The sequence below is a fragment of the Anopheles darlingi genome, chromosome 3 (genome assembly GCF_943734745.1).
Source record: "Anopheles darlingi chromosome 3, idAnoDarlMG_H_01, whole genome shotgun sequence".
NCBI classification, from domain to species: domain Eukaryota; kingdom Metazoa; phylum Arthropoda; class Insecta; order Diptera; family Culicidae; genus Anopheles; species Anopheles darlingi.
The window spans coordinates 16,616,288-16,751,466 of NC_064875.1; the positions used below are offsets into that span (position 1 = coordinate 16,616,288).

At 46.9% G+C, this 135,179-nt stretch overlaps 5 protein-coding genes across 5 annotated transcripts in view; 2 read left to right on the forward strand and 3 right to left on the reverse strand.

The window, feature by feature from the left end:
* Positions 1–42,806: 42,806 nt before the first annotated feature.
* On the reverse strand, positions 42,807–45,982 carry LOC125953477 (integumentary mucin A.1-like). The gene is made up of 6 exons (XM_049683087.1): positions 45,625–45,982; positions 45,208–45,551; positions 45,063–45,133; positions 43,962–44,225; positions 43,544–43,875; positions 42,807–43,469 (listed from the first exon to the last, which is right to left on the reverse strand). Exons 3-6 carry the CDS (start codon positions 45,108–45,110, stop codon positions 42,959–42,961), a joined length of 1,155 nt encoding a protein of 384 aa, XP_049539044.1. The 5' UTR covers positions 45,111–45,133; positions 45,208–45,551; positions 45,625–45,982; the 3' UTR covers positions 42,807–42,958.
* Positions 45,983–64,933: 18,951 nt separating this feature from the next.
* On the forward strand, positions 64,934–121,399 carry LOC125953382 (zinc finger protein jing homolog). The gene is made up of 5 exons (XM_049682913.1): positions 64,934–66,031; positions 109,177–115,055; positions 115,150–115,294; positions 115,889–116,069; positions 116,152–121,399. Exons 2-5 carry the CDS (start codon positions 109,611–109,613, stop codon positions 117,020–117,022), a joined length of 6,642 nt encoding a protein of 2,213 aa, XP_049538870.1. The 5' UTR covers positions 64,934–66,031; positions 109,177–109,610; the 3' UTR covers positions 117,023–121,399.
* A 4,027-nt stretch (positions 121,400–125,426) lies between these two features.
* On the reverse strand, positions 125,427–132,808 carry LOC125953587 (trypsin delta-like). Its single transcript, XM_049683239.1, has 3 exons — positions 132,527–132,808; positions 132,114–132,454; positions 125,427–125,619 (listed from the first exon to the last, which is right to left on the reverse strand). Exons 1-3 carry the CDS (start codon positions 132,788–132,790, stop codon positions 125,427–125,429), a joined length of 798 nt encoding a protein of 265 aa, XP_049539196.1. The 5' UTR covers positions 132,791–132,808.
* LOC125953508 (trypsin delta-like) lies at positions 127,718–128,721 on the reverse strand. Its single transcript, XM_049683125.1, has 3 exons — positions 128,440–128,721; positions 128,027–128,367; positions 127,718–127,948 (listed from the first exon to the last, which is right to left on the reverse strand). The coding sequence occupies exons 1-3, from the start codon at positions 128,701–128,703 to the stop codon at positions 127,756–127,758; spliced, it is 798 nt and encodes a 265-aa protein (XP_049539082.1). The 5' UTR covers positions 128,704–128,721; the 3' UTR covers positions 127,718–127,755.
* Positions 132,809–134,000: 1,192 nt separating the features above from the next.
* Positions 134,001–135,179, forward strand: part of LOC125953421 (hexamerin-1.1-like) — a 2,384-nt gene continuing 1,205 nt past the window's right edge. Inside the window, exons 1-3 of the mRNA XM_049683007.1 lie at positions 134,001–134,165; positions 134,240–134,367; positions 134,450–135,179. The exon at positions 134,450–135,179 is cut by the window's right edge and continues 1,205 nt beyond it. Of these exons, the coding sequence (XP_049538964.1) occupies positions 134,045–134,165; positions 134,240–134,367; positions 134,450–135,179 (979 nt within the window). The 5' untranslated portion in view covers positions 134,001–134,044. The remainder of the gene's footprint in view (positions 134,166–134,239; positions 134,368–134,449) is intronic.

Genomic DNA, 135,179 nt, shown 5'->3' on the forward strand with positions numbered 1-135,179 from the left:
GCGATCTTGCCGATCCAGCTGTCCGGCGTCTGGCTGCCTTGAAAACGGCGATCATTATCGGTCGACGGTCGAGGTTGCTTGTGAGAAATGTGTATGAGCTCCTATAGCTTACAGAAGAAGAGAGGAGCCTTACTTCAACTGGGGCGTCAAATTTCTCCTTCTCCCCCGGGGGGTTTCCTTTCAGCTTCTGCGTCCTTTTTTGTCTTAAGTCGCCTATCCCGATGGTGCATCGGAAAGTGCATCACTACCGGCTACACTGCTCCTTCTCTCTTTGCTACCGATTATTTGTTTTCATCACACAAAGCCACCAGTTACGACACCCAGCACCTCCGGCAGGGAGAGAAAGAATGAGGGGAAGGCTGGCGCTATGGAATATGCTGCCGGTTTTCTTTTTGTCGCTCTTTTTTATGTTGCCTCACTCAATTATACGATAATTTGCTACTGGGAATTGTGATCATGGATTTCATCTTTTTTTTTTTGCTGTTGTTTCTGCTTCTGCCTTGGTTGTCTGCCAGCCTGCCAGCATGCCAGCATGCCAGCAGCCTGCTTGGCTGCTCTATCCCAGGCCTCCCGCCTGCTCCGCTATCTGCTTATCGATCTGCGATGAAGGTTAAGCATCGATTTTCTTTTATATTTATTTTGTCTTGCGTGAGGGGTCGTGAGCCAGAACAGTTTGCCAGGGGCGGTGGGGGTAGGGGTCCCAGGGTCCCCCTCGGTTCCGCGTGATGCGCCTCATTCTTGCGTGTTTCTTGTGGCTTTTCGCATTTTTTGCTGCTGGTGCTGTTGTTATTGTTGTTGCTCTCCCCCTCTTCGGTCCTGTTCGTCGAGGTGAACAGATTTCAGACGAAGATTGAAGGTAGATGAGTTTCTAGTGAGGAGGGAGAGAAAGACGGAAAGCAAGAAAGATATAGAGAGAGAGTGAAAGAAGGAAGAAAAAAATCCATCCCCTTACAGCAGCAAGTAGTTAGGGTTCGGTATCAGCAGCATCAACCCACTGGGGGACGGGGAGCGGGCGTGAGTGAGGTGCCGAGGAGCGCATAAAAGGCGAGGCACAAAATGCTAAACACACCGTAATGCTATTGCGCCCATCCCCCTCGTCGCCGTCGTCGTCATCGACATCCCCCTTCGCGATTCATCGCAAACGATGAAGCGTCTCCATCGATTTCACAGTCCATAACCATCACCGCATCTCGTCGTAAGGGGGGAGGGGGCGCAGGAAGAGGACCGGATCCCGGGCACCGAACGAAGGCTCTCCATCGTCTCTTTCTCTCTCTTTCTCTCTCTCTGTCTGATTCTCTTTCGTTCACCACGGTGAACCTGCGACGTCGCGGAGGCTCTTATCGTTCCATCTATCATCGCGGGTACATCCACCACCACCTCCCTCCAGAGGTTTGTCCAGTCCGGGTCCGGGTTTGGCAAATCTCCCAGCAAAAGGTTTTTATGCTGCGAGATATTTTCTAGCCTTTTTTCTTTCCTCTCTTCCTTTTTTTTCATTATTCGGCTTCACTCGAGCACAGGAACAGAGGCAGCCAGCCTTTGCAGGACAACCCTTAGCGTGATGGTGAGGGAGGGAAGGGGGTGGAGAGGAGGACTCTACGGTATGTTGGTGCGGGGCATTCTGTGCTGCGGCATCGAGGTTCATGCCACACTACAGGGGCATCATAGTTTCGGGATATGCTGCTGCGGATGATATGCTGAACTTGATGAGCAATTTTGTTTGCCGTTCATGACGACGATGGTGGTGAAGATGATGGTGATGACGATGATGATGATGGCGATGGCGATGGTACTGTCGACCTTCCAATTTGCTCACACGCATGAATATGAAATAAATGGGTGTTAAGAGGTTTAGGTTTATGATTCGAGTTCAGCTAAACGATGATTGTAAACAACGGGTTGCGGGTTTGTTACGCTTTGGCACGGCGCGCTGGTTATTTGCCCGTTGGTTGTATTGCCGTGTTTAGTAAATCGATATTTGTACAGGTTGTGTACATCCACACACTGGTGTAGAATTTTTAAATGTTTAAACCAACTTTAAACAAGACGAAAGCGATTCAGAATACCACTTGGCTTCAGGATTCAGGCTGATGTTGAGAGAGGTGTCGACTTGTTATTAAGGATTTACAGTTTTTAAGGATTTCGTTATTTAAGTATTTTCATAATTTTGCGATTGGATTTCAGAACATAATTTAAAATATAAAAGTTCTTCAACATCAGAGGACTCAAACGGTTTCGTTTCGTAAAATGCGATAGATTGTTTAAATGATCATCCAAGTTTAGGTTTATTCAATTTTTCAATTTTCAAAAATTCAGATTCAATCCATCTTAACTATGCTCTGCCCCAACAGCTTGTTTTTCAACTTCTTTTTGACAGTTCTTAACAGAATGTTACTACTGTATCGTTACAGCTTAAGTGCATTGTATTTCTATTGGGAGTCTAGTTGATGAAAACCAATTTGCACTTCCTTTTCTAAACAATTCCTTCAATCGTTCAGCCATCTAGGAGATCCCTTTAATCGAATGGACAAATATTTAGAAAATCGTTCCCAAACATTATGAAGTAATCAGAGGATTAGAGTAGCAATAGGTAAAAGTTGCACTCCCCTAGCTCAATGTTTAGTACTTCCCATTCATTTCCCCCGCTTAGATTTCCTTTCGTTTGTATCAACGCAGTCCTGAAAGCGGCCCTCCACGCCTCTGAATACTCCGCGTGTCATAATAAGCGCAAACTGAGCGCGACCCATCGTCAACAATTTAACCACCCGTGGTTTTTCGGTTGCGAAAGCAGAGCGAAACCACCGGAGATCAACGGAGACGGTCCTGGTTGGCACAGATGGCCGGGTTTGCACCGTCAGTCGGTGCGTAATGTGCGGGAGTTGAGTGAGACTGAGTCACTGAGCTCGGGCACAGCTGTTACCGACACCATTTATGAACTTCTTCCCGCAACCGTACCAAGGGTAACACCGGGCCTCGAAGGGCCCCTGGCACTGATGATGCTGATGATTGAGGCGATGGATGCATTGTCGGCTGTCGAGCGAGCCGGTCCTTTTTTCTCCGGAAAAGTTTTTGTGCCTCCCTGCTACGCTAGGCGTCGTAAGAGTGTGCGTTTAGATGCTGCGTGATTATGACGAATGGGCTGCTGCTGCTGCTGCTGCTGCTGAAGGACAGCGGGGTCGGATTTGCGGCATAACGAGATGACGACTGAGCTTCCCATTTTTTATGCCGCTACCATTTTGCTTCCGTCAAGCGCAGGCCAGCAGTTCGATTGGCGGGAATGTCTTTTACGATCAGATGATTGATTCAATTGTTGAACTTTTTCCGTTATCCTGCATTCGGCACGGCTCCAGTTCCTTTTTGATGGGGTAGCAGTGGCCGGCGAAGTGTACATCGAAGCGATGTACTTTGTTCGCCGGCGAAGGCGAAGATTGGACGAGCAAATAGAACCGTAGCGCTGAGTTCATGGAGAAAACATGTCTGATGATCGATTTTCCGAATCCTTAAGGGGAATTAAGATAATGGTATAATTTCCTCGCTCGGTTTGTACAATTTCTCAAATCACTGCGGCCAAAGAGTGGCCAAAGGTATATAATCCTGCATCCTGGAATGGCAAACATAAAGAGGGATGCTACATATTCCCCCTTGGAAAAGAATGGTAGATATCCTCGAAACGACTTTCCGATTTCTTATTTACTTAGCATCAAATTTACATCCAAATACACAGCACGCCTGCATTTGGCTACATCTTTTACAGCACACGCCCACATCGTTTCGGTCGTCGTGTAACGTCTGTGAAGGTACCGCTAGGTTCTACACCGCGAGCACAGTTTATGATGCGTAAACATAAATCCAACTGGAACGCGGGCATACTGTTTGTCTTCCATTGTGATACAACGGTTAGGGGAAGGTCGCTGGAAGCCCATACCAAATGTAGAAATTGTTTCCATACCTAACAGCGCGCGACAAAACAACAGGACCGTGTGTGGGCGCGCATAGTCAGCGCCAAAGGGAAGTCCTGGAGGTAGGAACTCGGGAGGGCATCTTCCTCCAAACATGATGGATAAAGTGAAGCTCGGCGGACCGAGCAACCACCATATTACAAAATTCCTAGGCTTTAACTGACGCAAATCCTTTGCCTTTCCTTTGCGCTCCAACCAAACATGCCACGTCAGCAACTGGTTTCGAGCGAAGCCAAGCGGTCCTCTTACCGTGGCATCCTTCCGCGGGTCGCCGTCGTCGTCGTCGTTGCCGTCGTTCTTGTGCTGTCTTTTCGAGCGAAAAAGTTAGGTTATTTTACTTTACATTTTTTTTTACTCCAACATTTCCTGTTCCCGACGCATCCCCATCTTCTGCGGGCACATTGAGGTGCTGCGTCCTGGTGATGGTACTTCCGGTGGATGAAAAAGGACGATAATAAAAAAAAGACCCCAAATCCCCTTTCCGACAGAAAACCGACTGGCGCGCTGGTTGGATGCTTTCCGAGAAGGCGCAGAGAGAGGTGCGTGAGAGAGAAAGTCAAAACGTGGGGAGTCAGCTAACGCCCCCCGAGGCAGTACACCGGCAACCAGAGCCGCTCGTTCGCTCGCTCGCTCGCTTTGAATATGATTGAAAAACCATGCTCCGTTTGCAGTATGGTCCTGTGCCGCTGTTGAGTGGATTTATTTGCCAGCGTGCGCCCGTCCGGCCAGCGTTTGCGAATTTTGAGTTCAACGTTATGGCTTCTTGCTAGGAGGGAGGCAAAAGAAATCCTTTCACGAACCAGAACAGGAAGAAAAGGAAATGCTTTAAAACTCGTTGAACAAAGTTCACCAGTAGGATGCGACGCGATGGCAGTTGCTTGTTTTTTTATTGTACCGCGGATAAGCAAGGCCTTCTGCCAAGAACGGGGTAACCGTTCTTGGTTTTTCGTCCTTTTTTTCAGGCCTCAGCTCGGCCGGCATGCTCTTGTGCTTGGTTTGGGTTTTTAACCCCCTGATCCGGTACTCAACCTGGGTTCGGCCAGGGCCAGAAACACCAGAAGTTCAGGTATCAGTATCCATAGATTGGAAGGATATGAACGCTGGGGCAACACCGGGCCACTTTTGCCCGACCGTTGAGCTGCCCTCTGATCCCGAACTTTGCCTAACCAACCGAACCGAAATATGGTACCTTTCCTTCCAAAAGTTCCGTCGCCACAGCCGCGATGTGCAGAGGATTCGGTCGGTTGGTCGGTCGGTCGCTCGATCCGTTGACCATCCTGTAACGGACTTCTTCCGGCCGACACAATCGCTTTATGACGGTTGGGCAGAAGCAGACGTTAAGAAGATAAAGAACCGGAACCCTTTTTTGCCCCTTTGATTTGGCCCCTATCTGACCGTAGTCCTTGAGACGGATTGGAGAGGTGCAGTATATTTAACTGAGTCACCCTCAGGATCACTCAGCGGGACTAAGGGAGGTCAATGACTACTGGCTGTCCCGGATGGATGGCCTCTCGGATTGGTGGGTGAGAACGGAAGTTCATAGATCAACCCCGGGAGTACGCTAATGCTAACCAAGAGAGAGTGAAGTGCGTAATACCTGAAGATGTTGTTTCCACTTGGAGAAGTGTCATAGAGGGCTCTAAGATCTCTGAGACATCTACAGGAACTGATGGGTGATTAAAATATGGATCGATCAGTTCCACGCGGTTCTCGACTAATGCACTGATAAGCACGTTTTTATTTATCTGTGATTGATGGGTTGTCGATAAGACCTTACTAGCTACTCTATTGCTCCATCGACTGCCCTGGTTAATCAGAAGCACGAGAGACTCTCCTACAGCAGCCTCAAGTGTGTACTTGAGGACCAGCGATCACTGATTGAGGGTGAAATCTCGTAGAGGTCGATGATTTTATTACCTTAATACCTTTAATCCACCTGCTCCAACCGACGGCTGCAAATGGCCGTCCCCCCGTATCAATCCACTTCAATTCCTCCTTCCAAGATTGCCTCCAAACAAATCGTGTTCCTTCGGGCCATCGTGCGACTTTTATCTCAAATCGCTGCACCCCGATCTAATCAGCAGAACAGATCGGATAAAGTTCCCCCGCAAACACTGGTCAGGGACAACCAGCAAGCAGGCTCGCGGCGGCGGCGGCGGCGGAGGGATGAAGCTGTCCCTGGACGCGGCGACCATTGGGCGCTCGGGTGGAATCCACGCTAATTGCACGGTAATGATTCACGGGAATGAGTTCGACATAATTAAATTGTGAGTATATCAAATTACGCTCGCAGAAGGCCACACCTGCCTGGGTTTGCTCCGGTTGCCCCTCGGGGTCGTCGTCGCCGTCGGGTTGATGGATGGCCTAATTGGAATCGTACCCTCGTAGATCCTCGGACGCCGGAGTAGCGGAGTGTGGATAGTTGGGAGAGATTTATGCTAGTCGCGGCGAACCATTCGGGACCATTTGTGGCATGTTGGTGTTCGTGCGCGCGGGACAGAGACGCAGGGGGAATGATGGAGAATCGAAAGATGAAATCACGTAGTTCGCGCAGTTGTGTCTAATTAATGGGCGAATTCTTTGTAGCGCTTACTGCGCTTACGCCTCTGGTGGTGATGCTGAGTGCCGATAGCTTCTTTAGGTCGAAGTCGAAGATCTTCTTCCAATTAGCCAATGGCGAGTTAGTCCACGCTCCGAACTCCCTAAGCTCTGTAAGGATCCCGTTTGCTGGGTCCATTTGTCGTTCGTCGGAATATCCACTTCGCGCAAACTGGAAACGGCCGGATAAAATTACATCGCAACAGCGAAAAGCGGCCAGTGGAAATTCGGGGGTTTTCAATTTCTTCAATGCCCGCACGATTGGATAAGGCACACTTCCGCACTCTTCAGTTTCAAATTCGCAGAGGATTTGGAAGGCATCATTCCAAGAATGCCAATTTGTCTGCGAATAGGGAACGCTCACCTAATATCGTCATTTGTCAAAACATCATTAAACCGGTGGCGGTTTATCAGTAGAAGTAGGCAGTATCACCACCGGTAGGGGTCTGCCCCAGAGCAGAAGCTGTGCAAACAAATAGACACCATAAAAGTTGGTTGTTCCCTTCCACCCTGGCGCCGTAGAAACAGAAAATGAAAAGAAAGCGAAAGAAGTCGCGGAGTCGCTGTGCCATATTTGCGCCCGGGCATCCCAAGTGTGCAAGTGTCGCACGCTGAAAAGTGCGAACCGCTATAGGGGGTTCGCCCCGGCGGGTTCTCGTCTCATGAAAAATGGAACCACGAGTATATAGTACGAGCGGCGCGATTCCAAGATGCCGCGTGAGACACTGACACTCCCGTTTCTTCGCGCAAGGAACGTGGCAACGGCTGTCGTTACAAATTGATCAATAAACATGATTCCCCGTCAGTCGTGCAGTGGCTGACTGAGGGGCAGCTTCTTGGCAGGTCCCTACCGTCCTACCACTCTGCCATGGAAAGCGTTGGAGGGCTTCCATCTGAAGACACCATAGGCACCTCGTAAACCGGGTGCTTTAAGCGACTTTAAAATGGGGGCGGTCCCGAGGACAGAGTAAGAGTGGGGCATTACTTCCGGCAAATAAAAAGCAACACAAATGGCCACTCCAGCTTCTTTCACTGACTTGTTTCTCCGAGGATATCCCGCAGGATATTTGTCGGAGGGAGCTCACGGTTGTTTGAGGAGAGTGGTGGTGGTTTCGTGGTGGCGCGAGTCCTTTCATATGGGAATATGATACTAGACGAGAGGCGGCGTGTTGCTGATGGAAAATGGCTGAATGTTGCTGCACTGTTAGATGGTCTGAGCGTGTAGTGCAAGTGCCACTTAGGCCTTTATGGTGTGATATGGTTTTCCTTTGGTTGCGCCATGGTCGCGTTTTGTCACGCGAATGAATATTTGCTTCTGGACTGGAGTATGTCTTGTACACAACCGGGACGAAGCTGAATGGTGAGTGCTGGAACGAGTGACAGACCACATACGCTCGCATACATACAGATGCACATCAACGGGTGTAGGTGAATGGTGACGATATTGACTGTCAACCATAATCGACTGGCGGAAGTGAGTACATGGTCGGCTGTGACCTCGTACGGAGCGAGTTCCGGTTAAGCCGGAAGAAAAAGGATGGGCAGAGAAAGAAGAGAATGTACTAGTACAATTCGCCTTCGATATATTGAAGCCGAATAACATGCTTCTTCATGCTCGCATGACACTCCTGATGGACACTTCGCATCCCCCGTGATGCCTTAGTATCCTTCTTTCGTGTCTTAGCGCCATTTTCGTGATGTAGGTGGAAAAACTCTGCTTCTCCTCTTAATCCCCGTGCAAAGCAGGCTCACGGGAAGCGGCCTAAGTCTAGTATTTTTCTTTCTGATGCTCATACCTAGCGGTTGAACCGAGCTACCCAGCAAATCGTTGCATCGGCGTCGTTTTCAACGCTCAGCGCCATCGATCGTGTACCCGTACCAGTGGCTTGCGCGCTAAGCGTTGTGTTCGTCGTCGGGAAAACGTTGGGAAAATATCGATCGATAAAGTTTTTCCGGGAGCAGACCCGAGTGTGTGCGGCCAGCAAGCGCTGGCGCTGCCGTGAACGGGACGCCAGGATATCGAGCCGGATTCCCTGCTGGGTGCTGGAGCAAAAGAGAGACAGAGAGAAAGAGCGAACATCCTGTATTCATGTCTGAGGCGTACAGGGGATTGAGGGAAGGAAGCAAACAAAGCAACAACAACAAAAAAAAACCCTCGAAGGTTCCTGAAGGAACACTGTCCTTTCACGCATATGCGCGTAGCGACGGTTCGGTGTCGCTAGGATTGTTGGAGGACTTTTTTTTTTGGTTGGTACAGTTTGCTTTTGGCTTCTTCCTTTTCATCCTCCAGCCTGCTGCTGCTGCTGCTGCTGACCGACTCGAGTGTTAGGGGTGGATAGAGACATTTTTTCCCTTTTGTCAGACGCTCTGGACTGCTCTTGCTGCTATCGTGGACCTTCAGGCGCAGAAAAAGGGAGACAAGTGATAGAGAGCGGGCAACATCGAGAGCGAATTTTTGTGGGGGGGAAGGAAAATTTGGTGGCCGGAAGTGCGAATTCATCGTAAATAGTCATCACCATCGTAACATGGGGTTAATTTTCACGAGTAATTGAATTTTTGGCTCCTTGTAATCAAATACAACCCGGACCGGACGGCGGGAACCGTAATGGGGGACCGCTGGAGGCGCTAACGCAGAAGCTGGGAATGCTAGAGATGAGAAGTGCTTCCTCCCCGCATCCCGGGGGTTCCTGCTATTCAATGGTCTCTTTGAAGAGTCATTGTTGGCGAGTCGCTGAGCCTTGGGTTGGGTGCGTCCGTTTTTTTTTTGTTTGGCTGTAACAGTTTTTAAGTTAATTTTCATTTCGCTAAGTGATTCTGACTTATGTTGTTTATGTTTTTATGAAGTATTCTCGGTGTTGTATGGAGGGGAAATTGAGCTCGATAAAAAGTATACACCAGGAGAATCCATTGTGACTTGTTGAATCTGCTGCGGCGAATTCTATGTTTCGACTCACAAAGGCATGATAATTAAAACGAACCTCTACATAAACCAACCAACATTCCACATCCAAATAGGGAATGTATTCTCTGGTACATGTACATTCCGCACATTCGAGTTTATGGGAAATCAGAATTTGAAAACGATATGGACTAACTTTTGTAGACCTGAAAAAAGTTACTCTTTAGATTTCTCTTTACACAAAAAAAAACATTAATCCCTTATGTCATTCAATCTGTCCAGTGCATACTCCCAGTCCGTCGCAGTGATCACTCGTAAACCACAGTGTTTCACATACTTTTAATTTAGTATCCACATCGGCCATAGCATAGCACACACATTATGCTGCATGCTCGCGAAACATGCAAATGAAAGTGTCCTGCCCGTGTCCGAGCTCGATAGAACTCGATTTCCCAACCATTTCCCGAAGCGTCAGCATAGTTTTCCCTGTTTTCCCGATCCACCAGCTTCGTATTTCCCTGCCTCTCGCTCTCTCCCACCCGGAGCAGAGAGAGAGAGAGAAAAATCGTGCAATTTTTCAATTAGGCAAAACAGATCATAAAACAACCGGAACCTTATGAATGGAATCGTTTTCATGAATTCATAATTTCTTTTCCCATATCTGTGTTTCAGCGGGGGTGGGTTGGGGAGGTCGCGGGCTTCCCACTTCCCCCTTTCCCCTCTTCCACACCGTACCATAAGCACCATAAAATGGCGTCTGACTTTTGCGGATTTCGGGGATGAAACGTTTCATCGATTTTCATTATTCATTCTTTTTTTAATGGTGATTATTATTTTAGCCCCTTCACACACACACACACACACACGAACATTCGCGGCACCGCTCCCGGTGGCCCAATTGCGTCTGGTTAACAGTTTTTGTACGAATGAATTTTCTTTCGTTTTTTTTTTCCACCGGGTGCGACGTGATAAATATGCTGCAAACGACACTGTCATCTGCAGAACGCTACGGAGCGCGTTTCGTCGTTGGTGAGCTTTTCTGCCGATCTGCATTTTCCGCGCCCAGCATAGGAGGAGTAGAGAGAGAAAGAGAGAGAGAGAGAGAGGGTCCCATAATTTAACATTCATCACCAGGATTCCCAGTGCCGGTGCCGGTGCCAGAAACAGTGCACGGTGTGCAAAACTATACGCCGAGTACAGTGCTCCTGTGTCGTCCTGTGAGCTCAGCCAGGATCGAGCGCGTCAGGGCTTCCAGGGCGACTGTTCGCGTTCGTTCGTTCGCTCGCTGCTTGTCCTGCCGAAAATGCCAAGCGGCTCCTGGTAGCACCAGGACGGTTGCTCTGGGCATCATTAATTTGCATAATTTATTCATAAAACACAGAGCGCTCAAACGCGCGGCGCGGCTAGAGTGGCGGCAAAAGGGGCATGGAGTTCGAGGGTGCGCGCGCGTGCGCTCATTCGTTCGCTCGCTCGCTCGCAAGCTCTCCTGCGTTCATCCTGGACAATATCCACCAAGGATGCTTGCAAGGAGATGATGATGAAAAGTTGACTTCCCGAAGCACGCGATTCGCGGACAGCATCAGCATCTTCTTCGCGGTGTGTCACTAGCTTGCAATAACGGAACGAAAGCGGAACACTAGCGTACCAGCGAGAAGCGCGGAAGATTAGGACGTGAAGACAGCTCAAAACATGTCCTCTGACAGCGCCAGCTTAGATCGGCGCTCGGCGTGATGGGTGACACGAGTAACAACAAAGCGACGACGACATGACATCTGATGGCTCAGCGAATGATCTGCAGGCAGGGAGGGAGGGTCGGGGGAGGGAGATTGGAGCCCGGCAGAGGACAATGGTGCCTTGAGGTCGCTCCTTGACATTTGCGCGCACGGGCCATGGGGAGGGTTTTATGAAAAAGAAACTATTTCAATGCTTATTAATGCGCATAAGATAGCCATCAGCACACGCGATGATGGATGTAAATGGGGTGTAGGTACAGCGTTTAGCAAACGGTTTGGAGAGGGGGAACCCCCTCACCGTGACTGGGCGTTAGTCGAGCAAATGGCCGCCTTTCGCGCCTCGGTTGATGTGTATGAGTTGCAAAATGCTTGTTCGCGTGGAAAGGTGTTAGAAAGATATGTTAGGTATCTTTTAACTAAAACCACATCTATCGCAAAAGCCAGGTGCAGTACTAGTTGTGATAAAAAATCTCACATGCAGAATGATACTTATAGTCCGTCTGCATTGTTATAATGTACTTCTTTAGAAGATGTTATTATCTAACATTCGAAAACATATTTTGCTTATAACATTGAACATTAACATTACTTATCAAAATATTTAAGATTTTTTGTATCATTTCACAAAGTCGGTAACTAAAATGAGTTCTTGAATATTTTGATTGGTTCTATATTTTTGCACTATTTTTATGTGCAATTTAATTTTTTAATTTTATGTTTACTTTTTCAAATGTAACATAGCTTTAGCAAATCTTCAATCAATCTTAAAAAAAAAAAGCAAAATGGGGAAATAATTGCAAATGTAACTCTCAAATGGAAACAATTAAAAAAGTACAACAAACTTATCGAAGCAAGGTGCGAAACGCTGCTAAAGAAGTTTGACATCACGTTCCGATGGTGCTTGATATCTAAACGAGACGATGATACGGCAAAGTTGCCCCCACTCGATGGCGAAAGATTAGAGTTGTTGTAGCGATACAAAGCATAAAAAACTGGATAGGATTAGTTAGCCATTTCACTGACAGCTTCTGACCGCCGCCTGCCCAATGCCCATCGTCGACATCCAGATCATAATCATCATGTTTGCTAAAAGTAATCTTGAATCCCCTCCCCCCCCCTCTCCCCTCTTTACCCGGTCCCGATGGGGTATTATTGCATCCCGTCCCGCATCACCTACCCAACCTCCCAGGCAGGAAAGAAAATTCGTTTTGAAACTTGTGAAAACGGCATCGTTTTGTGTTCGGTTCGCGTACCGCCGCACGTAGTAGCTTTCCGTAGCCTTCCGGGGGTTTTCCTGGGGTTTTTTGGAAGCTCACCAGACGGGAAAATAATATATTTATTTACGTTCACCGTACGGCGGGACGTGACTTCGACCTTTTCTCTCTATCTCTCTCTCTCTCTTTCTCACTCTCTGTTTTTCATTTCATTTTCTTTTACTTCCGGATGACCACTTTCGCTGGCCACTGGCGTGCAATCCGTCGTCCTCACGCGTCGTCCTCGTCAGCCACATTCCAGAGCAGTGGTTTGGAGTGGTGGAGAGCAAAAAAACGGAACTTCGAACGTAGGAAAAACCAATCGGTACGGGAGAGTCGGGGTTCGTTGTTTAGTTTTCATTTCGTGATAAATCTTGTACCATTTCCGGTGTTGCATTTCCCTTTTTTCCCCTCCCACATTTTTCTGCCCTGCCCTGTGGTGGTGAAGTTTTCTGATTCGCTTCCTCGCCTCAGCCGAGATTGGGATATTAGGTGGCAGGATGCGGCTGTTTCTTTTCAGTTTGATGTGAACTGCATGCCGTCAACGGAAGGAAGAAATATAAGCTGATTCAAGAGAGGATATTCCTTTATTTGTTTCGTTTATTGTTTCTTCCATTTCGAACAGTTCTAAGTGGATGAAGATGGTTCAGAGATTCAGTGGTGCGGGCATACATTCGTCTTACTTACACTGCGATGCGCTACTGACGTGCGCTCTTCGCCACGTGAAGAAGACTGCTTCAGCTACATTCATTTTAGTTTGTTTAAATATGCAGTGACAGGAAAATGTATTGCTTGCCAACACAACGTATTACCTTTTCATAGTAAATAGTAGCTGCTGGTTTGTTCAAATCTTGATAAAACCGTAAAGTATTTCTGAAGCATAAATTACGCATTTCTTACTATCTTACTAGGGCAAAAATGTGTTCACTTGCTTTTCACTGTAATATTCCTACAAAATACTTCGTATATTCGTATTTACCTGAACCAAACTAAAAACGCAAAAGTTGATCCTGTTCTAACCAAAAACAAAAACATAAGCCAAAGCGACAGCGATACAAATAGATAGCGACAAAGAGATGCACTTTACATTCGTATTTTGAAAACAACATCCTCCAGCAAGCAACTAATTGCTTCCGGACGAGCTTCACCGAGACTTGTAGCCCCCTAAAAGATGGCACCGAACTCTCGTCAAACACTTTCAAGGGCCACCCAGTCGGAAAATCCCGGTTGGAAAAAAAACAAAAAAGTACTGTTTTTCACAATAATCATGCTTTGTCTAGCCGCTAGAGCCGCCCGGCAATCCGCAATTTGGCAATCAAATTCAAGAAAGAAACACAAATCAGTGTAAACAGCAATTGAAGGCAAACTCACCTAATCCTGACCGACCAACGACTCGCCGAAAATTTTCAGGCACCTTGTTTTTCTGGGGGGGAGGTGAAATTGCTTTGAAATAAAAACGGCAAAAAACCCTGGAATGTATTAAAGGAAAAATGTGCTCGTGTCAGCGCGTTTCGTTGTTTTTGCGAATCTCTCGCATCGGGAAAGCATCACCGTGTATCGCTACATTCCCGGAAAGCAGCGACCGGATTAAGGGGTGCAAATAATGGATTTGGTACCGTGTACAGTGTGGCACTTGGGTTTGCCGGCCGTGTCAGGAACATTCAATTTCCAGACTCCGCCGTACACCTTTACCGGGTGGCTGGAGGGTCTGGCCGGCGGGAGATGAGATGAGAGTTCTCGTCTTCTTCGCGGCGAGCCACTTTTGGGGAGCCATAATCGCTCGAGTGTTGCGTGCCCCCCCCCCCCCATCTTTTTCTCTTTCTCTCTCTCGCTCTTGATGTTGTGTGGCGTTTGTGGGGATTATTTATGGATTTCTCCATGGATTCCGAGTGGTTTGGGAGGATGGGAGGAAAAACAAACTTCCTAATACGAATACGAGTACTAAAACCATGTCAACGAGTACGGCTGTGGCGCCGGGGAGAAGAGAGGTGGTTAAGAGTGTACAGAAGGAGGCACAGGACACACCTAGAAAAGGAGGTGGTTCCACGTGGTGCACGGGTGTTGGCGGTGCTTAATTCCCTTAATGGAATTGCTCACGGAACTGCAGGGCAACCGCGGCAACAAAGCAAGATTGATGAGACGTCAGGCACGAGGAATGCATGACTACCGTGTATGCCGTGAACCAACAGCGCTGTGGAAAGCTGCGCCGTTTTGTTTGAAAAGCATTTTCAATGCGATGCTGTTAGCACAGGGAAGTAGATTTGATTATGGTTTTTGAATTCTAATCTAAATTTTAAGTAAGTTCGACGTGGTTCACTCCGTGTGATATATAAATTTGCCTTCATTTGTATCCTGTCGATGGGAGACAGATAGATAAGACAAGCTGTCATTGTCATTGAGTAGCTTGTTTGCATAAAGTGCGCAGATCGTTGAATAGATAAGGTTATTTGGTTTGATGATATTATATATTTTTGGATGCTGTTTGGTATTCATTTTGCAACGCGTTCATCTGAAGGCAGTTCGTTTATTCCTTGGAATCCATTGAATCAACATAAAGAAAAAGCTAACTTAACTTTTCTGTAAATGTTTTTAGTTCAGCCTAAAGGTGTTGACCGCAGTACGTAGCAAAAGTAATTAAGAAAGCATTAGAAGATTCAACAGGAATGTTCTGAACCGTCAGCCCGAATTAAGTGGGAACACATTAAACGGAAAACCATAAAATGAGAATATCAAGGAAATTGTTGAAAAAATTACGAAACCCTTCTTCTGCAGCGCCACTTTAAGTGTGGCAAGTGACGTAATCAAACGCAAATAGTCGCTTAAACCCGATTTATGGCGGCATTTTATGTCGGATTGCTTCAAGTCGCTTTCGGGTCCAACATCCTTCGCCTTCTGTATTAATGTCGATACACGTCGATTCCATCCAAGAAACTGTTTGATTAGGAATAGTGCATCAACGAAATGATCGATTGTAAAATGTTGCAAAGTACAGCACTGCGGTGATGCGATTAGCAAAATTTTATCTGTCTGACAACGTCTTGATCCCATGCTTCGCGCCGTTACTCTACATGGATTTTAATAAATTATTCAAAGGCAACGAGAAACCAATCCCGCAAACATCCTTCCGGATCCCCGTTGCCACTAAGCCACCCTCATCCCGTTAAAGCACTCTTTTCACACCGAACGAGCAGATGAGATTGTCACCGATGGCCACTGGTGGAGCGTCGGGATGGAACAGCAAAAAAATCCTTTCTGTCTGCCTCCATTTGGTAGCTCCAAAAGGAAGCGGGAGAGCAGGATAAAAGGGGTGGGATGGGTAATTAAGGTTTCTGAAAGACCTCGGCGACGACTCAAATGGTCAGACGTTTGTCGGGGGCTACGTTTTTTTTAATGGTCGTCGGCGAATCAAGGAGGAATCATTAAAACGAGCACATTTGAGGTGATTGAGAAATTGAGTGAGAGTGAAATTGGTTTTTGGAGCGGGTGGACTAAGCGGAAAGTGTGAAACCCGGGGGTGAGGAGCAGCAACAGGGTGTCGATAGTAGCCTTAAGATGACGGACGAATCATGCTTGTGAATCCTGGGTATGGCATTCACTATGGAAAGATTTTTTATCGTTAATTTATATTAAAAGCGTTTTTAATTTAGAAACAATGCTTCTAACAAAACTATATTTAAGTTATACAATTGACTTGTGATAAATATTTAAACATCGTTGATCTATACTAAGATAATAAGAGATGATACTTTTAATAAGCATGTCAATTAAAATGGTTTCTATAGTTAATTTAATCCTACTTGAAGTTAAACGGGGAGTAATGCATTCATACACAATGTTTATCTGTTATAGCCGGATGATCTTCTTACCAAGGTTTTCCTAGATCAATATAATTAACATAAATAATCCAAATCATAGCAATAAAAGATGTGGAAAGGCAAATAGCGATAAAACATCCGGATTCGATACGTAGAACATCTAATTTACAAGAGAAGCCACAAAACTCCCATCAGCTCCACTCAACTCCACTACGTTTTGTACCATTACAAACTGCCTTTGAAAAGGTTAATTATGCACCATTTTCTGCGTACACCCCGGAGACCCCCGGAGATAGTTTATCTAATGAATATAAACAGAAAAGTAGATGTATCCGTATGCGTGATAGCGGCACCGAATGGGGCAGGCCGCACTATATGTTCTTGGTCTTGTACCGCCACTATCTTCCCTCATAATAGCAACAAAAACAAAAAAAAACACCAACGTGTCAACTTATTATCAATGAAATTAGCATACCCTCCATTCACCCAGCTCGGTCGTTCGTTCGTTCATTTGTAGCCACTTAAGCGCGACAGACACCAACCAACCAACGGTCGGTGTACCCTCGATGCCGAGCCGACAGCCGATGGTAGTGGTAGTGGTAGTAACGACAGTAGTAGTACTATGTGGCCTTCAAAAGCATCTCGCATTTACATACCAAATTTCTTCCCCCACCCCCGGTCACTCTCGGTTCTGCCGGTATCGAGGGGTTCTATCTCGAGAAAATCGTTCATTCATTATTTGATGAAACACCCGGGTGACGACGATGATGATGATGACGGTCCACAACGGTCGTGTGGTGTGCAAGGGGTTGCCATTTGTTTACGCAGATGGCCGGAACAACGGAACCGAGGAACCTGATAAGTACGCAAATTGTACGACACGGGAAGTGGTGTGGCCTTTGTTTTGCCAAGGCAAGTGAAGCTGGCCACCTTCACCTTGCATTTTACTTTGTCCGACGCACAAGGGACAAGCAACATATCTCGTTGTTTTGCACATTTACCATACCGGTCGGTGTTTAAAAATGGTTGTTTGGAATGAAATTGCTTCAAGTGTGCGACACAGTGACGGACCTAATGCGTCGGATAACTTCGATCTTCGACACTTTGGACACTTGGAACTGACTATCGGACACTCCAATTAACAGTCTGCTCGTGTGCTGGTCACTCAAGTGTCCAGATGAGAAGTATTGAATTTCGAAAATTATTGGCATCCTCTTCTTGGATCATTTACCCCCCGCGCGGATCCTTCCTGAGCTGCTCCTAAAGCCCTCGAGCTAATCTATGGCTTATTGTTAAACGTCATAACAAACAACGAACGCGGACGCCTGTAGTGGCGTAACCTGGCCGCTACTGTACACTCATTATACAGAACCGCTTATACACCCCTGCACCGCGGCGGAAGTGGCGGCGGGGTCACATTTGAATAAGCGAATTACGCACCGAACGGTGACCGACCTGACAGTTAGCCTGACCATTGCCTACCGCAACGTGGTTCTAGCTTGGGATAGGTTTAACAGCACCCGCCAGTCGCCAAGCCAACCCGACGCAAGATGCCGTGCCGTCAAGCTCATTTGCAAACACTTTTAAGACGACGCGGTCGGTGGTTTCGCAGTGTTCCGGCTGGAGCTGGTGAAGCGGAGTGGAGTGGAGTGGAGTGGAGTGGCTACCGAGAGCTTTCGAGAGCCGATCGTGACCGACCGATCGGATGCACTCAACGAAAAGGGGGATGGGTGATGGTGCTGCGATGTCCGTGAATCGCGCACTTAAAGTGATTATTTATGCTAATTCGTTTGGCATATCGGTGGATTGTGAAAAGGGGATCGGGAGGAACAGGGTCTAAGAATGGAGCCATACAAAGAAAGTCAGAATGCTGCGCGGTGTGAGGTGGTGAGAATTGCGCAATGTGCGCATTGGACCAGAGGTACCAGAGGCAAGTCATAGGCGGCGAGGAGAGTAGTAGCGCTAAGTAGCAGTAGAACAGCAGCTTCAGCAGCAGCAGCTTCTTGAACGATGCGCCATTTTGTGCGCGCCACATACTCCCCGGTACACCCATTATAGCCGTCGTTAAAGTGCACCGCACGCATTCGTGGTGCATCGATGCATGCAATCGGTTGGGTAAGGTGCAAGAGGATACAAGAGGCATGTCCAGTCTATCCAGGTTCTAGGGATCTGATGATGAACCCCACCGGTGAAGCTTATGGATTGATTAATGTTCTGGGCCATGGAGCGGTCAATGATCCACAGCTCGTGTATGTGTGTGTGTGTCTGTGCATATGGGGGGGAAGGCAATAGTGTTGCTAGTTGTCTCCTGCCGCGTACAGTAACTCCGTTGATCCAAGTCTATCTTTAGCCGACACCGAGTAGTGGCGAGAGCTGCCGCCATCTGGATGTGCTGCTGCCGCTGGAGACATTGAAATCAATATCATAAACTTCTTGGAACATGCCTACTTCCTGTGAGTGGGATTTGATTTGTTGGATTTGGTCTTAAGGAGCGCTGATAAGATATCGACCTACTGTTGGGATTGATTGCGACAGACGCGCTGACCTCAACAGGCTCGGGTTGTACTTAGGGCCCAAGAATTCGAAATCATTCTCGGAATCGGCGCTCAACTTAGTATAGGGTTCACGAGAACCAACGTCAGCTGTCAAATCGACAGGCACCACCTTACCTTATCGATAAATCAAGACATGACGCGTTCCGAGTCAAATTGATACACCGCACAAACACCGTGCTTCGATCGCTTTCGCCACGGCGGAAGGAAGGGGATATCGTAGTATTGCTTAACTTTCTCGTTGAATATTTAATTTGTTGCACAAGACGAAAGATGGCCGAGAGAGCGAAGGGCGCTGGGAGCTATCTTATCTGTATCGGACGTTTTTGTAAAGCCGGTGCGTGCGCGAGCTTGGCTGTCTTTTGCCTGTCGCAACTCGGGTGACGGTGAGTGGTGAATGATGATGATTGTTGAGTAGTAGTAGTAGTTGTTGTTGTTGGCGAACCGCTAGTTCCTTCTCCTCCTCCTCCCCCTCCTCCTGCTAGCCGGTTCTTGGTAGTGTCTGTGTATTCAATCAATGTCGTACGGGATTCGTTCATAAGACAGACGCTGGTTGTTTCATTTTTAATTGCCCTGGTACGTGCTAGGTTTCGTCGCTAATTTGACAGAGTTTCCTCCTTCTCCAGCTCAACTTTGGGATAAATAGACTTGTCTCGAGCGTTTGCTGTCGTTTGCTGATATCCCAAGGAGTGGTATTGCTATGCATGAGGCAATCAATTGAAACGACAACCATTTCCACTTAAAAACTAGTTCAGAGTTGTTAAACAAATAAGCCAAAAAAAGCTGAAATGTCAATTATGGCTGTCGGTTCCCGAGGTGCACTCGGATAAACAGAGAACCGACTGTATAGCTATACATATCGATCAACTGGTTCAGACTTGGTTTCCTTTGGGGGCCAAAACTATCCAAACAGACACCACCGCCGTTCACGTTCGACATGTGTCCCAAGCAGCCTGCTATCATTTTGCAACAATATTGCAAGATGCTAGATGGGATTTCAATCTACTAGCTTTACTACTCTGACAGCAACAGCATATGTCAACCTCTCGGTAGTCGAGGTATTCGGGGGTAAAGTGGATTCTGTTTGAGTTTGATTTGATTTGAAGACGCTGCAAGCTGTCGTCAACCGTATCATGATGCGATGACAGAACTCTTTCTCTCTCTCTCTCTCTCTTTCTCTGCCACGATGAGCTGCTGTCACTGTCTTGTTGCCTACCTCCTCCTTCTGCATTTGGAACCATGGATCTTGTGTGTGTGTAAATATTTGTACTACTCCATGTTGTCGTAGGACTGGCGCACGGGCTTGCAATTAGTCTTTACACTACATCTACCTCTGAGCTCGGGGGCCTACGGACGGACGGACTGTCACATTCGTCAGCGCCACAGTCGTTACCAGGAAAGTGATGTGTAGAAGCGGCTTCCTTGAGTTTTGATGTCGGTGCCCTCTTCGTCTATCTTCTTTGCCCCATCAAACCGACCGACATCATCGAGTGTCATCACCGAGACCGAGAAGAGGTCAGAAGTTCCATCAACACAAGCGCCTCGCACCTCTCTCCCCCTGGTTAGCTAGTTAGCATTCTCAGTATCTCAGCTTTACTGTCATCTCGCCGAACCGACCATCCGAAGGGTCGTCCTCTTTAGCGGTAGATGAGCAGCACGAGTGCATGTCCGATGCATAATAAACGAAGTGAATGAATATGATAGCTACTGCCGACGGTGGCGGCATGGGGTCCGTGGAACAGGTAGTTCGGTGGACAGTGACAGAGTTCTTGGCACACCGCCAGCCAGCGGTAGCGCAACCGTGCCAATACGTAGACTCCGAAGACAGCCTTTTTCGACTTGTAGCAGTATTCCCAAAAAACCCTTCCCTCCTTTCCACCGAAACGGATGCCAGAGTGCAATCCAGTAAGTCACACGGCTAACGAACCCAATGAATAGCCGACACGAGGTGCAAGCTACAGAGTAGTAGTAGCCGGAGTTGGTTCATGGTTTGCTGAGCGCGCGTCTGCTGCATCCCCAGCAGCTACAGCTGTTGACCGGGCTCCCAGGGTGCCCAGGGTGCCCCGGGTGTGCTCAAGCAAGTGTGTAAAATGGGCCCGAAATGAAGAAAAACGATGGTAATTTACGGCTTAAGAGGGCAGGTCCGGTGGTCCGGCTTTGCAGGTTGCAAACCGATTGCCGCTACGACGCCGATTGGTCGTTCTCGTTGCGTTGCGTTGCGACCTGGGCTGTCGAGAGTTGCTGGGACGACCTTATGAGCGTGGCCAAAGACCATTGCAGGAAGTATCACTGCGTTCGGTGCTGAAGCTGCAGACCGGCACCACCAGATCGAGATGCGAGATACGAGATCGACGACGATGACCGACGATGAAGGGTGGACGTGTGAGGCCAGCGGTCAGCGGCGAATGCGGTCAGCGGGCAAGCAACAACAAAAAAAAAGGCAAACCTTCTCCAACCGAGCGCTTCGATGTCCGACTGCCGCCAGCATCGTCGTCATGCTGCAGTGGTTCTTGATGCTTCTAGCTGCTGCTGCTGCTTCTGATTCTGATGATGATGTTGTTCTCGGCTGGTTGTTGCTACTTCTCGCAAGTCAGAATGTGCATTCTGACCCCCCTTATCCCCTTTCCCTACCCGGTTCCGGAGGTTCTCGGGCGTTGGGCTTTTCGAGACTTGTTTCGCACATTTGAACAGCACCACCTTTGTGGCCACAGCACAGCGTACGGCGAGTGTACGAAGTGCGCTGCGTTCCGTACCGAACCTTCAGGCGACCGTTCCTCGATGTGGTCTCCCTTTGGCCCCCCTTGGACTTGGACTTTTCGCTCTTTCTCTCTCTCTCTCTCTCTCTCTCTCTCTCTCTCTCTCTCTCTTGTTCTTGGAGACAGACCGAGGGACCGGTTCCTGTGCCGACCGCTACCGATTACTATCCACTTTTTATGTTATCTCGCGTGTAGCCTGCGCTTGACTCGTCTTTCGTCTTTGAACCTGTGTGCCGGTCGAGTTGAATGCTCCTTGTCATCTTGGAGGAAGGGGAGGGGTGACTTGGTGTTGGACCTCCCAGAATCGTGTGGAGAAGCGAAAGAGAGAGAGCACGACGGACACACGTCGGTTCCAAGTTCCAAGAGTTGGAGTTCCAGTTCGAGGTTCACAAATTAGATCTGTTGTGCGCGAATTGTCTGCCGGCCGGTCTCTTGGTCTATGCGCTGCATCACAGGGAGTTCATCCGACGGTCTACAAATACCTTAAGGGGAAGGGAATTCTTAAAGGGATCTCCTCGCGGCAACAACACACTGGCAACTATTGGAACTGACGGTTTCGGTTCCCCTTGACAGCACAAATTAACAAATTCAACAAGTCTTTCCAACGGGCCAGTTCCCGCTCGCAAGAATTATGGGACCTACGACTAACCCTACTTTTTCCCTTCTTTTCTGTTGCCTCCTGTAAGGATATGGACCCCCCATGTAGCTGCGTAAAAGGGGAATTCATTTCCATTGCTACCTGCCGCGCCGTGTGACCGCGCTTTTGACACCCCGTTTGGAATCGGAAACGGGGTATGGACTCGGTGTCCTCGATGACCGTGACCGTGTCCGTGCGAGCGAGTGGCACACATTCAAAATTGCATTCCATTTCCCCCAGTTTAAATACATCGAAGGGAAAGGACTTTAATGCAGAGGATTTAAATCCCTTTGTTCGTCCTCGTGCGGGCTTGAAACTGGACTGGGTGATTCGGTATGGACATGTAATAATGCACGATTCGAGGGCGACTCCGGCAGGCTCGCCATTCTTGTTTCCGCAGCTTCATTATGTCACTGAAGCGTCAGGGGAACGAGTTCGCCGTTACAATGCTGGCAACATGGTGCCGACCTAGGCACCAATTCCGTATGCCTCGGCCCTCGCCTCATCTGACGGGCCTGCCGGGAACCATAATCCGTAAGACGGAACGACACGATGGTGATGGTGGCAACAGCCGGTGGATTGAAAACTAATCTGTTTGTGGTTGGGTGCCAATAAGCGCAGGGCAGGGAATGGCGCACACTCTCCCTGCTGCCTCTACTCCTACTCCTACTACTACCACTTCTTCTGCTACATATGGTCACATTTTACGGCCTGCCCGAACGAGAGCTAATAAAATTGTGCTCTAATTGGTTTTGTTGAGCACACTCGATGCGTGCCCAAGCCAAGAGTCTGTTTGCCGATACGTAGCGGAGTCTATATCACGGGTAACTCCATCCATAGCGTCGCCAGGTTGAACCGTGCCGTGATTGGATGTGGGGACGGCTCCGCTCAGCTGTATGCCGTCGTCGCATCTGAACATCGTCATTAGAACTGTCCAACTGGCGCGCTGTAAGGGGCTATGGTAATGAATTCGAAGAACATGAATTGATGTTCCCCAGCAGCGCTCCAGCCGAGAAGTTTGTTTGATCGATAAAATCTCTATTTCAAATGCTTGTCTCAAAGACTCAAGTCGACAGCAGCGAAGGGACTCTCGCATGTGCTCCAGACGTGCTCGTGCCGAAGAGGGCATTAGCCATGGGCACAGTTAGTGTAGGTCTGTTTTGTTTCTTCTTCTTTCTGTCTAGCTTCGGGACAAAGATATTACTTTACGAGATAAATGAAGTCCAATTAATTCAGTTTCGAAATTACGGTTACGCATCAATGTTATCACTTACTTATGCCAACAATCTCAGCACACGTCGTAAGAAATTCAATCAGGTGTTTATGGAGGCTATGTCGTAGAAGCCCGGGTGTGTAGTTGTTATCAACAAAGTTCTTGGTAAAATGCGATGTACAGCAATAGTAGAAAAATGAATTTCTAGTTCATATTTAGTTAGGACAGTTTAAGAAGTCAGAATTCTTTCGAATATGTATTTGTTTTTGTCTTGAAGTCTTTTGTGTTGAGTAATATAGCGAACAACTTATGCTTTCGAACATAAGAAATTAAGGAAATATCAAATCTTCAAAGTGGCTAAGGTCATTGAACCACTGTTCCATTTGTAAAAAAACTTTGCAAAACCCAAGTATACCCCTTTGCTTCGGCAAGAAGTCATTAACAAACTATTACTTCATCATCACTCCAAGTTTATTCTTTCCGAGTGCACTCTTATCTGCTCCCCAAAAACCAGTATCTCGCCACGATGGCAAACAGCACAAAAAAGACGGCGTATTAAATCAACGATGCAGATACCGATGCAGATGCAGTAAGTGATTCAAACGATACCTGTCCAAAGCGCTGCCTATCATAACGCGTCGCGCGAAGCCGAGCACCGAGGCGTAACGATGAAAAATGAGCTGCTGGTACTATCCACTGAGCCGAACGAACGCTGTGCTGCGAGCTGTGGACACAAGTTTCGGTGCATATTTACATTAATCAAATGAACCGTAAGCCCGGACACCCGGTCACAGGTACCGGACGCCAGGATGCAGAATCCCACGCTCTCCACAGCTAGACACCCCCCGTGGCCGGTCGGTATCACCATCGATTCGCTGGTTGCCAGGCTGATAATCTCGCCGCTAGCGGTAATTACCAATTCCCTGACGACATCGGTGCGCGCGAGATCAACTGCCACCGGCCAAACTCTTCCGGCAATGTCGCACGACTTCATTTGCAATTAAATTGGATCAATATCCGGCCGTGTGCCCCAACGACCCGACCCGTGTATCCGTGTCCGTAGTACAGGGATCGAAGTGCGCGCTGCAACCACTTGAAGGTCTGACTTCAATCCATTAAGTGTGCGCACAGTAGAGGCCAAAGACTGGCAAGCCTTTTGCGAAATAGTACCTCAACTGCATTCTGCTGCTGCTGCTGCTGCTGCTGTTGCTGCGTGCAGCTGTGGTACTAATCGTGGCACCCTGTCGAAGTGCAGAAGTAGTGAACGATTTGAGGTTAAGGTTAGCCGGTGACGATCGGCCTACAGGCTCTCGGTGTCGCCGTCGTCGTCATCGCACTCCAGTCACCAGTGAACCGTTAAGCGGCCTTTAGCGTACGTCGGGACAGAAGGCCACGGTAGACATTGCGCCTCCGTGCGCTACTCCCACTGCCATGAGGCTATTAATTTTGTACTTAAATTAGGAACAAATTGAAAAGTGATTTCAGCTGACTTGGTGTGCGGTTTGCTGTGTCTCACTTGGCCGGATGCGGGCTGACTGGCTGGTTGGTTGGTTGGTTTTGCTGCAATCTGAGTAAAAGTTTCGTTCGTCAGTCTCGTAGGCGCCATCTTTGCAACCCCCCAACCCGCCAGCTCGCCCGCTGTGTGTGGGGAGTCTCTCGGGGCTCCCCAAAAAACCGCCACACTGGTGGCAGGCGGGACTAATTAAGTTTCAAATTTGCACAGTCTTGCGCAAGTCCGCTCCTGGGGGAAGAGTCCTCGCAGGGAGGTCCTTTAAATTTCGTTATTTGCTCCGGAGCGTGAAAAGTTTTAAAAGGAAAGTTAATTATACCTTCCCGTCCCCGTTCTTTTTTCTTTTGGGCAGGTCATTGCAAAATTCCTACCATTGGCACATTGTAAGGACCTTCGGTTGAGTGCGGAAGCGACCTCCTTGGAACAAATTTAAGTAACCTTCCCGCTGGTTGGTGGAACAGGCCACAGCCTTGTGTGCTCCGAGGATCCGTGCACCCCCGGGCAAATGTTTAATTTCAAGCATTAATTTTATGCTTCTCGTGCACATTAGTTGCGCGCTCCGTAGAGCGCATGATCTGCATGAGAAGCGTGTTTTACTCGCTTACGATTACGAGAGTCCTGCGGTGATTTACATCACTTTCCGTTAATCGATATAGTTGCGAAACAATGCGAAGATAAGAGAAACGTTACCAGTCAGGGAAAAAGAGAAGAAGTTTTTCGAACAGTTGATCGATACTCGCGTCTAGGTTTAAAGGTTCCTAAATTCGTTGGAACTGCTTGAAATCCTGACGAACTGCCGTGTCTGCCATAAGTCATTCCATGGTTCTGAACTTATCAATTGCCCCTTTAATAGACTGCGCTGTGTGTTTCGATGAACATCAAGATAACGGCCACCGGCTAATGACTTGATTATGTGGACGCATTCGGGGCCCTCAGTCCAAAACTGGCGACGACCACTACCACTGCCAAGCGAGTGTGACAATTTACAGCCGGGAGTGAGCCGCAGCAAATCACGGTGCACTGGTCAGTCCCCTTGGGGAGGGGGGTTGGGAAGGAAGCCATTTTACTCGCCCTAAACGCGCTACCCGATGCTCTGGCTACGGTCAACCACCACTGACCGCCGGCGTGTACTGGTATAGCTTGGGCCCCTTTTGGGCGAGGGCTGCACGGTCAAGCTGCCCATGTTGCCGATGGCTAATGCGTTTCCCCCTTCGGTTTTATGCACCGCTGAATGTCAGGGTCCGCTGCACGGGCGCTCGGAAGCGTTTCAAATCCCCGGAGGGGTTATGCTGGGAAGGGCATATAGCAGCAGCACGGGGATGGTTTTTGGGAGATGAGATGAGGAAAAAGCAGAAGCGAAAGGAAAGTTGGAAAAAAGCGGAACAAAACGGGCCCGAAACCTGGAGCAGCAGCAGCAGCAGCAGACCATCTGTGTCCGTGTCCGCGTGCCATGTTTCCGGAAATCACTAAACTTGGCCGCACGACGATATGGCCTGGCAGGCTGCCAAATCCGAAGGATCCCGGTGTGGTGAAGGTTCTTCTCGGTGCGATTCAGATTCAGTGGATTTCCTGCGTTTTTCGTGGATTTCCATTTTTTTTTGTTCGAAAACAGGGGGAATGGTGAGTGAAAAACGTTTAGTCGGTGACGGATGCAGTGTGTCCCTTTTGCGGGAACCTTTTGCTCGCCTTTTATCTGGAATATCCGAAATGCCATGCTGTGCACACCTCGATTCATCCTTAGCCTCGTGGGCGTCGTCGTGTGGGGTCAATGAACTCATTTCGGGGGAACATTTATGTTACCGGCACGGGCACTAATGTTTCCCCGTCAAAAGTTCCGAGTAACTTCACGAATCTTGGCTGAATCTGGCCGCTGAAAGCATAAACTCATAACAAATGCAATTTCTTTGTTTGTTCCTTAGTTCACGGTGAAATGCTTTATGAAAGTTTTGATGCCCCTTTCGGGTTGGAGGGAGGGACTTGTAGCCGAGCTGCGTATCCTGTATCAAACGCTTTAAAGAGGGTATGGGCTCGGATTCTTCGGACTTGCTCCGACCGAACGTCAGCTCTGATTTTTGTCGAAACTTTTGCCAAAAGTTCATGTTCAGGTTTTCCCAGGGTTCTTCAGGGTTCGAATCGAGGCAGATTGCTCTGGCCCCGGGTTTATCAAGTGGGTTTCCAGTTTCCGGTTTCCGGGAGCAAAGGAAAAGTTTCTCTATCGAGTCGAGTGAAGCCGGGATGGATCGCATTTGGCCTTTTTCGGTTCTCGCCCTGCTGCTTGACGAACCGTTTCCATTTTCAGCCTTTGATCTTCAGCCCCAAAATCTAATCATTTCATTATCGTTCCCTGATCTGTTCTGGATGCTACCAGATCGGTGCCTCGTTCGTCAGCTTGGAGAATGGGTTTTCCTCGCTCCGCGAATTACTGGGCTGCTACAGCCTGGTTTAAGTGGCAGAAAGGCACATGGATGCCCTAAAAGGCCTTCCTGGGAGTAAGATGAATTATGCAAAGCCCAAAACCACTGCCCTATTCTGTTCTGAATGCTATACTACACAAAAACAGAATTTGACTTCCGCTTAATGGTATCAAGTAGTATAGCAAACTTTAACGTACAAGTCACGAGACACCCACAGGTCGCCATGCCATACACGTGCTGCACGGCCAAGCAGCCACAATTCTCGCACGTATCACTCGCCGATCGCACTTTCGGGCTCCTTATCGATAGCGATAAGCATGTACCGTGACTCCGGTCACGGCCACTCTACCTTCCCTAAATCACCATCCCCACATATTTGCTCAGTCACGTCGGCAACGCCATCGGAACGTTTCTTCCACGCCACACGCCCGACCAGACCGATCGCCATAATCAGCTTCCTTGTGGTCGGGATTCCCGTGATGCTGCTTCCCGGTGGCGTTACTTATTCGCATATTGCTGCCGTCGGGAGCGAAAGAGCGGAACCAAAATGCATCACGTCCCTGCCGTGTGTGTGTGCCGCATGTACGATGGTGTCGTTTGCAGTCGCGTGCTGCAACGAATATATAGGATCGGTGGATACGGCGGGATCCTGTCGAAACCAGGATACAGCCGGAAAGTTATTCGTCCCCCGGTGGTGCCGGGAGGAAAGAGAATAAAATAAGTAGGGGAGGATGAGGAGAAGAGGCAGAAAGAGAGAGAGAGAGAGTACTAAGGGAGAGGGTGAAGAGCATACAGGATGTTGCCCTAATGAAGGGGGCCACGCCACGCCACGAGACGAGAGTATTCAAGTCGAGATTCGATGCGTGTCAAAGTGGAAACGAGTGTAGTGAACAGCATGAGAAGCAGCAGCAGCCGGAGCCGGAACCGGAGCCGGAGCCGGAGCCGGAGCATGATCCTTCGAGGTCATCGTCGTGCTTTTCGGGGACGACGAAATGGGTTTTTCGTACCGCGCACATATGGTGCCAGATATATGGGTTGGCATAAAAAAGCCAAGAAACAAACAACCCAACAAACAAACAAACAAACAAACAAACAAGTTTACCGAAGCTGCTTAGTGGCGATCCTTGCGGTACGCCGGCGACCATATTCGGTGGCACGAAGTTTGCTATTTGATCGTTTTTTTTAATTTTGGGTTTTATTAAAATTTGTTGATGGATTTGTTTAAACAGAAAGGATGTAAAAGCAAGCTAAAGAGGGATGTTTAAACATGAAATTTTGAAGTATGAATTATGGTGTTCCATTATTTAGCTTTAAACAAGTGTTATTCTCGATCTCGACTCATTTTTTTCAGCATTTTATACACAGCACAGATTGATAATCTGATATTGAAGACTTTATAGAATGCGTTAAATAAAGTTTACCAATTTCTTTATCCAATCAATACGTTTATGCGAACTGAAAAAAACTCAATGCAAACAGACGTTCTTTTAAATCATGCAAAAGTAACGTTTATCAAATGTTCCCTTGATGCCATATTTTGCCTAAATGCATGCGACAAATCTCGCTATTTAACGATAATAGTTATTAACTCGCACATTAACCTCTAATTAACCTCTTAAACTTAAGGGAATCATATCCCACACGTTTATTGCCGCTGTGATCAATTTGTAACCGCAAATGCGACGTATTCACAGAGTTAACCAACAGCATAGAAATTATGTTTATTTGATTTGAGCCTATAGTACATTTATAATTGGATGTTGGCTCAATGATTGCAAAATGCATTCACCACACTGCCAGTGAGACACAAAAAAGTGAACTTTGCAACTTTAACTAACAATCCCCGGTCAAACCGAAAGCCTCGCCCGACAACAACATACGAAACAGATTGGTTGCCCCCGACATTAACATGCGCTTCAAACATCCGCCCTTCAACCAGACTCTCGGCGCTCTCTCTCTCTCTCTCTCTATTCAGCGGGAAACATACGCAAAAAAACGCCACCAGCAGTGCAACAGTACACCATCGTAGATAAGCGTTGAATGATCACTATGCAATTGTTTTCAGCATGTTTTTATGCAAATCACAGTCCAACTCCAAGCCGTCCTGCCACCTGACACTCCAACGCACCCGTTTCGTGGCTCGTTTCGGACGAAACATAAAACCTCCATTTGCGTTGCGGACGAGAGAAAGAGAGAGAGAGAGAGAGAGAGAGAGAGAGAGAGAGAGAGAGTGATAAGGAGGGAGAGTGCTGGTGCGAGGCCACAAATTAACGATGACAGGAGACAAATCGAAAAGCAAATCACCATGGGAACCGAATCTCTGCACGCCGCCCGGACAACGAAAGTTTAGCGTACGGTTTTTGTTGGGATGGGATGCATTCGGTTTTTGCAGCGATGCCGTCGGATAACCGTGCCGGCCGTTGTATCAGTGCACTGGAAGCTATTAAGCTGTAAATCAATTGGCATTTGATTTGATTCACATTTGGGACCTCTCTCCTTCCATCGCCCATTATTTGCAAAAGAGGATGCGCTTTGTTTGTCCTTTTTTGGTTTTTTTGGCTACAATTTGGACTTCACGAGGATTTTGTGAATTCCTTTTGTCGGAAGCGTATTCTGTATTAATTTTCAAAAAAAAAAAACACCAACAATCAAATCTGGAAGCATAAAATGTAGAAATTTTATGCTTTACTCAAACTACAACATAAAAGGTAAAAACAGGGGTTCTGCCCGCGCGAGAATAATGTTTGTTTAATTATTATTATGCTTAATAAAAAAAAAGATTAACCAACGATGAAGCGGTCAGGGCGCAGCTTATCTTTCCTGTCTGCTAAAGCCCAGACAGACACACACACGCACGCATACACACGCACAGTCCATTCAGCATGGTAACATGGTTTCCAAAATGCCCGCGATTGATGTAAAATGCATGTTACATTTTACGAGCGTTTGCTACGCTACGTGGCATCAACAAACAACACGGCGAGCGTGTGCACACACACACACCTCGCGATGATCGCGTCGCCTGCGCGCCCATGATTTCATCTATGTTGTACGGTGTCAAACACGACAGCGAAATGCTTTTCATTAAACATTTTTAATGTTGGCCGTTTTCCCGGAGCAAGGGGGAGGTGGGATGGGGTTTACCTGCTGGCGGTTCGCAAGACCGACGGATTGGCGCACCCATTCTGTTTGATTTCGCCCCCCTTGTGCGCCCTCTCCTCCATATTCATTACGGTGTTTTCGGGCCACCCTATGTGAAACCCTATGTGGCCGTTTTAATTTCATTTCACACCACCCAGCCGCGCCACCCACCACCCTGCTGGCCAGTGGACGTGTTGTGAACGCAGTCGGCACAGCCGGAAACCTTCCAACTGATAATCCACTCCCTTCAATAACCGTGCCCGCGCGCGCGCGTGTGTGTGTGTGTGTGTATCGTGAGAAGGTTTATCCTGTCCAACCATATGCTCACACCAATATGGGGAGGAGGTTCGTTTTTGATTTCCAGCAATGGCGAATTAATTCGATATTCCCGGCGGTGCGGCGACGGTTCCCGCGGTTACCACGCAGCATCCCTCCTGCCGCGCCCAGGGTGGGCCACGGCAGGCGCAGGAGGAAACGGGGGGCAGCCATTTTCGCATTTTTGTTTTGTTTATTAGGTTTTGCTCTCTCGAGCGCAACTCGCGTGCACATGGCACGCGGCCTCACCTTGACTCTCATGGCTAACCACACACACACACACGCTCGTGTTCGATCCGTGGAGGGTCCTCGTCGTCCTGGGCTTCCATCCCATCCGGAGGGTTTGGCTGTTTTGTTGTGGGGAAAGTGCGTTTTGGGTTTCTTGATAAACAAAGTGCTCCTCTCTGCACTACCGGGCCTCGAAAAACGATTTGGTCCTGGGTTTTGGGAATGGGATCAGAAGGGCAGAGGCGTTGTGGAGGGCAGCGTTAGGCAAGGCAACCAGATCCTTATCATCCTGTCGAGGTCGTTAGGATCATAATTTCTTTATTGTTATAGCCATCGTGGAGAAGTACTTCCATTACAGACCATCTCTCCCTCTCTTCCCTCTTCTCCTACTCTTGCCCGTCCCCTTCGACTCGACTCCCCCATTCCCGCTGGCGCACGTTTGTTCTAACCATCATCACTCCTTGGAGGGCCACATAGCCACCCTCCTACCTTCACCTTTACAAAACGGCCCCCGGTTTTCGGTTGCCTTTTCCGCTTTGCATTTCGTCTCTCTCTTTCTCGCTCCCTTCTTTTTACTCTTTTACGGCTTTCCGTGAACGAAGACCCCAAAAATTGTGACAGCAATCCTTGCCACATACACACACACACACACACGCTTACACACGCTTACACACTGTACAATACCCCAAAAAAATGGTTCCACAATGCCATGTTTGGTCGTAAACGTAAATATGGTGCTTTTGTTCCTTGAGAGGGTGGAAGGATTTGGGGAAACGGGAGGTGGGGTTTTTCTCCACCCAAAAACAGTTGTGCTTCGAGTGTTTCCCGGTTAGCCTCTAGTCACGGGGGCCGGTGGCCGCTGTCACTTGCTGGCGCACTTCAGAAACACCGATGTCGTCACGACAGCGTAATGGTAAACATGTCAGGATAATAATAATCAACAAATTTCCACTGCAAAGGTGAACCCGTGGAGGAGCTGCTGTTTGGTGCCAGGCGTTAGTGGGAAGTAGACTTGGAGAAGGATTATTCCCTGGATGGAGTTTGGCCGTTGATTGGATGGGCTTTGCTGGCTGGAGCGTAGCACGAAGCTCATTATTAATAAGTTACTGAAAGACTATATCATTACCAACACACGTCTCACTGGGCGTGTTTCTGGACTACAATTTTCCACCATCAAGTTGATTATTTTTATAATTTGTTTTAGTAATATAACAAAAACCAAATATTTTGTTTATGTTTTTTGGAAACTCTCATATTTATTACTTTCTGTTGGTTTTTTACAGGGATGGAGGAGAAATCAATACAACGCGGAGTTATACGTGGAGACTCGTCCGGCTTCGTTTGGCTGTGCATGTCATGAGAATGGCAGACGACGACCCAGCCCGTAAAGTCTTCTTAGGCCTTCCGTTTGGACAGAGAGAGCGTCGTAGGTTCTAATCGAGATGGAGCGACAGTATCGACATTGACGCCAGAATAGCTGGACTCGAGCGGTGGCGGAATCTTCTGTGGCAGGCCAAGACTGCTCGTCGGTTGTAGCGCCTGATAGGTAAGTAAGTAAGATGGTTATTATTCGTTTCTTACTTTCTATCATTCTATTATTAATTAATCTTTGAAGATATTAACTTCTGTCTTTGTGCCTTTAAATATTTTTGTTATCATATTCAATGTTTCTATGTGTTTTTCCATCAATTTGTGTATGCTAATGTGTTCTATTTTTATTTAGCTTGTCTTTTTATTCTATTCCCGCCCTGCATCATAACTTCAAATTTAATGTGTTGAATACTTTTCTCTGCAATTTTTTTTTCATATTTTCCCTTTAACCTATCCCTTGTTCGGTCACATTTTCCTCTTTCTGGCCCAACCACCCAATGCATGAGTGCCCTCCCATAGATCTTGATTACTTCTCTTCAACAAGCGCGCTTCGAAAGCACTCGCACTCAACCTTAAGCGAGGGAAGGACTCGCTCGCTTGCTCGGTGCAATAAAAAGCGTCCCCAAAATAAAAGGCCGAACCGCTTATCCTTAATTGAGTTAACCGAGTCGACGACGACGAGAGACGGTCGGTCGAGCGTCGGGTCGGGAGGAGGAATCGGACTGTGGCCGGTGTGCCGCAACCAGAGGTCCTGAATGATACCGGAAATGAGGCTAAAGGGAAACAAAACACGATAACAAACTTGAACGCGGTGCCGTGCCACTGCTTTGCGTGGCAAGCGGGGAAGGTGGGGTGGTTTCTACTACTTTTTTCAATTTGCCCCTCCCCCAACCCTCACCCAGACACAACCTTCAGCGCCATTTTTCATGCTCCAATTGTAATGGGTCCGCGGTGGGGGATGTTTTTACTGGAAATCACGATAACTGGATCCTAAACGGCGAGTGGCGGCGGTGGTCCACCCCGGTGAGCTTAATTTGTAATCTGATTTAAGTTTGCCCGCTACTCCGGTCTGGTCTGGTTCGGTGTAATCCCTTTTGCAGGATAGGACCGAAAAAATGGTCAAATGTGACCGCTTTTAATCATTCAATTTTCATCTATCAACACGTGCAGCGTGTGGTTTGCGGAACACTTTTTGTGCGTGAAAAGAATACGAATTAGCTTTGGCCAGCGCTTGCTGGTGGAGATTTAACGGTCTAGAGCTGGCCTTGCCGGGCAGCTTCTACCTCTTTCGAGCGTGTTACTTTTTGCACATCTATCGCATTTTTGTGGGAGATTTTTTTTGTGTTTGCTCAACTACCATTATCTGCCTGAGAAATTACTTTTTTGTGGGATCCTTCGAAGACTCTTATATCCTCAACGAGAGCTCTAGAAATGACCCAATTTCTGCGAGTAACGTGCTGCATCTTTTCTCCCTTTTTTCTTGTTCATTTTTTTTCCTACACCAAGCCTTTTGCCTTGACTTTCATTAAACTGTCTTGCGTGGTAGTGGGAGATGAGCTGCTCGTTCGCAAGGTGGTAATTTATTGCAATTTTTTCCAACCCACCGCGCAGCCTTCTTCGACCACTGGAATGACGTTGCTCCCGCGTCGGTAGTAAAGAGGCGGCAGTAGCTATGGAAGGTAGACGAGGATAATGATGATATTCATGCAAATTATGTCGCCTTCAAGGGCATCACGGTCCGGAAAAGTGTGGAGGAAATATAGAGCGGGATTTTATTGCTTCCGAGCAATGGCCGCAGATGGTGATCGAGGAGTTTCTTTTTTGCAATTTTTTTTTTCGTGATTTCATTTTCCAGCTTGCTGTAATATGCTGGCTAAATGTTGATAACTGACAAGTGAAGCATTCCCTGTTCTGTTTTTATGTTTATTATCTTTTAAATTATGCTTTCTATTATATTTTTATGGCTTTTTTACAACATCTTCTACATATCGAGACCATTCTTATTTTTTCTAGTTTATGTTGAGTTGATTTATACAGTTTATACGCCAATATAATTTATTTCTTTGCTATATCCTACCTAAATTCTTTTTACTTGTGTGTAGACCTCGCCCATCCGTAGATAAGTAAAAACGTATTTCTTTTACTTTAAAGTAAAGGAAAGGCCCTTTTCTTTGCCTTATTTTATATTGAATTTGTACTGTGTGATTTTTCGTTAACATCTTCCCGTTCAAAAAGCTACAATTTTCGAAACAAATCTTCCACAAAAGTCGGTAATGAGTTGCCCTAATGAAAAGCCAAGAAAAGTGTCAGAAAAATATTGCTCGGGTGTTTACGCCAAACCAGCGTCTGATTAAGTTGCTCCGTCAGCGTTTAAACTCCGTGATTCCCGATGTTAATTATGTAACGCTAATTGCTCTCTACACTTATTGAATTAACTTTTTCACTTTTGCCACTTGGCTTTCACTTGCGCTCGGTTTCGCTCGATTTTAATGCTTCGTTTTAAGCCGCTTCCTCGTCTTCGCCGGATATGCAACCCCCTCCCTCCTGTCCCTAGTCGATGCACCGATGTCTCGAAAAGTTTCCATTACTTCCCGTTCCGTCCTTGTTTCGTGTGGCTCGTCTGTTTGGTTTTCTCCCAAACCCCAAACGTCTAGAACACCAGCTAAGCCACAGTATCCCCTCCCTCCGAGCCTGTCGTTCTGCTCGTTCTTCGCCAGAAGTTATAATTATGCAAACTTTATAGCCCTCATCACTCGTCATGTTAGACGCGCATATGTGTGTATGTATGTGTGGTTGAGTGTATTTGCAAAGGAGCGTCGGTAAATTTTCCCACCCCACCATGTGTGTGTGTGTGTCTGTGTCTGTGTGTGTGTCAGTGTCTGTGTGTGCTTGCTGTTTATCGACTTTGCTATTTATTGTTATTACCGCTCGACAACTTCTTAACTGCTTGCAAGACGACGCCATCGAAGATTTAGCTAATGTGTTTCTCCCGCCTTCCGGTCTGCCGGATCCGGATCACGACCGGCGCAGGCAACCAGGCGACAGGGGTCCTTAACCGCACCATCATCGGGAAGCGAAGCGAGTATATGCTCTGGCGTGAGTGCATTTTATGACTGCATTTAATGCTCTCTGCTCGGCTTTCCCTTCCCGAACGTGCAGAACGTTCGGTTCGTCCTTGGTGTGGTTGGTGAGAAGGGTGGCCACACCATCAGTCAAGTTTGTACCCATGAAATTAGCAGCTAATAACACCTCTCGACCTACGTCCAAACCCAATCGAGACACCCTTCTTGGTGTCGAACGACTTCTTGGATCGTTGCTAACGTCGACTTGGAAGTTGCAGTTGTTTCCGGGTCTTCAGGGTCTCAGAAAAGTGTCGACAAAGAAGCGATAAGGACGATCGATGTCACAGGATGGGAAAATAACATGTGCTTTGCGAAGGATCTTGGCCATCTTAGGAAGAAATTGCGGAGAAAAACCGGCGCTAACGTTGGACGGGTTGGTATGGAAACCAAATTTCATCAAAAACTCCTCCATTGGCTAGCCTTTGCCTAGTAAGCGCATACGAGAACTTTCCAAATGGTCCTTCGACATGCGCTGCTACACAGCAAACGCTATGAAATGGACAGTCCCCGTCGTGTGTCCCCTGCGCTTATGTCGATGTTAATTATTCAATTAGACGATGATATGAATGCCAAATTGCGAAAATTAGAACCATAACGGGGACATAAGTTGGCGAAGGAGGGCGCGAAGGACCCTAGCACACAGTGGAGGGTTGTGGACATTCATTCCTACTAGGGGTCCTTAGTGGAGGGTGTTTTCGCGTCGCGTCGCCTCTGATGCTCAAATTGAACAGTGCTTCGTGTATTCGTGATTTACAACACGATTCGCTTTTACGTTTGATGATAAGCGGGAATTTATTGTTTGTTGTGCAAGTGGAATTACCACATTCATTACCCGGTAGAGGTACTGGAGTGAAGAATAGTTCTTACGAAGATTCTGTTCTAGTTAGTTAATAAAAGTTTTGTTCTAGTTAGTTAATTTTTCCTCACGATTTAGTATCTTTGTTGTACAATTTCAAATACTTTGTTTAGGTCCTTTTAGCAACTGTTTAGTTTTACTTGTTTCCTAATTTTTTCAATGTATACTCTTGTTATAATATTTTTTTGTCGCTTGCAACGTTCTACCAACCTTTTCTTTCATTTTGCTGCTCTTTTGATGGTGATAATAGTATGACACCATAGGTAGCATTCCTTTGTAATACTATCTATCACTTAACTTATCTTGTTGCTGTACAAATACTTCCCAACAATCTTCGCCCAATAGCCCAAAAACATTCTTCCCGAAAACGCTTCGAGCGTTCGAGCGCTTCCCATCTATTAGTTTTCCCCGTCGTTGGCGTTCACAAAATTCCTTGCTCGGAAAACTTTCCACCATTCCCACATTCCGCTTCCGTAACCGGGCCCTCCTTGCAATGTCAACCCTCCCAGATTGCTTTGAACAATTTCAAACCATTTTCCACATCCTTTGGAACGGGACTGGCCCTGAGAGGCGTGGTGGCGAATATTGATGAAATTTTCCATCGAGGGGAAAAGGAGCGGCCAGAGCGAGACAACGTGGGTGTGCCGGCCCCCTCCCGTTTCCGTGCCGTTTGGTCTGGCCATCCGAGACGAGCTGTTGAATAATTTAAAGTTTTTGTCGCTCTTTAATACCGATTTGGCGTCGGATGTTCCGGGCCACCATGGCCGCAACAGCTACACAGGAAGGATGGAAGAAAGGAATTGCTGGGTTGCTCTGGCCGACCGCTCCTCTGGGCACCTCCGTCAACGAGGGCTAGGTGAGGGAATAGTTTTCATCGGTTTCGCCGGCAAAACATCAAACGGGGTTTTTCATTTCCAAACGACTTGTTGTGCTGCCTACCGGTTTCGGTATTTATTCCTGCTGGCGACCACGCGGAAGGGTAAAGAGGATTTAACACATTGTATCCACTTTTCCTCGCTGGCAGAGCTTGGCTGGAAGAGGTTACCAGCTGTCATAATTGGGTTATAATAATGTTCAATTGTCGTCTCACCACCACTGTCCGCGTCCCCGCTGGGTGGTGCGGAGACTATAAGGTCCTTGGTGGAATCTGCTTAAAGAATGATAATGATTCCGTAGTTGTCCGTAACACTTTGCCATCCACTTGCTAGCCGCTCCGTTACCCCACCGGGGGGAGTAGCCGAAGCTGGAGATGAAAACTTTCACCTTTCGTCCAGCGACTAGTGTGTGTGTGTGTGTGTGTGTGTGTGTGAGACGTATTCGCTTTCCTGCAACCGGGAAAGGCCACCGTAGGAGACGAGACACAGAACAGAATGAATCTACATTTCGAAACCATTGAAACTTTTGTAATTTGTTTCTGCGCATTAAATATTTACTCAATTTCCACCCCGAAAACCACCCACCTCCCAATCTTCCCTTCTGTTCTCTGTTGGCTCTTCCAACCACCCTAGCCCTCGCACGAGTGCGGTGTGAACAAACCGTCCGACCGACAGTAGGGATTTTCAGGGTTTTGATGTTTGCACACTGAGGTGGTTTTTCCTGGCTCTGGAGGGGTGCGATGATGTACGCTAGCGTACAGGCGAAGTAAATAAATGATTGAAGAGTAGTAAACAGGACAAACTGCGCAGTGTAATTAACTTCATTTAACGGTGGCGTATTTATTTTCATTTTCAAACGGGAATGGGAAACAATGTCCATGTTTGGGTTGGATGGAAGTTGATGTAGAATGGTCCGTGGCATTTCTTTCGAAAGATATTTTGCACAATTAAAATCCCATCGTTTTTCCTATCCGTTTCCACAGTAAAGACACGAGCTGTGCTCGGGATTTTTCGAATCAAACGTGTGCTGTGATGAGGTCCGATTAAGCTCCTTTTTATGGCCACCGATCGGTTGCGTTGCACGGTAGCCACGGAGCCGATGATCATCGAGACCATAAAAGAGTCAACAAAGAGCCAGCCAGCTTCCTTCTAATGAAGCCTTCCGTCTAGAATACGGCCACCACGGTGAAGCCAATCTTTGGGACGCATAAATTAATTTCCAGCTCGGTGCGGAGTTGGATTATACCGGGGACGATTTACGATCGGTTTCAAGATGAGACCTTTGGCGGGCTCTTCGAGGGCGAGGGCGATGCTGAGCAGCGAGCTAATCACATGGCCTCCGTGTATTAGAGGCTGATTCACGGCTTTTCGATATCGCCGTTTCGTGATTGGGGAAAAGCCGTTCGGCGGCAAGGGCCCGATTGATTGAATAGAAGGTAGCTCCGTGGCGCTGCAGTATTGGACTAACGTAATGCAACAAAGCTGACAAGACAAGGGCACAGCTGAGGAGGTACGCTTGGCGCGTTATTTACCTGTTTTTACTCCTGGATCTAAATTCAAAGTTACTGTTTTAGTTTTTGATGCATTTTCATGATTTGATGCATCAAAACATTTTTTTTTATTTACTCATCGGGAGATTCGATACCTGTTGGTTACTTAAAGAATATTTAATGTAAGTTTGCATTGTTACTCATATTAATCACTTGTTTTGGATGGATTTGTTACTGTCAAGTGAGTTCAAGTGTTCTATCGAGTTCAGATAAAACACTAAGTTGCCTAATTTGAAAGGCTCAATTCTCAAACCAATAAGCTAAAACGCTTAAATGCACTTGTTTCGAGTAAAAATAACCCATTCTAAAGATTCTTATCGCTGGAGGGGTGTAAGGCTGGCGAAAATATTGTTCACTTGGCAGGCTGAGGTTGCTGCACCGCGTAAGTAAATCGTTATTGAACGAGACTGGTCGATGTTTGAACAAGTGACATAACGGCTGCTCGAAAAATCGACAAACCCCGGTCGTAGACAAACGTAGACGGTTGCAAGCAAAGTAGCAAAAAAAAAAACAAAAACCGCAGCAGGTCTGTAATGCAAAAGAGCGATACGCTTGGATGCAAAGATGTACGAATGCATTGCGAAGGAGATTTCGAGGGCAAGAACGGAAGTTTAGCCAGAAACTTTGCATTTTCGAATCATTCGAATCGGTAGGGATATCATTTCTTGATAAAAATCATTCGGAAATTAGTTTGTTGAATTTCTTTTATTGCTCCATCATAAGAAGATCATCATCAGTATCACTGATGATCAAGGGCAAGATAGGTAATTCTTTCTGGGTGCGGCCAATGTGGTATCTATCGCCAGATACGGTTGAAGATTGATCACCGGTAGCTTTGCGAACAGATAGTTTCCAGATCTTGACGAAAGCTCGCAATCAGCTTGGTGTGTAAGTATCCCGTACAACTGGTTATTACACACGAGCGGTGCACCATCGTCACCAGTGCAAGCATGGCCACCCATCGATGTTGCGCACAGTATCCTGGAAATACAGATATGAATGGCATGAATCCAAAGTGGGTGCGATCGGAAAGTGCTAGCAATATTGTTGTACTCACGATGGTTCGGTTTGATTAAGGGATACACATTCCTCACTAGTCATCAGTTCGTAAATGGCTTTACGCAGAACAAGACTATAGTCGTAGCTCTCATACAAACCCCACCCAACTATAGTACAGCTTGTGCGATTCGTTGACGATATCGTAACTTGCGAGATCGGTAAGGAGATGGGTACCACATTAGCAAGTCCGTCGAAGCTGCCATCAATGGTTATAATAGCCACATCGTTCGCTAGCGTAGTTGCGTTAAAACCGCTGTGTATTGCAAAACTTTTTTGGAGAAAAGTGTATCCGTTATTTATTGTTGTACTGCCAACAACGATAAACATCTGGAAAAATGGTTTAATTCGAATGATTTAATTCAGTAAAACTATATGGAAAGTTGATTTAATCTACCCCCGTAATGTTTCCTGCCTGTAGCAAACCCGATGCAGAAGTAAGAACCTGAGTGTTACTAATGATAGCTCCGGACATTTGTACAGATTTGGTACTGCCATCTACATTTATAGCCGCAGCGTAAGGATAGTTTTCGATAGTTGTTTGTATTCCATAGAAGATACGTCCAACTCTGTTACCGGCAGATGATTGGTTAGTAGTATTCTGCTCATCGTCATCAGCTAAAACAGCCACACCACTTTCTGGATCGGAAAACTCCTCCTGTAGAGCATTCACCAAATATCCGCCACAGAACACCACCATTAACAAGATAAGCATCACACTTTGCTTCATCGTAACACAACTGATCACTTCCAACATTATCTGCAAAGTGGATGGAAAATCGGACGGACATTTATACCATCACATTATCAAAATTCTGGATTTCTCCACAAACAACAAACACTAACACCACCGTTAGATCGTATATACGAATCTGTTCGCGAATGACGACTGAAGGTGGCAGAACATTTGCGTAAACAAGACACGACGGAAGCGATGCCAAATCCCAGAATTCATCATGCAAGATGTTCAAAAACGTCAATCGGATTCATTTACTTTAATTCATTTTATTTAATCGGATTCATGGATATCAACGTGCTTTATTTTTATTCGCATTTATTTTATTTGCAGCGAAGTTATACGAAGTGCTGCCACATGAATCAATGTGCAGTGAACATTGAAACAGTGAAGCAGTTTTGACAGGCATATTTTGCATACAAGGGGACCACCGCAGTCAATACGGCAAGCATAACCACTCACCGCACGTGCACAAAGCATCCTGGAAGCATAAACATAAAAGCGTCCTTCGAAGTACATATCGCTGGTAAAGCTTTGAGATTAATTAGTACTCACGAGGAAGGTAGAGACTGATTAAATGCTATTGCACATTCCTGATCAGTGAGCAGTTCGTATACAGCTTGAGACATAATGTTAGTGTAGACATAATCCTCTGTCTGACCATCTCCAAGCACTACACATTCTGTGCGACTCGTGGTAGATGCCGTAATCTCTGTGGTCGCTATGGCTATGGGATGCACGTTCGTTTGTCCGGAGAAGATGCCGTTAATGGTTATAATACCGACATCGTTCGCTCGGGTCGTCGAATTAAAAGCGCTATTTATTTGGTAGCTTTTATAGTTGTAAATTTTTGAGCACCATCGCTAATAAGATTAGCTTCAAACGTTGCTTCATCGTAATACTACAGATCACTTTCAAGATTGACTGTGCGGCTCGGACAGAAATTTATAACACATCGGAAATCTGGTTTTCTTCTCTAACGGCAAACGCACCCACGCACACAAGCACCATCGCTGTACAAACGGAATGATTTCATAACAATGAAGGTGGCACCTCAGTTGCATTGCATTGCTTATCACGTAAAAATCTACAGACGACCACAAATTTGAAACTAACCCTTCACTCTGCTATTCATTCGCTATCCTCATAGTCCATGTATTGTGCTTGAGGAATTAGTTAATGCTTTGTAATTAGTATACGTTAGAAACAACGGAACATACCTGGCGCCATCGGTATTGATGCGATAGATGTTTCCAGAATAATGTCTGTCTTGTTCTATCGTCATTTAAGGAGAAAAAAACGTTTGGTGTGTTGGTGGAATAGCATCAGATCGGTAGACGAGTGAACCCTCTTCCACACTGCCTTTAAAAATAAATTTAAAAAATGAAGGCGCGTGGCAAAACGGCAAACATTGCACTGGGGGGATCTCCGGGCTCTGTTTGCATCGCCTGTTGTTGCTGGCGCCCCACACCAGAAGCTGTGACTGGAGCAATAGCTGGGAGCGTTTTAGGTGACATTTGAAGAGTCATTTAATCAAAATGAAACTAAATTTGGAAAAATTGGTTGTAGAAAAAGTTGGAGCAGTTCAAAATTGTATGATAATAATGAAGAAATTCATTAGATTTTTTTTATAAAGAAGCCAAGAATGCCACCCAAAGAAATTTTAGAAAAGATTAACCAGGACTGCCAGATATAGCCAAGGAACAAAACATTCATCATCATTCACCGGTTTTGAACCATTGAAAATTGGCTGGCTACAAAGAGAAGCTCTATGTTTGGATACCACATGAATTGTCTGTGAAAATATGATTGAACTTGCGATTCTTTATTTAAACGAAATAAAATCGAACCATTTATCAAGCGAATGGCAACAGAAGGCGAAATGTTATGCTGTGCGTATGGTGGTATTGGAAACGAATTTTCTATTAGAGCTACTCCAGTCTGGTTAAACGGTTAATTTATTGTACACTTTACTGTCAACAACTGATGAAAGCAAGCAATCAAGGAAAAACGGCCAGAACTGATCAACAGAACATGCGTCATCTTCCATCTTATTGACTCGGCAAAACCTGGAAGAATTTTTACACGAAAGGAATAATGTCGGATCTGTTGTTTGAACAAACGACATCTTTCCAGCACATCCATAAGCGCCAAACATTGCACTATGTTTCGCATCAAAGTAAGAGCAGCGAACGTATGATCGCTTGTTGGAAAGGGAGTTCAAATGTAGCAATATTGAGCTCTTCTGGTAGCGGATGGTTGTCAGGTTTATTTATTTTCCGGCATCATCTGCTGATCATCATCGGTATCTCCAACTACTCGCTTTCCTAACTAATCCCACAAGTAGGATATAATTTTCTACTGCAAGCTTGTTAGGCGCAAGATAGGTAGTTTTTTCTGGATGGAGCAGTTGTTGGTGTCGTTTGAATAGTAGTTGTTGTCGGCACAGTAGTCGTTGTTGTCGGCACAGTAGTACTTGTAGTCGGCACAGTAGTCGTTATTGTCGGTACAGTAGTCGTTGTTGTCGGCACAGTAGTACTTGTAGTCGGCACAGTAGTCGTTGTTGTCGGTACAGTAGTACTTGTTGTCGGCACAGTAGTACTTGTTGTCGGCACAGTAGTCGTTGTTGTCGGCACAGTAGTACTTGTTGTCGGCACAGTAGTTGTTGGTGTAGATAGGGTAGTACTCGGTGTTGAAAGGGTAGCGGGGTTCCATGGAATGCTGATTACCGGTAGCTTGGCAAACTTCTGAATTTTCGCGGTGCTGGAAGGTGTGCAATCCGTTTGAGCAGTAAGTATCCCGTACAGTTTACTGTTGCACACCAGCGGAGCTCCACCGTCGAAATCGCAAGCGTAGCCTTTTACCGATCTTGCGCATAGTATACTGGAAGCATAAGCATAAGAGAATATTTGAAAGTATGGGTCATTGAAAAGCGTTTGCGTTTATTTAATACTCACGAGGAAGGTTTGACACCAAGACTTGCACACTCCTGGTCTGTAATCAGTTCGTAATCGGCTTGAAACAGAATATTATTATTGCTACCATCCGTATTTTGACCATAGCCAAGTACTACACAGTTTGTGCGACTCGTGGTAGATACCGCAATCTCTGTGGTTGAAATGGGTATGGGTTTCACGTTGGTTTGTCCGGCGAAGGTGCCGTCAATGGTTATAATAGCGACATCGTTCGCTAGGGTACTCGCATCATACCCACTGTGTAGTGCGTAGCTTTTTTCGTAATAATATTTTGCTGCCCTCACGGATGGTGAACTACCAGCATACAAAAACATCTGTCAAATCAATTTAGGCAAAATGATGTTAATGATGCTAGTAGTAATGATAGTAGTAGCAGTTAAGAAGTGCTAACTTGACCTACCGACGTAATGTTTCCCAGACTCAGCAAACCGGATGCAGAAGTGAGGACCTGAGTGTTGTTAATGATAGCACCAGCTAATTGTGATACACCTGAGTCACTGTTTGCGACAATCAATGCAGCGTAAGGTTGATTTACACTAGTTGCTGGGACTCCACTGTAGATTCGACCAACTCTGTTACTGCCTGACTGGTTGGTACCATGCTGCTCGACGGCATCAGCTGAATCTGCGGATTCCACATCACTTTCCGAATCGGTTACATCCTCCTGTTGAGCCAACGCGAAGTATTGCGTCCCGCAGAGCGAAATCAACAAAATAAATGGCACAGATAAGCTAAGCTTCATCGTACCACTACTGATCACTTCCAACGTTGACTGCCTCAATGAATGCAAAATCGGACGAAGATTTCTACCAAAAATTTGGCTTCATGCTCTAGCTGAACGTTCGCTAACAGCAACAAGTGAACACATGCGAATCAGTTCGAGAACGCCTGAAGGTGGCAGATCAGTTGTGCAAACATCCGTCAATACACCGTAGAGCCGATGCCAATTCACTAAAACAGAATTCAATGCGATGGTTCTTCAAAGCTTGAAAGGCTCAATCGGAGTTTTATGCTTTGCCGTTCGTTCACTGTTCATTCATTAACATAAATGAATTTACTATGATGAAATAGTTATTGTCATAGATGTCATAGATATTATCAAATGATTATTATTACAAATGTTTTGGAACACACAGCATGCTAGAAAGAGAGTTCAAATGCAGGAACTTGTCAGAATATTTTTGGTAGCACCTTCCTGCTGGATTTATTTCTCTACTGCTCCACCAGATGATTACCATCGATATCGCCAACTATTTGCTTTCCCGCTGAATCCCACAAGCTAGTTGAAACGTTTCCGCTTTCCCAGACTGTTAAGAACAAGATACGTAATTTTTTCTTGGTAGTATCGATGGTGAGGAAGGTGCAGGCGTAGTCGTAGTCGTGGGGGCAGGCGTTGTCGCAGGCGGTGGAAAGATTATCGGTATCTTGGCAAACTTTTGGGTTTTTGCGGTGCTGGAAGGTGTGCAAGTAGTTTGAGCTGTAAGAATCCCGTACAACTCACCGTTACAGACCAGCGGAGCACCTCCGTCCATATCGCACGCATAACCATTTATCGATCTTGCGCATAGTATCCTGGAAGTATTAACATAAGGGAATCATTCATAGTATGCGTCTTTGGGATGCGTTTGCATTTATTTAGTACTTACGAGGGCGGTATGGTTTGATTAAATGCTGACGAACATTCCTGATCGGTGAGCAGTTCGTACTCGGCTTGAGCGAGAGTATTATTTAGGGTACCACCTGCCAACTGACCCCAACCAAGTACTACACAGTGTGTGCGATTCGTGGTAGATACCGCGATCTCAGTGGTTGCTAGGCTTAAAGTTCGTAAATGCCTTGGATCACTGACGAGACTACCATTAATAACTACAGCACCGACATCGTTCGCTAGCGTGGTCTTATTGAAATTGATGTGATATTTGTACGCTGTATCGGCGGTATAAACTAATGTTGTGTTGATTGTTGGTGTATTTCCAACGTACACATAAACCTGACAAAATAGTTTCAACAAAATAATTGCAAGAATGTCGGTACAACATTTAGACAATCTATCTGCAACCTACCGACGTAAGCGCCGTTCCTGCGCTGCCTAAAGCGGATGCAGAAGTGAGAATCCAAGTGTCGCTAAAGACCATACCAACCAATCGAGTTAATTTTGAGCCGCTGTACGCAAGAATCAACGCAGGGTAAAGTTGGTTTTCACTAGCTGCTGGCACTCCATTGTAGATTCGAGCAACTCTGTTGCTGCCTGATTGGTTGGTACCATGCTGCTCGGCGGCATCAGCTGAATCAGCAGATTCTACATCACTCTCCAAATCGGAACCGTTCTCCTGTTGAGCCTTCGCGAAATATCCGCTGCAGAGAACCAACACTAACAAGATAGGAGTCACACTTTGCTTCATCGTAACACTACTGATCACTTCCAAGATGGACTGTGGGAGGAATGCAAAATCGGACGTTGCTTTATACCAAAATCGGGTATCTGGGTTCCTTCTCTACCAGCAAATGCATACGCGTACAAAAGCACCATCGGTAGAATACAAACGAGACGGTTCCACCATCACAATCGAAGACCTCACAGTTGTTCAAACATTGTTTGGGACCCAAAACACTACAACAGTCTAGGCGCCACGAATCTGAAATTGACCCTTTGCTCTGCTATTCATACACTATCCTTATTCCAGTGTCGAAATAGTTAAAGCCTTATAATTAGCACACATCAGAAACAACAGTACATCGCTGGGTGCATATCCAACGAAGTTGCGATGCATTTCTATGCAAAGGGGTGAGAAAAACATCTATGTAACACGTGCGATAGATGCTTCTAGAACAATGACTGTGTTTGAGAAATATAGCGGCAAGTGCTTACATGCTTTTCTTAAAAAATAAAAAAAAAACAAAACCTTGTGCCTATTGCTCTGAGATTTCCAAGCTCTGTTTGAGCTCTGTCTGAGCTCTGTTTTGTGGCAGATGCGGTTATGTTTGATCAGCCCGAAGCCCTTGAAACACTTTTGCACAGTGTGCAAATGTCTATGTGGTATTAGAAGAGCAGTATCAGTGCGTCAATGACCAATGCCAGTCATACTGACCCAAAAATTTAGGAACTGTCTTGACTAAGCGATGAAATAAAGTGCTGTATTCACGAGTATTGCTCGATGGAATACGTTTTAATGTGAAACACGATGTGAACTGAGTGCCGATTTAATCCCGTACGTCTCGCGTGTAATCAACAAGGTAGAGGAGCGTAGCAGGAGCATTCGATACCTATTTCTGGCCTGCAAGTATTGATCCGAAGCTAAAGTGCAAAATGTTAATCTATGACAGACAGGATCACGTATCCCCTCAGTGCTCGCAAAGCGGTATCAGAAATTATTTTGTGATTTTTTTTGTGATTTTAATCTTGCATATGCTTCTCCTCTTTTCACCTACATCGTTCGATCGTAGATCCTCCCCTTGGATGCAGTCTGGTTGGATTTCGTGCCGCTAGAAGGTGATCTCTCTGCGCGAGCTCTGCGGAAAGCCATCGGTCCTATACTCTTGATGAACTTTGCTGGAAGCTGTTCTCGTCGTGGTTTACTTTATAAAGAATTTATCTGTGACATCTTTATATGTATCCGAAATTGTTGTAGATCAATGGAGAATTGGTATTTTTCTTCTTCTATTTATTGGATTCTGGCCTTCTATTCAATGCAGATAAGTAATAACCGGGTTTCAAAAACAACAACAAAAGTAACAGTAATAACTAACTGGAATAGAAATTTTTTAACATAAATGATTCTACAACAGCAATGGCACCAATCATCATCCATTAAAAGATCATAAACATAAAAAAACACAGTAAGCAAGATGGTGGCCAGCTTCGAGCAAACCCTTTACCCTAAAACATTGAACGGCCGTCCTCACGATACCGCGGCACACACACATACCCAGCAAGTCTGACAGCACCTGCTGCTGTTTCTGCTGCGAGGCACAGGAGCAAGGAGCACGCGCGGTCGCATGTCAAACATCAATTAGGGAAAGGATTACTGGGCTTCCACGGCGAACTTCCGCATTACGCAGTAAACGGTTCCGAGCGATTTGGTCCATCCATCGTTTTGGTTGCCGGTATATGCCCCCCAAAAAGTCGCGATCGGAATTTGCGTTCTCGGTGAAAACGGTTCCCTTTTTCGGGATACGGAATAAATGCCAACGGATACCTTCCCCTCCTCGAGCCCTAAGCCCCCCAAAAGACCGCACAGGACGACGTCCCGTGGGAGAACCATCGGGATCGGTTTTTGCTGCGTCGTGCTGAGGGATAAGATGGGTAATTCCATGGCTTTCGACGCCACTGACGGTCGGCCCCGGAACGGTCACTAACACACACAAACCCACACGAATGTGTGCGATGATTTCCACCGTGGCCACCGGGTTCCCGAGGAGACCAAAACGATTTGAAACGAACCTTTTCTGTTCCTTCATCTCGCCCAGAAATCGCGGTTGGGGCCCCGCAACCGTGTGCGTGGCTTCCTTCCATGGCGTGGCGGGTAATTCAATACTTTTTAATGCCTTCGGCTCCGTTGTTTCCCGTTTTTGTGGCCATACCGGAGCTAAGCGGAGGCCGGCCCCTAGACCCGAGCAGGTCTCGAGTCTTTTTCCCGTTCCCCAATAGCGATGAGAGGCCTCTAGTTCTAGTTGAAGTACTTTCGTTGAAGGAGATGAAGCCCGATTTGGGGTTTTCGGTCGGTAGCGGTGGCGGGATCTGGAAAGAAAGAAGCATTGGAAAGAATTCAAATTGTTGCCACGAACCATCACGCCTGGTGACGCCTTCGCACGAGGCGGACAACGGGCTAAGGAGGTTAAGACATTACTGGTAATGTGTAGAGGACCAGGGCGCTAAGACAATGTCCGCTAAGAACCTAAGAACCTCAAGAGTACTGGTTTGGTTCGGGGAGGGTCGTTGGAAGCATTTCCACGAAAAAAAAAACGAGAAAAAAAAATACACTGACCCCGAGCGTTCTCGCCTTCGTGTTACTCATGCTTTAGATATTTTCGAAAACGAAATCGAGAAGAAGAGAAACCTGGCAACCACGCAGTTTCGATGACCTTTAAAAAGGGGAACGCGGACATGGATGGAAGGAAGGTTCTGTTTGTCGGGGAAATGGAAAGAATTTCTTCTTCTTTCGTACGAGTGTCTGTGGCGCACTATGTATGTGAACGACCGTTCGGACGAGCTTCTAGCGTCTAGCTTACGAACTGGTTTGATCCGTGAACCGGCGGAAGGCGGCTTGGTGATGCTGCCGATGCTTGGTGTTGGGGACGATAAGATTGATCGATGGAATGCCGTCCCCTGTGTTGGCCTGTAGGAGATCGGTCTAATCCCGAAATCCGAAGCACTGTTGTCCACCGTCGCCGTGGAATAGGGCCGTTCGCGCACGCTGAAGACGAGTCCGATGTGGCTACAGATGTGTGTTCTGTTTGTTCAGAAGAGACCATACTGCTTCCGGAGGGTGCATGAGATGAGATTCCGTTCCGTGGCCGGGGTAATGTCTCGACTCGTGCAGCGGAATGTAAATTGATTGGTTAGCAATCGATTCTCAAAAAACACGGTAGGTTTATAGCCCCCGTTTAGTGCCAAGTATTCCAATAAAGATCATATAATTTGGTTCGAAACATTCCACCTTTTTTGACGACCATCAGGGCTTTTGTCGCTGTTTTCGTTGAACAAGGTGATCGTCGATAGTGCGCTGGATTAAAATGCGATTCATTTTACTGTACAGAAGTATGTTCAATACTACTCAAGATATCATTGGCTTTGAGACAGCATGTCATATGTAATAGGAACTAATTATCCTAAGAAAATAGCTTAACAAGTGGAACTTCCAAATCTTTTTGGCTCTAGGTGGTGGTATAAGGTTTTAATAATTCCAGCCGTGTTAATTTCAATTTAATTCTATTTTTGACCATTTTAATTGTTTCTTTCAGTTTAGTTTTACGATATGGATAAATTGACCGAAAAAACAAGGATCTAAATTTCAACGAATATTGCCGATACGTTCTGGTCCATGTCTCTGGTCCTGGTCCATGAATGTGTCCAAACTGATATTAAATCTGAAACTAAGTTGAAGCTCTGTGATACCGTACGGCGGCTTTGTACCACAAAACAACTAAAAATTCAGACTACTGTTACAGGTTATGTTTGAATTTAATATTAATTATATTATTATTTATATTAATTATATAATAATACATCTCGTTATCAGGAACACAAAGCAACTGCACTCACCTTTTTGTGATGCCCTATCCTGCAGCAGCCTACAAATGTACAGCAAAACTGTGCAACATTCTGAAGTAAGATAGAATATGCAAAGCTATGATGCAGGAGGGGGAAAACAGGACTATTTTTAACAGGAAACCATTCTTACAATCCATACGATTGTTTGGGTAAGGGTTTTGATAACCCTCTTAAGTGTCCATCCATCGTCATCACTCTTACATTCGTATGCGACTGTTATCGTCAAGATATGATTAATGTAGCAATTCTAAAGACATAGTTTATCGAGGAGTGTCCCCTTTATTTTCCTTTACATCCCTGTGGTTCTTGGCATCCCCAACAGGCTGCAGATAACAGAACAGAAGCCGCCTATGAACGTGTGAAAAAAACACTCACAACCCCAATTCACACCGACACATCAGCAGAATCACGAGACACGAGCCGAAATGGCCGCCATTTACGTGAAGAACAAATAGCAAAACGGAACGCAGGCACGGGACACGCACACACACACATCCAGAAACACAACTTCAGTTGAGGTCGGATCCCGGGGAATCGGAACCCATGTCACCGAAACCGTAACGAAATACTATCATCATCATTGCCATCACCATCATCATCATCATCATCATCACCACCATCAACATGATTGGGAACGAAGGGCATCATCCGGGGGAGTGAATGATGGTTAGACTTCAATCATTTTGTTGGCCTCAGGGTTGGTCGGGGCCATCCTTAAAGTGGTACGGATGTTGTACGGTTCCCGTCGAAGCATATCCCTTTTTGGCTCAAAATCAAACAGTTCCGCCATCGACCGACCAATCGAGCACCGACAGGGAGTTGTTCCAGGTTCCATATAGGTTCCCCTTCCCGCCGGCAACGGGTCCTCGGTCCGGAAGAATCCCTATCGAGCTCGAGAGCTGCGTTCGTCCTTTGAACCGTGAGGCCCGGGTGTGTTTGCGGTCCTGGGTTCGAGGTTCGTCTCGCTCCTGAAGCAGATACCGGATGAATGAGCTTCGAAATGAATGAACGATTTTCCCTCAGCCAGTGTGTGTGTATGTGTGTGTATGAGTGTGTTGTACACCCAAAAGGATAATTACCGGGGCAGATATGCCACTCGTCTGTCCCGTATACGGTCGCCCTAGGAGTGGGCGCACCGATCGGATACCCGTTTGTGGGATTACAATTAAAGCAAAAGGCACCGCAGCGCACCACCAGCACCATCCTCCTTTCATCCTTCCTCCATCCTTTTGCATTCAACCAAATCCGATACCCGATTTGTCTGTGTGCATGTGTGTGTGTGTATAGAAACAGTTGAACCTCATGGCGCAGAGCAGAGCAAACCAAGCCAGCAAGAAGCGGTTCAAGCCATCGTTATCGCCATCGTTGGCAAGCTGGGAATTTGGGAGATTAATTGGGGCGGTTTTTTTGGGGGTTGGCTAGGTGGTGGTTGCTCTGCGTAGCAACCCTGCGAGAACCACGCATCACGAACCCAGTCCTTGCGCCTAGAGAAAACCAGATGGTGCCGCACACTTGGATGCGTGTCGTGTGAAGTTTGTAATTTCGTGTAATTTTGCTAATCAAGAGTATTATCAATAATGCGTGTACTACAGTACAGTGGGTTGGCAAAAGGGGCGGGTGTGAGGTGAGTTAGGGGGGGGGGGGGGAGGGGGTTCCTGTACCCCCGTCGCTGGCCTGACGGGACGGCTGGCCCGGTGGCACTTTATTATTAATGAATAATTATAGCGTAGCTTCAATTTTGATTTGCTGCAAAAGAAAGGTTCCGTCTGGGTTTGCTATCAAGAAAGGTTTGAATAATTGATGCATCGCTGGTTGTAAGTTAACCACTCTTTTTTTTAGAATAAATCACGCCACCATACCAGCAGTAGGCCGTGATCTTTAAATTATGTAGCTCATCGCATATTCGATTCGAAAAAAAACCGCATAAAGGTAACAAACGCAGAACAAATGTTAATAGAAGTGTAATTTGTAAAACTAAACTTATCAGAATAAGTTTGCAAAAACTTTGCGCCACTTATAACAAAGCGCACTGTCTATGACAACTCTCTCTCCTGGGTGCATCATTTGATTACTTTGTCTTTGCACGCGTGTGTGTGAACCTGTTTATTGTATGTTTTAGCACATTAAATGGTTTTGTTTTATACCGCGGCACCACCGGTAGGAGGTGGACAATGGAGCTATAAAGTGCTTATACCACTCATAACAACAGCATAAACGACCGGCCAGCACAAGAAGGTGGCCACTGTGAAACACGGAAACACGAAACGTTTACCGTCGACAAAACAGCAGGCTGGTGCGAAATGGAGACGTTAAAGTGCATCGGAAAGCACCCGTTTTCCCAAAGGGGGATAACAGTGGGGGCATGAGGGTGTGCGAGACGGAACGCACGCACGTTCTTGGCACTCTCTGGCCGCTGCGGCTGGGAAATTATGCAAATTGATCGCCATGCTGTGCGGTGTAAGTGGAAGGAGAGACACAGACAGAGAGAGAGAGAGAGAGAGAGAGAGAGAGAGAGAGAGAGAGAGATAGAGAGAGAGATAGAGATAGAGATAGGGTATTACAATGAGGGTAAAAAAAGGATCCCCTTGTGTGCCTAAGAGAGATGGAAACAACCACACACACACACGCACACGATATGCAATTAATGTAACCGCGAAGACGAAGCAACGGAAGACGAACTGCAACAACATACGCAAGAGACGGTTTTGAATGGGGGGCAGCATCTTGAATCCAATGGCAAAGAGGCATTGAAAGCGTTGCTGCGACTGGCTGGCTGGCTGGCTGGCTGGCTGGCTGAGTGAATGACTGAAAAGCGGCAATTAGAGGGTTTGATGGTTCGTCCCGCCCCGTCCCACGACCAACAGGTGCTCCTGCTGCTGCTGTTGCAGCAATTATGCAGTTGCCTTGATGCTAATGCTGGTGGCGCTGCGGTTGTGGGTTGTGCTATCGTCCGCGCCGGCACGGAAACCGGAAATTATCCTTTTTGCTAGCATGCGTTTGTTGGTCGTGCGCCGTGTGTGCGTGTGTGTGTGTGTCGGAGTCAGATCTTCAGAGTGACATACCCGTGGAACCCCCCACCCCGTAAGTGTCCCGTATGTATGGGGTACAAATGCGTGAACAAAGTTCATTTTGCGACAAGTGCCACTTAGAGTGCCCGCCTAGGCGGTGCCCAACATCCTGGGCACGGATGTTTGGGCTTTGATGAACGAATAAAACAGGACCTCCACACATCATCCCGCCAGTCTGGCGTGGTAGGAAGAAGGGGAACGACTGAATGATGAGTTGATAAAAAGCGAATTACCGCATCTTCCGCTTCGGTGGCTTTCGGAACGTGTATCCTTTCACAATGTTGGAGTTTAATTTACTAGCCAAACGATCATTTACCGTTATGAGGGGAATCTTTGAGCAACTGATGAAAGAGATGATTACACAGAAACAATAACTCGATTAGGACGCCATGAAAAGAATAAAAAGCTAATGAGAAAAGCACCAAAGAGTGATGAACAGAGGACGCAAAACTTGATGACATAAAAAGAACAATAATGAACAGTAACGAAAGGAATGGGTAATAAAAATACACGCCAAACTAAAACCCCCATTTACACATCAAACAAAATGAGAAGCTTTAGAAATAAAGCAGAAATTTCAAGTACTATCGGACAACACGAACTAAGAAAGCGAATAACAGATGATACAATTTAGAATACACCTAGCTAAAGCTGAGTAATAAATACACTAACTCAATAAAGAGCAAACTGAGAACTAAACAAGAGATGTGTCATATCTCTCATAGTAAGGATGATTTGAACGATTTGTTTAAATGTTTCTAGATAGAAATAAGCTTTAAAAAAACATAAATCCACTCAAAATTGATCATAAAAAAGTATAAGTGTTTAAAGAATCAATGAATAATAGTGAACAGTGAACACTGATAGCATAACCAAACATATGATTACTTAAAGAGTATAGCAAACTATACAACGTGTATTTCTAACAGGGTTAGACAAAGTCAAAATGGTGACTTCTGACATGGTTCTAGATACTAACAAAGTCATTTCGCTGCAGAGCACCACAACATAATTTCATAATTTTTTTGATGAGTCCATGGACATGGATATCACCTTTATTGCTGGATGACACAGATGGCTGTCACAGTTGGGGCTACGTGTCAACGCTTCGTTCGCTCTGGACCTGTTTCCAGATGCTGCAGCTTATTCGCTAAAGTACAAATGGTAATTGACTTCCGCAGCAGATACTTCCCCTCCAGAAGTGAGTTGCTGTTATAAGCCCTTGAGTAGGATGTTGGTCAGTTGTTAAACAGTAGTTCATTCCCTTATTAATAATCCCTTTGTGCCAACTAATACACCAATGCCCAATAGAAGCATAAATGAAAAAGTTTCAATATTTTTCCACAACATTGTAAAACTGAGTAAAATATCCCCGAGACATAGTCTGTTCCGGACCACCCGATTGTCTCCTTTAGATTTAGCCTATAATACCTATACAATCGACAGATGCCATGCTCTCCATCCAACGGTGAATGGGTTCCCAATCACCAATTAACACTTGTCTGTCTGCACTCCGAAGAACCTGCCGGTTCGCGTGAGCAAAGGGTGTATTGAGTACAGTTGTGTGGCGCCATGACACATCAAATATGAACACACACACTTTCGCGGGGCTTAGAACTGATGGATAGCGAACGGAAATTGATGGTTTCCCGGGTGTACCGATAATTAAAATTTAACAAAACACGCTCGCTCACACGCACGCACGCACGCACGCTCGGTCGAACGAATCGGACGAACGGATCACGAGTCGCCTGCTCGTGTCGTGGAAAACTCCAATAAACCGCAACCGAAGCGCGCTACCACTGAGTCGCTCGATTTTTCTGGGAGGGACACTTTTCGTTCCATGTTTTTTTTTTCGTCACAAAACTCAGGGAGAACGAGGGAAACATTCGCCTCTGGGGTCTGCTCGGGGTACGGTGTAGTGTGAAGCGTGAAAGGGTGCGAAAGGGGATGAGAGTGACTTCCCCTTCCGCCCGAGGATGGGTTGTATCGTGAAGGGGTTGAAGAGATAAGGGCGATCGGGAGTGTTTCTGTCCTCTCTGTCTTCCGTTTTGTCAAACGTTCTTCCTTTCCCCTTGTTGGTGCCCATCCCCTCGGAATACACTGTCCGCAATGACACTATGACTGGGGTGAAATAAAACCAGGAACGATGTTCCGACGAGCAAAGGGGTTACGTTGCACCGCGCAAAGGGATCCGGGACTCCGCTATTCCTCATTCTCCTCCTCCTCCACCTCCTTATTCTCTTCAAGCGTTCCTCCTCGTTGTCTGTTCGTTTGAACAGCAGAGAAGGCGAAAGCGGACCAGAACCAGAACAGAACCGTGGACCGTGCGTGCGCATGTGGCTCGAGAAGCAGGATATTAATTTAATGTTGAATTAAACATCCCGCCGCACGCGCACATCTTGCCAAAAAAGGCGACACGAGCGCACACACGGTTGTCGCCCTCGGCTGCCGTTTTGTGCCGAGCAGGGAATTGGACTTATGCTTTATCCAATTTTGCTTCTGCTACAAGCTGAGAGATGTGACCATTTGTGGGGTGTTTATCTATTGCTATTGTTTATCTATCGCATTCTGAAGCTGCTGAAATTGGTTTAATGGACTGGCGTACCAGGAATCTTTAAGGATGTAAGGTTGATTTTGTTAAACTGGAATAGTTCTCAGTTCATAGAATTTGCTGACATATTCATTCGATGACTACTTGATCTCTATTTGAATTAACATGAGCATATTTTTTTCTTCCACGCAGTAGACACCTTGTGTCTGTAGCATGTGTTACAGAATAGCACTACATGTACTACCTTGTAATTTATATTTTACTTAAGCGAACACATTCTTTTGTGAAGCCTTTTGTTTGAATACCAAAAGTTAGATAATTAAGTGTTTTATCATAAATTAAGTAAAATCAATGTAGAAGTATATAAGTAAACCAAAATGAGTACTTAAAAAAGGACGAAAATTTAAAAATGTTTTCAATCATTTGTCTTCTTTAAAGTATTGTCCCTGATGCTTGTTAATTTCATACCATCTCTGTGCTTCAGGATGTATCATTTAAATTTACAGATCTTTAATATTATTAAAATTAATATTGATAAGAACCATCTTATTTCGCCCGCGGCACTACCACTTGTTATTATTGTTATTATTATCAATCAAGCAAACCATTCCATTTATTTGCAATCAAAATCAAAATCAATCTGCACCCTTCCCACCATTTCATGTCCCTTCTTTGCTCTTTAGTAACGGGGGGTTTCTCCTCTATCTCCTTCTTCTTCGCTAATAGACCGAATTTCCCTTATTATGTCACCGGTGAAATCGCCCTGGCCCTGGCCCTGGCCCAATGACTTAATTACACACTTTAGAAATCATTTGCTCCCCTCCGTTGGCAACCCCCCAGGCCACCCCGGGTTTAATTCAATTCCCGACACCCCAAACTCACGTCCACAACCACGTGGAGGGGGGCATTTTAGAATGAATTCGATCATCATCGGTCCTGGTGACCCATTTTGTAGAATATCGGCGGGAAACAGTCTCCGACTGATTTCGGAAAATGGTCAATCTTAGGGGAAAACGAATTCGTTGCCTCTTGGTCCTCGCTTCAGGAATATGAAGATGTCCTGTTCCAATAAACAGCTCGAGGTGGACGGCCCGTCGTTGCCACAGCCAGCTGGGCACGGTGATGTTGTTTAACATAATTTCATGTTGTGTCATCGCGCTCACAAAGCCCTCCTAGGCCAGACCGGCTTCCTCACTACGTTAACGTTATTGCTTTACTGTTGTTACTATAAACCTTATTGTTATCGCGATTGTCGCCGCGATGGAATGGAGGGATGCAGCTGGTTCGGTGGTGAGCGTATGTTTTTTTTTCTTTTTTGATGAAAAATGACGGCGAAAAAGTGCGTAGAATATAATGAGATTCGATCGTAAAAAGTGAGCATAATGTCAACCTCCAGGGCTAGAACAGAATCACATAACAGCTGAGTGTACGTGTTCCCTATCGTTCAATCTGTTTTATATACTTTTCCATAACTACATATGGTAACATAGAACACTTAAAGCTGCATCTGGATTTGTTTAGTTTTTTGTCTTCGTCATTATTTCACCATTTTAAACATTCTTTATCCAAAAGACCAACGAAACTTCAGTGTCTGTTCTCGTTGAAGTAACGAAATGGCGCTTAAACAGTGCATTCAACTAAACTAATCTCGTCCAAGTTTTCCCTTCAGCAAATCCTTAACGCATCTGAACTTTAAAGAACTCTTCATTATCGTTGTCATTGTTCAAATTTACTACCACCGTCCCTGCTGCTGCTGCTGCTGCTGCTGTTGCAAAGTAAAGCTGGAGTTTACGCCCTTAGGAAGGAAGAATTTTACGACGTTGCCGGCAGTCGTTGCGCGGTGAAATGAATCTTCTTCAATCAATCAATCAATTCAATCTTCTCGTGTAAGTAGAAATGCGAACAACTTTACACAAGCCAGCAGTAGTCAAGCGGAGAGTGCGGATCGGAACGGAGACAGGTTCCATAAAACCAGGGCCAGCCGCTAACAGGGCAACCACTCTTCTTTCTTTATTTTATCCTTTTCATTTCCAATTCATTGCGCTAAGCTGAGGCTATTTAGCTGCTGCTTTATTGCGCTCATTCCAGAGCTGAGTGTAACGAAATGTGGCTTCTTAAGGATTGTTTTTCAGATTTACTTTCCCATTTCTACGTTTGTTTGTGCCTTGTTTGAAAAGCAGAAAGCCAACGAAGAGGCACCAGAAAGTGGCGAATAGTTTTTCACGATGTTTTTTTTCTCTCTCTCTCTCGCGCGCGCGGAAGAATACATAATCAGAACGAATTATATACTTTATCAAATGTTGCTCGAAAGTTTTCCATAAGTTGCAGTCGTGCAGTTGAAGGGATTTTCCGGCTAGCTCGGAGGCTAATAGGAAGCGCACAAACAACTTCCTTCTCAAACTTTTACATTCAGTTTTCTCCGGCCCTCAAACGGACAGAAACAGAGTTGAACAAATCATTTCCTTCCATTTCCTTTTCGCGACTCTTCAGGACACTTGAGGCGTTGCAATAAAGATAAAGATACGATGTAGTAGGGTTAGACACAGACACCACGTCAAAGGTATGCAGGTGGAAGGACATAGCACACAGGAAGCTATAACATACCACATGGCAGTTTCGGAAGCAGGATCTTCCCGAGTCTCTGTACGACGATGCACTTGAATTGCATCGATCGCCTTGCTCGGAGGCGAAAGCGAAGAAAAAAGGATCCACTCTCCTTCCTAGGTGTCTCCGGGACTTGCATCTTTCGCTTATCTTCGTACCAGTCCTTGTTTCTTGTTGCTGTAGTCGGTGGTCGGTTTGTTTGCCCATCGTTCTCAGTTTCTTGATGTTGACCCAAATTGGCCGGTCTGCGGTGTGTGTGTGTTCCGTTCCATTTTCTTTTTTCCTTTTATTTCGTTCTTATCCGTGTGTTTCGTCGCCTTGTAGGAGTGCGAGACCACACTGAGCTGCTTGGAGTGGTCACCGAATGTGGACCTTTTTTTTGTTGTGGTCCTTGAGGGTTCGCCTGGAATGATGATGATGATGATGAAAATTTAATGTCCTTTTCTCTGGCTGCAACTCGACGAAATGGGAACAGCATAATCCCGATACCAGACAAGATTCTGTTCCACAGCATATTGCTGCGCTCGTTGTTTCGTGGATGCCCCGTGTCAAGATTGTTTGCCCGCCGGGGGTGCGAGGAGTTGATGGAGACCAAGGAGCAAACGGCAGGACTATCGTCTTACCAATCGGCTAAAATGGTGCCTGGCGCGGGGGTTGAGCTAGTTGTCCCGAGTGTTGTCTAATGCGCTGTTATTGTTAGGAATAAATTTGGGATTCTTATCATGTTCGTACTTAGGCGCAGTTTTCGTTATTCGAAAAATCGAGAACAGAAAAAGTATGCTTAGCATATTGCTGTTGATTGTATTATAACACATTTCATTTGTTTGCTTAAGGTATGGAATTATTTTTTAATTATTATAAATCAGGAACGCGATTGAGGCAAGGCACATTCGGTTAAATCTGTGTTCACATTACTGTTCATGAGTGTGAAATGTTCTCTTATAATAGATCGACTATAACATTTACATAAACGTATTATTCAAAGATTTAAAAAATACACAAAAGTATTGATACGACACAGAGCACAGTTCTAGCATTGCTTATTGTTTGCTAGTTTTAAGCAACTATTCAATAGTGGTTAAAGAGTGCAATAGACACAGGATTGTGGATGAAATAAACCAATCAGCTGCAATTGTGAGCTTAAATAAAAAAAGCTAAATAAGCGGATTGGGCGAATAATTATATATCATATTATAACAATTATATGAACAGCTTGGGTTCGGCGCGAGTGGATCCGGCAACTAATTTCTTTCGGCAGCGTCACCAGTCAGGGAAATGGCCTGACAAACTATCAATACTTATCTTGGTACGAGTCGAGGCGCCGACCATAGGAAAACAGAACAACCACTCAGTTTGATGCTTATCACTCACCTATCATGCCTGATTTATTCTCTAACTTCTCCTATTTATACTATTTATATGTTATTATATTCTCCACAGGAACCATTCGATCAAAAAAGGGCTTGCATCTGTATGTGCGTTTGCTCTGTGCAGTGCAGGTCGTTCGGGTCGCTTCATATATAAAGTTAAAGTATGTGTAGTTGAAGTGTAGTAACAATACTATTCACTTACAGCTAAGCTCGATTGCTGAAGCTGATTGAATAACATTTATATAGTAAGTAGAAAAGAATTAAAAGTTCAATTAAAAAGCTAACGTCAGCATGTCCTAGTCTTGCGCCTAAGCATATCCCATTCATGCAGCACGCTGGAACCACCTAAAGCCGCTTGTTTACCCTGGCAAATCGCCGTGGCCGGGGCCTGTGTGGCTCGTAATTTCCACGAAAATATTTACAACTTTTCCGTCCACAACCGGGCATACCAGAACCATCCTCATCTTCTCGGTCCTCCGAAGCGTCGGAGAATTACGTCTGCTCCCCGTAGTACTCGTAGTCACCAGAGAGTATAGTCATCCCCAACTCCGAGCAACTCAATTCCGAGAAACCAATTGTTTTCTGTTCCAAGGCTCACTAGACGGGGGGATCAGTGGCACCGGCGGAAAGAAGAAGGTAAAAAAGAAGAAGAAGAAGAATCCAAACAACAAACAGCCAGCAATCACCCCGTGTCGTCGTCCTCGGTGGTGGTGGTAGTGGTGGTCGTCGCCGTCGTCGTCGTCGTTGTGTGCGTGTGAACGACAGCGCCAAAAGGGATGGGTGAGGTTGAATCCTCCCCAAGCAGCAGGGACAGCAAGGATGATGAACCAACCACTCCCGGATTCGCGGCAACCCAAAACGTACACATGCAAACGGTCGGAAACCGAGAGAATCCCTATCCGGGAGTTGTGTTCGCGAGCCTTGTCCGGTTCTAGGATACACACACACACACCCGGCATGCGCATATGTGTGAGTGTATGTTGCGATGGGATTCGGGAGTATCCTGCTGCTGCTGCTGTTTCCGCTTTGCGAGCTGCTGAAATGATTGCTCTCGTGAGCACGTGAGAGCTCACGGGGTTTTCGTCCTGTTGTCCTGTGCAGCTGTGTAGAGGCCAGAGATTGCAGACACGAAAAAAAAGGGAAATAAAGTGTAGTGCGTGCAAGAGAGGTGTTGGGAAAAACGGTACAAAATGTGCTCCCTCAATGATCTTGATCTACTCGATAAGCTGATGGATTGATGGATAAACCGAGACAGCGCCACTGGGTTTTTCTTCGCTTCACTTAATTGCTTTCAGTTTCGTGCCCATCTGTCACCGGGGGCCGGGGGGTGTGGGGATTAAAGCCCACCCGCAGGACGCAGGATCGCTCTCGCAGATTGTCCCTTGTTCGCGAAACAGAACGAACGAAGGATCCCTGCTGCAGTGGTTGAGGTTATGTGTTCAGTCATCTGCCTGTCAAAGGCAGAGAGTGTGGTGTCTCGCCTTTTAATCGATGAACGAGTTGAAGTGAAGCAACATAAAGCGGCCTGCTTTGAGGTGGATGTGTAACGATAGTGCAGCGGCTACTACCTCGTAATCGATGTTCCGTCGTCTATTGCGCCCATAAACTCTCCCATACCACCCAAGTGCAATCGTCGCCGACCGGAAACACGTTTCACACGGTGTGTTCGTCCGGTTAGTGTTGGAGAAGAGAGGAAGGAGGAGGGGGGGGGTCACCCGCGAGACACGTTCTGTGTTTTTTTTTGTTTGCTGCTTCTTTACCTCTTCTCTTTATCGGGCAATGCAACCCCTGCAACCCCTTAAGTGGGAGCGAGATGGCGAACAGAACGTGAAAAAAAGTTCGGTTGAGGTTCGGGCAGATTCGTGCTCACTTCGGTTCGGAGAATTCTTTCTCTCGCGTTAATTCTCTCTCTTTTCGTTTTGCTGCAGCGCTCTCTCTGTTTCATCGGATGTGCTACTCTTGCCCATGGATCTGGTGTTGAAAAATGAGCGGCTCTCTTTTCTCGCGTTGTTGTTTTCTTGAACCCTCGGTCGTCGGATTTTCTCGGAATCATTCGGGTTTGTGCGTTCGGTGGGAGAGGAGCGTTTTCGAAATTTGGATTTTTGAATCCCAATTTTCGAACAATCTGTGAATTTGTGAATTTTTGGTTTCATTTCGTGCATCCGCCGGATCCCGGTACCGGGCCGTCGCCTTCTTCTTCATCGATCTTCACTTCTTCTCCTTCTCGGTTGCTGCCAACGAAAGCGGAAGCGAGTAAGAGTTACCAGAGATGGCGGCGTCCTTCTTCCGCATCTTTCAACTTTCATCCGGTCGTAAGGGGAGGAGGAGCGGTAGTGTTCTGGGCAAGGAAAGGCGCACACAAACAATAGGACAGTGTGTGGACGGTGAAAACGGCCTCTGTGTGTGTGTGTGTGTGTGCGTGCAGGTTTCCCTTAAAGGGCTATTATTACCAACAGCCAAGACACGGCGGTCAAAGGTGGAAAAAGCGCGTGAAGAAACGACGGTGATAGCATTCTTTCTCTGTCTGTTCGTGTGTGTGTGTGAGTGAGCTTCACGTTCTTGCGCTCGCTTCACGGTTTTTCACGTACGTGCGTGAATGTTGATCTTGCACGATGTTCGTGTGCGTGTCTTCCTCTGTCTCTCTTTCTTTCCACCCCTGCGCTCCTACCGCAGGAACAGATCGATCGTGCAATTATTGTTGTGTAGTGCGCGCCGTCGAGCCCCCGAACTGTCCTCCTCCCCTTGACCAAGCACCGCGCCTCCTTTCTCTTGCTCTCTCTCTCTCTCTCTCCGGGTTCCCGAGAGGGCTCGCTTCGATGGCGAGAAAAGTGCGTACGAGCGAAAGAGATCACAACAGTGCCTCTCTCATCGTCGAAAGCGAGAGAGCGAGAGAGAGAGGTCGCTGTTTCTCTCGCGCGCTATTCTAACGCGTGTGAGTGCGCGCGCGTTCGCCTTTGCGCTGGTGTGTGTGTGTGTGTGTATGTTTCTATTGGTCAGCTCGCTCGCACTCGTTGTGTTGTACGGCAGCGAACGGAAAGGGAAAACACGGGTTGGAAAGGGGTGGCAGGGTGTTTTTACTATCATTTCCCGTGCACTGCATAGGTGTGTTCGTGTGTGTGTGTGTTTGCTGTGTGTACATTCTAAGACCGGGCTGGTTGGAGTATGGTATGTGGGCTTGGCTGGGGTGGAAAAAAGGGAGTTAGGGGGAATGGGAGGCTGGTTCGGTGAAAGTGAATTCCCAAAGCACGAATTCCCGTGAAAACGTGCGTGAAACTGGAACCGCCGGGGAACAAGAATAACCCTCTGCTCTGCAGCATCTGCACCACCGGTCACCGCCATCTTCGTCGTGGTCGTGTGACTTGAAACGTGAATCTCGTGCTCGTGCGTGACACGAAGAAGATGCCTTTGGGGGTGAAAGGAAGAGGGTGTTTTTAATTCCAGCAGATTTCCGTTTGCTCCGCGCGTGTGCGTGTGTGTGTGTGTGATTGAGAAGTTTTCTTCTTTCCACGAATTCAACCATCACGCACACCTACACCGGCGGGCGCGCTTCGTTCTTGGTGTTGTCGTGTTCTCTTCGCGCTTCTTGTGGCCATCAACCGCCGCCATCCTACCGAAATTCCAGGTATTCTGGTGTGTGCGATGAGAAGAAGGAAGGATTTCCCTCGGGGGATGCCTTTTTAATGGATTTTTTTTCTCTCGGTTTTGTTGTACCTCTCGTTCCTTTTGGGCTGCTGCTTCGCACAGAGCAGAGCGAAGAGGAATCGGAATCTCGAAAAGGGACGACCGGCGAAAAGAAACTTAATACCATCATCATCATCATCGTCATCATCGCCATCATCACCGCCATCCTTCTTTTGGGTGTGTGAGTGGGGTATAGCTTTGCGCTTTGTCTGGTTGCTCGGACACCTTCGTCCAATTCGATTTCCTCGCATCCTTGGATGTTTTGCAGCTGCGTCGCTGCAGGATGCGATTGATTAGTTTGGATAGAAACGACTACGGTAGTGTGCAGTGTACGTGACATATGCATATCTCTATATTTATCATTGTTTTTCCCATGGTCAATTATATGTAGCATTTTCACGTGTCGGCAAACCATCTGCTCTGTTTGTTCTTGCGCCTGGTAATAAAACAAAAAATGTCGTTTATCATAAGGTGCTTACCTGAAGAGAGTGAATCTCAACAGTTACTATTAAGGCGTCAACCCCATGACATCGACTTCTCCAACCCTTTCATGCCCAGGATATGAAGCCAGGGGCAGTCTCAGTGAGCCACCTATTTGCGAGAGCATCAGTAGATATGGAAATGGGGTGTTTAACCGCCCAGCCTCCCGAAGGGAACTCTCGCATTCCCCGAGCTGCCTATGCAGGTTTCCCGCACTACAAAAGTTAAAAAAAAATAACAATTGCAACGTATACCATCATATTTTATTCTTGGGCAATACGAAGTATGCCGGGGTTGCTAGTAGTAGAGAATAAAGTTATGTAAGCTGCGATGCTCTCGCTGCTGGAGAAACAAGGAAGGCGATGCGCATGCTGATGTAAGCGGAAGAGAGAAGGCGAAGCTTGGAGCATGGGGAGCATCAACCACTCGCCTCGGTTCAGATTAGTTTGTGGATGGGGGAGGGGGGGGGGGCTCGCTCTCCCGCTCTCTCTCTATCTCTCTGGCTTCTTCTCTCTCTTCCCATCTAAGCGGTCATTGCTTTTCGATACCCCTTCTCTAATAATCATAGGCTAGTGGGAGAAAAAATATGCTTGATGCCGTCCCGCTCTTTCGCCTGTTCTGCTATCAACTTCATTCATTACTACTTCACGAGAGAGAGAGGAAGGTGCGGTGTGGAGGTGGTGTCGTAAACCGCCTCCTTCCCTCGTTTCCGGTCGGACTACGGTGCGTGGATTAGAAAAAAAAAGAAGTTATGAACGCGATTTACGCGCGCTGCTGGCCTTTCTACGGATCCGGAATATGTATGTTCATCGAAATCAAGACGGACCGCGGGAAGCACGGAAAAAAACTCGCACTCGCAATTCAATCGTGGAACGCTGGTTCACTAATACAAAACCACGGCTTGAAGGAAGAAGTCGTCGCACACACCCGCCTTCGTGGCTTCCGTTTTGGGTTGTCCGCTGGCGGCGCTGAAGGAGATTCCTACTCCCGAGGGACGATTTGATCAAACTCCGTGGGAAAGTCAAGTGACACATACACACGAGAAACGTCGAAACCGCAACACCAACACCAACAGGATTCCGGCGGCCAAGTCGATTCTGCGTTCGATGTCCTGATGTTTCTCTTGCGATTCTTCCAACAGTGCGATTTTCTGAATGTCGAAAATTGTTTTATTAAAATTGACAAAACAAAAAAAAGGCGTCAACAGTCGACAAAGCACATGACAGCTCGATTAAAGCAAGCGAGAATCGATCAACAGAGCTGACATACACCGCCTTCTCCGTTCGCCGTCATTCGGTGGTTCCATCGTAGTATTTCTCAAAACTAAAACAAAGCAATCCTTTTCATCTTCCAACAGATATTCACTCCCGTATCGATTGTGTGTGTGTCTGTGTTCTGTGGTTTGGTGGTGCTCTGAGAAGGGAAAACGTGTGGTGCGGTGGTGCAACGACACGGTGATACCAGATTTTTAACGCCGATTTCCCGATTATTGGTTCCGATTTCGTACAAATCCCGCGAGTGTGGTGTACGCGATACGCGAAAAGTCCTAAGCAAAACGAGAAATCGAAAGTGTTCGACGACGACGACCTAGTGTGAGCAAACGGGCAGGAGTGCAGTGCAGTGTGTGTGTGAGAATATCTCCCAAGTCGGTAAAAAGCAAAAAAAAATTAAATCCAATCCCTATAATGCATGCCTAGTGTGCTCCGTCGTAAAGGCAGTTTTTTGTGCGCCAACTAACGGCATGCTGCAAAGTAGCAGTAGTAGAAGTAGTAGTAGTGCGTCTACTACCCAACAGTGAGGAGGAGGAGGAGTGCGTGCGAAAGTGGGGTGCTGTTTTGTCGTCGTGACCGCGACCATCATCTCAAAGTCCAACTGCATGAGGAAGTGAGGCTGGTGAAGGCTGCACTGGCTGAGAGAGGGAGAGGTGGGACGGACGCTCACTCTCTCGCTGGCTTGCAGCAGAAGCAAACAGGAAGTGCAGCCGCCATCTCGGCCACAACGACGGCTGTTGCCTTCCGGGCAGAGGCAGGTGATCTCCTTCTCGACAGGAGAAGGATCGATCCCCGGGCGTTTGTGTGTGTGAAGAAAAGCAAATCATCGACAACAAACACACGCACATACACACAACAACACATGCAGTAAGCCAGCTTCCGGAGTCCTTCCAGCCCTCCAATGAGCTCTCTCCCGATTAACTGCCAAATGTTTTGAAGTTTCGATCGCAATCGGAAGCTGAAATCGGAACCGGAAGTTTGGCCAACGATTGATTTGTGGCTGGTTTTTGCGAGAGTGTTTGTCACAGTCGAAATTTTCCAACAGCCCACATGATGGATTACGTCTCGCTGCTCCTGATTCTGCGCGCCTAAAGAGCGGAAACCGCCACACGTACGTTTATGCTGTAGTGGAGCATAGCAGACGCCGCTATCCGCGCGCTTTCTCTAAAAGGTAAGAAAAATTGCCTTTTTTTACTTACGTATTTACATATTACGACGCAATTAATAAGACGAAAAAAAAAACCGGCGACAACGTATCAAAAAGTATGTCAGCAGACGACATCCAGGCAGGCGCGCGCGCGCGCGCGGGGTCATCAAACGCTATCGATGTAATGGCGAGAAAGTTTGTAACATTACAATTTAATGCCTCCGTTTGTTCAGTGGAAGCATGTGTTAATGCGCCGCCGCACTGCACGTCAATGTCATTGTCCTCAAAAGAAGAAAAAAAAAGAAGATGAAGGAAATTGGGAAAATTTGTTGCCGATTAAAACATAATCATTAAAATTATGAAACTGTTCGGGCAAGCTGCTTTTTGTCGGTCAGTCAATCACCTGTTACCATCGGGACCTCATTATACCGGCGTACACGGTGGACACGCACCGGTAGAGAGAACAGCTGCGATAATCCGTAACCGCAAGGCGATCGCGAACTTAATTGAGAAATTCGGCCAAGATAATGTTGCATGTCCCCCTTCCCCCGTGTGTATCTCATTATTCTGTTAACGTGAAACCATTTCAGAAGATGCTTTATTTGGTCACCGATGGTGTCAGCTGGAGTTCTGGCAAAATTGGTCACGTAAAGCGATGCTTTAGTTCTTGTTTTTATGCTTTCAAGCTAATGCTAATGCTACTCATCTGTTATTGTTTGTTTCCAAACTCGATGACGATCTTCTGCGGCCCGGCAAAGTGTCGTTGGGCAATTTGTGTTACTTGCACTGGTATGTTCGAACCCGCAAAAGGTCAAATCGTGGTGGTGGTGCTGGTGCTCTTCCGGCTGCTGCAGAGCACACATTAATTTATGCTTCAGGCGCTGGCGTGGCGCTGCAGTCTGCGGCCCCCAGCAGCCGCGTGCTAGTCGCTCATCAAGGTGAAATCGAAAAGAAGGTAGCTGCAACAACAACAGCGCGGCATCTGTTGCCCGTCCCGAAAAAGGCACCTGACCGCACCTGATCCCCGTGCGTCTTGCGTGCCATGCCACTCGTCATCTTCCTATCTATACCATGGTTCGCCGTGACCACAAGAACGAACGAACAGCTGACTGTCGGCTGCTGAAATTAAATTAAAATTTCTACAAAACGCAAACGCGGCGCGGGGCCTCAGATGGAAAGAGAGAGAGAGAGAGAGAGAGAGAGAGAGAGAGAGAGAGAGAGAGAGCCCTTAGGGCCAGGCCAGGGGTTCAAACACAAATTGAAATGCTGTAGTGACAGGGCCTTCCAGCTTATGTTGTTGGGGTCGGATCGATGATTCGTAAACACACACGCCAAAAACTGTCGACTTGGGAACATTGTATCCGATGCGAGAGATGCTCTTTCTCACACACTTTCCCTCTTCCTCGCTCGATCCTGCCAGATATCGAGGCATTTTATTTCTCAAAAAAAAAAACCTGACACGTCGTCGACGGCGAACCCCTAGCGTCTCGATCGGCGGGTTGCTTACGGGCTTCTTCCAGCTGTTTTGCTGTTGTTCAGACGAATGGAAGAAGAGGTTTGGCCACGACAAACACGTGCCTCTCTTGGCCTCGAGTGGGGCCAGCTGCACCGGCCCGGTGCTCGACAGCTGTTACTCTGTGGGGTTCATCATATTTCTAGAGTCCTTTTTTATGTTTGGCTCAGGTTGTTCTTAAATGCTAGCTCAGTATTCTGTGACTCTGGCCTCTTGGCTTTAGAGGTTGAGTCTAGACTCAAAGCGTTAAAACCATATCCAGCAGCATACACTAGAAGATGCATCCATTTAAAAAGGAAGAAAAAATATTGTCTTGTCAAACTTCCGCGCCTGCACAAGATCGACCCGAGCGAGCCGTCTGGCCGCCATCAACTCATAATCGTCATTAGCGAGCATCTTGTGCCGCCGACGGTACGATGCATTATTCATGTTTGACTGAGTTTGAAGAGGAAGCGCCGAGTGCTTGAGTTTGAAACCAGCAACCACAGAGGCCTTTCTCGTTGCGTCTCATATGAGATGACTTATGGCCTGGTGCAATGCATTTTCCTGGTTTCAATGCAATTCATTAGAGTGCGGGGAATATCTCAATTTTTGTTTTCTTTTCGTTCCTTTACTATGTTCCAGTGATGTGGCGCTGAATTACTCTTCAAGGCAGGTTCTATGTTTCGTATGATATCTCGTTGAAACAGGGCAAAATCTGTTATCAGTAAGGCTGAAGCAAAGGAAGAGGGCCATTTGTGTCAACATAGGGGGACGTACTCTTACGTCCTGCCAGTCTGTTTAAGATGTTTTTTGCTTGCAAGTGCTATACGGTAAACATACGGGCCTCGTCCATTTATCCAAAATTTATCCACTTCCAGAATGATGAGGATTTCTACATAATATGTTCTGTTTTCTGTTCTTTTTCTCTGTAACCTGCTGCGCCATGCTTGTTCAGCTGTGCCTACAGCACACAACTTTGTCAAGCAAAACAACTCTTGTAGAAGTGTTTCTAGAGTATGTCGTTGAACTCCAAATTTCCCACCACCAAACGATTCCGTGGCACAAGCTCATCTGCATCTGAGACTTTTTCACGGTTGTTTTGTGAAAAGTGTCATGCAGAAGAACGAGGTGATGGCGTGTGTGTTCGTTGTTGACGCATAAATCATTCATTAAATAACAATTAGCACCACCACCGTGCATATCGACCTCACTTTTCCCAAAGAATCTGCTGGCCATCATTATCCATCATATGAAGACAGTGGAGAGTAGATGTTGGCGTTCGAGCCCGGGAAACCATGATATCCCATTTGGTGTTTGATTTATACCGCCTGTTCTCGACATTGTTTGTGTGGTGGTCCATTGTGGCCAAGATAGCATCTCCTATAGGTGCCGCTCTGACTATTGGCTCCATGAAATTGCATTTTAATTGGCCGTCGCTGGCTTACGGATCGGGGGATGCATTATTGTGTACGTCATTTGCATCCATCCAATGCATTATCATCGGCGCTGCTCTAATCTCATCTATTGACCGTCATATCCCGCGTGGAGGGGGGGAATAGTCTTCTTCGGAATCGATCATGGCGTGTATGACCTCCCGGTGAATAGTGCTTGTGTGTTTTATGGTTCAATAGGGTGCGTGGCCTTTCTGGCTGCACAGAATAATCCCGATCCCAGGAACAGGGTATTCCCTAACAATACAACTACTATTGCACAACATTGTCTGGCGCGTACGTACGACCTCAGACGGTGAGAAAGGAGAAGGGAACCAGTGATGCAATGATGCTTTCGTCTGAGGGCAACCCCGGTGAGGGTGTGTCCCCGCAAGGGCCCTGGCGCACCGTGAAGCAATGGAGCACATCGATAAATAATAATTATTATTTATCATGCTCATCATCATCATCGTCATCGTCATCGATGGTGCTGCCGCCGTCGTCTGTTCTCCTTTTTCGACTACGTCCTGCTGCACCATTTTACTTTTAACTTTCAGCGTTAGCACATTGTACAGTGTGGCTCATAACTGTCGCAACATTTGCAGCAATTTTCTGTATTTGAAAAATGATATCCTTCACTGCAATCTGGGCAAAATATGGTGCTGCTACTGTCTCTCTGGCTCTTCTAGCGTTAAAAAAAATATATTTCTATGGCTGGGTCGTCGTCGGTTGTTCTCATCGCTATCCAGCGATCAATTGCTCTTCCTTTTTTTTTCATTACATTACCCTAAATATGGTGCCAAGAACAGTGGAAACCAAGTGAAACATAAACGCCACACTATGTTTCAAGTGATTCTGAAGCCCCGCCGCTCGGTCCATCAATTCGGTTCAATATGTTCAAACATTATTAATACAACTTTCCCACCCTCGAAGCGGCGCTGTCCCTCATATGCTGAAGTAGTAGTGTTCCTCCCAAATGCTGCCCTGTAGGATCAGGTGGTGTGGTGCTGGCTGGTGCCCGCGGCCCCATTGGTTGACAAAGACTTCGATTGGGTTCGTCGTCGTTCGTCGGCTCCAATCCGGCACGCTGCTCCAACCAGACACAACTTGTGCCCCGTTACCCCGCTAGGGTGGAAGCGAAGGACGAGGTTAGTGGTGGAACCCCGGCCCTGGTGTTGTCTGGTGTGGGTCTCGGGGCCACCGCCGTGCCCGACGGCGGCTGTTCGGCACATTATCGAAAATGGGTTTTATTTGCTCGATAAACAGGCCATCCAGCGGTGGTAAGCGAAGGACGGGCAAACATGGCGTCGTCGTCGTCGTCACTCCAATGCTCCAGGGCCTATGCTCGATGATGATGATGATGATGATGATGGTTGGCATTAAATGATGGGCGCGGCTGCGGGAAGAGGAGTGCAGGGATCATGTGTTCAAACATACTTTGCCCCCGCGTCTCGTTATGCTGCGTCGATGCTGCTGCTGCTGCTGCCGCCGCTGCATTGCTTTTTATGCTTTCCGGAGAAGGGCTTCGAAGGCAGAGGAGAGAGAGACGGTCTGGATAGTTAAAATGGATGCTCATTGTGGCCAGCATATCGCAGGGTCCGGTGCGTCCGGCACGTGAATTCCGGCATTAAGTTGTGGCTCCGCGGTGGCAATGGTGGTGGGTTCGTCTCGTCGTCGGTGGTGGTGGCGTCGACGACGGACACACGAAGCAGCAGCCAACAGTCCATTACTTCATTAATGTTTGCTGTCCGTCGTGCACCGCTCGTCTTCACCGGCACCCCAGGAAGGGCTGATGATGATGATGATGATAGAACACAATGATGATCAACGGGGGGTCGGTGCGCACAGAAGAGAGACCATCATTATGAGCACGAGGCAGGAGAGAATGAAAGCGAGTGACACACAATCGAAGGGTTGGGAGAAGAAGAGGAGGGATTGATGTGTCCCTAGAGAGAGAGAGGGCAGAAATTTATGTGCATGTTTGCGCGACCGCTCAAACCGAATCGAACACAAATACAAGTAGATATTATGCTCCCCAAACACATCGATTCGGACTTCGGAACATCGGGAAAAAGGGTATTTGGATTAGTTTTTCACGAGTTTTCTTTTTCTTAATCTCAAAATCAAAATTCAAATTCTTCTTATCAATTTCTGTTCTTACAGTTAAAACATTCAAAAAGAAATATTAAAACTTAAACCACCAAAAACATGACATCCCCCAGCTCCTAATACGGAGCTCAACAGTCCGGATGTTGACGCAAAAAAAGAGGCAGAGAGAGAGAGGAGGCTCTCGTGAAACAGCGTAGCATGAAAGGAACGCCAACACTTCCTGTCTGAATTCCCTTTTGCTATTAATTATCTAAACTCCTTCCGGCCCATCAATTCCGCAGGCTAGAAGCAGCAAGCAGCCAGACCACCATTTGCCTGTGCTTCAAAGCACCTTTTGGGGCTTCCTGTTGCGTCTGTTGTTGTGTGTGTGTCGCCGGTAATTAAGCGAAGCACTAAACAACGCAAGGAACGCAATGCGTCCTGTTTCTGGTCGCACAAAGTGTTTATGTGCTTTAGTTGTAAAATATTTTGTTTTTTAAACCCATGCAAACTGTGCGATGGAAGATTTCTAAAAACTTTCGCAAACTGGTTGTGTGCAAAGTTTCGTCCGTGAATCCGCTCTCACACAAATCCTTATAATCCGCTGCATCTATTTATTAATTTTCAGACCAATCCCTGGTGGAGAAAAGGGGGCTAGGGTGGTGAGAAGCAGATGGCCGCTTCGTGCGCCGCCTTTTTGTGCCGTCCAGGGGTTTTCTTTTTCGTCTTCTTCTGCTTCTTCAAAACTTTCCGGAACAAATTTTCAAAGAAGAGGAAAGGGACGATGACGACGGTAAGAGACCAGCTCTCACCTTCTTCTTCTTCTTCCTCACTTCAATTCCATCCTGTCAGCATAAAATGGATGTCTGTGTGTGTGTTTTCCCGCTTCTTTTTTTTGTTATTTTGTTATTTTCGCGCCATCCAAAACATCCGGGCTTGATCCTTCGAAAGGTGGCCGCCACAGGACTCTCGGCAATCGTTCGGCCCGAAATCCATCAATCTTAGACCCACCACCACTAACTGCCGCTAGACCTTCCGCTTTTACGTCCTGGGCGCGCGTCTGAGTGTAGAATGTAACGGTTACGCTCCTCGCCTTCCGTTTTACCTCGCGGAGACCAATTTTCAAATTCCATTTTCGCGCTCCTCGGTTCCTTCTTCTTACCTGCTGCTGCGAGGAGGAAGAGGGACAGAGAAGGAAGTGGAAACTTTCGTTGAAAGAACGTTAGAACGTTCTAAAAAGGAAAACTTGCTGCTCGCTGAGACCAGGCGTTGAGAGGAAGGAACAAAAGGAATGTGCTTCTTATGCTGCCATTATGTTGCGCTGGTTGGTGCTATTCCCCAAGCAGGATTTTCCGGCAAACTTTTGCGGAACTGTTGCTCTAGCTTTAGGCAACATCTACCGCCTGACGGCAGCTGACGGCAGTCCGCGGTGGTAATGGTGATAGTGCAGGTGAATCCCTCCTTTCCTTGAAGATGCAGACAAGGAGTGTTTAATGGCTCATTCGCTTGCATTATTCTGTTCTTAAACTGCAAAGCGAGAATAATTAAAGCTATGTCTTGTGTATATAAAGAGTATCATCATCGGTCTTTACTTAAAGGGGGGAGTGTCCTTTCAGATTCTAAGACATACCTAGGGAAGGCGCTTGTCTAGTTAAAGTTCAGGTTAAACCGATCAAACAGCATCATCACCATCATCCTCGGTGATGCTCTGTCCAAAATAATCGGCCGCAAAAATGGTTTGTCCACTTTGTTGAGGGAAGAGATAGAGCGCCGCGCCGCGCCACGCGTCCCCCTTTATGACGCTAATCGAATTCCGTGTTTTCAGGGCTCTCCCTGGGAGTCACAAGGATACAAGGAACTTCCGGTTATGATGGACAGGTGGGGGACACCGGTAGAAGCAGAATATTGTTGACAGTGTTCGGCTCAGCTTCGGCCCCCGGACTTCATAAACGAAAAACCAAACGTAACGAAAATGGAAGAAAATGGTTCCACCGTAATTGAATTTATGACAGATTGCTCTTATCCTTGGCCCTCCTAAAGTTATTTCCTTTCCCACCCTCCCATCCGCTAACCATTGGAGTCCGCCTCCGTTGCTCGGTTGTTCTGGATTTCTAGCTTTTTTATTCTAGTCAGGCCGCCCGGCAGCTACCTAGAGTCACGTAGTCTCCTTCCTTTACCACAAGATACTGGTGGCCTAGTGCGACGTAAACACTATATACGATCCAGTTCATCCCATCCCATCCCACAGGGCCTCTCCTGCTATATAGAGCCATTTACACAGCTCACCGTTCGCCTCCATCTTGCCGCTTGGTCCCGTTCTTGCTTGTAGGGCCGGATTGAAGCATAAAAAGGTTCATTAAGTTTACGACCAGCAGCCATGCCATGCCCCGGGGTTGCCCGTGACTCGTAAAGCTGCGACTTTTGATAACGTTTTCCTGCTCGTCACCACCACCACCACCACGCAGCAGGGCCAAGAAATGTTCCTCGGCGCCCGTCGAAACCCTTCACTCTTCGCCAAGAAAAAGGGCATAGCCCTGTGCGCGACCTCCGCCTTCTTCGCGCCTTGGTGGTGGTGGTGGTGGAAGGGGGAACCATAAAGTCGAAGAAGGAAGGAGAAGGAGGGGGTGTGTCTCGTCGATGTGTTCGGTGCTTAATTAGTAACTTGAAGGTGTGAGTGCCCGGCTGTGTGCTGTACGTGGGAAGAACTTCTTCCGGCGCGCGAGTGTCTTGAACTCGTCGCCGTCAATCGCCGCGACTCGCGTTTTTGGTGTTGATCAGAGTAGAGGATTTGTGGGTGCCGGTGGGGGCATATGGGGGAGAGGCCATTGGCCTTCCCTCCACCACCACCACCAACACCGTGTGCACGCAATCGAAATTAATTCGCGATTAATGCTCTCGCTGCTCTCTGCCAACAACATTGGGGCTGTCGTCGGCGCCCGGTGCCGCCAATCATCTGCTCTTTGCGCTGGTGTCTCGTGCTACCCTCAGGCAGTAGCAGCAGCAGCAGCAGCTGGTGATGGCAACAGCATACAGCTTTAAACGTTAATAAATTATCCCGCAGTGCGATTCGCAACCATCAGGCCCCCGTCGCGAGAGGGTTCCGCCACGGAATTCCAATTCCATTGGTCACATTTTCTCTTATCAAGAAGCCTGGTGGCCTTATGGTGGCAGCTGTTGTTAACGCTAAAACCCCACGCGGGGCTCATCATGCCGGCCGCTGGGTTTTTTTTTCTTCTTAACTCGCGTTTTCGCGTTTGTTTTCGCATCCTCGCAACCGGAAGGTTAGCAAAAGATGCACATCATTTTACCATCGACCATGACGGGTGGCTGCCTGTGATCGACGGCCGATCGGATATTGATTGATCGGACCGGATCAGTCGTTGTTGAGCGGTTGGTTGAGCTGCATAATTTTGGAAGCGGCCAACAACACACCACCTGCAATGCTCGCGACCCAGGTTGAGCCCCACAGCGCGCGCACTGTGGCAGTGGGCGAAAGGCAAAGAAAAGTGAAACCGGAGTGGCAACCTGCCTTGTCTGAGCTGCGACTCTACTGCTGCTGCTGCTGCTGCTGCTACATGTTGCAGCAGATAATAAAAACAGCAGATAAAATGTGACCAATTTATTAGCCACCAGACGACGACGACGACAACGGAGTCTCAGAGCGTTGAAGTGAGAGTTTATAGCAAGCATATGTTGCTCCTCTACGAGGAACCGGAGAGAAGGCGCTTTAATGGTAATAAAGTGGAATGGCACGCGACAACTACTGCGTTAGCAGCAGCAGAGCGGTGGATGCGATCGTGCTCGTTGTGATATCGTCACGATCGTCATATAATATGGAAGTGTGTGCGCGTGTCGTGCGCATAGTTTAGTTTTCCCCAAAACAGATGATGGTAACCGTGAGTGGTTCATTTGTGACGCACCGAAATGTACGTCGTGAATCGTCATCAAATGTGGCATTTACTTAGAAAAGCACACGGATTGAAATTCATACGAAACGGGACGATATGACCGAAGCGAATGTTCTCAGGAAATTTGCAGCGGTTTTTACGAATGACTTCGAAAGGTGATTCAGTAGTAAAAAGGCCTTCGATTGCACTTTTAAAGCTGTAAGTTTGACAGTTTTTAGACCAAAGACCTTATTCGGTAATTTAAATATCTTTGAAGTTGAAAGAACTTGTTGACCTAACCGGCAAAAATGGTTTAAAACATGGTTTTTCCACATTCGCCCACTATGCAAACGCCGTTTGCGCTGATCCCTGGATTTCTACCGGGTCATTGCTTTTCTTCTCTTCCTCTGGCCGGCATCAGACCGACCGTCGGTATTTGCATTCGATTAAAATGTGCTCCCCCCGGCCGCCCGGCGAGAGAACGACAGAAATCAATCGCAAAACGATGTTAATTCAATCACCACCCGACGCTGCGACGGTATCGGAGACTCGTTGGCACATCCTGGTATGTGTGACACTCACAGCATCGATCATCGATGATATAATGGCTTCGTGATTGGCTCCGAAGGGGGGGGGGGGGGGGGGGGGGAGTACAGCGCGGATGATGGCATTTGAGCGTTGCAGCGCAACAAACTTCACTACAAAATGGGATTAATTAATAAAAATGGGGAATCGGAATCGCGCACCGCGATGGTCAACATGGTTTCCCAATCACCGGCCTGTTTTCCCAAAAATGTGACAGGGCGTCAGGAGCGTGATTGATGGCGACAACATGATTTATGGCGCACGTCGATTACACACATATGACGGTTTGGTTCGAATCTTATCGATTATGGTTATGAAAATAATGAAAAAAATAAAAGATTGATTTAGCTTTGATCGTTTTAACGCCCAAGGCAGCTACAGAGTAGTCTGGGTTCGGGGGATTGATTCGTTGAGTGCACCCCATTCGTCTCACGGAGTTCTCTAATCCTACAAAACGTGCATTTCCCAGACAGATTCGTGTTCCTGCAGTTCCAGTCCAGTCCGGTCCGTTGTCGACACTTACGCTGGCTAATTTACATGATAAAGGGACAAGCGGCGCACGTGGTGGTGGTAGTGGTGGTGGTGTCACTGCATATAGTGCCTCCTATAGCCCCATGGTGTTGTCCTTCTTTCGAAGGGTCCTTTCATAGTCCTTTTTGCTTTTTCCACCCTTTTCAATTAAATTGCCTCCTCCAATTAATTACACAAAATGTCAATCAAACGGCACATGCGTGTGTGTGTGTGTGCGTGTGGCAATGTCATCGTAACGCGTGTGTGCCGCGTGTGACACATGTGTCACGATCGGGATTTCTTTTGTAAGGAAAACCCGGCGATCAACAGCGGCAGAAGTAGGATACTGACATTGGCCAACAGCAGCATCAGTGCCCTGATGAACTAGCTACGGAACCCCGGTATTTAATTAAACCACGTGTTTTGTTGTCTGTCTCCTGTCGGACGTAGGAGAGGGAAGAAATTGTTTGTTACGTCGATTTCTACGAGAAAGGGATTAGGTTACCTTAGATTATCCTTAGCTTGGAAGGTCCTATACTATATGGAGTACTGGGCATTTGAAGTGATTGACGATTTAAGTTTCCTTGAACTGTTTAGACTTTTTCACGGGAATCTACTGGAGATGGAAGTACAGACATCGCTGAGTATTTCTTTTTTTGCGCTGATAAGAACTAATGTACGAGCTCTTAAAGTTTTATATCATTGAGTCCCTTGTGTTGCAAATCTTACTCCTGATAATATCCACAAAACAGGATCCAATGTCCCTGTAAAGTACTATCCAACTAAGGAGTACACATGTCCAATGGGCAATAGCCATCGCCTGCCATGTCATGAAGAAGCAAGGTACTCTTGGATTGAAGAAGGAAGAGGACACGATGGGAAACGGACGGTAACCCCGCACCGAAGATGGCCGGCCGCCATTTTATTTAAGCGATGGGACCACCCGTGGCTCGTTCGCCTGCTCGGTATTGAGTCCCTGCTCTAACCCTGTAGGGGTGGTGTGGTCCATGAGGGCGCTTAGGGGTGCACCACAGGAGCGCATCTCGTTGCCTTCCTTCACCTCTTCCTCTTTCTCTATCTTCCGGTTTCCTGTATCACTCTTTCTCTTTCTCTCCCTCTCTCCCTGCCGTCTTGTTGCTGCACTCACGCAGAGTTTCAGCTGCGACCCAGGGTCCCGGGGTGCTGCTGTGCACGCCGAAGGGGATGGAAGAAAGAAGATGGCACGTGCAGTTCATGGATTAATGCCAAAGTAAGGGCACCCTTTCCGCGTGTTCACCCTTCGCTCCTGTTTGGCGATTGGTCCTGCCTGTCAAAGGATAACGAGCAGTTGCTGCTGCTGCTGCTGCTGTTGCTGCTGCATCCCTTGCTTTTAGGCCATACAGGAGCCATATCCCCTTCGCGTGAGAATACATTTTGTTTATGTTCCAATACCCCGAGTACTGTGCTGTGCTAATTTCGATTACAAATCCACGATTGGTACGGATTGTCAGAAGGAAGTTTGTAGTGTGTGGTCCTTGGATTTGATATTTTATGCTGCTTCATTGGATTAGCACCATTTGCTACAATGAAAATCGTTGAAAAAATGCCAATCCCATCGTTCTCTTCTTCTCACTACCGTTCAATCTCAACGAAGCCAATCATCAATCATGAACGAACGGTTCGACGGGAATGATGTGTGGCATTTGCGATGATGATGATGATGATGATGATTAATCATTCACGTCGCTTCCGGTGCGTAGCAGCAGCACCAGGTGCATTCGGAGGAACTGGAGCAGAATCTCGAAGCCTCAGTCATAGTAGCCTCAGAGGCATAGCCCGTGCGTAAATCCTCGGAACCTGCGGAACGAAAGGTGGTGCAGCTGTCACGAAACATCCGGCACCATGTGTGTGTGTACGCTTCTTTTGGGACCCGGCCAAAATGTTATGTTTTAAAGTTGAAACACTTGAGCAGCAGCGCAAGTGGGCAACGGGGGCCAGTGCATGACGCCACCATTACGTCAATAACTTATGTCACGTAACGCCGTTACGTTGCGTTCCCGGCGGTTGGTCGACCTAGAAGCGATAAGCGCGCACGAGCGGGGAAGGTTAAGGTAGTGATTAGACATCCGTCCGGTTTTTTTTTTGTTGTGTTTAGCTCTAACACTCTAGCACTCCACTGCTCTGGCATTTTTTGGGTAAGATTGTGTGTCGATTTACGACAGGAGAGAGTCTCTTTAACATAACATCTGCGCACAATTCCTTGCTTATCAATGGGTCCATTGAGGAGTGGGCATTTATAACTGAGGGGGGAAACATAAAACAGCAAGTGTTTGATGAACTCCTGACATCAACGTTTTGTTGCTCCAACAATAAGCATAAGAATCCGGTTCAATACCTCCCAAATGGTTAATAAATCAATTAAGAATGTGTCCTGCTCATGATCATCGATTAAAAAACCAACTTACTGGCGCTGCTCTTTCAATCTAGAGCCGGAAATCTTTGACGGAAAATTAGTTCCACTTTACCCTAAATACACATCCATAATACCGGGGAGCATCATCACGTGCCGGTTGATTGTTGCGAATGTGTGACACCATAAAATGATGTGCCTGGACTGGAGACGCGCTGCTAACGAGAGCTCTCCGGTTCGGAACTCAAAAGCGGATCGCGCCAAAAAAAAGGCCCCCCCAAAAAAAACACTTGAGACCGCGCGAAGCAAAATAGCGAACCCCCCCATTGGATCTATGCCACTTTGTCACTATTTTCGCACTCACTCATCTCCTCCTCGTGTCTCTCTCCCTCTCTCTCTCTCTCTGTGTCTAGTTTCTCGTCATTTCAGTTCACGGTTGTTGACCGCCGCTGTTGTGTTGTGTTACTGTTTTTCGTGCTGTTTGTTTTGATTATCGTGTTCGTAGCATCGCACGCGCAGTGATCATCGAGATGATGATGATGATGATGATGCTCCCGGTATTGTTGTCTCGTGCCCGCCCGGTGGGTGGCTTGGGCGCGCGAAATGCGTGAACAAAAGTAACGGACGGATTACCGACGACGTTGCCCAGCAGCAGCAACAGTAGCAACAGCTGCGGTAGTTGTTGTTGATGTTCTGCACACTTTACCTATTGCGGAATAGAGAAACATCAACCCCCCACCGGTGTGTGTTCGTGTGTGCGGTATGTTGTCCGTGGTCGTGGTGCGTGTTTTTTGGGACCAAAACAATACCGCGCAAAGCGTGTCATGGCCGTGGGAATAACGGAAGGCACGAAACCGGCGTTTTGTCTCCAAGCGGTGGGAGCGGAGGAGGTTTTTTTTTGCAAGTTACGTCTTCTCCAGTTCGCCAATCGGCAAACGGAAGTCGTCTAGGCAGTGGAGAAGGAGGAAGGAGCGATCTTAAGAAATAGTCACAAGGGGGTGAGGGTCTCTCATCATTTTAATGCCCCGTATGTTGACTACGTGCGAACTGCGAAGCTTGTGGCGACTACAACGGCGACGACGACGAGGCGTGTAAGATTAGATTAGTTTCTGTTCGTTTTTTTTTTCTTCGCCGTCATGTCGTGCTTAGCTTGACGCGCCTTTTCGCGGAATAACGCCTTAACGAGAACCGCGCCTGCCGCCGCCATGGGTGGCAGCGTGTTTTGCGATGAATGACTTCCGCTGACGGAGCGTCGGTGCGTGTGTCTGTAATCGACATTCGGTGAGTAATTTAGCTCGTTTGTCGATCATTTATGGTTTGTTAGAGCTAACGCAAACAGGCAAGAGCGACTAATGGGGGGTAGCAAAGGGCCGGGGGAATAGGAGTTTCCATTTCGCGTTGACGACAACATTACTATTTTTAGTGAAAAGAGGAAAGCAAACTAATCTATAAAGTGCAAGTGCATTAGTATGGAAGAGCAAAGCAGTAGAACAATAATTTTGTGTGTATGTAAAGTTTGTTAAAAATTGAGCAACATTAAGTCGAATAAGTTAATCAAGTTGATAATGAAGAGGTTAACAAGTTGTCAAAACATATGGTAATCATATCAGAATGTCGTATTTGTTTGGGTCCAAGGTTTTATTGAGCTTTTTTGATTAAATTCAAATACTGATTGAAATACTCAAATACGGTTGAGACTTATGAAAACTTTGCTGTTGCTTATTCTTGTATAACTAAATGACATGAATATAAGATGATTCATATATTTATCCAAAAATTTCCCGCTCACAATTCAAATTAAATATGTAAACCGAAGTAGAAGTAGCTTCAACAACCCACACTTTAAGTGGCAAAGCATAGGGGTAAATGTAAGTTATGAATGTTTAAGCATAACCAAGCGCATAACCCCTCCCTTCTTTCTCATGTAGCAGCAGCAAACGACAAATGCAGTTGATTAGAACCGTCTCGGTGGCCCCCGGGGGATTATTAGAAGCGTGTCCCCTCCGGCCACTCGACAGCATAAACACATTCTACTCTGTTATTACAATGCACTTCAACCATACCATGATGCATGCATCTCTCCTGCAGAGAACTCAAAAAGGGGAAGAGTATTCACTTCCCAAGGGCCGCGTGGACCCTCTTTTTGGGAGGCGGTGGGGGTGAGGAAACTTCATCAATTTTCCATCCGCATGGATGCTCACCCATCGATGTTCCATGGTGAGTGCAAAGTTATGAGAAATAATAAACCAACCAATCGCCGAGGGCGGGGGGAAGCGGGGGTTGTCGTGTTCTGGTTGCATCGTGGTAGTTAGTTGCAAGATGAGATGCTGACCGAGGGGCCACGGATGCACTAATCAGTTGTGCAAATTCTCCTCCTCCCGGGCCTGGCGAACGCCGCTGCTGCCAGGCATTTAGTCCCATGAAGAGGAGACGGCTTGGATGAGCCGCTTCTGTGGTGGTCAAATGAGATTCCATGGTTTGCCCACCACCCACTTCTGAGGGGGAAAATAAATAGCCGAATGATCAATTGACAGAACGAAAGAGATAAAGAGAGAGAGAGAGAGAGAGAGAGAGAGAGAGAGAGAGAGAGAGAGAGAGAGAGAGAGAGAGAGAGAGAAAGAGAGAGAGAGAGCGCGCGAGAGTAGCCTGCGGTGTGGTTCTAGTATGGCGCGGACCCGAAGCGGAAGAGATTGTGTTTGGTTGGAAAAATAAACATTCGACCAAACCCCACCCCTCCCGGGATGGAAATTGCAATTCCATTAAACATATTTTCCACTGCCCCGGGTTGCAAAACGAGAATTTGCCTAATCCTCGCCTGTGGAAAAGTTGGAAAATTTAAATGCAAGAAAAAAGGGAAAACGTTTCCTCTTCTCTCTACATTCTCTCTACATTTCGGTTTTTATCATGTTCATCGGATGGGGAAGGATAAAGTGTTGAAGTTGCAATTTATGGCTGCTAGAAAGAACCTGTATCGTGTGTGTGTGTGTGTGTGTTTTGGATGGTTTTCCGGCTCTGCCTAGGGGTTTCTGTTGCAATATATAATATTTTTTTCGGGGGCGAATCGCGTGTCGTTTGAAGTATTATGCTACTATCCGCTCGTCGATTACCGACTTTGTGCATTGAACTAATTGAGGATTTAAAATTCTAATCAACCTAATTGTTGCCGGGAATTGAAAAAAATGGTTCGCAATTACGACGTGACATGGCGGAATTGATTCAGCATTCCATCGAGGGAAGTGTGACTCGTCCGTCCAACACGACCGTTAAACCGTTACGGGATAGTCTGTGCGTGAAAGAAGGGCGCCTCCTTTTACCAACACCGTTGGGCGCCATTGCGAGTGCGATCATAAATTTAAAGGTCCTAACGCCGCGCGGCGTTCCTTGCCAGTTGCTGCACCCTGGCGCGGCATGCCGGTTCACCTTGAAATACCCGTTGAACTGTTGGGCTAAGATTAGGGGTTTCGGTCGCCTGGAACGAACGGGAACGAACGACAAGCTTCTCAGCTTCGAAAGAAAACGAGATCCCGCCATAGGCATCGTTCGTCCTTCGTTTTCAATCCGTTTCCGGTTCTGAGTGTTACGCTCTCCGTCAGCGGTAGGGTCCTGAGGTCCAATTGACGGAGGGAGGTAGTTCATGGGTATGAAGAAGGGACTTGCGAAAGACCTTGAACTGACGTCGGCAGGGTGTGTGAATGCCGTTGGATGGCCGTTGGACGTGACACAATGGCGATTGAAGCGTTGAGCGTGTTGTCATGACACATCATAAAGCAATCTTTAAAAGGACATCTTCAGCAGATTGCCTTCGGAAGTTCTTGTGGAAGTTCCACCGGACGCGCAAGTAACCAGATGACTAATTTCTGATTTCTCGTTTCAGGTATGTGACTTGAATAGGCAATACCATCCCTTCCGAGACCTTGTAGTAAGTAAATGGGCGCCATAAACTTTATTTCCACAACTACCCAACAACTTCTACAACTTTTCAATGGGAATATAATGTTGTCGAAGACGAAGATTGTGTAGCATACGCTGTCTGTATCCTGTCCCTCTAATCCTCTGCTCAGTCTGCACATTACATATGCAGAAGCTACCGGGGAAAGAATTCTTCGAATGATTCTGCTGCCCCCGGAACACAGAGGCGGTTACGAGGACGAGGAAAAACTTTTGTCCAGAAAAATCCAATTCCATCAGCCGTCGGTTGGTTCACAGCGAGACGAACCTCGCACCGTCGCTATCTCCAAAGCTGCAGAGAGTAGTTGGTTCTTGAGATATACGAGGCGGAGCTCCCTGTTCCATCTATCGATTCCGTACCACAGACGAGTTTCGACTTCATTCGTCACGCGGGCGATGTGCGAGCCATGCGGGAGCTTACTTCCTGCTGCTGCTGCTGCTGCTGCTGCTGCTGCTGCTGCTCTCAGCATGGTTCTTTCCAGTGTTTTTTTTTTCGTCGCTTTTTCTTGAAGCGGATTATCTCGCTACCACTACCATCAGCATCCGATCACGTTCCCGCATTTCCTCCAGCAGAGAGAGAGCGAGCGCGAGAGGAGTCGAAGTCATGTCGTGGCTCAGGGGAACTATACTCCCAATTGCGCTACTGCAGGGTGGCCGCAGGGTGGCGTATTCGGGACTTTGAAATTAATTCTTCACCGTTTCATGTCGTTCCGTGATCGAATTCTGTTCGTTCTTTAAATCCCCCCCTGACTGATGGTGACGGATGTGAGAAAACTTTTTCTCCACAAACACACACACACCGTTACGACATTGTTGGTCCGAGGAGCAAAGATTCGATATCTTGTTCCTTCCTTGATTCGTTTCTCAACGTGCTGCAACACTCGGCTCGCGGAAACCCTCTCGAGAACAACCCGTGCCCTGTCGAAAGTTTTATTAAATGTGTCATTCACAAGTGTAGGGAGGAGGAGAGAGAGAGGCCGCACACCGGACCGGCCGCACACCGGACCGGAGAGGAGTGCGGAATCGGTTTGATGTGATACGATCATTTGCATATTATGCAAATTGGATTAAGGTTCCTGGGGTTAGGGTGGGGTATCGGCAAAGCTGAAAGTCAGTCAGCTCACCAGCAATTCAATGGCGACCCGTGTGATTGGAGAAGAATCCTTCAAGGGGTTTTGAGTTTCGGCGTAGCAGATAAATTATCGGACCGGAAATTGGACAGACATGTGTGAAAGAGAGAGAGAGTATCTTTATCGCCCACGTTGTCGTGGGGTGAAGGAGTGTATTGTAATGTTGATACATCTAAAACTTTATCAAAAGTACAAGAAGCGTGCCGGGGGGAATGATTCCCATCTTTCATTTCAATATCGTAGTTACAGTAATATCCTGCTCCGCAATCGCCCGCAAGATGCTATCCGCCACTGTGACATAACTTTGGCAAGCGCGTTCCCTGTACTCATTAACACTTGACAGCCGCCAATTGAGGCTAACTTTCGACACCCGCGAATTGCATCTGTTCTTTGCTATCGCCCAAGAGGCGAGGCATAAGGACGCAATCCATCCCCCTTTTCTAGGCCATTCTGCGTATGTGATTTGCAGCAGACCGAGAGCTCTAGCTGTGTGGTAACAGTTTGTGCCAACTGTTGTTTGTGCGTCGAGTGTTTGTCGTTTTGATTTATCGGTTCATCGTTAAAAACTGAGCAAATTCAAGCGAGAGCAGATGTGTTGGCGTACGGGGTTACGCTTCTGCTGAGAGCGCTCCATAGATTTCTTGTGCCCTTGTGTGTGCTTCTTCCTACAGGAAGTTGGTTCATTGGATAATGTGTATGCGACGGTAGTCTGCTGCAAGGTTTGCTTTTCCCGAAAGTTTCCCTATAAAAAGGGATCAACATTGAGAAGTCTCATTGAAGCTAGAGGCCCCTCGATTATCGACCCTATCTGGAACCACTACGGCACCAGAACCGGGGTCCTCTCGAGCGTTTTGAATTGTTTTCAAGTGCTTTTGGATGAGCATTGGGGTTTGGCTGCTGCCGCCGCCGCCACCATGGTGGTGACGGTGTGGGCTGTTGGTAGTTTGTTGGGTCAAGTGTTGGGTTGGTTGGTTGGGTGGCGCTTGGGCGCTTGCTTGCGGCGGACCTTGCACACACACACGCATATACATATTTATGCTACAATTTTTTTTAAGGGCAGAGCATAATGTGCTTTGATGTGATTGTTTATTCCGCTCAGTCGTTTCAGTCATTGGTCTTGATTGAGGCGCGCGCATAATGGTTACGGCCGTGTGGTGTTTTTGCATAAACATTGCTTCTCCCTCTCCAAATATTATTTTAAACAAATTCACGGCCTCACAGAATTTGTGTGGCCCCCACCGAAAGGGTGGCATAGCAGCAGCATAAATACGTTTTTCGTTCAATTTATGGCCGCGTGTGCCCAAAGGCGCGCATCGGAACCACGCGGCGATATGATGATGATGATGATGCTGTTGTTGCTGCTTTGTGACAACATATCGGTGGAGACCAATGCTGCGCACCACTTGAGACGCTCGAGTGAGTGAAGAGGGAGCGGAAGAGCACCTCTTATGCTGCGGTCGTCCCGTCCGCGTGCTGAATGCTTATTGAATAATTGCTTCGCTTCATTAGACATCAACCCCAGAGGAGTCCGCGTGAGATAAGACTATTTTTAGAATCCCACATTTCAGGGACAGGGGGGGAGGGCTTTCGATGTCCACTCCCCCCATGCTGAGCATAATGCATGGACCTTATGCTCATGGTGATGCAATCATTACTTTTGTGGGATTTTTTCTTCGTCTTCTTTTATTTCTTTCCGATAGTCATGCTCTTGTCAGCCACGCACCACCCGCGGAATGCTAAACCTGATGGGGATGATGACCCTCTGCTGAGCCCGTTGTACAAATGGTGGGCCACGGGACCTTCTTTCGGGACTCGCCGTCGTCGTCATCCCTCCCGCTGTGATCACGGGGACCAATGACATCCAACCCGCATTGGTTTCTTTTTTTTTTGGTGGACGCGGACTCCTGCTACTTCGAGTGGTTAATGTGCTCGAGAAGGAGGGCCTCGAGTGTTTTTTTTCATTCGTTTGAGAGGAAGAAAAGAATGAAAAAAAAAAACTGTCCAAAAAACCGTCCAGGAGGGAGTCGTCTGGTCGTCGATGCTTTATCGCTTGATGGCTAATGACACACACGTGATGGGATTTATTTTTGTTCTTCCTTTCCTTGAAGGCCTGGCCTGTGGTTTCCATGTTTATGACAGCAACAACGTTGCATCCCACGTGCTCCCTTAAGAAGTGTCAAATGCTTGAGTGTGTTCTCTTGGTAGGGGAGGAATATCCGAAGGTGATGGTTTTTGAAGATCCAAAAAGGAACTTCTCGAACACGCCACGTTGGCGCGTTGGTCATATAATCGAGGTGGATGAGATAATACTAGAAAGAGCCCTTACTAGGTTACTCCCTGCTGTAATACGAAACCTTAAAACAAGAAAAGTTAAATAATGCCCTGTTATGACAGCTGATGTTTTATGGAATGAGGTACTCCTATTTTGACAGATTGTACGAACAAAGACAAAAGGTGTACCTCTAGGAAGGATCGTCGTCCTACAGAGGAAATTGCATAAACAATCAAAGATCATCGTACGGGATCCGCCGTGGCTCGCATACACTGTTGATGGGAATTGTAAATGAGGGCGCAAATAAGCTGCAGATTAAACAGCGAAGCTCGAACAACGAAATCCACTCAAATGTGCTCAGCGCGCGCGCGAACCAAGACGATTTGCACTGTCTGCGACGACCACGAGCATACACGACGCGCAGCTCATGGCCTATCCTCCCCCCCTGGTAACCTCCGGGTACCGTAAAGGTAAAAGCGATAAAACAAATTAATGATGACAAATTTAGTCACCATCTCGGATACACACGCGCACACACACACGACAGCACCAGGAGCAGACAAGGAGGGACTGACGGCCGCGGCGCTGCACAAACGGAGCGGATCGCGTATGTGAACGCGTTAAGGTTATGGCTTGTGCCGATGTCACCGGTCGGCTGATCGGCAGTGAGCCGATGGCCATCTTACCCATCATCAACACAGCGGGAGAGAACGGTCCGGCGGCGTGCGCGGCCGCCGCGTTAAGGCCAATGACACACACGGGGAACGTGTTGTTGCACTTCGAACGTTCGCGCTGTGTGCGCAATCAATGCAGTTCACCTTCTGAGGTGGATGTGGTGGAGAACATGATGTGTCCGCCGTTGAGTCCGCTGGGGCGAAAGACATGGCCACACGGTGTCACACGACTTGCCCAGAATGGGATGACAGCGAGAGTGAGAGCGTAAGGGATGGAGGAAGGGATGGAAATGGATTTAAAACCGTTCGCCGGTGGACCACCGCCTGGGCCGCGGATACCTCGGGTCCTCGGGTGCTGGATTTCAACGGGTTCGTTTCATCAACAGACATTAATGTAAATGACAAAGTGTCACCTTCGCCTGTCTTGTCGTGTGTACCTGCTGTTAGGTACCGTGCTCTGTCATTCGTCTCTGTGTGTACTTGAAGTGTGTATCGAAGGTTGTAGTCGTGCTACGTTTGTAATGCAGATGGCCTTTTTCCATCATCTTAACTGTGGCGAATATATATTTTCTAGCATTCTCATCGTAATCCTTATTTTATTCAATAAATCATCATTTTCACAGCTGTGGCGGCCTCACTTCTGGCATATGTCAGCGGACGTGTCGTAGTGGAAATAACTATCTGAAGCTGAGGTTAAGGGTATTGAGAATGATTAAGGCAAAGGTCTAGGACTGGTTGGATTCTAACTACAATAGCTTCTTGGAATTGCGCATACCTGTGGACCTAAAAAAGTTATCTGGTGGCCAAGGTGATGTTGTGCATGAAGATTTTGATGTACCCAAGCAAGTTTAAGTAATTTGGCAAGAAGTTTATGATTCGATCATGCAACTACATTTGGTCTGCAGTTACAGAACGGTGGTCATGGTTCTTATAATAAAGAAGACAATCGACTCGGACGTAACAAGAGCAACTGTGCCTCCAGAAATGTATCCTTCTATTTGTAAAAGCTCCTAACCATCCAGTGTAATTTTCGGTCAGATTTGGCAAGCTGCCACTATATTCCAGAGGAGGTTATTATGTGCTGGCGCGACAGTGACTCCGATTACACGGAAACATACCTCAATCCTTCCAATTGCCCTCAATTACACTCGATCAAAAACTATTGGACAAACGGTCATTTAAGAAAAATGTCAAAATGACACTGGTTACAGTGATAATGCGCCTCTAGACTTGACCAACACAGTATCGACACTGTGACAGGGAATATCCGAAGTAAGTCCTGGTTTTGGGATTCTGTCAATAGTGTCTTGTAGTACCTGTCAAATAGCAGGCGACGGCGGCGCCTCAGTCCCAGTGAAATGACATCCCAGCTCCTCTTTCCTGTTGAACTAAGACGATATTCCCCATAGAGTCCAATTACCCTCGCAGAAGCTTCTTCTTCTAATTTCGCCGATCTTTCTAGACTTCTAGACGAATAGCGCGCAACCCCTCACAGTGTTGTACCTCACAAATTGAGCTATCAACTTTCAATTGTTGCCAGCGCGCGTGTACCGCGCAGCATTCGTTGTGTGTGTGTTGTTCTGCGATTCGCTAAAGATTCACTTCCTTCTTCTCCCCCCCCCCTCTCCATTGTCTGTACCAACACATCTGTTCTGGCGGACCAGGCCGCGGCAGTCCTCCCATCGTCCGGTTCGTATCGCTAGGGAGTTGGAGTGTTTTGTGCGAAAATTAAGAATAATGATCACCGCGTTATTAGCTTTTGCCTTTTTAGTGGGTTTTCTTTTTAATGCTTTTAATTTGGCTGTGTGTGTGTGTGGCTACATCTCCGGATGGGGTGCTCCTTCGGCCGGCGCTGAATTTTCGGTCCAAAGATCCGGTCGGTGGTCCATCCCGATGGGGGGCGTAAAATGCACCAAATCGTTGCAATTTATTCTAATTAGTTGATGCTCCCGGACATTATCGAGCGCCGCCGCCGTCGCCGCCGCGGGATGGAGAATTGGATGGATGCGGAGAGATCGCGCGGGGTGGATTAGTGGCGTGGCCGCGCGAATATTCTTCTCGTTCGCTGCAAGAGGGAGTAGTAGAGATGCTCCGCGCGGTATCCATTTGGCTTTGTTCTTTTAGCGCGCTGAGGCTTTTTGAGGAGGGCGTGCTATTAGAGGGTTCTTGCGTGTGCAACTCCTTTACTCCTTTGCTCTGTTTCTCCTTCGCCTGTTAGCTTCTGGTTTTTATGGAGTTTTGTTAAAGGTTTATAGGAATGAAATAAAGTTCTTATTAGCTTTTTGAGATCTCGCGAATGGGTTTTCAGCCAGTTTGCTGTGGATGACGGCGGACAGCTAGCTATCTGGTGCTGCTGGTGTTTGGTCGGCGGAAACGTCTGCCCATATTGCGATGTTATTCTGTGTGCATGTCGACAAGCCGTTAATCATCTTATGCATTCCATGATTGCATCGTCGCGACACCGGATGGGGAAACGCTTCTTTTTTGTTGTTGTCTGTCCCATCCAAAAATCTCTCTCTCCCTCTCGCTCTCTTTCTCTTTCTTGCTGTGCCCTCTTTACCAGTTGTCTGGCCTCTGGACTCGTTTGGCGTTGTGGACTTGGTTGATTTTTATGGCAAACACGGCGCCATTTGCCATCTCTCCGCTCGGCTTGTCTCTCGGTCCCGTCTGTTGCTGCTTCCCTTTTTATATGGTTCCTCGAAATTCCGCGCCATCAGCAGCAGCGTGTACAACGAATCCCACCATCCTGCTGGTATCTTTTTGCTGTGTGTTTTTTTTTCCTTTTTCCTTCCGTGCGTTTGTTTGCGTCCGATTGGCAGCAGACAACAAAAGGGCAAATGAAGACACTGACACACAAACGCCAGGCGACAGGAGACGGGACGGAATGGCGGAAAGAAGCAAAAAAAAAACCCATAAGACACACAGCGCGGGATCATCGCGTCGCGCCCCGGTCGATGGCCACGCAGGAAAAAATTGAGCAAAATCGTGTAGCCGGCCATGGCGAGGCGCAAACAATGATTGTCAAAAGTGTCAAAGAACCGTGTTTCGCGCTGTCAAAGAGTAAACGGATTACGCAGGTAAACAAACACCTTGCCTAGCGCCAAAGTGTAGTGATTTGAACGCGCTTTAAGCGAAGAAAAATTGCGTCAAGTCAGCCTCCACCCCTCCCCCTACCCCCACTCGGCGTGTGGTGGTCGAGGTGTGAAACCATGAACCCACATACGGACGTTGGGTGCTATAGTACATCGACAAGAAAAGCCGCAAAAAGGAAAAACATTACATTCGCGAATGGCTGCTTCGTTTTAAGAGGCCAGCGCCGTGTGTAGAGGTAGGGGTAGGGGGAACAATGAGAGGGGGCAGGAGCGGTAGCGGTGGCCGGAGAGCGAAATGAACATTACATAAATAAATTTCCTGAGACCCCGACCTACGGTAACAAAAATAAATTTCAATGCACGAACGAAGAAGAAGACGGCGAAACGGACGAATAAAGAAACGGAGAGAAAAAAGGAAATGGAATCGTTCACAAACACACACGTTCAGCGCCAGGCAGCAGCCCCTACTACTACAATCACACCTTTATGTGTTTCGTGCATCTCTTTCCAGCATGCTGGGATGTAGCATAGGTCGATCGAAATCTCATGTTCACCACGTTGGATTTTATGTCTCCACACACCGCACGCAGCATGGAAAAGTTCAAAGTGTGTGTGATGCTTGCGAGGGTTTGTTCTGGAGCGAGAAAGAGGCAGGTTGAGGTGAGATGGAAACTCGTCATCGTTATCGTTGGGGTTGTGTCTTGTTTGCTCATTTTTGGCTTATGATAAAAATCAAAGAAACTCTTTTAAATTACCAATCATAGAAAAAAAAATTAATTTGACTGTATAGATAATTAATAATCCTTTCACGATTTGAATGGACGTTGCTGACTCATAAATAAGTGTCGCTTATGTTTTTCAACTAAAACAGAGTTTTCTCTCCATTTTAAGTCTCAATTAACTAATGATGATGGCGATTGCCACTCATTTATAGATGAGAGCGTTGGGTTTTATGTTCCACGAACTTTTCCTCCCGCTTTTTAATAATTCAATTCCCAGTTGATGCTTTGCTTATAAAAGGTTATATATTTGACCTTTTTTTTACTACTTTAAAGCGTGAGGCTAATGAACCCATTCGTACTGAACGCGGGACAGCAGTGCATCCAACCAGACTGGAAGGAATTAAATTCTCATTCGAACTTGTCCAGGCGTTGACAGGCGAAATGTTCGAAGCGACGGCATAAAAAAAAAAAAGACCAAAGGACCACCACCAATCCAATGAGTCCTTTTCGCATACCCTCGACCGCGCCTTCTGGCAATTGAAGACTTGAACGATAGGACAGTGGTGCTGTCGCGGGGGAAAAAAAAGTGACACAAAAATGGCAAAAAATGCTGAAAATGAAAACGTTGAACCCACAGAGACGACGAGCACACGACGGTGGTAAACATTCCTCGACATGCGCACACAACTCTCGGGGGGTTGGTTTTTGAGGTTGGAGTACTTGGTGATGAACATAGAAGTACCGCACGGGGGACAACGAGCGAAAGGGGAGGAAGGGTTTGCGAGGTGCATCGGTTATGCGAAAAATCGTTTAACGGGGGAAACGAGCGGCGGCACAATGACGGTGAAGCACACGAACCCCGCTCGTCACCTTTTTCGCGAATGTGCCGGCGGATGTCAAGTGATTTCCGGTAAAAGACGATTTCCGCCGATGACAGCACCATGGTACAGCCCTGTAGGCTCGCGTACCTTGTGTTCTGTTTCATAAAAAAAAAATCTCATTTTGCCAACACGGAAGCCAGCAAATGATTCGCCGCCAGGAAGAAGAAGGGACGATGGTGGTGGTGCAATTTTCCGACTGCATATAACGCACGCAGAGGAATCAATAATGATTCGTTCAATGATGCACTTCTCAATGCGCAAATGCCATTGGAGAACGTTTTGTATTTCATTTTAAAAAATGGATGATTAAGCATTAAGCATTACCATAAAAAGTGACAAATCGTTGAACGTTCAATGAACGATTTCATCTTCGCCACCAAAGCACGTGGTGCTGTGGTGGGTTCGTATCTCGCGGTGGTAACGGATTTGTTGTTTTCTTTTGCAAACCACGAATCTGTCAGTTGGCGGCGGTTAAGCTTTTTGTCTCGCTGTTCCACTCACAAACACACACGCACACACACACACACACGAACATTTCGCATTGTGCGCGCGTTGTCACCACGACGGCACGGCATGCTTAGGTATTTAATTCTCCTCTTCACCCAACCCCATTTCGCCGTTTTTTTTTGGCAAACGACGAACACGACGACGACGACGACGACGGCAAGTTTGTTGATCTCGCCGCCGTTCAACGTTTCCCGCCATCATAGCGTGCCATGTGCTCGCGCCGGTTACCCTTCCTTTTTTTTTTGGCTTTTTTGTTTATTGCCTTTCGCCGTGATTTGGTTCTGCTCGAAGATTGCGACGACTGGTGCGTGTGTGTGTGTGTGTCGGTGCGGTTAGGAGATACTACTCTTTCCTCCGAACAGCGCACCACCACCACAAGAGAGACATTAGATAGCTGTCGTTGTCCGCTTTAAATCTGGCCCGGTAGGCGGCGGCGACGGCAGGGTGGAGCTTTTGGCCGTTTGCACCCTCTCATCTCAAAATGCTCGCACCCATCGCCTTCATCATCATGATCGCCATCGTCAGCAGCATCATCACCATGACGATCATCGTCTTGGCGCTGCTCGGGGCACGTATTTTGACCGGTCGAAAAGAGCGTACCGTGGCGTGGCGAGCAGGAAGATACCAGTAGTGTAAACGTATCGCGAGAGACGAGGCCAAGGAAGGTTGTTGACCTTCGCTTTTAATATAGAAGATTTCGTGTGTGGCGACTGGCTGTGTGTGTGTGTGTGTGCGAGCGGTTTAACTGGCGAGATGGGATGGTCGAGAAGTTGCTTTGGAATAGAGCACAAGGAAAGGTTTTCGAAGTCTGCTTTGAGGTGACAATCGTCGTTGTGAGGTTTGGTTTTCTGTTTTTCCCCCAGGTAGCAAGCCGCTCGAGTAGGTAGGCCATGAGCTGTCACTCTTCTGCTGCTCTCGCGAATTCCTTCGTTCTCCTCCCCTCTGTTGAAAGAATTTCTCACGGGCAGCGACAGACCCGGGGGGGATGGGGATCCGTGTTCTGGTGTTGCGTTGTTGTTTGTAGTGGCACGCAATTTAAATACCGCCATGCCGATCGATTTCGGCGTTTGTTTCCCGTTGCCTGCTGCTTCGTTTCTAGTTCGACGCCCAAGAACGAACAGTTTTGACACCTTGTGCAGATAGCCGACGATGGTGGTGCGCATGTGTGTGCTCTCCTTGTTTTTGTTTATGAAATAGCGAATAATCTAGAAGTGTCATTGAAACACGTGGCGCTGTTCCCGTTCGATGATACATGCGATTATTGTCGGCGTATCAAGGTTTATCCGCACCCTTTGTCCTCCGTTATAAACAAACGTGACTCGCGACTGTCCGTTACGATCGTGGCGGATGCGGTTCCACAACATTTTTCTAGTGCTTATGTACCGGGTGGTGCCTCGGGCACAAAAGACTGGAGCTAAAAACAAAACCTCCCCGCATCAACGTGTCCGCATGTGTGTAAAAAGATGCGCACCACAAAACCATGATGCAGAGTGCATTTTTCCCCGAGTGTACCTGGCCCTAGAAGCTACCATCTGGCCTTGGCGTTTTTTACTGGCGACTGTGTGTGTATGCACGCGCTCATACACCTCTGATGGGGAACCTCGAATCTCGGTGCGTTGTGTGCAGCTGTGCGTATACACGCGGCTGCGTTCTGTAGCTGCTGTCATCATGCCCACAAACTACCGGCTGCTGGTGGTGGTGATGGTGATGGTGAATGATACTCGGCCTACCTTTTGCGTGTGATGTCATCGCCGTAGGGGTTCCGTGTCAGTTGTTGCAGATTCTAGCGAGCAAAAAGTTCAATTGACATCGCCAGTTGGTCCAGTTTAGGTCCGTCCAGTAGAGATTATTGTGGGAAAACGTGTTGATTGCTATCGGTTCCTATCGGGGTTCATTTTTCGGAACATCATTCCACGATCAACCAACCCATCATCGTACCGTGACGGTGCACCGCACGTTCGATGCACCGCGAGAGGACAACATAGTGTGCGTGAAACACGCCTTTTCATTCGCGTTGAGGGGAGAGGCTTTGGAAGACGACAAAGTCGGCCAGCGACGGAGGAGACACGGCGACTTGGATGATGATGATGATCATCACGATTGCATTGCGAAGGACATTGACATTGTTTTCCGTTGGCCTCACCGAGAGCGTCGACACGGAACCGGTGGTGGCGGCGGCGGCGCCGTCGGCAGCAGCAACACATACAAACACACACACACACACGCACACGGGCTCACTAGATTGCATGCCCGCGGGCGGGGGCTGCTCATTTCTTGCGTCGCTCACCTGGCGGCTGCTGCATCGTTGTCGTCTCGGAATATTCTTTATTGCATTTTGGCTTCTCCATCCTTTATCGCTCGCTCTCTCTCTCTCTCTGTCTTAAGGAGTTGCTCGTTTTCGTTTTCTTGCTTCGTTATGCCGTGATTTCGGCGATCCGCGGTTGGGTTGATCGCGATTGTTGCACCGAAAATTGGCACATCCCCAACCCCTCTACTACCTGTCTGCATTACTGCCTCTTGGCCCTTCCGGCTGCGTGCAACGAACACAGCGAGCATCTTTTAAGAGGCCAGCGCGTCATTTCTGGATTCCTTTTTGTTCGGCGCGTTCGGCTCAAACGCACCACACCACCACCATCACCACCACCATCATCCTTCCATTCCATACTCTCTGTGTCAATGAATTTATCGCTCAGTCCGTCGTCTGCCCGCCTGCTTCTCGCGAAACTCCCAGTGCGCTCCCCCACCAGTGGGTTGGCCGATTTTGCTCCACTTTGCGCGGGGAATCCGGTTTTTATGTAGTTCTTTTTCTGCTCGTGTTTTTTTTTGTTGCTGTCCTTTTTTGCTGCCACATTCTACCCAATGCCCGCCAACCACCATACTACGCCGTTTGATCGATTCGACTGCAGTCTGTAGTCGCGAAAAGGGTTTGATAAAACATTCGCACCCAAAAATTATCGATCAGTTCTTAGTGGCTCTCCTTCTCTCTTGCTCTGTTTGGAAGATTCTGATTCTTTTACCTAATTACATTGCTAAAGTCTTTCGAAAGATTATATGATGCCTATCACTTTTTATATTGTTGTTATAGAATAGGATTTTAAATCTTACTTGTTCGAAGAAGCGCTCTGGCTTCTTGCTCCAATAGTCGGAAAAAAAGTATGAACTTTTTTGTGGCAATGCACTCGCTGTCAAAACTTTGCGCCTAGATCCCCAGACAAAGAGACCCCTCACCGGAGACCGCGCAGAGTTTATAATCTCGACCCACACTCCCGTCGGTCGTGGAGCTGCTGTGTGCTGCACCCAAAGGGAAGAAACATAAATCTCGAGGAGCACATTTGTGCCAGCAAGTTTCCATATTAGCCGACCCATTTACCGACCGCAACCCCAACCAGCCCGCCAACCCTGCCAGCTAACAACGGTTTTTAGGCAAAGTGTTTATTGCACTGTTCGTCTCTTGGTGCGCGCCGCAGATCTTTGGAGAATTCTTCGTTTTCTTCGAATTCGTTTTGCTTCACGCAATATTCTTCAAATTTCTTCCGCATACCGGACAACAGACGGTGGCGGGGGGACCTCCCAGACAGATTATTTTACATTTTATGTGACCATAACTCAGCTATTGTCAAACGACTTTCAACTTTCTTTAGCGGCGTTTGAATGGTGTGCTTCTTGCTTTAACGGATTGTTTTTCTTCATTTTTTTGCAGGTATGTTTGGAGCAGTGTGTTGCATGGAGGAGACTTTGAAGGCCTGACGTTCTAGCTAGGAGAGATCATTGGTCGTTAGAGGCGGTATGTCGTCAAGAATATCTCACTCGCAGCAGGTCACTCTGTGACGGTCTTGGTCAATTTTAAGTATTGTTCGATATTATCTTTATCACCAACTTAACATTATCTCAATCTAGGACAGAGGAATAGATGAGTTCAGATCGTAGAGAGATTCTGAAAGCAATATAAACTTTGCCACAAGCAGCTTATTCAAGTGGCATGATAAGGTATCGTTCCTGTCTCTGATTAATTTCCTCGTTATTGAGTATTGCTTGAACATAAGTTAGGAATATTTAAGTTCTTTATCGTGCTTACCGAAAAAAGATGATTGATATGATCATTTTTATCATGGCAATATTTTATTTTCAAATTCCTTCCTATCTCTTTTCATCATAAATCAACATTAAGATGATGATGATGCAGGGTGGTCACCGTTGTCGCTCACTCGTCTCGATGGTTTTGTCTCGTGAAGCGTAGAATTAAAAAAACAAAAACCAATCGTTGGCGACCGCCAATAACAGCAGTCAGTAGCTGTGTGTGTCCGTTAGTGTGTGTGTGTGTATCGATGCATTTTGCCTTGGGTGGTGGGAGTTTTAGAGGAGTTGGCCGGGAGCTGCATCGGGTGTGCATAACGTTTGATGCAAAGCCACCACCACCACTACCACTACCACTCCGGAAGATGCTGTCTGCAGCAGCAGGGTGGTGCAGAGAGGAGGAGGACCACGTTTAGCTGCAACTTTGCTGGCAGTTTCTTTGTTCAGCGATCCTTACCCCTCCCCCTACCCCCGCTTCATTGGCTTGCGTTCTGCTTTTTTGCTTGCTCGTCACAAGCAGAACACAAGGGAAGGGTGTTTTGCACTTTTTGTTGCTGTTGCTGCTGCTGCTGTTCTTGTTGCTTGCTAGTCTCTTGGTCGTTTAGCTTCCTTCCCATCGTTCTGTTGCTGGAAGGTTCTTGTGTTCTCCTCCGCCGGTTCCCACTCCGCCTGAGACACGATGGTATTGCGTTGTGCAGTTGCGTGGTTTCTTTTGATTGTTTGTGTGTGTGTGCGTGTGTGTGCTGTTTGTTACGTTCAAGATCGCCGATTGTGCATCTCTCGTCGGTAGTGATGCAGCCAATTTGGGGCATTAACGTTTGCGAGATTCTATCGAAAACGATTATCATCTATCCGTCCGATCGCGCTTTTGGCTTTCGGTGGCTTTGGTTTTATGCTTTATGTTTGAGTACTCTTTATGTACCTTGTTTTGTGAAAGTATTTGAAGAGTATCGTTCAATCGATTACTGTTGCACGTAGTTTTGAAGTTGTTCTGATATTTTGGTTTTGCAATCTAGATAGGCTATGGTTGTAATTTTGTGTGCGTCTTGCACATGTTCAATCGTAGTAACGCTTGCGAAATAGTACAATTCTAGTTGGCAACTAAGTCTTGAACAAATAACAAGCATATCTCAATACGCAACAGAGGTAAGGTTCACTAAACAATCCGTTTGTTCTTTGAATGGTTCATATTACGTTAACAAACCGTTCTTTTACTAAAAATTGAAACATTTTTCAACATAAAGCAAAATATTGTTCAAACTTTTATAAGAAATTTTCGGTGACATTTGCATAGTGCAAATGGCAGTCAAGTTGGAGTAGAGAACGCCATTTCATGACTCCGTGCCACAAGACGAGCGTAGCTTGAAATTGCCTAACTTACGGCCATCAGCAACCGCCAAATGCATGATTCTCACGAATTCTCGCGCTTGAAACATATTAAAAGTGCATTAGTGCTACGGTCTTATGGTTGCAAAGGAGAAGCGTTCACGTTAGTCGTGTCTGTTATCTGTCGCTCCCACGATCCGAAGGACCATCGTTGCGTTCCGGTGGAGAAAAAAAGCATTTGTTTATAAACTGCTGGGCTACTGAGAAGGAAGGAAGGTTGGTGCTGTGCATGCGATTTGTCAACATCAAATCCGTTTTCCTTCCTCTCGAGCTGGTTTATACACATTTAACTATTGCTTGTAAACAGCTAAGGTTAAACAAAATGTAAAATCAGCTTACCCTGCACGGAGCGAAAAAAAACATCACGATACAACGGGGAACAGCGTGATTCGAAGCTACACGTGTAGTTCCATCTCACTCACTCCTTCGCTTGCGCAACTCGTTCGCAGTCATCTCGCTCGAACGCACAGTAGACGGCGATGCAGCAGTTTCAATTGCAGTCGCCTTGGCGTTGTATAGCGACGGACGGTGGTGGTTGATGCTGCAGCCCCCACGTTGCGGTTCAATTCCGTTGGCTGGCCGTAGCCCTGACCACACGAGCGAGGAGCGCATTGGTTATGGGTGGGGTGGTGGTTAGCGGAGCAGCGAGTGAGGGGTGGAGGGGCTTAATCGATGCCGCCAACCAACCGCGCCGTCGCCGCTGGCTGCGACAACCGCACGTACGCACACACACACGCACACACACACGCACACACACCGCAGCAGCAAGGTGCATCGAACTTTGGTGTGCGCGACCGTCCGGTACCCTTCGGCCAACGAGTGCGAGTGAGTGAGGCCGAGTGCTGGCTGGGAACGGAAGACGGAAGTGTACACTGGGGGGAGGGTCTCTCGCGAGACAGAGCAAGAGAGCGAGCGAGCGAGCGAGCGAGAGGCACGTTACCATGGTAACCCTTCTCGAACGCACGCACACACACACACACACACGTACACGCTTCTCGCTCTTTGGGGCACGCGGCGGCGCACTCTCACTCTCGTGAGCGCGAGAAATCGCGGGCCAGCTCTCAGTGACCGTCGCCGCCACCGCTCTTTTTCTTCTTCTTCTACTTTTTCTTCTTCTTGTTGTTCTTATCGCGATTGGTTGAAGAGGTTGGGGGAAGGGGGAGAAGCTTTGGCGCACGTACGCATCATCGGGCTCAGCCGGACATGCCAGAGGAAAAAAGATCCAAAAAGCGCTGAAACCTGTCATCATTGGAATGGGTATGGGAAGAACTTTTGGCCAAGAAAGGCAAGGGCCGGGCAGGGCAAGGCGAAAGTGCGGTAAAACCACACAACACACACACACACACACAGGCTGGCAAGGATAGCAGCAAAGGATCCGTCTCCGCGCGAAGTTCCTTTGAAGATTCTGTCTTTTTTTGTGTTTTTTTTTTGGACTGCGGTCCTTCACTTCTAGAATCGCGCGCACTGCCCAAGTGTCCAAATGTGTGGGGCCAGATTAGCCGGATGTTTATGATTTGTTTGTTTTTTGGGGGGCCACTTCGCGAAATGATACGCGCGCGGTGCGATCCGTGAGGTGGTGTGAGAGGTATTTGTTAAAAATAATTACTCTCATTTGCTTTCATGTCCTGTGAGAATCAGCTACAATCATTCGGCAATCATTCGACACTGATTAGCTGCCATGCGCTGCTTTCCTTCGTTTTGCTCTTGTGTCTTTGTTGACCACTCCAGCAGAGTCGTCAGCAAATATGGTTCTTCTGTTGTAAGCTTCTGCCGGGTTTCTATCAGCTGGTTGATTGGCCGGGTTTGGATGTCTTGACAGTCGCATCCGGTCAATAATAACGCAGCGGCAGCGAGCACATTAGCGTTACGAGTTTTAGCGCACAAAGGCTCAATGTAAATTCGAAAACTTCTACCAATCCGTGTTCTCTAAAGTGCGCGGAATGCTTTCAAGTTTCAGTGGTTGGTGCGTGTGTCAATACCGAAGGACAAATTGCATCACACAGCAGCAAGCCATTTGCATTGCTCCCCTCGCCGGACTGGCCGCGCGCACCTGACAGCCAATTCGTCAGCCTACTGTGTGCGTACGCACTCTGAACACAGGCACACACACACTTCCACGCACATGATTAATGAAGCAATGGGCGCCGCCACCTGTGCCAGAGTAGCAGCTGTCAAAAGTACAATTATCGTACGAGAGGGCTGCCTACTGGGATCGGCCGGCCGTGGTGGTATCCATCAAACCGATTGCAGCAAACCAGAAGCAGATCGTCAATCAATGGAGGAGAAACAGTCGAACAGGGATCGAATGGGTTTAGTTTAGTTTTACGCGTTTAACTTATACGTGTTTTAATCGATTGCCAAACGAAGGGAGGGATCCTCGAAGGGGGGATGGTTGTTATACAGACCAATAGCACTCCTCCTCTCTAGTAGCTCAGGTCGCTTTTGGTGTGGCAGCAACAGTGTGTAGCTTCTTATCATCATCAAACGTGTGTTTCTTCATTTCATGTTTTTGCACGATAACGAGTTCGACTACTCTTTTAGTTCACGCGAACTCTGGCCTACATTTCTGCCAGGTTCCCGTCACGCTCACACACACACACGTTCCGGTGGCACCGTAGATGATAAGCATAACGCTGCGGCGGTGGCGACGTCGGCAGGAACGAAACGATGATAAACATAGAGCAACAACGTGTGCTGTAGATATCTGTTTGACGAACGTTTTGCATGCTGTCCGCCGGGAACAGGGTACTGCTTCTCCTCCTCATCCAGCTGCTGATCAAACAGCTGAAGCAGCTACAGCAGCAGCAGCAGCAGCAGTAAGTAGCCTACGGGGTTCTACAACGTTCCCACGCCTATCGCGGTCCTCTACGTGGCGCCGTTCTATGCATACATAGGGTGGTGTGGTGTTCGCCTGTTCGAAGTAAAAGGGAGTGTGTGGTCGACGTAAAAGCATAGATAAGATCACTAGCATCGGCGGCAGCAGCAGCAACAGCAGCAGTAGTAAAGGCAACGGCAATTATGCGCAAACATCACGCAAGTCGTAGCAGGGCGCAGAGAGAAGCTGTGGCACCTGCGAATGGAGGGATGCACGCTCATCGTGGAGGAGGGGGGGCGAGGGTCAGTAGAGTGGGCTTTCCTGGAATCGAAACCCTTCCGCCATGTGTCGTGTTATAACCTGTCTTTCTTTATCAGCTTGTCACCACCAACAGCCACAGCAGCAGCAGCAGCAGTGGCCTGACTAGAACGGCGAATGGTGGGGATGGGCGGCAGAAAGGAGTGGGGGTACCGTTCATATTTCCTAATTCACTATCGGCTCTGTCAACGCTAAATCATGTTACTTAATACGTGTGCGTGTGCGGTGGAGTGGCCAAAGTCGAATAGTGATAACTTATCACGCACCTTTTTTTTCGTTCTCTCGTGTAACGGAGATGAACTTTTGTAATAGCATATTTTAGCATATTGAATAGTTGCAGACTTGGGATGACTTTGTTTAGTAATCCAATGTGTAATGTGATAAAAGGGTAATTTAAATCTTCTTAAATCTCGCCGAATGAGATGCTTCCACTTCAACGCAAATTGAAGAACTTACTTAGTTCATCGCAGAGAGCGCAGGAGTAGTAAGTAAGAGATCGACGTCGTCACCGTCGCTTAACGCTCTATCTCCGGAGCACATCATCATCAAGCCCATAGTGGGGATGTGTGTAAGTTGAGGTCCCCCCTGTGTTCCACTTTGCCACAAAGCGTATACCGAGCCCTGGCCGGGAGGCGGCGGCGGCGGCGATGGTTTGGAAACTCTAACCGAGCGCCAAGGAACCGGTGCGCCAAAGTTGAACATTTGATGTTTGCCGACAAAACGACGGTGGTCTCAGCTCTTGTATGATGAGACGTCTTTTTCTCTGCCCTCTCCTGCCCTCCTCGCGCTTCGTGAGGTGGTGCCCGCGGAGAGAGAGAGAGAGGTTAGTTAGAAGGTTTTATCGTCGTCACCACACACAGCGCGAGGGTGCTTAATTTGGGCTAATTAAGTTGCATATCGAAGGTGGTACACGCCGCACCCCTCACCCGCCAGGTGGCTTTTTCCGCTAGAACGATCTTGCTCAAGATCGGCAATTGCTGAAGCTAAATTTATGTATGTATGTTGTAAAATCGTGTGAAGAAGAACCGTGGCTCGATGAGAGAGCATTCCATGGGAGAATCGTTTCCTCGTGTCATTCGCTTTTAAATGTAAACAAGCAAATTTGTAATTCAATTCCAGGTCGTTATCGTAGAACAAAATGGGAAACAATCTATTTTAGCATCTTCAAGCTAATCCAAATCACCGCGAGTCAACTGAGATGTGATCGTAGCTCGGTTGGTAAGCATGTCGTCCTGACAGCCAGGTCGTCCTGTGTTCGAATCCTGCCTTTGTAAAATAATGTCAAAAGTGTGTCCTAGTATTCGATTTTCAAACAAGGTTGGAGGGAATTCAACAGAATTGATCTTATTCTCCTCTCCCATACATTTGTCCCCTTCGTACCCCGAGTCATATTATCCTGGGGCATTTCCGTACCAATAAATATCCTTTCAGTATCGACATGCGTTGTGTGTTACTCTCGAACTGAATTGAAGGAGAAGGAGTGCTCTTTCGCCCCTCGGGGGGAGAGTGCGTTCCTTTAGCGATTTTATTGACTGGCGCTCCCACCCACCGGAATTGGTTGAATAATGAACGCTTCCGGACCGATTACTTAATTATACGGGAGCTCTAAACGTTCCCTTTTACTTGAATGCCCCGTGCTAATGTTGCCTTCTGAGCCGGGAAAGGAGGCGGTAGAAGGGGCCTTACCTTTTGCATGTATCAAGGCTCATTTCGCTTCCGTTTCACCGGGTGTTGTGCTGCTGGTGGCAGGCCGGTAATATCTCAAGGGACCTATATTCGGTTGCTATTCGGTGCAAACATTGTCAGGCTTACGTTGGTGATATGAATTTGAGGGAGTCTGGAAGGTGATATAAAGCTTTGTAGTTACCATTCAAACCACGATTCATTCTGTACTATGTGATTTCTCTGAATTTTGTTACCGCTGTAACCGGCTTGGTGTATAAACCGGCGAAGCGGCGTTGTGGGTGATGCCGTCCGGAACGGAAACCACCAATTAATGAACGGTGGCCGTGTGTAATTTATTAAGCCCTTCTTTTTTAGGCTTCCTACTTCGGCGTCGTTCCTGCGTCGAAAAGCCCCATTTTAACTCACCTATGCCAGTATTCGTTCCCGGGAAGTTTTTGATGTGCTGTGTTACTTTCAATCATTTATATTTTCTGTAATATAACGCAAGTTGGTATACGCTTGATAGCAAATAATGCTCTCTAGGCTAGATCGCTACCGCTACCCCCACCGTCCAGATTGCTTTATAACTATGCTGTGCAGCACGCGTTAGCAAAGGGAAGGGAATTAGGAGGATGATGCTGGACTGGACACTTTAGTGAATCAATTCGTTCCGCTTGTTGCTATGCGTGCGCCGTCGCGCTTTTCGCGTGCTGCGGGATCGCACGTTGCCCAACATTTACAGTGTTTTATCATTTCGATTAGCATTTAAAGTAGGCATTTATGTGGGTAGCCCATATGGTAGATATGATTGCTCTTTAGCGAGGTTGAAGTGTGGCGCTCTATGCGGTCACAGCATTACCCTTTTTCGCCAATTTCAATTCTCAGCATTTTTTTTTTTAAAGTACCGGGCAAGTAACTGAAAGTTACGTTATTTAATTCATTTCCTCTCCCAAAAAATACGCGCGGAATGTTTCATCTTGCGCTGAGGTTAGCAAGATTGAGGAATCATTAAAATACGGCAAAACCACCACCACCACCACTACCGCGACAAAACGAGAAATTCCAGCCAAGAGCAAAGCGGGAAAGATGCAAATTTCTGGGCCCCTGGCCGCACCCTGCTTGTGCAATCCTTGGCCTTGCCGTGTGATGACAGGGGGTGCGGTTTGTGGGGGGAGGGATGCACCAACTATTTCTCCTGGCCCAAGAAGAAAAGGAAAAGAAGAGAAGTGAAGGAGCGAAGAGTAGGAAGCCATCCAGACACAAGGGAGACAGGCGGCGGAACCTGGGTCTGGTGGGATGGTGGCGAAAGGGGAAGGGACACCTCAATTTCTGCCTCGATGCACATTGACTCCTTGCGCTCGCTCGCTCTCTCACTCACTCACTCACTCGCCCCACTGACCAGACCCGCGACTCCGCGCGCAAGATCCGAGAAGCCTCTCGGTCATTGGACCGAAAACCAAGGTCACATACTCTGGCTGGCTGGCTGGCAGGCTTTCAGGCTCTGTGACTAAGAGCAAGGAGAAGGCTCCCCACGCCTTTCTTCTTCTTCTTCTGCTTCTAGTGTTTTCGCTCTCTTTCTCTCTGTTGCTCTTTTCGCGCTATGTCCTTCTTCATGGCCGCAATGGATGGAGAGAGAGACCATCTAAAGGGGTTGGAGGGAGGCCTCCGTTTTTTTCCTCTCTCTTTCTTTTCTTTCCAGCTCTTTCCTCTTATCTTTTGTGCTGTGGTGCCGTACAATTTTGGTTTTGCAAATCCTTTCGGTCGGCTGTTTTAGTGTTGTTCTCTCTCTTCTCTTCCTTCCTGATGAAGCGAAGAGAGGATCGCAGGGGGTGGTGGAGGTGGACTGTTCACGGTTGCGCGATCCATTTTCCCATTTTTTGTTCTCTCCCTTCTGTTTTGACTTCGTTTTCCACTCCCCCTTCCCTCGTTTTCTTTTCTGTGTTGGGTCTCCACCGTACGCGCGCGCCCATTGAGCGATCGTTTGCCATTCTTTGCTTCCCCCCTTTTCTGTTCTACTCTTGTGTTCGTTCTCGGCTGCTTTCTCTCCACCCTTCGTACGGCTGTTAACAACACGCATACGATCGATCTTTTGCTGCTTTGGTAGGGGGTTTGGTTTTATGCTTCTTCGCCTTTGCACGCCTTATTTAACATTTTCTGCTCGTTTTGCTTTAATCGCCGCACTTTTTTATGTGTCGTGCGCGCGCTCCCCGTTGATCTGTGTCGCTCAGGTGGTTTGCTAATCCGTTCGCTATTCTCTCTAGTTCATACTTTCTTTCTTAAACGTTTCTTGGATTTGCTTTTGGACGATTTCGTTGCTTCGTTCCTCGTTTTTGGCGCGCTTTTCACGCGGGGGTTCTAATCGCCCGGCGAGGTAGAGTAGCGGTTGTTGCTGGCACAGGTTCTAGTTAGCTAGAATCGCGAGTCTCTCCTTTTTTCCTCTCCCCGTGGCAACGCACATTCAACGGAATTCGTGTGACTTCGGTCGCTTTCGGAACTTTCGTGGAATTCTTCGGCAAACCGGCGTTTGATGGTTGAGGACATATTTTACATGTTTTATGTTCCTGGGGGTATCCTGTGGACAGAAGACAGGCACCACGATCCATTCGTAGTTTCACCAGCCTTTGAAAAGGGGTTGCTGTCTGTAGCTGTAGTGATTGGAATGTGATGACCGCTTGAATGAACAGAATTGGATTCGATTCTAGGTGCAAAAATGGTCATATAGTGTGTGAATCCAACGGTCATGATCGAACCTTTTGCTGCTAGAATGCTAAATGTATTAGAAGAATATAAAAAAAATCTTCATAAGTGTTTATAAAACATAACATGAGTGGGATAATTCCTTGTATCGCTATTCCTCTTGCTTCTTTGCTTATTGAACTATTACGAAACTGTGGAAACTAATCGTGGTGTCGTTTCTAAACCACTGCCCCTCTCGTACCTACGGACCTTACTCCACTACGGTTAATGACATAAGGGCGAGTAGAACATTAACTTTAATTGTATTAATACCATGTCGTTCGTTTATTATCGAATCGATCACATCACGAAAGACACTACGCGGGCAGAGGACCGCAGCGACGTAGTGACTTCCGCGAAGAATGGAGGCTCGGAGGAGTGGTTAGTCAATCAAAATGATCGTCCCCAAATTCCCACCGCAGACCGGCCGGTGGTTCTCCCGTGACGAGCGAAGGGATATATGTTTGGCAACATAAACGTTCTCTACGCACGCACGCACGCACGCACGCACGCACGCACTCACGTACGCACCTCTTGGGTGTCTTTCTCTCTTTTTCTCTCGTGATCCGAGGGACAGGGAAGCGATGGCACATGTTTTTAATGGCTACGCATAAAATTAATTAAATTCATTTCACCATAAACTGCTGCTCCCTCTCCTGTTCACTCTATTTTATACAGCAAAGCAAAGGGTCACTGGGGCTGCTTTCGTTAGCCTGATGATTGGAACATTATGAGGTTGACGAGCGTAGTGTAGGAGATTCCGGCAGAAGTAGCTCATGTTTAGAAGTGTTGGTCGAAAAGAATCATCCCATTCTTCTATGTTTCACCTGCAGTGGAAATAGCAGTCTGCATGGCCCAGAAGAAAGTCAAAAAGTAGTTTAAAATCTTGTTAAGTACTGGTAAATCCATGCCATGGCGAACGATTGATAGCTCAACCTTTGCAGAAGGCATTTAGCGTGACAACGATGGGCGCCTCTGCCATGAATGATGGTCATAGGCAATAGTAAGGTCCCTATTGCCCTCGAAAGCCGCCCACTTAGCACTCATCGCTCATCGACGGCGTGACCATTACGTGAAAATTGAAATGGAGAAGAGGAAAAAATAGTAAACGCAAATCCCGCGGGTGGGTAAATGCTGGCCTAGGGGGAAGAAGCAAAGATCTCATGTAGAGGAAGGTAGTACCCGTCCATCAAACCTACCTACCTAGCTTGGAGGGCCTTCATGGTGATGCTAATTATGTAAAGAGCGACGGTGCGGCAGCAGCAGCTACACATGCACACAATTATGATGCTGCTGTTCGTACTGCGCGTTACCTACACGTTTGGTGCTGGCATATGAGATGATAGTAACAATCGGTGCGCGCGATGATGGGGTACTTTTTGCCCCATTTTTCTACCTCCATAACTTCCCATCTCTGCGGGCGAGAACTGTAAGAGGGGGGGCTCCTAAACGCCTCATCCTCGGCAGCAGAAGTGTGGAAAAGCGAAGTTCAAAGTTATGGCCAAGTAATGAACTTTTTCTCAAATCATCATCATCATCATCATCATCATCCTGGGCAGTGGCAGTGGCAGCGGCAGCGGCAGAGGGCCATCCCTTACAAGCGATCTTTCGAAGATTCGTTTCGCTGGAAGACCACCTCCTCCTACTAGCTGGCTGGGGAGAGCCTGGATGGATGATAAATGGTCCTCGAGTGTTTGTGTGAGCCCCTGGCTTCCATACCTGAGCCGGAGAGAAGTGGTTAGGGGCAATGGGGCACCGGTAATGAGTTCTGTTTACCTCTCCGACCGACCGTGGGTATAAACCCCTTTGGGTCAGGGTGTTTTTCTTTTTTCGGGAGATAATCTTCCCAACATTCTGTCTGCGGTCGTCGCGGCTCCCAACACAACCTCTCCTGGAAATCAGCAGGAGCTCTCGCACCGGTCACCGGACCTGCAGACGGTGGTCCGGATGGCAGCTTCTGCAACTATCTTTGCTACTGCGGCTGTAGGAATGTTGGTACATTGGTTGGAAGGAACCTCAAATTACATTGCACGTTTGATTGATGGTGTTACGATACGTCCGAATTCTTGCAATCTCCTTGCACTGTCCGGAAGCTGGGAACATGCCTCAGTCCTGCCTGCCGACCGTTCGGACACAGCGCATCAGTGGCAAACGGAATGTCATTGAACCCCCCCGCGTCAGTTAGTTTGGCTGCGTCGATGAGGCATTGACTTGACCAATGAAAGGATGAAATCGAAACCATCTCGTGGAGAGTGAAATTCTCCGAAAAGTTTTCCACAAAATGTTCGAAGTTAACGAAGCGTGAGGCGCTGAACAGAAGAGCGTGTAGCGGTGGTGGGTTGCTGGTAGTCCTTCACCGGAAACGTGCTCGATTTCCGGAGGGGGGCAGCAGCAGCCGCTACCAGCGCCGGAATGCGTTGCTTCTCGTTCCAGAGAATGAGGCGCTTGATGGAAATTCCATTAAGCATTTACGGCATTTACATGCCTTGTGTCTGGTAGCAATTCGTTTTCGGTTTCGAAATACCCAAAGTAGATGGAACCGATGCATATTTAGTTCGAGTTCTTGTAACAGGGGCAAGAGAATTTAGGCTGTTTGTGTACAAGTCGTAATTTTTCTACTGCTCTGCGTCTAGATAAGTTACTCCTACAAGAATTTCGCCAAACCAAGTTTCGCAGTTTTGTGGAAGCATTCATTCCAACAACTTTCTTCAATATGTAGAATATTGGAAGGGACAAACGGAGCCGGTATGGTTGCAAACTGTGCACCAGCAGTGGCGTATGTCCGATCCCATACTAACACACACAGCCCTTCAGACATCTGAGAAATGTAATGAAGCTACAAATTAGTTTCCTTTGGATACGGCGCGCATCTGTTGGAATCGTGATCCACAAAAACGTGTGTACTCAGTGGTTGCTGCTGGGGCTACATCGAGGATTATTTGGGAAGAACCGAAAAGAGGGAAATGCCACAGCTCGGGAGAACTGCCAACCATGCTCTCCCGACGTGTGTTACGACCAAATGAAAACCCTTCGCTCTGCTGCGGTTTGTCTTTTCTGTTGACCATCTTTCGAAGTGGAGGATACAGGACTCAAGCGAGGGTTGAATGGGGGGGAAGATTGGAGGGCTTCTATCGCACCACACTCCTCCCTTCTTTCCGACCAAACCACATCGTCTGGAATGTGCAGGTGAGCACTACGTCTTCTGCTTCCTCATGCTCCTCTCATGCCTCGGTGGATCAGATGGTTGAGAAGAGAGTATTGCCAACGAGCGGCTTCGGAGGGAAGGGAAACAGCACAGGGAGAGATAGTCCGGTCTGTAGGTTCGCCGGAAACGCCGCGAGAGAGCGAGAGATGCGCTGTGCCGCTCTTGGAAAAAGGCAGAACCTCTTTTGGCCTACCGCCCCTCCCCCGAGTGTGGCCCCCGAGATCTGTTAGCTGGGATGTGGTGCGCAGAAGCAACATATTCGGGCACACCACATACACCCAGCATCATCGGGTATACGAGTGCCGACGGTCACGTAGTAAAATCCCGAAGTCACACGCGGTTCCTGGACCGCCGCATGCCCAGAGACCCTCTAGTGTTGTGTGCCTGCCGTTCGGTCGATGGTTCTTCTGTTCATGAATAAAACATTGCCCAACGCAAACCTCCTCGAACCTCTGTTCGAGGCGAAGCTCCCTTTTCACGCACACTTGCTATACAGACACACTTCCGGACGCCTGTGTGTAACCTTTTGAGAGGCTTTCACAGACCACGGTTTCGTTTCTTCACTCACCACCATGATGGGGGGGGTCTCTGTGACGGTAATGCAATGATGGAGCCTCGATGGAGGAACTGAAGATCCGGAGTTGGAGTTCTTTCCATTTCGTCCGAGCTCCCTGGCAATGCCAGACTCGGGCCGGCTCGGTAAAGAGGTTTGGAAAGCGAAATTGATTTCCTGCAGTCTAGTCTAGGTGGGACGAGGGATGAACCAAAGAGACCGGGGCGGGGAGGTACAGGATGGTGTAAACCTGTTTCATACAGTTGATGATGATCGGATCGATGGTGGGATGGAACGATGCGTTTTCGCATCTCAAGCAGGAGGAGAACTTGTCGCTAACCAGCTGTCACCGGGGCGTCGGGGCGTCCTATCGTTATGAAACATACACAGCGTTCGTTCGTAAAAAAAAAGAAAAAAAAACTCCGAAGGTCAATGTCCGCACGGCGGAAATATGGGACGCCGCACCATGAGAGTGGTCGGGGGAGTGAGTGTTTTGGACGCTCGTGGCAAACACCTAGAACCGGTAACAGTGGAAGTTCAGGATAAAGGACGGAGCAAACTGGAACTGAATGAATCTCGATATTTTGGGACGCAACTAACTCCGGTGCTTGGCGAAAACCGGATTTCGAATACCCCCCCTTCGTGAATCGTGAGGTTGTCCGAGATTGGCCAGGGATTACAAGGTTAGGGCCATTGCTGCTGACTGTAACGGTCGTTTAGCGTTACCCGTTTTCCTCTAGCACGAATCGAATCGAGAGGGTTATCACTTGACTAATCTGATTTATTTTATCATTTTTATCCTTTCAGTCATTGGTTCGACGGTACACTACGGACCGCGTGTGTGCATTGAACAAGACCGTGGCCATGATGGCATGCTGAGAAGCTGGTTTACGGTGATTCACTCTCGCTGCAAAAGGATGTCTTCGACGTCGTGGATAATCTGGCTGAGCTAGCAGATTAGTGGTGGTAGATGCAGTACTAGTACACCCATTAGCTAGCGGACACCTCAATGCATCAGCAAAAGGGCAGCGGATCGCAGGAGAACAGCAGCAGCGGACGCAGACGCCGAAGAAGACGAAGGATCACCGGGAGCCGAGAGAAGAGCGCAGCAACAGCGGAAGCGTGGCAGTAGAAAAGGAGGAGTATCCACAAGGAAAACAGTTTGGTCGCGTGCCCCAGCCAGGAACTGGACGCGGGGTAGTGGAACAGGATCGGGGGCAAGATTTGAGAGGAAGGTGGCGATGGCCCCTCATACACAGACGGGCGGCATAACGATAAAGCAACCCTTCTCCCCGCACCATCACCAGTGGCCATGGAGCAATAGCAGTGTGAACGGCGGCGGCATTGTAATACCACAGACACAGCCAACTAGCGGCACTGCCACGGCACTGAACGATAGTAATAGTGCTAACGGCGTTAGCGGAGGTAGTATAAGCATTAGTAGTAGTAGCCACGGAATGACAGCGGCTGTCAACGGCACTGGACTGCCGGCCGCGGTGGGTGCAGGAACGTTGGAACAACAGTCAACCAACGGCGCCAGTAGTAACAGCAGCAGCAGTAGCAGCAGCAACAGCAGCAACAGCAACATCAACGACAACACCAGCACCAGTAGCAACGGTATCAGCGGCAGTGGCACTAGCGCCCTCGTCACAGTGAGTCCTTCGAACAAGCTGAAACGCTTGCAGCCTACTGTGGTTGGAGTAGCGGCGAGTACCACAACGACGCAGCAAGCCTTGACTCCATCACAACCAACGCTTCAACAACCAACCACCACCGGTGTTCAGACGGAAGGAAATGGCAAAAGCAATAGTAGCAGCAGCAATAGTAGTAGCGGTAACCAGAACAGCAATAGTAGCGGAGGTACCGGAGCGAACAGCAGCAACATCGCGGCAAAGCGTGCACGTCCCAACACACAGGAGCCCAGGACCGTGTGCAAATCGGTCGGTACAAACACCGCGGGTACGACTGTGGCCCGCATTGGAGCAGCAGGCGGTGGTGCTTCTGTCCCTTTGAACGGCGGTCCTCCGGCCCTGGTCGCAGTGGGTAGCACTAGCATCACTAGCCAGTCCACCCAGTCACCGGCCATTGGCAATGTGACACAAAAGAAGCTAACACAGATGGCGGCGATCATTGCGGCAAATGCTGCGGCCGCCGCCACATTAACCAACGTGAGGACGACGAGTAACAATGGAACGGGTTCAAGCACGGCCTCGATGGCGGTTGCTGCGGCCGCGGCCAGCGAGTTGACGAAGCCAAACAAGATTACGGGTTACTTCAAGTCCCAGATGAAATCTACCAATCCGTTCAATACGCTCAAGCGAAACATTAAAACCGTAGCGGGACGTGCAATCACGATGCAGCAGCGTAAGCAGCAGCAACAACAGCTGACGACGACGACCACGATCGCTGCTTCCGGTGTTGCTGCCGGTGTTGGGGTAGCTGCTGGTGAAACGTTGGCGGCAGCTGCCGCCGAACTGCTTACCACCACGACAACTACCACCACAGAGCTGCGCACCTGCGGGACGGCTGTGTTGCAACAGAAAAGTATCATCCAAACGGCGGCGGCATCAACCACCGCATCTTCAGTGAGCTCCACAAAACCAGTGGTAGTAAGCAGCAGTGGGACCAGCAGCACCAGCAACACTACTAGCAGCAACAGCAGCATTAGCGGTAACCAAACCAGCAGCGTCCCTCCGCCGGCTCCATTGGATGGTGCGGATTATGAAAAGTATCTCAAGCTGATCCAGCAACATCAGATTCAGTTTATGAAGAGTTCCTCCGGTACCGAGCTATCGACCGGCAACGGTGGTGGGATAACGACGAAAGAGGAAGCGGAAGCTGTGGCCACGTTAGCTGCGGCAGCGGCTGCTGCTACAGCTGCAGCGGCTGCAGCAGCAGCAGCCACTACGTCGAACAACATTCTTACCAGCATCGCAACCGTTGCCAGTGGCAGCAGCAACACCAGTAGCAGCAATGGTAATGCGATGAAGAAAATTGAACGAAAGACGGCTCGCATTGCACCGACACGCAAACTGACAAACGGTAGTGGTAGCAACACAGCCACTAATGGGCAAGCAGGAGCATTCTTGGGAGTTACTGGACAACCGAAGAAACCAGTCAACATAGCACCACGCACTACCACCACCAGCACCAGTTCGCTGCAGCACAGCACCGTTGGCAGCAATAGTATTGATGCAATTGCAGCCAAGGCGGCGGCTGTTACGGCGAGCAGCAGTAGCACCACGATGGTTAGCTTCAATCACCTTCAGGCAACGTCCTCCTCGACGTCCTCGCTAGTGACGGCTGCTTCCTCTGCTACTACCACCTATCAACACCAGCACCACCTGCATCATCAGCAAATGGCTGCCGCTAGCAATACTACGCTTACGATGAAGAGCGAAGCGAAGCTAGTGCAATCGCAGCAACCATCGGTCGCGGCAACACCAGGCGGTACAGGGGCCGTACTGCTGACGGCTATTCGGTTGCCAACGGGCAATGGGACCCCAGTAAGCTCCGCTGCGTCTACCATAACAACGCTCGGAACGTCAACTGCTGGACCACAGTACAAACCCATCGCACCCCAACCGCAACCAACCGGTGGAAATTCGTTGAAGAGTGGAAACAGTGGCACTTCGATTGCTTCCAAGCTGATGCCGCAACCGTCACAACCGAACCCCCCAACGGCCGTTTATCAATTTCATCAACAATCGTCAGCAGGAGCAGCAGCAACGATGGCAGCCGGTACGCTGCCCGGTCCTGCTGCCATGCAATCGATCGGTCAGCTTCCGAATCTGGTGCAGATCACGAACGTGCTGCCGATGGCAGCGAGCAAATCATCAGCCAACAGCTCGGCAACGACCAATGCTGCCAATATGTTGGTAGCTACGAACGGAGGGTTGGCTGCAGCGCGGCCAGCAACACATGCCGGTAACCACCATACCGGAGCCACTACGACCACCGTAGCGCCACCGCCACAACTCTACATGAACGCCACGATCATCAAGTTTCAGCAGCATCAGCAGCAAGCTGCGGCAGCGGCAGCCGTTGCCGCTCAACAGCAGGCGATGGCAGCGGTGGCCAATTCCCTTGCTACCGGAAACCATCAGCAGCAACAGCAACAACAGCAGCAGCAGCAGCAACATCCTCACCATCAGCAAAGCTTCACGCTGGAAGCGTCAGCAATGAACATGAACTTTGGTGGCATGTTTGCTACGGCTAAACCGGCTTCTCCGACCACCACGCTTGTACCGTTTTCCTCTTGCCCGGTAACGGCTGCCCAGACGAAAGGTATCACAGTGCATTCGTCGCCAGCGCTCTATCCGCAGGTGAACCAAGCGTTTGCACCTCAGCAACTCATCATGACCTCCAACGGTGGTGTCTTTGTCAATACGGCCGCCTTTCCGATCTTCAATTCGCTGGTACCGGCCAGTCTGGCGACGCAGGCCACCAACATTCCCGCGTTGCATCCATTGCAGCCGGCGACGACACAGGGGGCGGCGGGTCCGACAGCCGGCCCTTCGTCTGCGGCCGCCAATCAGCTGTCGAACTATTCAGCACTGATGGCCGCAGTAGCAGCAGCTCAGCAGCAACATCAGCAACAGCAGCAACACCAACAACAGCAGCAACAGTTCCAACAGCACGCACAGCACTCACTCCTGGCACTCACCACGAACCTCCAGTCGCAGGTAGCCGCAGCAGCTGCGGCAGCAGCGGCAGCGAATTCGTCGGGTAAACTAAACACCGTAGCTTGTCAGCCTGCGACTACCCAGCCCCAGGCTATCCTACCCTCGCCACAGTACGTCCCGATCTCCTCGACAGCACTGTACGCCGCGGCCGCAGCAGCAGCAGCAGCTGCTGCAACAAATTCAGGACAAGGAACAGCGACATTGCCACAATTACCGTCAGCACATACAACGCAAACATTCGTATCATCGGGAGCGACACCTCACCATAACCTTACCACAACGAGTGTCGTGTCTACAACCTGCCAGGGTGCTCAGGTTGCTAACAGTGGTACCACGACACTAGCCGCTGCCATCCAGTCACTGTCGCCACCGCCGCTCGTTGCCACGGTGCCAGCGTACGCGACTGCTAACACTGCCAGCAAAGCACCACTCCAGAAAGTGGCCACAGTCGCTAGTGAACCTCCCGGATTGGTACCGGTACAGATACCGTCATCGCACAACAAAACACCATCGACAGTAGCAGCAGCGGTGGCCTCCAAGACGATGCCAAAGTTAGTTCGCCGTAGCTCGACAACGGCAGCAATAGCTTCTTCTACATCGGCCACCGTACGTTCATCGGCACCATTGACCGTAGCAAGCAGTTCCGGTGGGCGTACTAATGGTTCTACGCAAACACCACCATCAATTAATGCAGGTGGAGTAGCCGGAACAGCAGTGGTCCAATCTGAAACGCAGCATATCACCAGCAACGGCAGCAGCAGCAGCAGCAGCAGCAAATCATCACCGGCAATGACCACCGCTCTATCGCTCGATTGTGGCAGCAGCAACGATAGCGGTATTGTGGCCAATTCGAGTGACAGTGAGGATAAGTCGTTAACGATCGATCTCTGTTCACCGGGATCGCCGGATTCCGGGGCACCACCTCCGGTGAAGAAGGCTCTCCACCATCATCACCATCATCATCGCCGGCGAAGCCTCAAGGACGATGACTCACCAATGATGCATCCCTCGCAATCGCCAACCCTCTCTTCCGCTTCGTCCATATCGGATGATTCCGAGGATCAGCTAGAACCGGCACCATCGTCACAACCGAAGCCGAAGCCGGCATCATTAGCGGGATCTTCGTCTGCATCGGCTCCATCGCCTCCACCGTTGCGATTACTGTCCGATGTGGCAGTAGCAGCAGCGGAAGCGGAAGCCGCTTTCCAGCAACCATCGACGGCTGCGGTACTCTCATCACTACCACCACCAGCGGCAGCAGCACCGCCATCAACTCCGGCCTCTGCAGTAGTAGCTGCAACAACATTAACCGCACTATCGCTGTCGTCATCCACCGTTACCGGGACCGGATCGGGTTCGTCGTGCCAGAAGTCACCGAAAAGTACGGTCCTGGAGCTGATCCGAGCCAAACAATCGATGATGGATATCGATGATCAGCTGGCACCCTCGGAACAGCCAATGTCGGTGGCCTCGTCCTCGTCATCGAACGATCTGCTGGATGATGGTGCCAGTATCTCTCGTAGTGGCAGTGGCGATGGTGCTGCTGGTGCTGCTGAAGATCAGCTGCAGCAATCAACGTCTTACCCCAGCATCGATATGGATCTGCAGGCGGGCATGGATGCAGCATCGACCAGTGCCCTGAGTCCGATTCTTTCGCAACCGAAAACGATCCGCTTCCCAGTGTCGTCCGGTACAACCGTACCGCACCATCACTTTGGTCGCAAGGGCTTCCGGCGGTCTGGTGATGGGCGGCTGTACGGTGCCTGCTATTGGCGCGACTGTGAGGCCAAGTTCGACAGTGCATCCCAGCTGCTGGATCATCTGCAAGCGGCGCACGTTAACACGCAGAAGGAATCGTACCGGTGTCTGTGGGTTGGCTGCAAGGTGCACAACAAGGAGTGCACTAAGTTCAACTGGCTCGAAAAGCATGTGCTGTCGCACGGGGGTTCCAAACTGCACAAGTGCATCGTCCCCGGGTGCGGCATGCGTTTCGCTACGCAGGTAAGTTGGTCTGGAAATGCAATAGTAGTGTACATACGTTGGCAAAGTGATTTCTCTGATTTAACCATCTGGATTCTGTCCTTTTGTCTTTTAGGCCGCATTGGAGAAGCATGTGAATGGACACTTTGCCAGTACGGACGGTGCTAGTACGAGCAAACGATCGTCAACCGATGTACCGATGTCGAAGGTGCTCCGAAAGGCGGGCAAAAAGGTTCGCTATCGTCGTCAACCGGTTTCAGGTAAGGTTACCGTTGAACGGACAGCGGCTGCACTGTTGGGGAGGGACTACTCTCATTTTCGGCATAGTTTTCGTGGAATTCCCGTTTCTGTTTTGTTTTCGAGGGTGTGGCACACACCCTCCCACACACCTTGAAGAGGACACTCTGCACTATAGTTAAAGTTCATTTAACTCGAGATTTGGTTTGTAGCTGGCTAGCACTATATCATGTCATCATTAATTCCTGGAGAACATCCTCGACGCGCACCATGTGCTTGTTTCTTACCACCTGGGTAGTTAGCTTTTGCTCCTATGCAGGTACAGTTCAACTAGCGTGTGTGTGTACTCATCCGAGCAACCGATTAGCGATCCAGAAGACGGATGGATGGTCCCAACACCACCAAATGCGTCTTGAGCGAAGACGAAGAGTGTTGTGTTCGCGATCCTCTACTGCTAGTTACAACACCAGAAGCCAAAATCGCAAGATACCTATATGAAAAATTGCAAAAGAAAATTGATTTAAAGTTGACAAGAAAAGATAGATAACATGTGTTTTAACCGAAGAAGAACTAACATGTCCTGTTTTTTTTTTCTATCGTTCCCGTTTCGCATGTAGCACGTCGATCCGATTTCTTCGATTCCGGGATAATGGAGGGTCTGCAGCATCGCCTGATGCGTATAGGAAGCGTCGCCAGTGGTCCGCAAGGGAAATTGCTGTTCCGGGGACGTCAGATGGCACGCCGTAAGCCAAACGGCAAAGCGGCGGAAGTGCTAATTCGCTGGTTTCCCGCTGAGATGTAAGTTATCATCGATTGAACCGAAATGAGGGGATTTAAATCACGTGTCTTACCTTGTTGTTTCCGTGTTTCTTTATTGCAGCATACCCGATGAGTGGCTCCCAGAGGCAAATGTACAGCTCGAGAAGCAGGTTGATGTGCATCAGCTTACGCATGAGCAGCAAAATAATCTGCTGGATTACCTGAAAAACGATCGGCTCAGTACGAAACCAATGTTGGACAACAATCCGCACGTGGCCCTTCACCAGTACAGTCTGATGTTGCAAAAGGAACAATCAGCACCGGCTAGCAACAGCACTCGTATGGGCATAGGCAGCAGTAGCAGCAGCAGTAGCAGTATCAGCAGCAGTCGTAGTGGCAGCAATTCTAACCTCAGCAGCAATACCTGGAACAGCGTTAGCTCCTCGGCGCTAAGCACTCGCCTATCCGCGAGTAGCGCTATCTTCCGATTAGCGCCGAAACAACAGCGGAAGCCCCAACGACAGCAGATGACCACAGAGCAACAGCAGCAGCGTGGTGACGGTGGATCATCCGCCTCGTGTCAGTCAACTTCAACAAAGGATGACAACACTTCCAGTGGCAAAACGGATTTTTCGGCCCTCTTCTCGACCTCTCTTACCTCGCTTCCTTCGTCGGCCAGTGGATCTCAGGCTTCCTTTGAGGCTTCGAGAGCGAGCAACAGCCGGAGCAGCAGCACGAATCCGCCTGCTGGAGGAAGTTGCGGATCGATGCAGGTCTCTTCGTCCGTGTCATTCCCCTCTTCCTCTCCTTCTTTGTCTTTCTCTACCTCTTCGTCGATGTCATCATCAGCATCGTCCTCATCGTCATCTTCCTGCTCTTCCGTATCTGCACCGCGGCGGGATACCGTTCCGGTGACGCTCACCGCAGCACCTGCCGTTGTTACACGCACCTTGGTGACAGCGGTGCCAGCCGCTAGTGCATCTGCTTCCTGACCTTGCAGGATTAAAAAGGGCAACGGAGCGGTTGGATCATCATTATACGAGCAGCTCAGCGAGTCACATATGAAGCAACCGGTACCAACGCCACTGAAGAAGCGCACGTGTGCCCGGGCAGTATCTGCCAATCGTCCCGATTCATCAAAGACGATGCCTCAAGGACGGAATCGTCGTGCCGCCGTTGCATCAGTAGCCGGCATTAACTTGCGCCAGAGATCGAATTAACTGATCGATCGACCGACCGCCGTGAAAGCCGCCGGCGGTTTTATTTTCTTATCCCCGGAAGTGGTACGATAGAGGTGGCTGATGCCTTGTTCAAGTCAGAAGCAGAGTTGACATGTAGATATAGATTAAGCAGTGATTCATACAAATGAAATGGAAACCAAAACTGTGTAGTAAGGAGAGCGGACAACATAATAGAGAAGGAATGCCACAATAGATCCTTTTCCGGGGGAGTCTATTGTAAAATACACATCTATATTAGCTTTTTTGTCCCTTTATTATCAACCTAAATTGTGCTAGATTCATGTAAGGTACGTTAGATAATGTGTGTAGTAGTATGAAAAGAACTAGAGAGAGTAAAAGAGGGAGAGAGAAATCGAGAGAGAGAGAGAGAAAGAAGTGAGAGAGAGGGATAGAACAAAGGAGTGCAACACATGATGTGCACTATGTCGAACGGAGGTATTCTGCATTTAGTAAAATATTTTGGTAATGCGTTTTTGTCACTGAAAATCGCTTTGTTGCGATCAACAAAAACCATTAAACCCGTTTTATTGAAATTTGGTTTTACATTTTCAATCATCATTCGGATCGTTTAGTTAAAATACCGCTCTTGTCGGAAGCAGTAGCAGCATTTCGAGGGCTTAGAGTTATTTTCTTACATTTTATTTAGATAAAATAATTATTGTAGACAGATATCGTTTAGAAAGTATGACAGCAAAATTGATTATGCGAACGAAATATGCTGTGAAATGAAGCCAGAAACCGGTGGTCGGAGTAACAAAGGGAAACAAAATTATTTCAAATGCCGTTGATCTCATTTGTAGCGTATAGAATGGAAAAGCGAGAACTCGAACGTGCCCTCTCTCCGCCCGGTGAAGTCGAACAATGCAATCAGGAAACCAGGATCCGCAGAAGTGCTTATCGGGACTGTGGCGTCGGGTAGCGTAGAAAGGGTGCTGCAGTATGTGCAGCTGGCGTTCGGCTTTCGTTCACACGGAATGAATGTGACATATATGATGAAATGATGTATAATACGTGGTAACATTGTGTGAGACTAAACTCTCTAATATTTTATAAATGCACACTCAAACATACATACCTACCATAACACAAACGAACCGTACTGCCCCGTATATGCTCCTCTGAAGTCTGCGTATGTGGGTCCTCGAACAAGCCTATCCCAATTAGTATCATCAGCGATGCGCGGAGGCTGAAAGACTGAAAATGACACGTATTTCTTTTATTAAAAAAAACTTGATGAAACACTTGAGGAGAAAACTGACGGAAGGATCTAATGAAACACATTAACTGAAGTTAAGCGATAATTAAGGAGTAACAGAAGAGGAATTAAGGAGTACGATAAAAAGTAAAACCCCCGCATATTCGTGACCGATGTAGGGATAGGTATGCGGCTTTGCAAGCAAGAGAGGAACTGTTTGTGTTTAATTTTTGTCTGTCGCTCAGCCCTGGTTTAGCTTATTAACTATCCCAAAATTTTGTTTAGAAAATTCCCCTTAAAACAACCCACCACATATGAGCGCCAACGCCTGCTCTTGATATTTTCTGCAAACGGTGCAACGGTTGTGCCCGAACAGCTCGACGTTTGCGGTAACTGCACATGAATAGAATTATTTATTCGCGCGCAAAGTTTATGACCACTGCCAAAAAATGAAAACATGACTGATAAAACGAAATAACGTCGGGAACGAAGAACGAATGCACTAACCGGAGGTATGCTACATGACGATTGGGCGATAGTAACACAAGGAAAGGGACTGAATTTCGCACTCTCATGGCGTTGTCTTACCTTCCGATAGGTAAAGCTAAAAGAGGAGACAAGAAGTCATTTATAAGATGTACGTACCATAAAACGATGAAAAATGGCACAAAAAGCTCTAGGGAGACACCTAAATCAAAAAGCAGCAATCCAAATCATTTTCGGCATCGGTTAATCAAAATTTATGGGTAATATTTTGAAAATTTTATAACAAAGATAGAAAATAATCCTAGCAGTCGTGTGGCACTTCAGCAGCCTGTTTCGTCTGTTCAGATAGTCAGTAACGTTCAAATTCCCTTTCGAAGCCCGACACTGCCAGCTTGGATCTCGGTTCCTTGGATGGTTGCAATAGCAGCGGTGAATGTGCTCGTCTTACTTGATTCAAAATCAACACTGCCAATCATCTACTGTCCTTTATTGCTTCCTGTTACAACCGTTAGAAGATACGGTACCGATCTCGGTATCTATCTGTATAGTAAAGTACAAAAATTAAATTTTCTTCGGTTTGGACTTTGCTACCATTCAATCCAATCCAACACCATCTTACTTTAATTTAGTTTTATCTTCAACCCATTTGTTTCAATACGTGTTCAATGCGGTCTCTTGCGCTGGTCACATGCGATTGGTGCTTCCTGTAATGACTCGAAAGACTTAAATGATGCGCCAAGGAACGTTCGAAATTAGATGAATAATGAAACTATTTTTATCTGCCTGCCAGCTGATCAATGTGATCAGTTCCCTTTCTTTTATGCCTGGTGCTTTCGGTGTTTTTTGTTTTTTTTACGAGAGAAAGACAAAAGATTACACAGATAAAGCGAGTCGATGATATGTGTGGTGTTCTTAAGATGTATCGAATGTGTTCGGCACACGTTTCGTTCGGTGGATTATTTCGTTAGAAATTTACGTTTTGGACTGATTTTTATAAAATAATTCTTTCATTCTAAAGATTAAACATTTAAATCAAATGGAAAATCCAAACGCTCAAGTCAGCTTAACACTGCTGCGCAACATGCGTCGATGTTTCGGCACGAAGCGGTTACCGATGCGCTCCTCTTCAGTGGTGCGTACCGCCGGAAAGCGACGCACGGATTGTAATAATGGAAGCTTTCATTTTCGTAAAGCATTTAAGCAAATTAATTCCTCTACCCCCCTTTTGTCGCTCTGCCGCAAGCAACAACTCTTCCAGCAGTACGAAGGCGACCAACGTTTTCTCTCTCGCTCTCTTTCCTCTCTCTCTCGTTTGAGCAGAAGGATGTGGTGCAGACCGAAGGAGGAATAGTGAGATTTCTTATTTATAGTGCTAGTAAAATTTTAAAGATGTTCGTCTTCATGCTCCTTTTGTGGTATATCTCTAGCATTTAGCAACCACCTGCCCAACATTTTCCAACATTTTTACAGTAGCGATCGAAATCCGGTCGAAGCCGAAACGGGCAAATTTTAAGCATAGCCTGCTAGGTATTGTGTGGCACCCTCTATTGTTACAATAGATTCCGTTAGTTTCGGTTTAGCAAGAAGGAACAGTTGTCACTCCGGCTCGAAATACAAGATTGCAGCTGCTTTTGTGTACCTTAGTTATGTAATTTTTTTTATAAAACATGTTTTTTTTAACATCGAAGTTCCCATTTTTCTCCATCCCCAGATTATCGTTAAGTTATTATCTAAGCCATGCGATTACAACGTAAGGACCTTCAAATAGACATAACTTATCAGCTAACGTCCTATGAGATAATAATGTGTGCTCGTCTTTCGCCAAAAGAAGATGATTACCGCATAAGAAACGCTGCCAGGCTGTCGAATGCCTACTTTGTATTGATGTGTTTAGTAGCTATAATTTCGATCGCTTCAATGGACGAACCGCCGCGCAACTACTACTTACCCCTTAAGATATAGCAAAAACCGGCCGGTGTCCGGGCATTGCGTTAGACAAAATTAGGCTCGATAACCCGGTTCCCGATGAGTGATCTTTTTCATGTAACGTTTTAATTTTTCGCAACAGTACGGAACACTCTGCCAGGAATGGAGAGGCCAGCGGTTGGCCGAAATATTGAAAAAAGCAATTAAAACACCAACTACTTGGATTGATTGACAAAAGAAATCGAATGGTTTTGTTTATTTTTTTGTGGTTTAATTTACTGCTCTACTTTATATGCTGACTGTTCTCCTTTCGTTGTTTTTTTCTGTTGTTCATTGACTGGTAAATCGATGGATTCATTGGCTCATTTAAGTTGTATTTTTTCATTTCTTTTTTCAGATTTTTTGTCCAGTTAAATATCGTATTTCATATTATTTCCGTCGTATTTTCCATCACTGCCCACATCTGCTGCACTGAGAGCAACCCGCATCCAAGCTGGGAGTCAGTCCCCTCTCCCACCCTTCCCCACAACAGCGAATTATGCTGCCGCCAGAGTTGAGTTGCATTTCTTATCTGTACAACATACATACATGCTAAGGCAGATAACGGTACAAGGTATGGTTACGATGGAACACGTGAGTGTGTGCGTGTGTGTGTATCATGAATAAAGAAATCGTATGCGTCAGAATGCATACTGTAGTGCGAGACGGTTATTAGTGATACTATCCTTAAAGTTGTAGACAGTAAAATAAAATATCATGAATCGATATATGCTGGGCGTGCCGCTGAAATATGTGTAAACTGTAAATCATCAAATGGCACAAATTTATTAAAAAAATACAGACAGAGAAACAGAGAGGGAGAAAAAGAGCACCAGTATGTGAGGGAATGAAAACTTTCGAGACGGGTATTGCAAGAGAATGGTCGCCTAAAACCACCTCAGGGGTCGTCATTAAGATGTCTTTTATTGTGGCACGATTGCAAAAAGGGTCAAGGCGTTCCACGGTACAGTGTTTTGGTGAAACCATATGTAACATCTATCGGTCTTACGTTTACGTATCACTCTGTTCACTTCTGTTTTTTTTTTATTACTATGGGGAAAGTTATATGAAGAGTGGAAGTCGAACGAACCGAACTAGATCTTAGATTCTAAGACAGAAGAAATGGATTCGCTGAATACTGCTAGTATGGATGGTTAGATATGGCAGGGAATTACGGGAACAGAAATGATGTAGAATTGATCAAAATGAAATGATTACGCAAGATGCAAACAAATGAGAAGCTGGAATGTGTAGGAAAGATGAGCTGGACTTGGTTTACAGTTGGTAACGTAACAAACAAGATGACACAAGCAAAGATTGAACAAAAAAAGGGAAATTCATGATTATGACAGAAGAAAAAGCAAAAGTAGCAAGAAAGGATAAGAACGCATAGCCAGATGATGATGATGAAGAAGTGGCTTTTGAGGTGTAGCGTTGGATAGAGAAGAATAGGAAGCTGGTCGTTGAGCTGTCGAAGGCCACAAGCCAAAGGAAGGAAACGGTTTAGATGAAATTGTAAATAGAGTGTTTATCCGGATTGTCGAACAGGCAGGATACAGCAGGATGAGCACTAGCACAGCGAACGTACACAGACAAACGCAACATTTCCGCCGAAGGAGTTTTGGATCAGTTTCATAGGCCGACAGCTTCGCATCCTTCTGTAGTATGCAAGCAAAACATGAGGCTACGAATGGTACACAATTTATGAACGCGGGATCGATTGTCGTAGGTTTTGTGTTAATCGTGTGTTATTGGTATGTAGATGTTAGTTCTAGAAAGCAGTAGAAAGGAAAAGAAAACGGAAAGAAAGAACGTGGCAGATTTAAAAAATTAACGAATCGGTATGAAAAGAAAGCGTACGTCTAACTACGAATACTAGTGGAATTTAGAGCAGTGTGTATAACCCGCGTGCTACCCGGTATTGGAAACTATCAGACAGCTAACGGTAAATCTATGAGGGAAGGCATAAGAATAGAATGTAACAGAATGTAAGCAACATGTCGAGTAGGTAAAAGGTAGTTCACGGGGTGAAATGGTTTAGCATTACGTAGATCAAGTATGTTTATGGTAACGTTGTATTCGCCGTTCTTTGGTCGCATGTAGTGCAGCTTCATTCTCCGAAATCTTTTTCCAACTTTCGTTACCGTAATTTCTATTTGTTTTTATTACCCGTTCTATCCAACTATGTCATATCTTCTATGTTTACAACTTATGGGCAACTTATGACACAGTCAAACAAACAAAAATCACCAAATTCTGTCGCAGCAGAATTACAAATAACGATTCACAATAAGGACCAGTAAGGTAACAAAAGGCACAAAGTAAAGGGACGGGTGAAACCAAAAAGCAACTAATAAGAAAGCTGGAAAGGATAGATGAAACTTTGGCGAGCTGATAACGAAATAAGAAAAAGAAAAGGAAATTAAAAACGGTTCCATTATTTTATAACAACTTTTATTGACGATGCAAGCAAAACACAAAACTTTACAGTGAAATTATGTTTCATCTACATCAACAAGCATGCAACAAAAAGGGAAACGTATCACGTGGATTTAGGAACGTGTGGAGAGCAAGGTGAGAGCAACCAGTTGTGCAAAACGAAACATACGGCGGGGTGAAACAAAATAGGAGAGAGATAAAAAAAATATGGAAAATCTACCTCATTAATGTTTAGAGATCGATTGCGCTAATGCTCTGTAATGACAAAATCACAGAAAACCATAGAACATCACACTATACCAGATAGTCTTCTAATAAAACTCAATACAACCACACGGCACAACTGGAAATAACTTGAAATAAAAAAAAACCCCCAGAAAAACAAGAAAATCGCCAGCAGTGGTTGGAGAAAAGGGAAGTGTAAGTTACGAATGTGTAAGCGGATTTGCATGGTATATACCGCAAATGGAAGGTATTATTTCAAAACGGGATTTTCCATTACCAGCTAGCAAGTATGTGTCATTTGTGTAAGGTAGCATTTTGCTAACAGACAGACTCGACATTCTCAGAGTTTTCGGCACAGTTTTACACTGTATTATGCTTAATTGTTTTCTGTTAATGGTAAGCTCCTGCTTTTATACACATTCCAACTAAGCCCCTCGCTCGCGCTCTGCTTTCATTGATTTCTTCAGTCACTACCCCGTACCTATGGGACAATTTTGTAATAAGAAAACGGCAATATGAAAATAGCACGATATACATGGAAAAGCGTATTGAACGGAGCGTAGAAACGTAAGAAAACCACAAAAAATAAGAAACGGAAGAAGCAACAACCTAAATAACAAGCCATACGAGTCTTACAGCTATTAGAGTGATTATAGGTATGAATGTAACATTGAAAAGTATAAGTGAGGAACTTACAACCGTTAAAGGGTATACAAGATACGTTTTCTTTGTTTGTTTGTCGTAGAAGAACAGAACATTCACCGTCAAACATTGGCCATGGCGAGCAGCAAAAATCAACTGTTCGGTGGTGATACGATCGATGGCATGATGAAACAAAGGTTAATATATCGGTCGTGAGTCCGGGAAATCGTGACAATGAATGAAACTCCAAAATGTCCGCTCGATATGGGTGACAAACACGGTGGCGTTAGACGATAGCGATTCATGATATCAGAACACCTACTTACATCAATGAAGCGCGTCTGAGGCGCTGCCACAAACTGCTTATTAGAAGAGTAAACATAGAACCACCCGGAAGCCCGCGTATCAGGACGGACAAAAGTACCGACCGGGAGCGGTTAGCAGTCTTAAATCCCACAGTTAATATTCCGGGGTTGAAGTTTGGCAGTCGGTAGTCTGCTGGTGGAGCGAAAACGATGAAAATAAAAAAACACACACACACACACAAAAACACAAACCACAAACCCTGTATCAGTATCTTTAAACGCTATGAAATTATGGAAAATATATTACCGATATGGAAAAGTTATCGTAATCGTGACCGATCGGAGTGAAATTTAACTTTCTTTTAAAAGCATCTGAAATGAGTTTACCGTGTTGTCCTTGCTTCATCATTTATCCAATGGATGCAAAATGGGGCCAACAAATAGCGCCCAACCACAGCTTGATGCCACGCCAAGCAGTAGAATCTGCATCTTAAACAGATTGAGATGGCTTAATACATAAGAAATTGGGACACATGTGTTTCTGTTTTCTGCGATACTGCTGTGCTGTATTTGTTGTCTGTGGGAGGTATAGAGGCTTTGAGGAACGGTTAATTAGGGTACCACAAGGGAAAACACTGTCAGAATCGTTTTTTATCATGTTTTGGAAATATGAAGTTACCACACTTATTATACTGAATGACATCATAGATATTGAGCCATGCCGAAGAGCTTTACGGTGTTCTTCTCTATTTTTAATATGTGGGCTGTATGCTGACGGTAAGGTAAACTATACCTACCTGTAGTTTGGTTTCTCTTGTGGTATCAGCAGCACGCAGACGTTTCTGGCAATCTTTCTCTTTTAATAGATTGCAAAAGTCCTGTAAACCAACATATCTTTCTAGACTCTGGCATTTTTACGAATGAACCTTCGGATGCTGGGAGCCGTAATTTTTGCAAATCCATCCGGTATAGCACCATCGCAGTACTCTGGGCCGAACGACACTATGCCGTACAAGAGACTGTTACAAACCAGGGGACCTCCACTGTCACCACGGCAGGCGTCACCTTCTATCGATTGAGCACAAATGGTCCTGTGAATGTAGTAGAACCCAATTTTGTCATGAGATCTCCGAATCTTTACGTTTGTCGACCTTTGCGGTACTTACGTGTCTGACAACTGCGAAACGCGACTGGCACATGTCTTTTGGGGCATGAGTACGAAATTGCCACGCTGTAAATGATCCGCTAACGCTCCGCCATAGTTTTTCCAACCCCATCCAACAACGAAACAGCTGGTCGGGGTTACGGAAGAAATCACGGGCTCAGTATCTTGTAGGAGGATTTTTCCGACATTCGTAAACCCATCGAAAGTTCCCTTAATGGTAATGACCGCAGCATCGTTCGCTAAGGTGGTTGAGTTGTACTGGCCATGTACAGCGTAGCAAAGATAGTTGAACAGGAATCCACCGCTGTTGCGAAGAGTGGTACCAGCACGGATCGTAATCTGATAGAAGTATTATTGAAAAGATTAGTCGCCTTTATCTAAGCGGCTCGATGAGATCAACTTTGCGCTTACCGAAGTAATTGGTTGCTGATACAAACAGTGGGCCGCTGTGAGCACTTTATTCGAGGCAACGATGATTCCACCACATAATATATCTCCGTTCAGAGTACTAATAGATACCACTACGGTGTATGGATAGCTAGCGATATCGACATCGTATCCTCCGACGATCCGGGCTGTTCCGGATTTTTCATCAGGGCCTTTCGTACCATCCTCTGCGCTGGCGAGACCACTGCCGCAAAGCAGGGCTGCAACAACTAACCACGCACATTGCTTCATTGTCGAAAGGCACTTCTGCTAGAATCTTACTGCTCCTACATAATGTTGAATCTGCTCTACCGTAGGCTCTTTTTTATATCACTAATTCTATGGATATCGCACCACTCGAGCATCTGTGTACACACAGAAATTTGCAATACGCGTTTATCAAATAGAAATGGAACCACGATAAAATTCGTACCAACGAATGTAACATAGAAAATTTAACAAATTTTTCGGATTTTTTATGAATCTCGGATTTATGGTTGTTTGAGAAACCACGAAAAATGACATTCGTATTGTTATCAAAAGCAAAATGTGTTGGACATCGTACAATACAAGGTTGAATCTGTTTTTTTTCTATTGGCTCGGCTACCTTATTCCCTTATTTTAGTCATCTCTAACTGATCGGTTCCATTTTGGTTCTATACAGTACTTACGCTGATGTCTATTGGGCATTTTTGATATTATCTGGACAGTAAGCGACATTCCTTCGATTGGCAGAACAGCAAACATCGAGTGACTGATTGTTTCTGACGACATCTAATGACATATCCACCGTGTTTAATGATTAAAGAGTAACGTTTCTTGCACATGTACAATACTTTTTCATTCTTTTTCGTCATTTAATAGTTATTTAATATATTAAACATAATTATACGCACGTGGTAAATATGCCAATCAGTTTGTATGTTTGTATGTGTATCTTACGGCTTATGTGCTTGGCACGATCGCTAATAGTCAACGTTAGGAGCAGCTGTGCAAACACTGATCGTTCGACATTCATCCATTGCGAGTCGAGTGTAGTATGTAGAAAACATTGTTCAATGAACTTATTGGAATAACATTTTGGAATGGTCAGCTTGAAACGGGATTCGGTCATTCAAATTCTTCGATTCATCATTTATCCAATGGATGAATAATGGGGCCCACAAACAGAGCCCAACCACAGCTTTATGGCACGCCATGCAGTAGAATCTGAATCTTAAACAGATTGAGATGGCTTAATACATAAGAAATTGGGACACAAGTGTTTCTGTTCTGTGGTTGTTGTCTGTGGGAACACATACATTCAAAATCACATACTTTCAGAATCTATTTTTATGATGTGTAGGAAATATGAAGTTACAATACTTATTATACTGAATGACATCATTCATAATTGAGCCATACCGAAAAGCTTTACGTTGTCCTTCTCTATTTGAACTGTATGAGCTGTGTAGCTGCCATGGAATACGCTATATCTGCCTGTAATTTGGTTTCCTTTGTGATACCAGCAGCATTCATTTCTCATTATCAAGTATGCAGTACTAATGCTTCTCTTTAATTATGCAACAAAATTGTGTATTTCGATATATCTACTTTACCTTTTTCATGCAAAGAACTTGGTGTCCGAAATGTTTGTCTAGATTCCGGCATTCGCAGTAATGAAGCTTCGGACGCTCGGAGCCGTAATTTTTGCAAATCCATCCGGGATAGCACCATTGCAGCCCTGCGCACCAAACGACACTATGCCGAATAAGCGGCTGTTACAAACCAGGGGTCCTCCACTGTCACCACGGCAGGCGTCACCTTCTATCGATTGAGCACAAATGGTCCTGTGAATGTAGTAGAACCCAATTTTGTCATAAGATTATCTCCGAATCTTTACGTTTGTCGACCTTTGCGGTACTTACGTGTCTGTCAACTGCGAAACGCGACTGGCACATGTCGTTTGGGGCATGAGTACGAAATTGCCACGCTGTAAACGATCCGCTAACGTTCCGGTAGCAGTATTATTCATTCCCCATCCAACAACGAAACAGCTGGTCGGCGTTACGGAAGAAATCACGGGCTCAGTATCCTGTAGGAGGATTTTTCCGACATTCGTAAACCCATCGAAAGTTCCCTTAATGGTGATGACCGCAATATCGTTCGCAAAGGTGGTTGAGTTATACTGGCTGTGTACAGCGTAGCTAAGATAGTTGAACAGGAATCCACCGCTGTTGCGAAGAGTGGTACCAGCACGGATCGTAATCTAATAAAAGTATTATGGAAAAGATTAGTCGCCTTTATCTAAGCGGATCGATAAGATCAACTTTGCGCTTACCGAAGTAATCGGTTGCTGATACAAACAGTGGGCCGCTGTGAGCACTTTAGTCGACGAAACGATGACGCCTCCACACATTATATATGCGTTCGGGATAAAAGCAGCCACCACTGCGGTGTATGGATAGCTAGCGATATCGACATCGTATCCTCCAACAATGCGGCCTGATGACTTTCCTCTAGTAGCGTTCTTACCGCCCTCTGCGCTGGTGAGACCACTGCCGCAAAGCAGGGCTGCAACAACTAACCACGCACATTGCTTCATTTTCGAAAGGCACTTCTGCTAGAATCTTACTGCTTCCACGAAATGTTGAATCTGCTCTACCGTAGGCTCTTTTTTATATCAATATTTCTATGGATATCGTACCGTACGAACAGCTGTGTACACACCGCACATTGCCAGCAACGTCTATCATCGAATAGCAACTGAAACAAGCGAAAATTCGCACCAACGAATGTGACGAGATCGAACATTTAATAAAAGCTTCGGGACATTTAAGAATGGTTGATCAATAAACTACGAAAAGTGACGTTAAAATTGCTATGTTGTTGTAAAACGCAATATGTGGTACAATTTGTTCGATACATGAACGAGTCTGTTGTTTTCTAGCAGTTATAAGTTACAAAAGGACATATTCACCGTGTATATGCCTACTGCGCATAAATTCTGGCATCGGTTCGGTATTTTTCCAGTCTATTTTGTCATTTAAGAAATTTCATTAAACATAATTATATTTATATGACAATCATTTTACAATGATTGTCCTCCAACACAATCGTCAAGCTACGAAATTACGAATATTTCGAGCACATTCAACAGACGATCGAGTGTTGCTAGTAGGAAACATCATTGAACGAACATGTTGGGATAACATTTTGGAATGTTCACCTTGAAACGGGACACTTACCCGAGCTAACGCGTAAAAGTTTGAGCATCTTTGCTATAGAATCCAGTTTTAGGGTTTTTTTGCATTCTACTTGTTATCGTGATGGCTTAAGATAGAGCTCTTGCTGACGTCAAGGAACCGAATCAATACCAGCTGTCTCCACAATAACCGAGAGAATCGTCTACAACAGCCAAAACAATCTCGCACGTGGCAAAGTGCCCAGCATTGTGTGTCGGAAATATGGATATCGGAGTGGTTGATAAATTCGTATTTCTTTTATAAATCATTCCGTAATTTTAAAGAGAATGCAAAATGTTATGATCTGTATGTTCAGTGGCATCTTTGTGGTCACTTTGTGGTCACTTTGTGGTTTGTTGTCACGACGCAGCTTGCGGAGTAATGAGTTGGTAATTGGCTCGCCTAAGCTTATTAGTAAATGCTCCCGTATCCTCTGATAAGCCTCATCCAACTATTAAACAGTCTATGGGGTTCATTGGCGTTATCTGAAGATCACTAGTGTGTACGTTTATCGGTTTTACATTTGTAAGCTGCCATTAATTGTTATAAAAGCTACATCGTTCGCACGTATTGCTGCATCATACATTTCGTGTACTCGATAGCTTGGATGGGCGAAACTATATCCTCCATTGAATGGTGAGGTACTACCAGCACGGATGGCAACCTGACCAGAAAATAGAAAACCGATAGTTTGATGCCTTCACTTACCGGGACCCCGTTAATAGGACTGAAACTTGATGCTGCAGTGAGGACATGAGATCTTTAATTGTCCGTTTATTTGATGTTATTCTGACCAGTCGATTCCTTCCCTCTCTCTGGATTGTAATTATCTTCTTCTTGCGCTTTTACGAATTGTGCGCTACATAGCAGCATAAGTAGAATAAGCATCACATCTTGTTTCATCGCGATCCTGTGCTAGCACGATCTATAGATGAAATGAATCGGAAATTTATATCAAACGTTTGGTTTTAGTCCCTAATCCTAATCTTTCCTTACCTCTGCACGCAGCAGAGTGGTGCCTCTCTGCATCAATGCAACTGTATTATACGAATATTATACGATACAGTTGATGCGTTTCGTTGGTTGATTTTCGCATGGCTTCTTATGCCCCGAATCTTATACGAGCGGGAAACAATTGTGCAAACATTACGGTCGTAGTCGTGTGTTGCTTTGCAAAACGAATACAGCAGCAAATATCTGCTCTGTGATACATCAAATGCAGTGGCAGTTAGAGTGGAATAGTTCTTTGTTCGCATACAAATGAACCACTGTAGGGATATACGAAAAAATAGCATCATTCAATATTTGCTAAACATATCTGGCATGAAGAACAACACCATATGATTTACATTTTTTAAACAAGTACACGCCACCCGAGCATATTAAGAGCTAAAGTACTCAAATCTGTATGCCCACCCAACGTTCCCCCAGCCTGAATCGTAGCATCTATTGCCACAATTTTGTTGCGAAAACGGAGAAGGTATTGATGTAAAAAGCATTGAAAAAACTGAAAATCTTTTTCAGCTGCTATGCTCCACATAATACTGACACTTGGATGCTTTCCGGGCACGCCTAGAGCACCAGCATCAATAACATTTATGCTACCAGCTCTAGGGTAGTTCAAACCAAAAGAATAACAAAGTCGAAAGTGAATGCGTTCTAATGCTGATTAGACTAAACAAGTGTTTTTTTCATAGCTGTCGATCCGAACGAGCTTATCAGCTACCTGCACACCAAGTCTCTACAGATTCGCGACCTGCAATGTACCGTTTGCACAACGATTGCATTCGTTTTGCAGGTCGCATCCAATGGCTTATCGGAAGCGATTCTATAAAGAACCATCCTCGTGCGTCCGGTATATTTCAGTTTCGTTTAGACACGTAAATTACAAGGTACAGAATGATCAGCTGCTCGGCAGCCGGCTGGTTGCTGCTGGTATTGGGAGGCTCGCTATGCCTCTGTTCCGCCACCTATGTGCCAACATCACAGACGACCGTTAATGGCATCTCACATAAAATCTTTATAGTATAACTACTTTCACGTCAAGCAGTAGAATCTGAATCTTAAACAGATTGATATGATTTAATACATAAGAAATGGGGACGCAAGTGTTTCTGTTTTCTGCGATACTGCTGTGTTGTGGTATCTTTGGGAACACATACTTTCAAAGTCAAATACTTTCAGAATCTATTTTTATGATGTGTAGGAAATATGAAGTTACAATACTTATTATACTGATTGACATCATAGATATTGAGCCATGTCGTAGAGTTCCTCGTAGTCCTTCTCTATTTGAACTAGATAAGCTGTGCAACTACGATGGAATAGACTCTACCTGCCTGTAATTTGGTTTTTTTTTGTGATATCAGCAGCAGTCATTTCTTATAATTAAGTATGCAATACTAATGCTTCTCTTTAATTATGTTCCCCAAATGTTTTGTATTTCAATATATTCGCCTTACGTTTTTCACGCAAAGGACTCGGTTTCCGACATGTTTGTCTAGATTCCGGCATTCGCAGTAATGAAGCTTCGGACGCTGGGAGCCGTAATTTTTGCAAATCCATCCGGGATAGCACCATTGCAGCCCTGCGCACCAAACGACACTATGCCGAACAAGCGACTGTTGCAAACCAGAGGGCCTCCGCTGTCACCACGGCAGGCGTCACCTTCTATCGATTGAGCACAAATGGTCCTGTGAATGTAGTAGAACCCAATTTTGTCATGAGATTATCTCCGAACCTTTGCGTTTGTTGCCTTTGAGGTACTTACGTGTCTGTCAACGGCGAAACGCGACTGGCACATGTCTTTTGGGGCACGAGCACGAAATTGCCACGCTGTAAACGATCCGCTAACGTTCCGGTAGCAGTATTATTCATTCCCCATCCAACAACGAAACAGCTGGTAGGAGTTACGGAAGAAATCACGGGCTCAGTATCCTGTAGGAGGATTTTTCCGACATTCGTAAACCCATCGAAAGTTCCCTTAATGGTAATGACCGCAATATCGTTTGCTGAGGTGGTTGAGTTGTACTGGCCATGTACAGCGTAGCTAAGATAACTGAACAGGAATCCACCGCTGTTGCGAAGAGTGGTACCAGCACGAATAGTAATCTGATAAAAGTATTATTGAAAAGATTAGTCGCCTTCATCTAAACACCTCACTAAGGTCAACTTTGAGTTTACCGTTGTAATTGGCTGCTTATACAAACAGTGGGCCGCTGTGAGCACTTTATTTGACGAAACGATGACGCCTCCACACATTATATTTGCGTTCGGTATAGAAGCGATAACCACTACGGTGTATGGATAGCTAGCGATATCGACATCGTATCCTCCAACAATGCGGCCTGATGACTTTCCTCTGGTAGCGTTCTTACCATCCTCTGCGCTGGCGAGACCACTGCCGCAAAGCAGGGCTGCAACAACTAACCACGCACATTGCTTCATTGTCGAAAGGCACTTCTGCTAGAATCTTACTGTTCCGTCAAATGTTGAATCTGCTCTACCGTAGGCTCTATTTTATATCAATTTTTCTATGGATATCGTACCGTACGAGCAGCTGTGTACACACAGAAATTTGTAAGAAACGTCTTTCATAGTGAACGGAAATTCGTACCGACGAATCAGATGAGATTGAAGATTTAATAAAAACTTCGGGACATTTAAGAATGGTTCATCAATAAACTATGAAAAGTGACGTTAGAATTGTTACGTTGTTGTAAAAAGCAATATGTGGTACGATTTGTTCGATACATGAACGAGTCTGTTGTTTTCTAGCAGTTATAAGTTACAGAAGGATATATCTACCGTGTATATGCCTACTGGGCATAAATTCGGGCAAAACTCCGGTATTTTCCAGGCTATTTTGTCATTTAAGAAATTTCATTAAACATAATTATATTTATATGACAATCGTTTTACAATGATTGTCCTCCGATACAATCGTCAGGCTACGCAATTACGGATATTTCGAGAACATTCATCAACCGACGATCGAGTGTTGCAAGTAGCAAACATCATTGAACGAACATGTTGGGATAACATTTTGGAATGTTCACCTTGAAACGGGACACTAACCCGGGCCAACGTATACAAATTCTAGCCAACGAGTAAAAGTTTGAACATCTTCTCTATAGAATCCAGTTTTTTTTTTCATGATACTTATTATCGTGATGGCTTAGGATAGAGCTCTTGCTGACGTCAATTTGAAAGATGGAAACAGCCATCAATACCAGCTGTCTCCACAACAAACATCCAACTGAGAAACGCATCTACAACAGCCAATCTAGTGCGTGGCAAAGTGCCTAGGGTCGTATGTCGCAAATATGGATATTGAAGTGGTTGATAAGACGAAATATGTTTATCGATCAGTTTCAATAGATTTTATACTAGGATGCCCCTTCGTATTTCTTTTGTAAATCCTTGCAACAACAAAGTTCAAAATTAATGCGTTCTAATGCTGATTAGACTAAACAAGTGTTTTTTTTTTTATAGCTGTCGATCCGAACGAGCTTATCAGCTACCTGCACACCAAGTCTCGACAGATTCGCGACCTGCAATGTACTGTTTGCACAACGATTGCATTCGTTTTGCAGGTCGCATCCAATGGCTTATCACCGTTGAAGCGATCCTATAAAAAACCATCCTCGTGCGTCCGGTATATTTCAGTCTCGTTTAGACACGTAAATTACAAGGTACAGAATGATCAGCTGCTCGGCAGCCGGCTGGTTGCTGCTGGTATTGGGAGGCTCGCTATGCCTCTGTTCCGCCACCTATGTGCCAACATCACAGACGACCGTTAATGGTATCTCACATAAAATCGGTAAAAAGAGAGAATGGCCGCTACGAATCGACGCCCGATAGACTAACTCTATGTATGTTTCCGCTTTCCGACAGCCGACAAGGAGTTTCTTAGCAAGCAAAAGTTTTTCTTCGAAATCTTGCGTCATCTTCATCAACCGCTAACCACCGAAGAGTATTTACCCTTCGCGAAAGAATGGATCCAGAAGCAAAGCAAATACCTGGTAAGTGATGGTGTGACGATACCGCTAGAATTTCCTGTACAAATGCTAATCATAAGATGTGCTGCAATCTACCATCAACCAGAACTACACGGAAGTGACCGAGTTCCAGCGTGCGTTCGAGCACGGTTTCCTGGCCAAGGGCGCCATCTTTACCATTTACAACTACTGGTACGCAAAGCAAACGTTGCTGCTGTATCGTTTCTTTGAAAATGCACTCGACTGGGATACGTACTACAAGAACGTGATCTGGGCCCGGCAGCACACCAACGAGGGTATGTTCCTGTGCGCCCTCACACTCTCCGTACTGCACCGGCCGGATCTGCAGGGCATCGTTCTGCCCGCCATCTACGAGGTGATGCCGCACTACTTCTTCGAGGCCGACCTCTTCCAGGACGCCAGCAATCGGCGTGCGATGGACCGGGAGTATGGGTTCTACGCCAATCCGAAGTACAACGTGGCTCGCTCGAACTATAGCTCGGCGTTTTCGACGCGTTTCTACGGCGAAGGAACACTGTCATACTTTACTGAGGATGTTGGGCTGAATGCGTACTACTACTACTTCATGATGGATTACGCACCGTTCCTGGGTGGTGATAAGCTTGGTTTGAACAAGGATCGCCGCGGTGAGCTGTATCTGTTCATGCACCAGCAGCTGCTGGCACGCTACTATCTCGAGCGTAACTCGAACGGACTGGGCCCAATACAGGAGCTAACCTGGGAGTCACCGATCGCCACCGGTTACTATCCGATGTTGAGCTACTGGAACGGTATTCCGTTCCGGGCGCGTGAGAACAATTTCCTCTGGCGACCGT

Bases quoted from the DNA above. Each gene is read 5' to 3' on its own strand.
- LOC125953477 (XM_049683087.1), bottom strand. From the start codon at position 45,110: ATGGTTATGCGTGCGATATGGACGGAGGTGCTCCGCTGGTCTGTAACG. The intron at 43,876-43,961 runs GTAGGTCAAGTT...TTGATTTGACAG, and splicing joins GTCTGGGAAACATTACGTCG to ATGTTTTTGTATGCTGGTAG. The intron at 43,470-43,543 runs GTGAGTATTAAA...TTATGCTTCCAG, and splicing joins CTTGGTGTCAAACCTTCCTC to TATACTATGCGCAAGATCGG.
- LOC125953382 (XM_049682913.1), top strand. From the start codon at position 109,611: ATGGCCCCTCATACACAGACGGGCGGCATAACGATAAAGCAACCCTTC. The intron at 115,295-115,888 runs GTAAGGTTACCG...TTTCGCATGTAG, and splicing joins TCGTCGTCAACCGGTTTCAG to CACGTCGATCCGATTTCTTC. The intron at 116,070-116,151 runs GTAAGTTATCAT...TCTTTATTGCAG, and splicing joins CGCTGGTTTCCCGCTGAGAT to CATACCCGATGAGTGGCTCC.
- LOC125953508 (XM_049683125.1), bottom strand. From the start codon at position 128,703: ATGAAGCAATGTGCGTGGTTAGTTGTTGCAGCCCTGCTTTGCGGCAGT. The intron at 128,368-128,439 runs GTAAGCGCAAAG...TACTTTTATTAG, and splicing joins ATCAGCAACCGATTACTTCG to ATTACGATCCGTGCTGGTAC. The intron at 127,949-128,026 runs GTAAGTACCGCA...CTACATTCACAG, and splicing joins GTTTCGCAGTTGACAGACAC to GACCATTTGTGCTCAATCGA.
- LOC125953587 (XM_049683239.1), bottom strand. From the start codon at position 132,790: ATGAAGCAATGTGCGTGGTTAGTTGTTGCAGCCCTGCTTTGCGGCAGT. The intron at 132,455-132,526 runs GTAAACTCAAAG...TACTTTTATCAG, and splicing joins ATAAGCAGCCAATTACAACG to ATTACTATTCGTGCTGGTAC. The intron at 125,620-132,113 runs GTAAGTACCTCA...CTACATTCACAG, and splicing joins GTTTCGCCGTTGACAGACAC to GACCATTTGTGCTCAATCGA.